The 101,167-nt window shown below is 39.9% G+C and overlaps 3 protein-coding genes across 3 annotated transcripts; 1 reads left to right on the top strand and 2 right to left on the bottom strand.

Annotated features, from left to right (window-relative positions):
* The first annotated feature begins 16,386 nt into the window (after positions 1-16,386).
* On the top strand, positions 16,387-23,337 carry LOC130429144 (uncharacterized). Its single transcript, XM_056757555.1, has 11 exons — positions 16,387-16,401; positions 20,137-20,311; positions 20,529-20,703; positions 20,798-21,065; positions 21,153-21,330; positions 21,476-21,552; positions 21,646-21,826; positions 21,962-22,210; positions 22,318-22,489; positions 22,586-22,734; positions 22,858-23,337. The coding sequence occupies exons 2-11, from the start codon at positions 20,287-20,289 to the stop codon at positions 23,064-23,066; spliced, it is 1,683 nt and encodes a 560-aa protein (XP_056613533.1). The 5' UTR covers positions 16,387-16,401; positions 20,137-20,286; the 3' UTR covers positions 23,067-23,337.
* A 3,720-nt stretch (positions 23,338-27,057) lies between these two features.
* Positions 27,058-65,175, bottom strand: actn4 (actinin, alpha 4). Its single transcript, XM_056755956.1, is given in 22 exon segments — positions 27,058-29,114; positions 31,216-31,325; positions 31,328-31,373; positions 32,241-32,321; positions 33,113-33,259; positions 33,343-33,522; positions 33,612-33,746; positions 33,844-34,026; positions 34,679-34,819; positions 34,908-35,016; positions 35,170-35,320; positions 35,499-35,646; positions 35,746-35,976; positions 36,063-36,155; positions 38,185-38,270; positions 39,767-39,848; positions 40,106-40,184; positions 40,538-40,625; positions 40,751-40,837; positions 41,732-41,851; positions 42,311-42,425; positions 64,849-65,175. Coding segments are annotated over 22 exon segments (2,706 nt in total). The 5' UTR covers positions 64,984-65,175; the 3' UTR covers positions 27,058-28,955.
* Positions 65,176-66,311: 1,136 nt separating this feature from the next.
* LOC130428688 (calpain-3-like) lies at positions 66,312-75,060 on the bottom strand. The gene is given in 21 exon segments (XM_056756878.1): positions 66,312-67,280; positions 67,452-67,510; positions 67,794-67,910; positions 68,147-68,225; positions 68,527-68,595; positions 69,158-69,222; positions 69,451-69,511; positions 69,596-69,670; positions 69,764-69,806; positions 70,005-70,177; positions 70,276-70,421; positions 70,501-70,640; positions 70,712-70,786; positions 70,895-70,986; positions 71,317-71,388; positions 72,073-72,244; positions 72,348-72,443; positions 72,445-72,473; positions 72,553-72,671; positions 72,976-73,045; positions 74,857-75,060. Coding segments are annotated over 21 exon segments (1,983 nt in total). The 3' UTR covers positions 66,312-67,253.
* Between the last annotated feature and the right edge of the window lie 26,107 nt (positions 75,061-101,167).

Below are 101,167 nucleotides of genomic sequence, written 5' to 3'. Positions count from 1 at the left end.
ATCACAGCACCTACCCTATCAGCTCAAGCAAGCTCTACTATAAATAGACAAGCAGTCTTACCTGATGCTTCTTGCCAGATAAACATCCCTCCTCCACCCCGGCTCCTCTTATTTCCTCAGTCCAGCTGGACCCTCGGGGGGGGTGTTTCTGGGCTCGAGCCGGTTACGAGCCCGGCGCACTTGCCCTAACCAGGGTAGAGTGCTCGGGTTCGGATAGATCCGGTGAGCTCGGAGCCCACTCCCAGCACAACACGCCAATACGCATAACATGCATACCCATGCTTTACCAATCTATCCCTATAACGGAGCTGTTTATCTGTCAGGGCGAACTCGTGAATATCCCCGAGATATTATGCTCATAACCCAATCCGATACCCCGGGGATGGCCTGCCAGGCCTCGACCCGTAGGGCGTGGGGTTGAATGCATTGTGGAGGTATGCCGCCTATTGGGGGCTTGACTCCCGTGGACAGTGGAAGAGGAAGATTGCTCTTTTTCTGACAATGTTTGTGTTTTATTAAAGTATCCGCTAGAACAGCGGTGGGTTGTGCGGGCATGAGAACAGACCCAGCATTTGCAACAACAACGGTAAACACGTTTTTGCCGGCACCCGGGACAGAACGGGGTGCTTGGGCACATACCAGAGCTTTCTTTAGAGGAGGTCCAGCAACAGCGAGACACGGTGACATCCTCTTCCTCACATAGGTCTCAGGATGGTGCCTGAGGCGCAGGGTCCAGCGTGATCTTTGGCCGGGGTCCCTGGCGCTGAGGGTGGGGGAAGCGTCTCCCCGAGCGAGAGCGTTGATGAGTCTCGCTTCCGGTAGCCTCCTGAGCAGCGGTGGCGCAGCCTTGACAGGCTGCTGAGCCGGCGCTGGTTTGGGGCGAGCCGGAGCAGGTCTGGATCCAGGTCTCTTTGGCAGGAAATGTTTCATGGCCTGCGAAGACTTCTGCGCTGCCGTGAAACGATCCGCGAAACCCTCATCTGCTGGTCCGAAGAGGCCGGTGGCGGAAATTGGAGCATCGAGGAAGGGGACCTTGTCAGCCTCCTTGATCTTCGTGAGTGTCAGCCATTGATGACGCTCGAGTACCATGAGGCTGGCCATGGATCTGCCTATCGCCTGGGCCGTGACCTTGGTCGCGCGTAGAGCAAGATCCGTTGCGCTCCGCAGCTCTTTGAAGGGCGTGATGTCAGTGCCAGACTCGTCCATCCCCTGGAGAAGTTTGGCCTGGTATACCTGGAGCACTGCCATGGAATGCAGTGCTGAAGCCGCTTGGCCGGAAGACGAAAAAGCGCATCCAGCAAGGGCCGATGTGTTTCTGCACGGCTTGGAGGGATGAGCTGCTTTCGCCTTCCAACCGATGGCCGAAGGCGGACACAGATGTGCAGCCACTGACTCATCCAGGGGAGGCAGATTCTCATAGCCTTTTTCCTCTGCGCCGTCAACCGAGGTGAGAGCGGAGGAGGATGAGGGTCATAGGCGGGCCGAGTAGGGAGCAAGCCATGACCTGGTGATCGGATGCCGATGGACGCTGGTCAGGCTGGAAGAAGCAAACCGGCGAAATATCTCTCCGCGGAGAGAGCGAGGCACGTCGAACGGACGTGAGCTAGCTCTTCCCCGAGCGCTTAGTTCCTCTACCCCGCTGCTTCGTATCCGCTGGGGATTGAAGCGGGAGGGATCGAGGAGCAGAATCGCTCTCTGAAAAGAAAGCTATCCGCGAGCGCAGAGAGGAGAGACTCATGCTCTCACAGTGAGGGCATTCCGTCTCTCTGAGTGCGTCTTGAGCGTGGGAAACTCCCAAGCATGAGACGCATTCGCCATGACCGTCAGCGGTGTGGAGGTGGACCCCACACGAGTGACAGGTACGGCGCGGCATTTGCAACAACGCCGCAGGAAATTTGCTCGGAAAATTTGTCTTTTAGAGCTCTTTGCCAGATAGCGGCAGGGAAAAGGATACAGCGCTGCTGAAACAAGCGGAATCGCTGAGCAGAGAGGTCCAATCCGCTGTAAGGCTCTTTCGACGGCGAAGCTATCAGTCCGGGTATCGAGGTAGAAGTCGTCGCTGAAGGAGAAGAGATCTGAAGACACTACGGTGATGTGTCTGCTTATATAGCCATAAGCCCCGCCCCTTCTGGCGGGCTTCATCGCCATAGGTCCGTGCAGCTTCGCTTCCATTGGCGCAAAGTTTTACTTTGCACGCACCAATGGGCGTGCAGTATTCACTGCGTTATTGAAAAGCTTCAGTCATCGGAGAAAAAGGAGTTTTCCCCATAGCGTCCTGCTACGCAGTACGAGTGAAGTATCGAAGGGGAACTGTGTAACTTCCCTCCAGCAACACCCATCACCTGAGGGAAGGTTCCCACCTATATGGTGCTTTCAGTTAGGCATTAATGACCCCTACTGGACACACCATAAACAAACAAAATAGCTACATTGCTCTTACAAATATGAACAAAAGAAACACGGTACATTCTTCACTGTATAAAATAAATATGCAATGACTTAAATGATGCTACAAAAGTTTCATTTTCTCTTTAATATGTGACAAAGATGTATTAAGCAACTGTCATTTTAAGGCTAATTCTTTTTTTGATGCGGATACACATTTAGACACATCGCAGCATGTAGAATATAAATAACACTGTAAACAATCTAAAAAACTCTCCGCTAAAGTAGAAGAGCCGAATTTGCAGAGATGAGGGTCTGGAAGTTTGGATAATTTGAAGGAATCATCTGGTCTTGATGAGATACATAGCTAAGTATCATCTGCATAACAGTGGAAGCTAATTCCATGTTTTCTTATAATGTTGCCAAGGGGCAGCATGTATATGGAGAAAAGCAAGGGTCCTAAAACCGATCCCTGAGGTAATCCATAATTTACTTGCATGAGATTTGACGATTTCCCATTTAGATGGACATATTTATATCTTCCTGTTAAGTAAGATCTGAACCATTGTAGTGCCTGTCCCTGAATCCTGGTATAATTGTGTAAACGATCTAATAGTATTTTATGGTCTAAATTATCGAAAGCAGCACTAAGGTCAAGCAGGACTAAGAGTGAGATGTTACCTTTATATGATGCAATAAGAAGGTCATTTGTAATTCTAACGAGCGCAGTTTCAGTGCTATGATGCAGTCTTAAGCCAGACTGAAACTTTTCGTGGATGTCATTATTTTGTAGGAAAGTACACAACTGAATGGACACTACTTTTTCTAGTATTTTAGACAAGTAGGGGAGATTTGAAATCGTTTTTTAGCTTTCAAGTTCGTTGGGGTCTAAGTTTTTTTTTGATAAGAGGCTTAATTACAGCCAGCTTAACGTAAGTAATGTTTTAATCGCTAACATAGCAGATTCATGGAAAAATATAATGGTAATCAGCATTTTTGCCACAACTAATTTACTAATGAATCAGCATCAACTACATTAAAGAGCCTTTCTTACTGAAGTTCAACAACCACTGATGAACTGAGTCGTATACCTGACTTGACTAATGTGTGCAGTGCAGGTGAGATGAACGGGGAGAGCAGGCAGGGGGGCAAACCACTGTGAGGCAGTGGAGGGGGAATTCAACTATTTCTTAACTTAAAACGCATTTTTGTGTTTGCATTTTTCTAATTGCGCAATTAGTTTAGGTAAACATAAATATATTTATCACAATAGACAGTGCGAGTTTTATTGATTGGGGACAACCCTCGGATGGAGGGGGATGTGTCCCCTCCGCCCCCCTGCCCTGGGATTTACGCCCATGACACAGGGGTATAAATACACAAACTAATGAGGGCTAGCAAGACACACCTGGGAGAGAATCAACTGGGAGCCAATGAACAAAAAGAACTACACTGAACATAACACAGGAAACAGGAACTAAGGAGCACAGACTAAATGTCCACTACAACCAGTGGAAACAAGAGACAGATACAAGACAGTGGGATGTTATTTGGCAAATGGCAACAATTAAATCCTATTTGAATAATGTCCAATACATTACAAAAAGGAATTGTTGTAGTGGTTTTAATAGAAAAAACTTTATTTAACGGAACCCCTAAGAATTTCTGTGATGGTTTCGAGTAAGTGCGTTTTTTCAGTAGGGGAGAAAAAGGCGATACTTCAATACTGTTTTCAATATATTTAGTTTCAGTTTCGTATTTGAGATTTTCTGCATACTGTTCTCACAAATAAGTTTTGTATAAATCTGCTGTTCAACAATTCACTCTTTCAAACATGCATAGAAATTAAACTGAATTTAACAAAGTGAAAATCTCTCTAAACGCAGTCTGGATGTATGTAAATGTTCATTAAACACATCATGTTGTTTGTATAGTATTTTCCTAATATTGTATTCTGTATTTATTCACACTGTATATCCTGCACTTCCTAATTGCACTTCTGGTTAGACCTAAACTACATTTCGTTACACTGTACTTGTATATGTGTAATGACAATAAAGTTGAATCTAATCTAATGTTAATACAATGAATTTCGTTACAACAATTATTCACTAAGTGACACAGCCATTATTAAATAACAAACTTATAGGATGTACCTTCTAAATACCTTAAAAAATTAACTTAGGCCTAAATGATACAGTATCTAATAGATCTCTCCGTTGCTTTCATGGCTTTTTCATTTTCACTTATGAAGACACATAAGGTTGTGTTTCTATATTTGATTGAAGTGGATTTATTGAGCTGGATCTTTCTCATAGTGCTTTAGCTATGTTGTGTATCTCAACAATTGAGACAAAACTTCATTAATGAATGACTTGTGATAACGATTGAATGATACGAAAATCCTATTTACAGCCCTCACAGACAGCGCGTGAGACATCTTACAGAAAGAATTCATTGAGTATGATCACATTCATAACTGAGCTTTGACTCTTTTCTCATCCCCCACAAGCCTTGTTTTGGGGTTTGAGCAGCAAAAACGGTGTTCAAAAATAAATCACTTTTCAGAACAGCCTCCCTTAGTGACTGTGACAAAGAATAACAAAAATCAAATAACACCATTTCTCAAAAGCAGCTGAAAGTTTAGGGCAAGTGTATATTTACAACAGACAATGAATGGATGCCTATCGATAGAAGTTGAGTTCCTGAAGAGCATAACCATGGCGACAGACATCACATCGACATCGAAATGTCATTAACATCTGACATCTTTCACGTGGCCAGACATTTGATCATCTGCATGTCTGATCCAGTTAGCCAGGGCTTCAGTCGTGTTCCTGGGGGGCTACTGTTCTGCTGAGGTTACCTCCAACACTAATAAAACACAGATGCCTCTGTTTTCTCAACATCTTTATGAGCTTTTTATTGTGTGGTTAGGGTTGGCGCTGTAGTCTACAGGCCAGTGGCCCGGCAGAAGGGAGATTGGACACCCCTGAACTATCAATTTTACTCTGAACTGCCCCCCATAGACGGGTAGAGAGGCCATCTGACAGACAAGAGAACCAACCAGCCAAAGTCTTTTTACTGGTGTTTGCTTTCCTCCACATCTTTGTGGTATTTTATAGTATTACTATAGTGAATCGTAGGGGAATTCCATTACAATAATATTTAGTATGGTCCAAAAAGACTAAAGTATTCTACAGTACATCACTTTACTATACGTAAAAATAAAGTCTAAAACATTACACTATGGTTATATATATATATATATATATATTATATATTATAATTTACTAGTTTACTCTAGCAAATACTGTGATATAACAGCATTCACTTCAGTTTATCAATTTAATTAATTTAATACTAATGGAACTACTATACTGACATACTAGAGTATAGTGTAATAGTTAGTTTACAATGGTAAATAAAGCATATAGTACTATACTGTAATTATTATGCATTAAAGTTATGCACTGTTATGTACTGCAATTGACTGCAATATAGCAATTTACTAAATGACTATTACTTCATAATTTTATACTATTAATACCATAATGCCACATACGGCTAGAGTTTCCTACAGTATTTACCAAAGTTTATGAAAGGTAAACCACAATATTATACTTAAGTGTAATTATTATAATATACCACAGTATCCTGCAATTAACTACAGTTTACTATAGTAAATGCTTAAGTATAGTACCGTATTAACCAGCTGTTTCAAAAACTATTCACCTTCATCAGGGATTTAACAAAAACTCCCTGTGTAAGTCACAAAACCTTTCAATATAAAGGTGAAAGAACTGAGGTGCAGTTAATTTCATCCTTTAGCACTCTCTTTCATCAGGAAATTGAATAGACGACTGATTCAGTCTTTAAACATGAGGTAGATTTAGGATTTATTCATGTCTAATTTCTCGCTGCTGCATACCTGCATGATGCATCTGATAATGGAGATGAGGTTTAAGGAACAATGATATATTACAATGTAGTTATAGAATAGCTTTGATGGTTCTCTGTAGATGATTTTGAGGACTCTCTGTGTGACCAGCCATACAGCATGTATCCGTTAAACATAAACACTTTAACTGTTAGATTCATTGAGACAATCGGTGTTACTGTAGGTTTGCATCATGTACATACAGTAAATTAACCGTCTACAGTGTTTAGACACATGAACTGAGTAACACTGTCATCTAGAGATGACTTCTGCTCTTACTGGATCATTCTCTCACACATCAATCTACACACATTCTAAATATGTGATTAAGCTAATGTGATTCTTGTCTAAATTTGAACTAAACGATGCAAGACAATTGATGAGATATGGTAAATGATGTCTTAATTTACTATTTTGGTATGATTTGATAGCAGCACTTAAACAAAACCCGATGGTCATGTTCTTCTAAAGACCAAATTTTTTTCTGAACTTTTAAACAAAAGTCAATCATTTCAGGGAAAGTTCACCCAAAAATTTTAATTCTCTCATCCTTTACTCATTTCAAACCTTTATGGATTTTATTGTACCACTAAACACAAACGAAGAAATTTGGAAGAATGTTTGTAACCTAATAGTTCTGGAGTACCATTGACTTTCATAGTAGATAACGGAACTAAAATATCTAAATAAATAAATATCTTCTTTTGTGTTGAACAGAGCAAAACATTGTATCTAAACGATATAAGGGTGAGTAGATGATGAGAGAACTTACAATTTGGGTGAACTATCCCTTTAACCTAGCAAGTCTTTATTTAACCATTTAATTTTCTTCAAGCATTGAAGCATTGAAGCATTTTCAAAAGCATTGTTTACACATCTAAGGATTTCGCAATACACCGGTAGGGACAATAAATGATTATCATGATTTTATCATGTTAATGCTACAGTAGTAGTACTATACACTCACCTAAAGGATTATTAGGAACACCTGTTCAATTTCTCATTAATGCAATTATGGTGGTGGTGTAATGGTGTGGGGGATGTTTTCTTGGCAGACTTAGGCTCCTTAGTGCCAATTGGGCATCGTTTAAATGCCACGGCCTACCTGAGCATTGTTTCTGACCTTGTCCATCCCTTTATGACCACCATGTACCCATCCTCTGATGGCTACTTCCAGCAGGATAATGCACCATGTCACAAAGCTCGAATCATTTCAAATTGGTTTCTTGAACATGACAATGAGTTCACTGTACTAAAATGGCCCCCACAGTCACCAGATCTCAACCCAATACAGCATCTTTGGGATAGGTGGAAGGGGAGCTTCGTGCATCCCACAAATCCATCAACTGCAAGATGCTATCCTATCAATATGGGCCAACTTTCTAAAAGCTCCTTGTTGAATCAGTGCCATGTAGAATTAAGGCAGTTCTGAAGTCGAAAGGGGGTCAAACACAGTATTAGTATTAGTATTAAGTATGGTGTTCCTAGTATTCCTTTAGGTGAGTGTATGTAGTACAGTACAGTAGGGTTGCACGGCGTTCCGATGCTACAGTAAGCATCGCGATGCTAAAGCTTCAATATACCCACAATGCCTCTCTATTTTTGAAACGGTAGCATGGTAGTACCGTAGTTAATGTTGCATATGTGCATTAATATTCATTTGAACAATTACATCTGCCTTTTTGTGGTGTTAACTCTTAAATGAATGTGTGTTTTGATGATAATGATTCAAATTAGCTTTTTGAAGAGTTGGTTAAATGATTCACTAACTCAGTGGAAAATTGACGTCACCTACTGGCCGTCTTAGTTCTGCATTTAAAGTAACCCTAATATTTCCTAATATTTCCAATATACAATTTATCTACAGTTAATACAACAACTTATTCTAGTGCAAAGTATAATACAGTTTACTCTAGTAAATACTAATGTTTAATCTAAATCTGTGTTTTTTGTATAGATTTGAATTATGAACATGGCACGGCACCGTGATACTACTTGGTATGAAGATACTTCAGCTGGTATAGTATCGTAAGAAATGTTTATGGTACCGTGACAACCCTATAGTACAGTAGTATCCGGATGACCCTCGAGTATAATAGTTGCCAGTTTTACATCAGTTTAACATTTTGCAAATTAAAAGTTCAAGTAAAAAGAATATCACATTGATATTTTCATGTGCTTTTATCAGAAGCAATACCAGTCTATTATTTGAATGGTAGAGTTTGCACTATAAAGGTCATGAGAGCTTAAAAAGATAAAAAAAAACAGAGCAAAGCGATCGAATGCCACTCTTAGGCCACAAGCTCGGGAGAGATGAAGGTCACACTGAAGTCTGCGACCATACACAAAAGATAATTTATCATGCATGAGATTTATGGACAGGAGACAGGAGCTGAATTCTAAAGCGCTGAAACAGCATCTGCATTGTGGTCGCAGAACTGCAGAAACTTCTAGGCACAGCGACGAGGACGTAACATGCGAGATGCACCGAGATGCATGTTACTGAGAACTGCGTAGCATCGGCATTCAGTCGCTTAAAATATACTGTGAGGAAAGTGCAAGAGGGATGGAGGAGGAGGAGATACATGGTGGTTGACAGAATGAGACACGGTGGGGGGAGACATTAGGCGGCTCTGTCATGACCAAACAAGGATGAAACCCAAATGCGGGGTAGAATCTTTTATTAAAGTTGTAAAGTCAATAGTGTAAACAAAATCCTGCAACTGAGTGCCTTTGTCCACGGCGGCAGCAATGCTGAATACCAGACGTCTGTAGATCCGGAAACAAGGAATCACCCTCGCCAGGAGAGACGGGCAGCTGAGACTGAAGAGGTAGGCGTCCACAACAGCTGGAGAGTTTCACCCGAGGACAACAGACGCTGAAGAAGAACCACAGGTAATCCTCAAAGAGCAAGGCGTGACGATTCGTGAGAATCCTGAGAAACTGGTGAAATACTTTCGTGACTAGACAGGGTAATAATATAACTTCATTAGGTGAGCCGCAGCTACACCTAGGGCAGTCCGAGCAGACAAAAAGTACGGTCAGACAAAGAACGAGAAACACTGAGGAGATTAAATAGGAAGAATGTAACAAGGGGAGATGGCTAGCAGGTGCGTGATAATAACGGGACGAGCTTGATGAGATGATTGTCTGCAGGGGTGTGAGTATGGAGTGGAAAACAACCCGTGTAGGGAAAACCTAGGGAAACACTGGGCAAGGAAAATGACGCAGACACTGAGCACGTGGTCAGCGGAATACTAACCAGTGCTCAACAATAACATAGACACCCATGTGCAATAACTGATAACTAAAATAATAAATATCTGACAACTAATTACTATCAATCTTTGTCTCTGACCTGTAAGACAGATACACGAAAGCATGCAGTACACAGTAAATAACAAAAATATATATATATCTTAAAACGTAAATATTTTGTTTTTAAGGTTCTATGTTTGGTATATGTCTAACAACAAGTTTATGAACATACAGGGTGTAAAAACAGTATTATTTTGTTATATTAGGCAGTTATTATTACCTTACTTCTTGACTGACTCTCAAATGATTAGTTCGATGAATAATCCATCTAATCCCCTCCTTTCCGCCAGTCTACACTGATCTGATTGGTCAGATGGTCATCATACAGTGTTTGGAGTTACGTTTTTGCGGGCAGTACTAACAAAACATAGACAGGGAATATGTAATGACCCAAATCCGCAGCAGTTCACGAATCGGACAAGTGCACGACTCTTTTACATGATTTCAGAGTCGACTCCCTTTGTCTAGGCCAATAACTTTGTAATTCATTCACCTTCGGTCACCTACTGGTTTCTATACACACAAATACTAATCTACGTGTCCTACTTCAGTCAATACTAATCTACACAAAAATACACACAAACATTGGGTTTCTGTGTTTTATGGGATCTTTTCATATACATATTGACTTTTATACCATACTAATTTTAGGTGCTATCCCATAAACCAAACATCTTATTTTTTTACGTGAAAAACATCAGTTATTACGAAAAAAGTAACCAAAACAAAAAAAAACAAAGTCCAGTCTCACAGAACAGGTTTGTACAGTCCATCTGCCACTCTACTCTTGGAGAAATCGTTTCTCTGACCTCTAGTGGGACACATCAGCCAACAGAGACGCCAGCTCATGTTCACATTCTGCAAACACAAGGTGCATGATGTGATCAAATATTGCAAGTATTGCGTAGAAGAAAGGACTAGAGCAGCCCTGGAAGAATATTCTATGTAGAAATGAAATTAAAGGGATACTTCACCAAAACTAAAAAGTTCTGCTTAATTTATTCTCCCTCATGTGGATGTAAACATGTGTGTGACTCTTTCCACCATTCAGTGGAACACAAAAGAAGATGTTTTGAGAAATGTCTCCAGTGAAAATCTTGATATAAAGTCATAAACTGCAACTAAAACATTTATACATGTATAAAACATTAAACACATTTAATCTATTTTACATTAACTTTTAAATATCTAGTGAATCAGCATCTCTATTGACTTCCTTTCTAACATTTAAGTAGTTCTACTGCATAGTTTTATTGTGAATTAAATGGAATTCACATTATTCTGATTGTATGTGTTATCTGTGTGGCAGCACAGTTCACTTATGTGATTATCGACAGTTAATTTAACAACCAATGTTGATCTTGTAAATAATGAGGCGCCGGATAGTGTTTAAATCAAACTGCCCTTATGAATACATATATAAAAACGTGCATACACATACACTCACCTTATGGATTATTAGGAACACCATACTAATACTGTGTATGACCCCCCATTCGCCATCAGAACTGCCTTAATTCTACGTGGCATTGATTCAACAAGGAGCTGAAAGCATTCTTTAGAAATGTTGGCCCATATTGATAGGATAGCATCTTGCAGTTGATGGATTTGTGGGATGCACGAAGCTCCCGTTCCACCACATCCCAAAGATGCTCTATTGGGTGAGATCTGGTGACTGTGGGGGCCATTTTAGTACAGTGAACTCATTGTCATGTTCAAGAAACCAATTTGAAATGATTCAAAGCTTTGTGACATGGTGCATTATCCTGCTGGAAGTAGCCATCAGAGGATGGGTACATGGTGGTCATAAAGGGATGACAAGGTCAGAAACAATGCTCAGGTAGGCCGTGGCATTTAAACGATGCCCAATTGGCACTAAGGGGCCTAAAGTCTGCCAAAGAAAACATCCCCCACACCATTACACCACCACCATAATTACCTTAATGAGAAATTGAACAGGTGTTCCTAATAATCCTTTAGGTGAGTGTATATACATTGCTCACATATACATGTATACTTTTGGATATTCAAGCAAACACATATGAAAAATTTGTGCGCACAATATTTGCACAAACATATATACTCTGCGTACAAACACATCTATAAAAACACTCGAACAAGCATACAATCTCTGCGTACATACACATCTATAAAACACTCGCACATACATAAAACTCTGCGTACATACACATCTATAAAACACTCGCACATACATACAAACTCTGCGTACATACACATTTATTAAATACTCGCACATAAATACAAAATATGACACGCTTTAGTTTGCATATGTGGATGTTTGTGAACTTTTCAGTGTAAACAGAAGACATTTCAGTGTAAATGGAAGTATTCTTCATTTAGATCAGCATGAATCTGAGAGAGATAATAGCCTTAACATTTATTAGTACTTTGCTTGTGCAACCCAGCTAACAAACGTTCGCCTAACGTTAGTTTTTGGTTCCCAGAACGTTATTTTCTACGTTCGTTTTTGGTTCTCCAGGAAAGTTTTCTTTATGTTAGAACGTTAGTTTCTGGTTCCCATAACATTCTGGGACGTTACTCTAACGTTATAGAAACCATGAACCTAACGTTTTATTTCCGTAAACATAACCAAAAGCAAAAAAAAAAAAACTTTCTGAGAACGTTAGCCTAAAATATTTTTCTCGCGTCCGTTTGGCCTTACTAAACGTCAGTAATGAATACATCAATGCTGTGTTTTTATCCATCGCTTGTCTAATCTAATTAAAGTAAGTAAAATAAATCATCACACACAATATGGAGGATGAAATCAATGCATTATATTATTCTTTTCGCCTATTAATTCCGGTTTCATTTCTGAAGTAGCCGATTTAAACAGCGCAGTATATAATTTATAATTAAACTACACTGTGTGCAGGCCAACCTCAACATTAGACATTTTAGATATTTAAATAAAATAACCAATGACTTAACATAAGATGTATTGGTATGGATTTCAAATTAGTGCGCACATGTTTTTCATATGTGTTTGCTTGAACATCCAAAAGTATACATGTATATGTGAGCCATGTATATATGTGTATGCACGCTCGTTTAGGGTCGTTTGAATTAAACCCTATAGGGCTCCTCATAGTAAATAGATTGTACTCTCATAGTAAATAGATGGTACGGACGTGGTCACTTTACTAACCTTTCTGTTTTAGTTGAACTGCTGACAATTTGAGGTCAATAAATAAATTCAAATCACTAATTATGTATTGCGGTTATTTAATTGCTTCTTTTGTGCCATACATATATTTATATTCTATCCTGTGTTGTTTGGTGTATAACTTACATATATTTACGTTTTTATATACAACTTAAATGTCACTGCACACACATATAACAGCCTATAACATCACTTATGTCTTAAATACGTTTTAATACAGAATTTTAAAGAAGATATTTATCAAATAAAATGTATTAATTAAAAAGGGTTTAAACTATGTTTTTCATGCTTCAATGTAACCATTATATTTCCAAAATGCACATATGTGGATAAGGGAGCAATTAAAGGCATGGTTAGAATACCAAAGGACATTAAAGAGACCTTTGTACTGACTCAAGCAGAGATGAACAGCCCTAAAAGGACAACCTTTCCGGGCATTAAATTAAAAACTTCCAGCTTCTTGCGTCATGAACAGCCCTGTGGCAGCAGTGGAGTCATTCAGGTTCCTGGGCACCACCATTTCTAAGGACCTGAAGTGGGACAATCACATTGGCTTCATTGCTAAAAAAGCCCAGCAGGGTATGTACTTCTTACATGAGCTGAAGAAGTTCAACCTACCACAAACTCTACCACAAACAGTTTTACTCAGCAGTCATATAGTCTGTCTTCTGCACATCCATCACTGTCTGATTTGGCTCAGCCACAAAGTCAGACATCAGAGGACTACAGAGGATGGTTCTTCTGACTGCTGAGAAGATCACTGGACCTCCCCTGCCCACCCTCCAAGAACTCTATACATCCAGAGTGAGGAAAATGGCTCAGAAAATCCTCCTGGACCTCTCACATCCAAGTCATCATCTCATCACAATGCTGCCGTCTGGTCGGCGCTACAGAGCACTGAGCACCAAAACAACCAGACAAAAAATAGCTTCTTCCCTCAGGCCATCTACCTCTTGAACAGTTCAATGTTTTATACCCAGCGTGAAATTATGTTTATTATATTGTATTTCTTATTTTTATACCCTTAGGCCCTTAAATAAATCATCTGTGTACTGTATTCTATTGTGTTATGGTCTGTGTGTACTGTTGTATGTGTTTCTGTGTACTGGATGCTCCTGTCACCAAAACAAATTCCTTATATGTGCAAACATACATACTCGGCAATAAAGCTCTTTCTGATTCTGATATTAAAAAATAGGAATAAATAAAAGAGTGTGTGGTTTTCAGTCATCATTTCTTTTATGATATCATATGGAATATACAGTGGTCGAAAGTTAACATACCTTGCAAAATCCTAAAAAAATTAAAATGTATTCAAATAAGTGTCATTTTAAAGATTTGTTTTTATTTTAGTAATGCCCTGAACAAATTATTTCACATATATTCCACAAAACAGAATAATAACCGAATATATAAAAAATCACCCCGTTCAAAAGTTTACATATTTCTTATTCTTATAATACTGTACGATGTACCTGGACAATCAATTATAGTTTTTGTGTTGTCTGGTTGTTGTCTAAGAGTTTTTTGTTTATGAGCCATTTAACTTGTACACTGATCTTCAGAAAAATCCTCCAGGTCCTGCACATGTTCTTTGATGTTCAGTATATTCTGCCTTTCCGACCTCTGTCCAGCAGTAACTCTGATGTTGATCTTTACACACTGACATATAATAGTTGTGTATGAGTCCTTGTTGTCAGTCTGTAAAGATGAATCTATCATTGTATAGTCACAGCTGGCATTGGTCAAACCTGCAAGAAAGTGCTGAAAAATCAAAGACCGGGGAACAGTTTAATGGAACAGGACAACTTTAAACTCTTAAGCCTGGCTCAGACTACAGGAGTTTTAAAATCCTAACAGATTTTAAATCTGGTTGCAGCTCACTCATAAGGAGAATCTTATCAGATTCTCTTATGTAAAATCCTAAACCTGGCTCAGACTACAGGAGTTTTAAAATCCTGACAGATTTGAAATTCACGTTGCAGCTCACACATAAGGAGAATCTTATCAGATTCTCTTATGTAAAATCTTAAACCTGGCATTACATCTACATTTGAATCTCTTTTTCAAGCACTACAAAAATAGGTTTGCCCTTTGTAAACTCGCATTTATGAATGTGAAATGTCAAGAGAAGAAACCTTGGGGGTAAAGTTGTGTTTATGAATAAGACTAAATGTAGCAAGTTCAAAAATTAAAATTAATTGATTGGATTTTTTTATTTCATAATTGCACATCATAAGACATTTTAAGACACCCAAATACAGGATAATATTAAGATTATCATACCAACGGACGCCTCTTACGTCATCTCACCGGGAAACAGAAGTAAACAAAGCGACATCGCAGTTAATTTCACGTGATCTATTTGTCCTATTATGAAAAAAGTGTATTTCTACGATAGATGAAGGAAATGCAGCGGCTATGCAACAGGTCTTGAGTGTGTAACTGTACCCGTTTAACTGTACTACGGCTTATCCGCGGTGAAAAGCAGATGTTTCGGTAGCAATTCAAAAGTAAGGGATTTATACGTTACTGTAGCAAAACTGTAGCAAGGTGTGTAACATTCAATCCTGGAATTCTGTGTCTTTGTCGCGCTCTGAATGATTCTCTGTCTGTCAGTCCAAAGCCGCTGAGACGTATTTTAAGCAGGTGATGCTATAATGCTTTTTTGCTAGGGCTGAAGTTATGACTGTGCTTTAGGCGAGCTGGTTAAGTTTAATGTTAATAAATAACGGAAGAAAACAATTGTCGCTGCCGAACTAAGATGAATGCCAATGAATTCCGTTGTTGTTGTCATGTCATTGTTTTTCCAGGTCACATACTGTATTAAGAATCAGGTGTATGACTTTTGACCACCATACTGTATATCTCTTCGTAGGCCTGTCTATATGTAATGTGCAGGGCAAATTTCAAAGTAAACGAAAGGCAATATGGTGCTGTATAATCCTTGGTAATATTAAAATCCTCCTATGTGATAAGAGGAAGCCAATCCAATCCAGTCCGTAAAGGTTCTTTGACAGTTTACAAGTTAAAACGTGGATTCTGTGACGAAAGATGAGATGACAACCTATGACATGGGACTGACATCACAACCAACGTATCACTAAGAGCTTCTACGTTTGCCTACGTACATGCCAACGTACAATTACGATCTCATTCACGAACAAATGTTATGTGTGACGTTTGCATAGGTATTTGATTACCTAACAGCGCATCATCCCTCACGCAAAAAATGGACGTCTGATGTTCATATACGTATATAGCAACGTGCCATCGCATCACAAATGCAAATATAATCTTAAACAGAGCAACGCTATTGGCTGGTATACGGTCTGAAGCGAACACCCGAACTCAACATTCGTATTTACGCGTCCAAATTTCACGCGTTTCGTGTTAAACGTATTGTCCCCCGTTCGCGTTCCATACTATACAACGTGAACAACGCGTGAGCACGCCCCCGTGGGTGGCAAAACACTCTCAGTTCCGCACCACATTTTAGTGTCCACGTACACCCGAAATCCTTTGTAAGTCGTAGTGAAATCTTAAGGATCACCGTCGAGTCCAGCTGCTTGTAAGTTCTGCAAATAATTGGACGTTTTAGTCCCGGTTTCTTTGTTTCTCCTATTCTTCTAAGCCGTTTTGCTTGGTGTTTCCCCCCCAGGGGAGCATGTCCCGACGTGTTCACTTGGCAAAGTGACGTCAATGCACAACCTCTATATAACAACACTTCACAATGTAGACAGAAGGTCTTTAATTCTCATTGTTGTAGTGTTGACGCCGCCGCCATGTCGTGGAGACGCTGTGTGTTTCGTTGTGAAAGCAAATCTACATTGTTTGCCCTTCCAAAGGATGACACAACTAGAAATAAGTGGTTGAAGTTTATTTACAACACTATTCCATTACAGTACAATCCAAATATTCTAGTGTGTGCAGCACATTTTACAGACGATTGCTTCCTGAACCTGGGAGAGTACAAGGCCGGCTGTGCACAAAGGCTATTTTTAAAAAGTAAGCCAGTTCTAACCATTCCAACTTTGCAAGGACAGTCCGGGACTTCAGACCCAAAGTCTGTAAGTAATTTTTTTGTTAAAATGGTTTGCTACGGACTAACAAGAATGTTTGTGATTGTATCGCGTGTTGTTTGTAGCGCATGTTTGTCATTTCTACGATCACAAATGCAGAAATGTGCGCAACGCGGGGGAAAAGGAAGTCTTTTATGTTGCTAGGCAGCAACCGAAACAGTTGTACTGTCAGTCAAGGAATATAGCGCGAGCTCTCTAGTTGCTATTAACTGTCATATTAGCAGAGACTTTAAAACCGGTACAAGCAGAGGGTGATAGCTCCGACCCAGCCATCACAAGTTTCTCCTCCTTTCAGTCTGTCATGAAAAATTCGGCCACCGTGTGATCTGTGTACGTTTAGGACCCAATCTAGTAGGTAGTGGTTATGCCTTATCACAAAGTTATCTCGATATGGTGTTGTTGCATCCCTTCTTACAGAACTTTGGGGGTAAATTATATAAAAGTGACTTCAACGTTACTTACCCTGTTAGTAATGATTTAAATTGTATGTGTTGTAAGAAATTGTCATTGGAGGAAGTTAAGTTGGCCATTAATAACTTAAAAAATGAAGCACCAGGTAGTGACGGGCTGAATTCAGAACAATATTATACTTTTTGTGACCCTTTGTCTGAATTTTTGTTGGCGGTTTACTACGAAGAATTTCGGTAATGGATGCCTTCCGTCATCAATGAGTATACTCTAATAGCTTACAAAAATCTCAAAAATATCCTCTTTTGGTTGACAATTGGGGCCCAATTACATTATTAAATAATGAATGACTACAAAATATTGACATGTATTCTGGCATTAAATATGGTCTGGATGACTTGATTGATGTCATATCTAATAATATTAGGTTAGTTCTTGATTTGATTATCGTGATTTAGCGTTAGACCTTGCTTTAATTATGTTTTTCAGACTTCCAAAAAACTTTGGATACAACTAGCCATGCTTTCATCTTTAGTGTATTAAGTTTTTTGATGCAGTTAAAACATATGTAAGTAGACATAGTTGTGTTAAACTTGTATATGAAGAGTTTGGTTCCAAATTGAGAACTCCATTTAAAAAATATATATAAATCTATAAACAAAATTTCTCACCTCACCGTTGTGTAATTTTAAATAATCCGTACTGTTTACAAAAAATAAATCACTATTTTTTGAGAGGTTGTATTTTAATGAATTTTTTTGTTAATCAATTGACTGATGATAATTGGCGATTTTATTACTTTTTGGAATTTTCTAAGAAGTTGGATTTTGGATTTTCATTATAAGAATATAACAATATATTTAATCATGCCATTCCTAGTGGTATAACAATCCTTTCCGAAATGTCTGATCTCTTCCACACAAATATATATTATTAACAAACAAGATAAAGGAAATCACATTTAAAATATTACATAGTTGTAATCCCTGTAATTGCGTACTAATAAATATATGGAAAGTAGGGAAAACAAATGTACATTCTGTAATATGGACGAAACAATTATTCATCTTTTTGTGAATGTTTTTTTACAGCTTTTTGGAATGAGTTGTGTACCTGTCTTTCAGAAAATACAAATGTCAGAATATATTTACCTTTACTTTCTTACTACCTTACTATCTTTTTTTCTTTATCATAATTGTATCAATATATTGTTGGTAAAATATATATTATTATTTGGTAAAAGTTGTTAATGCTATTGTCATTTTTTGGGTTGATTTAATTCCAATATGTTGTCCTTGGTGGGCATAAAAAACAATAAAAAAATTCAAGTCAAAAATTACTCTCAATTTTTAATCTTAAATAATTCCCCACTCTGGCTAAAGTTATTTATTTTATTTATTTATTTTTTCTTCCTTGTATTATTTAGATTTTTGTGAAGTCTAACTATCAATATTGTTCTCAATAGTGTCAATTCAATTCAAGTTTATTTATATAGCGCTTTTCACAATGTGCATTTTTCCAAAGCAGCTTTACAGGGGCAAACAGGAAAAACCGAAAAGTTAAAACACAGCACAGTGCATGGTGTTTATACAACGAGTAAGATCATTCTAATCAATAATATCTAATTTCTAATTAAATAAATAAATGAATGAATGCAGTCTCCCGGTGAGCAGGCCAACACTGCCCTGCTGTGGCGAGGAACCCAAACTCCAATGATTGATTAATGGAGAAAAAAACCTCGGGAGAAACCAGGCTCTGTATGTTATGGTTTATTGGCATTAATGATAAACCTTTTTTTTTGGCTAACCGAAGCTTCGTCAGCTTCTGGCGAGCTAAATACACTGGGTAAAATAAAAGCATTAAAACGACATGCTAAAATTTAAGTAAACAAAAACATGAGCATATAAGCTTGATGTTACATACACGCCAGAATTAATGGGTCAACATCAAAGTTCTAGTTTGGTGAACTCTCCGACCTGTGAAATCAATAGAAGATCAAGACATAACAACATTGACCTCTCGCTACAGAAATGTAAAAGAAGAAGGAATCACTCCCGCAGAACCATCCAAACAAATTTCGCATGGTCATCTCTAATCGTTTAATTAATCTGAATGTTTTCTGTAAGAATTGCAATCTTGCACTGAAAAGAGTACCCATTAGAAGTTATTTAGGTAATAGGATCATGCGGGGTCCTAAGACTCCAACCGTTACTCAAAATGTGTTCCTCAGCGGGCTTGAGTCCTTGTGTCCTCGCTCTACGTCATCAATAACCGTCAAATACCAGTTCCAATCCTCAAGAACCGAGAAAGTATCCGGATGTGCTCTCGATATCAAGGATGCATCGTATGCAGCCTTGCGTGCCCACGTAATCGGCTTGAAGTCAGAGAAGTCTCTGCGGCGCCTCAATCCAAGTTTTGTTTTTATGAAGCTGCCTTGCAAGACCGGTCTCCACAAGAACACAAGTCCGTTCTTTGCTTTTGTGGAATTGAGAAACGTCCATGATTTCTCAAGACACCAGACGTTCCAAGCAACTGTGAAGTTCCGTCACTACAACGGAAGCCCCGCCTCTCCATTAATTAGATAGGACCGAGTGCTCAAGAAAGGCCGAAGTGTGCGTTCACAGTCCTCCCTGTTTACCATTTTCAGAGTTCTCACCTCCTATGATTTATTGTGGTAGCATCACTACTGTGACGCCAGCTTGTTTCTCTCCCACACATGCTCTGCATGATGTAGCCTATATGTTTGTTTATGTGTCAGAAGTAATCGTAATGTCACCATTATTTGTTTTTCTACTTGTTTTTCGTGTTTGTTTTAGAGTACATCTCAGCAGGGTTACCGTTTAGAACAATTATTCACTTCATCTCGAAGTCATGATGTTGGTTCTCAGACGGACAGTATTGAAACATTGGCTGCAGCGTCTCCAAAGACACGTTCAATTGGCACACAGCTGTCTTGGGGTACATTGATGGAAAGGCACGTTCGGAGCAAAGGTATTTCACACGTAGTAATGTTCATGTTCATGTATTCAACAATAAATGCATTACTTAGTTGTTTATTATTGTAAAACTGAATGTAACCTTCTAGAAAATCCAGTACAATTAAGTGTTGCATGCGTAGCACGGTAGATGTTATTTCTTATGTTTAAATTATCTAAATACTTTGATTAAAATACACACTTTTTCCTTGCGGCTACGGTTTCTTCTTTAGATGTAGGTACTGAAGCTGCTCCCAGTTTCATTTCTTCATCTCCCATCAAAGCCGCTTCTTTCACACCACGCAAAAGGGCTTGTCTTGAGTTGGATGAAGAAGAGGAAGAAACAGTTTACGACAATTCCATGAATAACCCAGATGAATCAGTTGTTACAGAGGAGTCAGACTTATGGTAGTTTTTTAACCTTTTCATTTTTATGTTCATTTATTTTGGCAATTTGTAAATTTGACTTAATATAATAAATGTTTTTTTTGTCTTACTTTAGGCAGCAGACCGCAAGCAATGTCTCAAAATACATTGTTTTTGAAAGCTGCCTCCGAGAGTTATTTGACACATGCCCAATTTGCAAAACAAAGTGCCATGTGCACTTTCGACGAATGGGCACCTATGTGTCATACACCCAGCTTTGCCCAAAGTGCAGTTATTACAGAAAGTGGGAGAGTCAGCCTGTCATTGGAAGTACCCCTGTTGGAAACCTACTGGTGTCCGCAGCTATTTGCTTTAATGGTGCATCCTACTTTAAATTCAAAAAGGTGCTTTTATTACCCTTCTGATCATATTTCCGTTTCAGTCAAGCTTCTATTAATATATAGTTTATAATGCTTTTTATCATTTTTTAGATTTGCAACTCCATGCAGCTTCGGATCATACACTATGATTCATTTAGGAGACATACTAGGAACTACCTAGAGCCTGCTATTGTGCACAAGTGGAATGTGGATCAGAACAAACTTTTCAGGAAGTTGCAAGAAGGGAGAAAAGTTGCAGTTGCTGGAGAAATGAGGGCTGTTTCAACAGGTAAGTTTATATTTAGATCTAATGATATGTTTATTTGGAGTCTTCTGATTATTATTTGGATCACCAAAAACAGCACAACATAACATGGGATAGTACTGGTGTGGGCATGATGTGGGAGAGAAAATTCAGTCTTACTTTTTTTCAGGGGACACCGCAAAGTTCGGCAGCTACACCTTGATGCACCTGGACAGCAATACTATTCTTGACATGCAGCTTGTTCATGTACACTTAATTTATATCTTAAACTCCACAATGTTAACATATAAGAAGTATAACTTTGTAGGTTTAGGCCTTTAAAATTTTGTTTACACCCAGTGCAACAAGGTAGGTGGTAGCTACCACATGGAGAAGGAGGGCTTGAAGCGTTGTCTAGACCATCTGGACTCTAATGGTTTAGCTGTGGAATACATCATAACGGGTCGTCATCCAAAGATCCAGAAGTTTCTTAGAGAGTGCAACATCGTACAGTTCTACGATGTGTGGCACTTCGAAAAAGGTGACTACTAAGCTTTGTCATTACAGACCACTGTTGGTCACATAATACACAAACACTTTTTTTTCCTGTTGTTATGATTATTTTATGATGTTAATCTTTGTACCACTCATACACAATATTAATACTTTGTAACAGGTTTGTCTAAAAAGTTGGACAAACTTTCGCAAAAAAAGGGGTGTGAGATATTGAAGAAGTGGGTGCCCAGCATCAAGAATCACGTATATTGGAGTGCTATGTCGTCTACATCTGGTCCAGAGAAGGTGGCAAAATATACTTCGATCCTCAACCACATCCAAAATATACACATTCATGAGAACCCTGTATTCCCAAAATGTGTACACGCAGACAAACAGACTATAGATCCCAGAAAATGGTTCCAATCAGGTATGTATCACAATTTTTTTTTATTTTATAATGTGAACAAGTTTAAAAAAGCTTTCTACTATTAATATTAATTAAATGATTAATACTGTCTCTCTTTCTCATTCAAGGGTCAATGCCTCTCTACAAAGTAGAAAAGATCATGAACAATAAGCGAGTCCTGAAGGATGTGGAAAACCTCAGTCACCATTACCAGACTTCTTCACTAGAAGCCTTTCACAGTGTGCTCCTGCGTTTTGCCCCTAAGAATGTTGTTTTTCCTTTCATTGGAATGTTGTGCAGGTATAATATATCATAAAGATGATATCGAAATAATGAATATGCTTGATTATCTTTGTTTATGCATTCTTTTACGTATATTTAATCATTGTACTGCAGGTTGTACCTTGCAGCAATGCACTACAATGAAAATGGAGACCGTGAACAGGCAGTAACAACGCCAGGACAAGCAATGTACAAAATTGTTTTCCCCAAGTCAAAGAAGGGTGAAGCCACTGCAAAGCCACAAAAAACAGCCCCTTCATATGGTATGTTATATAATGCGTTTCATTATCATACACTTACAAATACAATCTACACTTAGTAATGCATTTGATTGTAACAACAGTAATATATACAATAAATTTTCCTTCTGTATCGTATATTTACAGACTATGAAACTGAGTTGATGAAGCTCGTCTTTGAGGAGGTGTTTGCAGACCCTGCACCATTTGTGGAGAAGGTGAAACAAATCCCCTTTCCTGCACCCCTGTCCTCTCCGTTTGAAAGACCTTTGAAGGAGGAAGTTGTTCACCCGCAAATGTCACGCTTCAGTCGAGGGGCGGTCAGAAGCCAACAAACTGTCCATCCGAATGCGTAGTACAACGCAGGACGAGAGAACAACTCTGAGGTTCTGTCCTAAATGGCACCAGCTTACAAAGCTTCAATAGACGAGATATCTGTACTGCCTTTAAAGACGGATGTTACCGTTATAACATTTTACAATTTCCTCCAAAATGTGTACATATTTACATCTGTATGACTTATTTTTATAAACAAATATTTTGATGAAAAATCTTCGGTTAATTTTATTTAAAAGAAATACTGGTGTGTAAAAAGCAAATGCAAGAAAATGACTTTTCCCTTTTGTATTTCCAAGCGTACTTTTTTTTTACAGTTTTCACATTTGCACCTACACATAAACAGTAAGAGAACATCAGTATGTTCTAAAACTTAACTTTTGCATCCTGCTCAAGTCGTGCTGGCAAAGTTGATGTATCAGCTTGCTCATCTGTATTTTCCATATCAGATTCGGGCTCAAATTGATACTACGATGAGATTTTATCAACTGTTAGCGTCCGTACAATCGCTCTCGAAGCTGATGTTCCAAATATGGGAAGGGCTGTTACATTTCCATCACATGCTTGAGGCATTCGGCCAATAACAATGCACTGACTTAGCTAGCTAACCGTTTTTAGGGCCCACCATGCAATTCTGAGCGATAAGCTTTGTAACGAACCATTTCAGAGAGGTGGGGCAAAGCGGAGCAACATTCCATTGCATTACACCAAATATCCTAAGGAATTAGCAGAGAAGGAGCTAGGTCATTTGACACCTTTAGTAACGCCTTTGTCTATTCCAATGTTTTACTTGAAAGAAAGAACACATTTGCCTATAAACCTGTTTCTGCCAGGTTTGCAATAACAGCAGCAGGAGACTGTAAAACCTCAACAACACCAGCTCTGTCAGAGAACAAGGCAGTTCTGCAGACCAGAGAACTATCTGACAATGTTATAACTAAATGAAAATAAAAACACACTGAGTGGACTCAGGTGGTTGGTTTAATACCAGATGAGATACATGCCACTAACTTGTAGAAAGGTGTGCATATTTGAATCAAGCATTTTTTTCTTTAGCCGCCTAATACATGCCTTGAAAAATGTGGGATTTAAGACAAAAAAACTTAAATCACATTTGGGCTTGTGTTTTTGAAGTTTCTCTTTCCATTTTTTTAACAAGATAATTCTGAATAATAATTGATTAATATTTGCCAAAACCACATAAAAGTATTTATATTTGAAGTAAGGTGAAGCCACGGCATAAGTCCCTTCAAAATCCACTTTGCAAAATAGCAATGCAGTATGTAAAATGACAATGCATTTATGTCTTTAAATATACATTTATAATAACATAGCCTGTGCAATGTTGCATGTGCAACATTAGGTGCAAAATAAAAATTAAATAATATAATTTACATTTGTCATTTCCTACACTACTTTTAATATGTAATTTAAATGGATATTGTATCGCTCTTTAAGTTGAAAATGAAAATGCACTCCCCAAAATGATCATATAGCCAAGATAGCATCATTGCCAAAAGGCAGAGCCTTAATGTGCAACAGTCTCAAACTCAACTCAACTTTATTTATATAGCACTTTTTACAATTTTCATTGTTGAAAAGCAGCTGTACATGAGACACATTGACTACAAGTAAAACAACTGAAGTCATACACCTGTTAAAACAAGAAAAAGGTGAAAACACAAAAGACAAACATACAAATACTCCACACACACAATGAAAGCACACATTTGAGATAAAGCAGAGAGACCCACAGGTCAAATATTACACAGACTATAAATTCCTATATGCAATATTAATTATGTAAAACTTCTGAATTCTAAAGCAGCCCCCCCAGCCAGGCAAATAGTGCAAAACAGTATGCAAACGGTGGCGAGGAACCCAAAACTCCAATCGAGAAAAAAAACCTCAGGAGAACCCAGGCCCAACCAGGGGATTCCAGTTCCCATCTGCAAAAGCTGCTGCCTCTGCACAAGCTCAACAGTGCTTGCACAACAAGGCTAAATAAAAAATAAATAAACTTACTAATAAGGTAAATTATAGATTTAAGATTATCATTAACAATCTAATAGCTTTTGAAATTTTGTTGTGAAATCGTGTTAAGTCGCCACGTCCTTTATCCAGCTCTATCATCTCAGCTCTTGTCAGGTCACCGCTTCCCATTCTCAGCTCTGCCATCAGGTCTGGGCATGAACTGCATCCTGCGGTAACCTTGGAACAAAGAGACAAGACTGGCTGAGAGTAGAGTACATTCGGCACTCTTTGATGCAACAAGTACATCATTTGTTGTTGGAAGTGTTCCTGGTTCCGGTTGATCTAAATAATGTAGCCTAAAACCTCTGAGGATTAATATTATGGAAGTGTAGTGTATGCAAGATTAAAAAGATGCAGTCAGACATAGCTGATAAAAGCATTAAATACCTTGCACACTACACAAAACAGCATAAAAGTGCTTCTTAAGATTATTAGGTGTCTGTAGATGATAAAACTAGTAGCTACATTGTTAGAACATCTTGCAGAAAATGATCTGCCATATTATGCGGTGAGCTCGCTATGCTGAAAATCTCATGTTGTCTTTGTCATATGCGTGCAGACGAGTTTTCATCATAAACACATTCAGTATTTTGACTTTTGTCTTTTTAGTCATAATATCTTCGACACTTATTCAGAAATTTCCGTTTTTTGGGACTGTCCAGCCCAATCAAGACCCATCCATGTGGAAAAACCCAAGTACACCTGTCTGTACTGTGGAACTTTCATGCTGGAGGCAATGTAAGAGAGATTTTACACAAAAATACGTAAACATTGCCAGGGTGAAGATTTTGGTTTCTTATTCATCCAGGTGCCGCCGATTGGGCTGTTGGGATGTATGTCCAATCGCTTGGATCGAACCCATGACATTGCTAGCGCCATGCTCTAACCACTGAGCCACAGGAAAGCTTTAATCTTCAACTTAAAGAGCGTTAAAATATGCATTTTAATAGCATATTAAAATTAAGTGTATGAACTGAAAAATTTAAATTATTTGATTGAATTTTCATTTTGCGCCTAGTGTTGCACATATGTTGTTTTAAATGTATATTTAAGGACATAAATGCGTTGCGATTTGAAAATTGCTACCAATATGCTTCCTAGGTCTACTATTACTGTAGGTTTAGTTAGCAAAAATAACAGTAGCTATATTAATGCTGAAATTTCTGCACAATAATGTAATTAAGGAATAGGCCTATTGCTTTAAATTTTTAAGTGAAAATATTTAATTATAAATTAAATGTCAAACCCAGCATGATACCCCAGATACTGCAACTGTCTGGATCTGAGCTTGTGCTCACTTCACCGTACTAGTGTACGCTGTCGAGTGTCGCTACAATGGCCTTTTCTGAAAGGCAATAACCTTTAAAACATTAAGAAACTCCCAGTCACGTTTCATTCGTATTAAACAAGACAGCCGAAGGATTACACTGCCAAAATCACCCTCAGAAAACCCCACTCCCTGCCTCAGGAAGGCTAATGGCAAGTTAACACCTACTATTGGAGGTTTTCTATTCTAAATACCGGCCATTCAAAACAAATTTTTATACATCTAATATAATATAATTACTTAAACTGTTAAGTAGACATTGAGCTTTATATAAACAGCATTTACCTCACTAGATTATACAGATTCCCTTGAAATTGCGCATCAAATTTTATGACTGAAATTAAAAATGGCCTAAAAGAGAAAGTCAGTAAATTTTGTCAGATTTGGCTCATGTCAACCAATTTGACGTTTGGGCTTCACTTTCAAAACAATCAATCTTTTAAAAACCTATTGCCTTGACTATACATTATAAATTAACATTTCAAAACGTAATAAAAAAAAAAGAGGACTTGTAGTAATTTTCTGTGACAACTACACTTTGCCATCAATGCTATTGATAGACATCATTCTTAAACCCAATAATTTGACAGTTTTGTTCTAAATGTTAAGCTTTTGCTTAATTCCTAGCAAGCAGGGACACAGACAAATCATTCCAAGTGGTAATATTTTATAAGGAAACTTTATGTGTGCATGTGAAATTCACTTTTCATTTCAAGACAGAAAGCCGTTTTTGCAAATTTCCAGTACAGCAGATAAGGTTTGATATTAAAGAGTATAAAAAGAAAGAACAAAATCTGACTCCAAATGCTTTTATTCAGCTTTGCAGACGTTAAGAGCAGGCTTTTGGTCCAAGAATTGGGAAACCATCTGTCCAACCTCTCCTTTACCCTTACTTTGTTCTCACTTGCAGAAATCGAACACTTTTGATTGCAAATCACCCCTGCCATTCATTATTGAGCATGGTTGCTATCAGACATATGATTGCATAGATTTATTCAACAGTAATTTAATTTTAATTAAGACATAATGGAATGTTCATTAAGACTTCAGCTCCCCCACTCCTTCTCAACCTCCAGAGCTGTACATTGGGTCCCTGCCCTTTTCCTGTAGAAAGAGGAAAAATGAGCGTACAACGAAAGGAAAAAGAAAGAAAACGTGTGGGAGAAAGCTTATCCTGCACCTGCCAGGCACATTGCTTATTTCTAACTATTTTTTTTTTTAATTCAATAGCCGTGTCGTCATTGACACTACTAGAGGGGTCAGTACAAGGCTATGTTGCTCACATCATCAACAAAGCTCTTACATTGACATTCAGTAATATTTTAGAAACAATTAGAGATGGGTGTCATTATAAGTTACAGGTAGATAAATCCATAAGGAACACGACTGGGTCTAGAATCAATGAGGATGCTGTATTTATCGATTGTGTGGGGAAAAAAATAACAGCAGGTACTTTTGTAACTTCATTGTTCAACCCCAAAATAAAATCAAACCAGTTCTTCGCAGGGGTGAAACTGCACATTTTACAAAACCTCCATCATATGAAGCCCTATGTAACCACATGACCGTTTCGTGTACTGGAAAACAAGTATATACAGCGTCGAATCCCGCTAACTCAAAATTGCTGGAGAGGAGAGATATAAAAAGAGGAAAAAGCTGAGGTTAGATTTTCGAAGAGTTCCACTTATCCAGCAAAATGGGTTAAGAGGGCATGTCGCAAAAATCTATATCAAATCACTTTGACTCATTCTCTTCACTTTCCTACGATATACAGCTTTGCTATCTGTCAAACAACATATCCCAAACCAAACCTCCCTCCCCACCAACCCCAGCAAGAAAACAACAAAATTAAAAAGAAAATGGCATGTTAAGTGGAAAAGCTCATGCCCTCCCGGACAGGCAAAGGGTGCAGGTTAAGAGTGCAGGCATAGACTGCAACCAAGGCCAACTCTTTAAACTCACTTTAAGTAGATTCAAATTCAAAAATATCTTTTTATATTCAAGTGGCCTAAAGAGAAAACGTTATGTGTCTTTACATTACTGCTGGTATAAGAAAAAAAATTCCTTGTGCACCTTCAATTGTATTATATACATCAAGATAATGTGGTTAAATGAAATGAGTTTAAAGAGCCTGAGCGCCAGCAGCAATCCAGTCCCTCACACCCTCAACCTTGACACTCTGAACCTGTAATAATCATCTCCTATATCTTTAATCTCCATTCCTTAAGCTCTCTAAGACTGATATGAGTTACACTGAATCAAAAGTTGTTGCAAGCTTCATCAACAGATATTAGCTCCTCCCACAATGCCATGCTAAGCCCTTCCCCTACATCTATCCCCCCGCCCCTCAGATGTGCTATTAAGTCCCATTTCCAACACTCTTAAATATCTTCCTCTTCCTCAGGAGCGCTGATCTCTTTAAGGACTAGATGGGTGAGAAAAAGGCAGCATCATCCAGTGTTCTCATCTATTTAGTCTGAGAAGATCAGCACAGGAGAAAGAGAGAGAGAGAAGGAGAGAGCGCTGCTCCAGAGTTCTGGAGTTGCCCTTAGAGGTCGCTCTCTCCGTACAGGGCGGTGGAGAAGGACATGTAGTCAAGTGCACCCGGGATGCCGTCTGGGCCTGTATATGGTGCCATTCGGGCAATGCAGTATTCCGCCTGGTCGGGAGGAAGCTCGCGCCTCAACTCTTCTGCTGTGATGTAGTTCTGAAAGAGAAGAACGGATGAATAATAGTTTTAAACTAGGGATAGACGGATATGTACATTTTGGGGCGATAACCAATAATTATTTGATATTGGAAGCTGATAACCGATATATTGGCCGATATACAGTATCCTAATATTCATATAAAATTCCCTAAGACTTAAACAAAAGGCAAAAAGTGAAGAACTGATTTATATGAAAAAATTCACTGCAGAAAACAAGGAAACCGTTAGTTCTCTTTTTTCCCCGGAAAATCATGTACAAAGTAATGCTGTAGTACTCAAGACGTTTTTTATGGTCTCGGATTTGCACCTCGGATTTGTTGGTATTTGAACTCCGACTTGTCTCGGACGTGGTCATTGGTCTCGACAAATGTTCTAGTCGGTCTCGTCCGAGTCCAGCAATATACGTTTTATTTTCTCCTTCAAAACAAAACATTGATAGAACAATATTCTTGTGAACCGAAAACGAATGATTTGAAAACTGTTGCGGACTCTCGACTCAAGAACGAGTGCTGGGCCTGCTCATAAGTTCTCTCTTCACACAGCAGTTCAGCTCAGTGTGTGCTGTTGATGAACAAATATACCGGCGTTATTTAGTTACAAGTCCGCGGGACCGTCATGCACGCCAGAAAGTGGTAATTTAATTAATTTGTGGATAATATAAAGTGTTTGCGGGAGACGCTTAAACGCAAAGGATTGAGCGGAACTGGTTTGACCGGTTCACTAAAAAGAAAGAATGAACGATTCGTCTGCGGCGCGAACCAGAGAACATCAATCATTCATCTGGCATGATGTCAGCAAGCAGCAGCATACTACAATTTAGTTTTACAAACCATAAAGAATTTATCGAAAGTGCGCATAAAAAGAAAACTTTCCCCGAAACCTGTGGTACAACATCCAATTTCGTAAGACACCTGCAAAAGCATCACAAAGAGAGGTAAGTTAATGCCATGTTTCAGAGTTAGCATTTCAGGTTGAGTATTTTTATAAGCTTAGAAAGGTGGGCTTCAAGATAAGATTGATCGTATTTTTATTGTCATTGCGATATGAACTTGTTATATAAGGATGGGCACAGAAACGTGCTTTTAAACAAGCCGTGAGGCCTCTGCTCTTTCTGGCAGCTCCTCTATCGAAGATCGACGACGCACAGACGAACACACGCAATGAGGCCGGGCAGTCACACGCACGCACGCACGCACGCACGCACACACACACACAAAGGTGTTTATTGCTGCACATCCTTGCTGTTAGGAGGGCTGTTAAAAAAGTGGTTTATTTTTTGGTTACTTTTGGGGACACCAAGTAAACAGTTCTAGAATGGGAACATTTTCAAGTGTTTGCTGGTTATTTGTTACATTTTCTATTGGTAGAATAAAATTGTTATACTTCAGTAAAAAAAGATGAAGTTACACTTCGGCTTTGTGACTTTAGTGCTATACCAAAATAAAATAAAATTAACTTATTTTATCTGCTTTATGATCATAGCAAACAAAATGAAAATGATTATCTTAGAATGGAAGATATGCTTTCTCTTGCATCACATAAATTATCAATAGTTATGTATGTGGTCTTGTAGTCATGATTGTCTCAATCGGACTCGGTCTTGACTTGGACTCAAACCTCTCTGGAGTTGGACTCGGTCTTGCCTCGGTCTCGACTAGTCCTGGTCTTGGACTTGACAACAGTGGACTTGACTACAGTCCTAGTACAAAGCCTACTTTAAACTACTTAACCTTTAAAAATTATAGATTTCTTCCAGAGCAACTCAGGAAAATGTTCTTAATAGCCACGAGTCTAACAGGTCTTCAGACATAAAGCATTCAGACAGCAGTCTTCATACTATACCTACGTCAACAATGTTTTGCTCATAGCAATAAGTGAATAATCATAATATAAAGACAGTACTGTAATGTAGTTGAACTGTGAGCATTGTGCAGCTGAAGTAGTTTAACCAGAGGAAATGATCAATGATTTATCGGCTATAATATATCGTCCTGAATTTTATTTTACTGGCCGATGCTGATATGGCCAATAATTTATCGTGCATCCCTATTTTAAAAGTTTTACATACATACTTGTATACTGACATAAACATTCTTACCTTGTCTCCAGCTAGGATCTTAAATGAGGCGATGACCTGGTCTGCGGTGTCTGTATCAGTCGTTTCCCTCGACATGAAGTCTATAAACGCTTGGAAGGTCACTGCGCCGCTGTTGTTGGGTCAACGATGCCCATAATACGAGCAAATTCAGCATCAGCCTGAACACCAAAGGTAAGAGGTTAACCAAGAAAAATCCCATGGACCGCAGGTACACTCCTTTTGAAATTTTATTTATGGGCTTTGGTCACAGTAGACATTGTATTTTATGTAAATGAAAACAGGGTTGTTTGATAACGTTGATAAACTACTTACAATGATTAAAAAAACAATAGGACTAAACATTATGTTAAACAATTGCTATAGCTCTAGGATACATATCCTAATTTCTTGAATCGCGATATGTCATGCCACAATATTTTTCATTACACTCCTACAATGACACAGCAATAAAAGCTAATGAACAGACACATATCTATTCGATTTACTCGTATAAAGATCATTAAACATTGTCAAAACAAACTAAGAGAAAAAAAGCCAGGGCAACAAAAATTTTGAGAAAACATAATAAACAAAAGCAGAAGTGGGGATTTAGGGTAAATTGCATAGCAATATATAAAAGAGGTAGCAGTACCAGGCTGTTCCCAGTGGAAATAAGCAGAGCACGGAAATCGTCGCAGTCCATTACCCCTGTGCGCTTCTATGGAACGCAAGGTGTAGGATAAGGAGATAGGAAAAGAACAGGTGGACAGCAGAGAAATTGAGGATAAAGAATCAGAGGAAGTTTGAAAAGTCAGAATTGTGGAAAGTTATGTCAGGGAAAAGAAAAGTGCAAAAAGGAAAGAAAAGGGAAGCATTAAAAATAGTTAAAATCAAGAAATAACCTCAGCCGACCTGCAGAGGGCACCCTTTCTCCAGCAATAGCACAGGCGAGTGATTGAGCAAGCGAGTTAGTTATGATGGAACTAATGAGTGACACAAACAGACACCATGCACCCTAAAGCTTCCCCTTTTTGTGTGTTTTTTACCTGCTTGTTGTTTTCTACGTCGTAACCAAGACTGATCAAACAAGCCTTGAACTCCTCAGCTGCTAAGACGCCACTGTGGTCCTGTAGCACGCAATGAATGGCAGTGGACGGAAGAATCACAGCATGCAGATAAAGATCGGTGGTAGCGATACAGATTGACATGATGGCATGTTTGGGTTTGAAGTGGATGCATGACATAAAGAGATGGAGACAAAACATAGAAGACGTCAGACAATGACATGGACTGATGGCAAACAAAGATCTTACACAAACTACCTGAATTCTTATGAATGTCAAGCAGAAATGTATACTTAAATATTCTGAGAGCACTACATTTGCTTTTCCTTCTCTTAACTAAACCTATGTCTAACGTAAAACGCCTGGCATTAACTTTCCACCATCCACCAGGCAATACAGGTGATACAAATTTCAGGTCAGAGGTGTTTGACGCTGTGTATATTTTAAGAGATTTTTTCCTTCCCATTAGTGCCACAATAGATGGAGAAAATGAAACGAGGGAGAAGGTATTAAAACAAGTCCAACCAAAACTTTAAACTGAGATAAACTTCTATCATGCATCAATCACGCTGAAATTAAACACAGCCTTGACATGAGCAGCATGCGCTACATCTACCGCATTCACCTTTATATGAACATCTTTTTGTCTGTCTTGACAGTCTAAAATGACTCCTTTCTAATGGTATTACATTGTGTATTAAAGGAACTTTTAGAATAACTAAACAATTTTTTTGTTTGAAATGACATCAAGGTGAAACTCCGGAAATTCTTTTTTTACTAAAATATTCAATTAATACACTGATGGTAAAATAACTTCAAATGTCTTAAAAAATATATGCTTTTGAGTCCCTGACCTTGTCGAAGTGATTGAAGGATGTGCGGTACTCGTGAAGCTGCTCCTGACTGATGCCTTTAGCGTCACGAGTGAGAATCTGGTTCTCGATCTCGTTGATAGTGCGAGCGATCGTAGTGAGGAGTTGCTCCCAACCAACACGCAGATGCTAGAGAAACAAAGTAAAGTAGATGAAGTTGGTATTACAACAGTAATTTTCTGAAAATGTTGCAGTTTCTTGAAGATACATACCTCCATTGTATATGTGGTGTATTTGTTGTCAAATATAAGTGCTTCCTGAATGAGCTGATGGTCTCCCTCCAGTTGATCAATGTTGGGTTTGTATTCAATGATACTTTGCTCATACTGACGCAGATGGGTTAGTTGATCCTCCAACGTTCCATTCATCTCGATTGATATTCGGCCGATCTCCTACACAAACATCAAGACACAATACAAATTATCTAGCATATATTCTTTCCAAAAAGAAAAATAGTCAGAGTCTTGAAGAGTAACTATACCTCCATCTTGTTTTGTATCCATGGTCCGATCATATTGGCCTGGTTGGCAAACTGCCGTCTGAGATGGTCATTAGACTGCTGGCGAGAGAGTTCTTCCTGAAGAGCCTGATCACGCTGTGGTACCAGTTTTTGCACCTTTGTGAGGATAAAAGAGAGACCAGCAATACATCAATATCTGCAAACTCAACTGTGGTGGAAGGGCAGAAGTGCAGGCAGCTATTCGCTATCTTACCTTGTCCCACTTGCTGTCAATGCTCTGAGGGGTGATGGTGGTGTAGGGATTGTTTCCAGCCAGTTTGATGCCATTGTACTGAGCGATTTTCTGAACTTCAGAGTGGATGGCTTGGATAGCTTCCCGCTCTTTATTCGCCTCTGGAAGAGTGGACTTGAACTGCTCGTGAGCTGTTATCAGTCCCTAAAGAAAGAAAATAGTAAAAAAGCATTCCATTATTCCATTCTTAAAAGAGAGTGACCACAGATCCCAGCAATGATTCACAAAGGCCTTTAACGCAAAGAAAATAATATTAACAAGATGCGCCACTGCCGTTAAAATGAATGGCGAGGAATGCAACGCTCAATATGGCCGCTTCAGCAAAGGAAGTTCTGCCTTCCAGTAAAACGAACCAATAGTCAATCAATAAAGACTGATGATTCTTAGGGGTGGGGATCTCGTGAGGCGCTTGCCAGCTTGTGTACAGTAGATGAGGCGACATCAAAAAAGGTGTTTTTTTGCACAATTTAAGCTTAGCAAACTAAAGTTATGAGACGTTCATAGGACGCCATGTTAATTATTGATCGGAAAAAAGTGCATTTTAATTTTGTTTTTGCCAGTGATTTTAGAGATATCTGCCTTCCCCCATTCAAGTAGATAGGACTGTGGACTTGCTATGACATAAATAGCTGCCCAGAGGCGTTGCAAACATGGCCACCGAGTGGCATAACATCAGTAAACGGACTTTGTTTAAAGAAAACAAAAAGGAGATTCACAACCTAAATTACTTGCGTAAAAAATGATAGCTTTTCACGTTAAATGTTCCCTTACATTCCAAACATTGTAAGTGTTGTACCTGGATCTCCTCTATGTTGTGTACAATGAACATGTCTTGAAGATCCTCCATGGCCCCTTCCATCCAGTTGTTGAATGGTGCTGCTCTCTTGGCGTACTCCAGATAGAGTTCGTCAATGGACTCCAGCTGTTTCTCTGTCCTCTGCACACAACATATAAACACACAGTGTGATGAAGATCACATATAAATGTATCAAAAAAAAAAAAGCTCTTCTAAAAAGCGAACATACCTCAAGAGACTCTCTACGGCTCTGTGTAAGAGAACCCAGAGCATCCCACTGCTCACAGATGTTCTGACAGCGTGCATTAACACTTGGAGAGTCATAATAGTCCAGCTCACTAGAACATAAGCATAAGCCTGTTATTCTTTTTCAATATCGCGAAACATCATTTTTTTGATTTTCAGGCGTTTCTTAACTTTCAGCCCTTAAATTCTGTTAATTTCATTCATTAGCTCTCATTTTGATGGCTTTGTTTTTGCCATGTTCTCACTTGAGCTCCTGTGCGATGGCAGCAATCTGCTCCACTCGGTCCTGGTGAGCGGCGAGGTCGCTCTCGAACGCCTCGTGCTTCTTAAGAAGAGCTTTGATCTCAGATAGAGTCGCAGTCTCATAATCCTTCTGTGTTAGCATGGCCTCTTTACCTACAAACAATCACAGATATTCAAGTAATCATATGACTGAACGATGAACACGTCTTAATTGATAATTGTAGGGATAGGGATAAATAGAAAATGTGTATTGATGAAGGTGAATTTGAGCATGAGGCCAAACATAAGTTTGTGATCTTTGCATATGAAGGTATAGTTTCTGCAAGCATACCATCTGTCCAGCTCTCGTGGATAGCTGCTTTCTGGCGGAATTTTTCTGCGAGATGGTCAAGCCTCTCCAAACGACGGATTTCATTCAGTAGCCACTCTTCATAGCCTTTCTCTGCGCCTTCCAGTTTATGCCATGACCCGTTAATGTCCTAGAAAAAAGAAATAATCTTATCAGCCAAATGTTTTACTTTGTCAGATAAGTTGGTTAAGAGTAAACATTACAGGACGGGTTGTGAACAGTTTCTTACAGACACCATGCGTCCTTCAGATGGCATAAAGGCCGGTCGGTTGCTCAGACGAAGTTTGGTCTGCAATGTGTTGAAGTTGATCTCTAGCTGACACTTCTCCTGGACTTTGGGTGGTTTGTGAACGCGCCGATAGTCACGGAAATCTTCCAGTTTCTGCTGCATTTCTGTCATGGTCTTTTCTGGAGCACGGTTTTCCAACCATGGAATTGTCCTGCGTATCCACTCCAACAACTAAAGAAAATGAACGAGAGGTAGAATTAGAAACTAAACTGCAAACCAACTACAGGATCTTAAACAGCACAAACAAACAGACTTACATCACTAGCCAGCTTTTCGTAGTCTTCCATCAGGTGCTCGTTCTCTTGATTGACAGCCAACACCTTGCAGATACGATTGGCTGCCGTCTCAGCCTATCATGGTCAGAGTTAAAAAAGATTGAACCGACTGAAATGCTTTCCATATATCCCGGGTCTAAAGAATACATCATACAGCATACAGTGTACTACAAAAGTATATAGTGTACACTGTATGTCGTATGATACAGTATACACGGTATACTTCAATGAGTAATCCTTTTTAGCCGCCTTGAAAATAACTAAAGGATTATTATGATTTTGGTTTAGTCAATGGGTTTAGCTAAATGTGCTTTACATTTACATTCAAACGCACGAAAATGGCTTATTGATCACACAACAAAACAAAATTCCAAGTGTTGTCAGTTAATGTTGTACAACAAAACAAAATTCAAAGTGTTGTCAGTTAATGTTGTGCTACAAAACATTCGCATGCGTTAAAAATAGCCAAAAACATTGAAGAACCAGCTTAACATCAACATTACCAATGCTAACTCTTATGCTAATTGACGTTCCATGCAAACACCAAACTTGGTTAGTTTTGAAAACGTGTAATCTAACTGTAAAATACACATGCCATTTTCCAAATCAAATCTGCATTCTCAATTTTTATACCACTGCTGGAGGATCTCACCAGATTTCTTTACAGCATTAACTAACGCTGAAACAGAAAGTGTTCAAACTGCTCACAATAAATGCTAAAGCACATTAAAACCAATATTAAAAATAAAATGGCTGAAATGTCCTTTTGCCCTTTGTTTGGTTTAATGAATTTTAGCTGCAGTTGAGTCCATGTAAACAAAAGTTAAACTATGCGGTTTCTCTAGACCGGACTTTAGTATAACATAAATAACATATATTACAGTGGTTGAGTGTATTTGTGTAAAGACAGAACCAACAGCAACACCAGTGATTCTAATAGAATTCGTTTTTGTAAACTGCATTATGATTTTCCAATTTACACTCAATGTTGGTCACAGTTTGCATTTAAGTTTTGTGACCTCACAAACATATGCATCAATGAGTGCAAATACGGAACGCTAAATTTTTAATCTCAACAGCATTTAAAGAAAGTTCTGATAGACTGGTAAACCCAAATAAGCATGTTGACCAGAAAGAAAAAACGTGTATGTAAAGAAGATGGCAGTGAGTTTAGGAATAGTGAAGTCAAAAGCTGTAATGACCAGCCAGTGGCCTCTACTCTTAATGTGCTTTCACACCTGGTTTGTTTTCATTAAGTCCTGATGTCTTCACACTAGATTACAGATGTATATCATATCCTTTATTTTATGTTGCAAGTAGTAGTAATTGACCAGATGTTTAAGACTTAATCTATAACATACTGTGCCTTTGAATCAAAGTACATCATGAGAATAATGGGGACGTTGTTCATTATGATGTGGTTATATATCACAAACAACAGGTTTCGCACACGCCTCTAGACACACAGTCACATGCCACTTTAACCTAGATATGAAAAGCAATGCAGATAAGAGATTTAGCCGATTTTATCTAAAATCCCTCAAAATGGCCTTGAACAAACCAGGTCTGAAAGCGCCCTTTCAGAGTTATGGGGCAAACATCAGGGGTCAAAGGTTTCTCACCTTCTGAGCACCTGAGAAGGCGTGATAGAAACAGGAGACGTAGGTCATAATAGCCTTCTCATCCGGCCGCAGAGTGCCCACGATATCTATAGCAAAGCCAGCAGAAAGAGAGAGAGACAGCGGTGAAGCGAAGCGACCCAAAGCATGTGAGTTCCCATTGAGTGAGCAAGTGGGTGACTGGGGGTCAGTCGGTTATGCAGAGACAATTTATGGGCTCCCCCACTGAAAGGAAAACGGGGTTCGGAGTCCGGCGTTATAACCATGGCAACCCGCGTAGTGAGAGAGAGAGCAAATCCGCTGTTGTAGACCAGAGGAGGGCGAGTCGAGACACATACGCATTGTGGCTAAAAGCCGCATGCGAGGAAGTGTATCTTCAACCAGCACCCCTTGGGTTATTCCAGTAATGGTGGAAAAAGCCATGCTGAAGAGGAGCTGGGGTCACAGAGGTCAAGGGTTAGGGGTCACGGGAGGGGGCAGGGTACCTTCTGGGCTCCAGAAAATGCATGGTAGAAACTGGACACATAGGTCATTATGGCTTTCTCATCTGGACGTGCAGTGTTCACTATGTCTGCAGGGAAACAAGAGTTATACACACCCGCACATACTGTTGGACATAACTAACCGTACACAACACACACGCGCAGTCAACAGCTGTTACACACTCAAATAACATACATGACATGAAAAGGACGACAGTGGGTTCATATCAAATTCACAAACTTTTTTCAGGTTAAACAAAAAACTGCATATAGAAAACTACGTTTCACTTTAATATAATTTAGATCCAAGATGTACACTGACAAGATGTAAGGGTGATCGGTCTTTTGTAGTAGCAGCATCAAAGAGATGGAATAAGTCTTCCTACCCATATTAGACTTGCCCCAACACTAAACTGTTTTAAAAAGTGGCTGAGGGCTTATTTTCTCTGTGTAGTCTACGAGACTGAAGGGTGTTGAGTTGTGTCATTGTATTGATTATTGTTTTATTGTCTTGATATCTGAATAAGTTATTGTCTTGTACAGGACTTAAGTGCAACGTCCTGTTATTTTAATAGTGCTTTATAAATCAAACAAAAAAAATGTATTGTTTTTGCATTTATGCTTTAAATTACCTTAAAATTAACAAATTATTATTATTATATATTACTTTTGTTCAGTGCCACTAATGGTCCAGAAATTACACGTGTCATCTCTAAATTCGACACTCATGAATAACATTTATGCCACAAATTTATAGTCGTGAACTGAATTAAAATGTAGTTCAATTTCTTCACTTAGTTGAACACAGTATCTTTAAAGTACTGGTGTTAACACTTTACCCAAAAAGGAAAATTCTGTCATCATTTACTCATATTAGAGTTCTTCCAAATCTGAATGATGAACAAAGAGAAAGATATTTGGAAGAATGCTTATAACCAGACAGAATTCGCCCCCCATTGACTCCCATAGTAGGAAAAAATTGTTTTGCTCTGTTGAACACAAACTAAGACATTTTGAAGAATGTAGGGCAACAAACACTTGTGGGGCAGTTTTGACTATCATTGTATTTTTCCTATTATGGAAGTAAATGGGGGGTGAATTTTTGGGTGAAGTATCCCTTTAAATACTACAGCATTCTCTTATTTTGAATTCTCTTTAGGATTGATTGATTGTATGTGAATTGGAATGCAGACATATGCGCGGGATTACCATTAAACACACATTCACGTATATACTGTATAAAGCACCAAAACAAAATTGGTGCAACAGCGTGAATCCTGGAGACATCATGCTCAAGGGAGAAACAACATAATGCTCAGGGGGGTTACCATGGTGACACACTGTTTGTGGAAGATATTAGGTGTGGGTGTTTGCAATGTCTGTGTGTCTGAGACCAGGAACAACTCCTGGAAATACAGGGCATGTACTGACAAGCCAAACACACTATTACACATAGACTCATTCACTTTCACACACTCACACAAACACACCTGAGCACGCAACACTCCAGTGCAGAAACACATAACATATAATATAAAAACATACGTGCAGACACACGCACACTAAAGAACAGAACAGGTTTTACCCTCTGCATCCAACATTTTTGGGATATCAAGGTATCGCTCTGCCACTTCAAAAGCATTGTTCAGATTGGTCACTGGGTCATCCTGTTAACACAAATGGAAATCAATTATATATATCTGTATTAAAAGACATAAAGTCTGTCTCAAATCGTTGTCTGCATCTTAAAAGAAACATCAGGAGATTTCCATTGAAGACTTCTGGAAGTATTTTTCTATATAACTACTTTAAGCTTAAAGTAAATTATTTAGATTCAATTTCGCTATGCAAATCCGTGTCCATTGCATTTTTGATTTTGTAAACATCTCAGCTTTAGTCTTTGTTTTTTTCATGATATACACACCTTTCTCAGTTTGTCATAATCAATGAGCTCTGGTCTGTGTCTATGGATCAGAGCATTGAAGGCAAGACCATCCTTCCAGCTGTACGGAGCGAAAATAACAGTCAAATAAACAGATGATACATATTTTTCACATTGTCCAGCAGAGGGCAACAGTAATGTGTTTCTGAACTGATGGGATTGTTGGACTATAAAATAAACAAAGTTTTGCAAAATATGGTAAAGGAACGGTTTTATACAGTTTAGTTAACAGTAAATGTAGTTTGAAGTTTATTTCAAATCGCTCTGTATCTCGTTAATTTGCTTATTCAAATAAAGCAATGTCCATAACAATAATGTATGCAAAACTCGCTTTAACACTCCCTGGATGTGAGAATCTATGAATAAGCATCAATCAAAAAAAGAGTCAGAAGTTAACATGAGTCTGATGCAGACCTGATATGGAAGTTTTGAACGTTGACATTCTTGTAAGGAGCAGTCTTTCTCTGACACCAGAGCAACAACCCTTCTTTAGCCGAGGTTTCTGTGGAGTGAAGAAAATGTATAAACAGACCATTACTGGGCATTTGTCTTCTGTCCCCCAAAGCACAACATTTAATTAAGCCGTTCAAAATTCTTCAGAAAATTTCTAGAGTCCAAAAACTATACCCTCCACTGAGATGTCCTGGATGGCAAAGCGGAGGATGATGGTCCAAATCATTCCCAGAGTCATCTTGGCGTTTCCATCCACAATTTCTACAAATGCGCACATACACAAAACCATCAATGAAAAGGAACAGCCTCTATTTATAAGATAGCTGCCGAAAAGGACAATTTGTTTGCCATTTTGATGCTGTCATGACTAGTTCTGGCGGTTTATGAGAACCGACACATACCATGACACTGTCTTTACCGCATAAAGCTGACTATAGATGCTGATTCAGATAAAAGACAGATTAAACCAATTCACCATGCTGATAGATGTTATAAAGACAAATCGGTAAACTTTACTTAAAGCATACATGTATAATGCATTATAAAACTGGTTTTAATGTGTTAATTATGCCATGTAGTTCACCTTATAATGCATTGTAATGTCTCATGAATAATTGTAATTACAGTAAACACATTATAACACTTTTTAATATTGATTACAATTCTTCACAACAACATTTACTTTTTGACAACACACATTATGAACAATTATAATCCATCTTACCCTTTATGATGCATTGTACATAAGGGCTTTAAGTAAAGTGTTATCAGCAAATCTATAAACAGCCTTCAAGCATTACTAACTTTGAGATTTTCAATTTTTCAGTACAAAATGATCTCAAATTATCTACATCCATATAAAGTGGTTCCGGCTTAATTAATGGCAGAAGTTAAGAGATTTGTGCCTTGTAATTACACAAGAAAAACAGCCTCTGTTTCTCAACCACTGCATAAATATGGAGGAGGATCAGAAAGGTCACAATTTCCCGAACGCACACGCACACAAACATGCATGTGTCTTTATACCGCCGTGGGATTTCACTTGGCAGGAAAGGCAGTGAAACGTCTGTCAATAAATGGGCTTTGGATTTCTGGTCACCATTGTATACACACAAAACACGTTGAAAGGATTTCAGTGCAGGAATGCATTTGTACCTTCGGCACCAATCGACACCAGTTTGACTCCTTTGCTGGCGATGAAGTCCAGCGCTTTGTTGACATTGTTGATCTTGTGCACTCTCATCTTGCCTCTTTCAGGTTTTGGTAATCTCTCCCCTACACACACACACACACACACACACACAAGCAATTAGTTGTCAAACTCCCCGATAACACATTTTCCAACAGCATTCTAAAGAGTCTGGTCACATTCTTCTCTGATAAACATCATAGACTATATTTTCTCTAGACAACTAAAGAAGATATTCTGAGAAAAGTCAATGGGGCCATGTTTTTTGGTTATCAACCTTCCTCAAAATATCCCTAGTTGTGTTCTGCAAAAGGAAGAGAGTCATGACATGTGGGTGAAGGTGAATAATGAAAAAAGTTTCTTATCATAGAAAAAAAATATATATTTTTAAGAACAGAGGTGCATATAACCGTAGCATGAACAACAGTCTGTCACACTATGGTATGAAGGTGTGGTGCATGAATGAAGAACGACCCACACAGATGAGTCTGATTACAATCTATTCCATTACACGGTGTCAGGTGATACGACTGAAGCTCACAGACCTGCGATGACCTCTAGGAGCAGCATTAGTTTGAGTCCATCTCTGAAATCCTCCTCGATGTTGTCGATTTGCGTTCCCGACTTCCGCAGGTGAGAGTTGCACCAAGCCGTGAAAGTCTAGAACAAACAGGAAGTTACGTCAGAGGAAGCGGGGCCATACAGTCAGGGGAACAGGAAATGGGTTTGCGTTCTGCTGCACCCTGGAATGTCCAAGATGTTTTGGAGGAAAATCGATGTGGGCATTTCCATTTCAGCATCTAATTCAAAGCAAAAAATTCCCTTCTTCTGAAAGTTTGACATGAGAAATCTGCGTATCTCTGTGCTTTAATATAATCTAGAGGAGAGAGCTGTTAAACTCAAAATACCTCAACATGAACAAGCATTTATAAACACAGAGACCAGCATCACATCACACTAGGAAAAGGGTCTCTGGGCCCGCAGCCTCTCCCGCTCGCTCTAATACAATGATTCCATTGAGTTTAGTGGATAATGAGCCCCTTCACCCACCCCCCTCGTACGACATCCACCTACCAGGGACAGGACTGCCAGAAAAACAATTCAGCATTCATTCACACACACACACACACACACACACACACACACACACAGAGAGAGAGAGAGAGACACAGACACACATACCAGTCAGGAACGTGAACAGGTATATCCACACTGTAAACAAATGCCATTTGACAGGGTCTGCAAATACCTCTGCTTAAACAGGGGACTCTATATGTGTGGGTAGGGAAAGCCAAGCGGGATGTCTTTGATTAGTTGGGTGTGGGTGACATCATTCCATCACGCCACGTTGCAAGAATTTCAGAGAAAGAACCACTTACCCAAACATACGCTCTTTAGGCCAGATTCAAATTATATACAACTACAGGGTTGCCCCACACACTAAACGCACATACACCCCTCACAGACTGAGAAATGTGGGTGATAACTGCTGTTGTCATGCTCTACCTGTGTGCGCTTAAATGCAGTCTAGGCAACCCTTGAAAATAAATGAAAGATTGATGTACCATACAGTCTTATTAATCGTATTATTTATAGGGCTGCTCGATGATGACGAGACCACAATTATATAACATCATTACTCTTTGGTTTTGGAAACAAAGTTAATAAATTGATCAATTATAAATAATAACAATAATAAATAGCCAATTTAACACTGAATTCAACTTTATCAATGTTTTACTTTTATTTGTATTTATTAAGTATAAATGCATAAATAAAAAAAGAACAAAAAAATGATCAGATCCTTTCAAAACGAAATGCAGCACAAATTTTTTTATACCACAATTATTTTGTTTTTATAATTGTTTGAGGACAAGATTTAAATTGAAAACAGATTACGATTAATTGCACACTCTTTACTTCATTTACAGTTAATACGTTTTTTATTAATGAGATTATCAACATTGGTCAATGGGCATGACAATAATCATTTGGTGCCTTGTGTCAGTACCAAAGAGTACCATCAATGGATAATAGCCAAATAATCACTCTAAACAGTCCGTAAGCATTGACCAATAAAACTGTTTGTTCGCCAGCAAATTCCAACAGCAGTATAATGTTTGGAAGACTTTGATAGGTGGGTGTGTGATCAGATGACATCAAAGAGTTTTGGAAATGAAATAAAACTCTCGGTTAAAGTGAACTGCCAGTGCCACTCCCTTCACAAGAATACATACGCAAGATAGAACTATAACCTTCCACAAACACATCCCTGAAGCACCAGTGTGAATGGCGCACGCGCGACTGACAGGTTTAGGTGTCAATGCACATAATGCAATTCCACAACTGCCTCCCCAGCTCAGCATGCATGATAGTTCAATTCACTTGTATATCAATTCATATTTATTTAGGCTTAACGACATTTTTTCCTACGTTATTTTACCACAAGTTATTCAGCAACATTGAACACAAATACGAAAATTTACTCAAATAATATATAAATTGATTATCAAAATACAAAAACATATAGCTGCAGAGCTTGGCAAACAAACCGGCATAGAGGTTCTCCTTTTATCTAACGTTAATCCTGGACACATAGTCTCCGTCGAAGAACACAAAAATAAATTTTACAGGACTATGAGAATTGTGATGGACACTTGCACCTTTTATTTTAAATCCTGATTTGACTTTGTGTAAAGTGTAAATAATGTAACCAATCAATATTTTATAAAAAAAAAAAAAGGAGACATCCAAATAAAATATCTTCGACTGCAGCTCCTCAATTAAATCGTCAACACACAGCAGTGTTTGAGTATACATGATGCTAATGCAAACTTTTAAATGAATGTTCAATAATAACTAGTTTCTAAAATGCATTGTCATCTGCAAGACAATCATTAGCATTCATCTCTAAAGAGGGTTGGGTGCAGCATGTGGGCTGGGACAGGACGATGGAAAAATGTGAGTGTCCTTTACACATTCTAAACAAAATACAACATTAGCACAAGCTCAGTTTAAACGAAAGTAATGCAAGGTGTGAAGCTATGACATTTTTAACATAATTTGGAAACATTTCTTTAAGAACGGCATTGTTTTTAATACAAGCCGAACATCATAGGGGGAGCTAACAAGAGATCAAATTGAGGCAGATGCTTTATTCACATATCAGAAAACAATGTTAAATGTTTCTCAATGAAAAGTTTCAGTAATCCACAAGAAAACTAAACTCAACAATTGCCAAAATATTTACATTTAGCCTCACAATGCTTAAATAATGAAATACCCCAATCACCCAAAACCTTACAAAGGGTCTGAAGTATGTCTGGGTAAGTGCTTATGTAAAATCATCCTTTAGTAAAATATTTTACAAATCACTTACACAGATCATGTTCAAAGTTTATTAATCGACCAATATTTCAAATCTGAGCAGTCAACCCTGACATAGAAGCAATATTATATCAACAGAACACTAAGATGAAGAGAACAGAGGACAGGAAAAAAGAGAGGGAAGGCAACGGGGGGGGGTGTTGTCTCTGACTTCCATGCTCTACAGGAGTTGCTCTGGTGAATGCCATGTTTATTTTTTGATTTATTTATAGTATTTCCTCCCTTTGTGAGACTCCCAGCAGTGTTCGATGGGGTCGGGTTTCTTTCCAGACTGCATGAACTTTAACCCTTAAAGGATAAAATGGATTCTTTTCAAACCCCACAGGCAACACAAAGCGAGTGAACAGAAGCTAATAAAGATACAGATAAACACATGAAGTCATGAACAGTTGAAAGAATGCTAGACAGGAGTGCCTGACCTAGCATTTAGGAATGTGCAGGAATGAAAGACATCCCAATAACGCACAAGAGTGATTTTAAGAATGGTAGACATGCGTATCATATTCAGAGAAAGGTTACAAGAACAGGCGTGTTGGTTTAGAGACAGAGTGAAAACACTATGTCATGACAACAATGTAAAGTGTCTGGTACATTTGCATTTCATTCTCAATACCAAAAGCATTCGCCCAACAAACACATGCGATGATAATCTTAGTTTTGTGCTTTAGATTTGACAAAATGCGTCTAGAGTCTAAAGTCGACCTCACTAACAAACTAGTCGGCCATCTAGATCCCTCCCAAGTGGTAAACATGTTTTTACACATGTAGATCCATGGTTGATATAGGAAGTTCTTAACTATCCCATAATCAGACCATCAAGAGTAAGATCAGCTACTCACCCTCTTAACATTTCAAACCTTTATGGATTTCTTTCTTCGACAAAAAGATATTTTGAAGACTGGTCCCCATTCACTTCTATTGTATAGACTAGACCAATGCAAGTCAGTGGGGGCTGTTAAAAACATTTTTCAAAATATAATCTTTTGTGTTCTGCGGAAGAAAGACATACAGGATTGAAATGACAGGAGGGTAAGTATTGATGACAGATTTTTTTTGTGGGTGAACTTTAAATGTAACGTGTATGGTTTTATTACGGGATGTTACACAGGAAACGTTTCTTTAGCCGAATAAACATAAATGAAAATCTGTCTAGTATCAGCTGACCTTTGAGCCACAAAAAAGAAACCAAACAAGACAAACAATTTCACAATAGTTCATTCTGAAATCATTCTGGTGATTCATGTCTCCGTCAAGGAAAGGGCAGGGCTCCAGGTGTAATGATAACTATTCCTTTCACACGGGGAAGGAAGGAGGGTCCTCTCTCTCTCTCACACACCTAAAAGGAAATGCCTTGTCAGCCACAGAATGATCTGAATATATAGAATGGTTCATCTACACCGTCACGACCAGGAACAATCTCCTCACCCCTTAACCTGACTTGATGACCCAAAGTAGATATCCTCACTGAGATGTGTGTGACAACACAAATAAAAATGCACTACAAAACAATGCAATTGTACTAAGAATTTGTACGGGCAGCAAGGTGGCTTGAGTTTTCCTGTAAACTGGTGAAGGTCTTTCCCGTTTCACAGGCCCAACGGTTAATCTGGCAGCCGATATGCTCATTTCCCTAAGTGATTCCCTCAGCGAAGGCTTTTTTTAGCAGAGTACTTGTTTTGCACATTACAGTTTTGCCTGCAGAGTGGCACTTCACCAGCGCTGACTCACGGTTGGAGCGGGACTTTCTCAGGCCTGCTTTCACTAAGAAAAGAGAGTCGGATTAAACAGAGGCCTCATGGGGACACTGGAAATCCAGTCTGCCAATACGGTCATCCGACACACCGCAAAAGTCACTGCTCTGATCACCAACCCACCTGAAATTAAAGACTGAATATCAGACCCATTAAAAAAGTATCCTGCTGGAAAAAACTCTCAGAGTGCTCAGAACTAAATTAACAAAGTGGTTTACCTTATTAGGTTCAACAAGAACGTAAGGGAAGTAAAAAGGCCATCAAGCCATGGCTAAGAATAAAACTGCAGAACTGATGAAACCACAAAGGCAGTTTCTATATGTCAAGAAACTTGCAATCAAGAAATCAGAAACTAAACAAACTTCAGTTCAAGAACTGAAAGATATTTTGACCTGGCCCACATTCTCTGACACTGGCTCAAAGGGCAAGCACAACCAACAGCGCATGGCAGCAGACCACAGATCAGATCTTCTCTCTCTGGATGGATTTGATGACTTGTTTGGTGACAGGAAAAGCCATTGTGTCTCTATTTCAGGGATTCACCGTCCTCAAATGTGGTTCAGTCATAATAAAGGGATGTTATTTTTCCGTGAAAGCAACTTACTCAACTATAAACCAATTTAAAACTTTAGGGGTAAAAATAAGGAACCTTGGATAATCTGTAACTTATACACTAAGGTAGCAAAAAAAGGGCAGTTTCATTTCAAGATCGTATTATGTTGTAGTTGTAGTGTTTATTATTTTAAAAGCAAAAGCCGGACTGTTGTGCTGACTAAATAGAACTAAACTGAAAAAAAATCCATAGTTGGACCTAAATGCTATATGGTAAAAATAAAGCAATAAATACTATCAAATATGGCTGGGTGAAAATCTTTTTTTTTTAATGTGGTCGACTCAACTTCGATTCTCAAAAGATGTGAATAGATTTTTATTCTTTTCCATTTCCGCAAGGACTGACGTTCATTAACGTGAATGGTTTTGCTACTACTATCCACTAGATGACTTTCTTTTTTACAACGGGTGGATGTTACAAAAGTGAGCATATCATTCATTGCTTAATTAAAGTGGCAGATGCGGGCTTGTCATCAAATTTAACATCACCTTTCACATGAAAGGCAGCGTTCATATGATTGCAGCCTATCTTTACAGCTAATTTTGGGAAAGTTATACTGCATCTTTAATTTAAAATAACCTGATCCTGTTTGATCCATTTCCGTTTCAATATACCCAAGTGTGTTAAAAGTTGAATATACAGGTTTGTGGCTCTTCATTTAATATTTTTATTCACCATTATAAAGTGAAATTTACTGATCTCTTTAAGAAATATCTATAGTATTTGTATTAATTCTATAATCAGTGACTTAAATCGAGAATTGAATCAAGAGCTTGTGAATCGGACTCGAAACAGCATAATCGATACAGAGGCTGTTCAGCTCTTCACAGCCCACTTGAGGATGGAATGTGCCTTTTCAGCATTTAAACAAACACTCATTCTCTGTCCTTCTCTGGGCTAATATTTACTGTGAAGAGCTCTAACAGTGTCCTCCTAGGAACAGGAAGGTTCTGGGGTCCCTTCATATTCCACATCACACCGGTCAATGAAGTTACACTTGATTTTTACTTTTAAACCAAACAAACAAATCATTTATGCTTCACCAGACGACAAAACACAATGTCCAAGCTATATGAAGTAACGGCACAGCCACATGAATATAAATGTCAGTCACAGGAAACACAAACAATCTGGCGTCCAGTTATGCCTCAATATTTAAAACCCCAGTATGAGCAACAGCATCAACACTTGTCAATGCAAAAACCACTAGTGAAGGTGCTTGTAAGTTCTGCATGACCGATAATGTGGTATGGAGAGAGAGCGAGAGAGTGAAGCCTAACAGGTCAGTCCAGTCAGCCCTGTCTCGTGGTATTGTCATTATAACCGCCTCTTCCTGCATCGCTTGTAATGCTCACTTTCCCTTATAAGGCAACACACACTCAGTATTGCGTGACGCAATGGTCCGCACTTGGCCCCACCCCCTTTATCCCACAATGCATACAAAAGAAAACACACAGTTGCACCTGATCAAAAAGACCACACCCTTTCCTGCTTTGCAGTCCCGACTGACATCCAAAAAACACATCTCTAAAAGGAATTTGTCTAATATTGAAAAGTATGCATGCTCATTTATGTTTGTTTATCCTTCGGTTGCAGGAATGTGAAATATGAGGATGTCTGGCCCCCACAGCAGGGACGCTTTCAATGAGGCAGCAAAAAAACTGAAAGAACACAGGCGCCGGGTGGTGGTGGGGGTCAAAACTGCTGCGTCTGTGCTGTTCACAAACTTCAACCCCACTTCCTGTTCCTGTGAGAGCACATCAGCAGCAGCCTGTTGAGGACAACACAAGAGGTGTGTGTGTGTTTGCACTGTGTGTTGTGGTTAAGTGTTCACACTGTTCACAGTCACTTTAGTAAAACGGTTTGCGCTTCTCTACACAGACACACACACAAACTCCATGCCCCGCATCCTTTCAAACATTCCAGAGCTAATGAAGTCACACTATGCCACTGCTTAATCTGTCAGACATACACGCACACATATCTACATTAATCTGTTTCCTTAAAAAGATAAAAGTCTGAAGTACACAAACACAGTCTTTTACAATAGGTGTGGCAAGGCTTAAAATGAACCAACAGTGCATAGTGATACACTCATACACACACACTTGTGGTGGAAGTAAATCGGAGTGAGTTCATCTTTCTCGTCAGTGAAATGGCTTTTGTCGACATCTGTTTCTACACAGTGTGTAAGTATGTGTGATGTGGTAACCAGTATCGAAAAAAACTGGGGATTGCAAGGCAGTTGGTGATACCAAACCAACATAGCTTCATAACCCTCAATGGCAATTTCAACTGCAAAAACTGTGTAAAGTAAATTAACAATTATTGTATTGGTAAAGTACAAAAACATTCAATGCGGAGCCCAGTAGTCAAATTGTTTGTATTCTTATTTTATTTATATTAGGGATGCACCGAATATTCGGCCACCGAAAGACTTTTATCACCGAAACAACACGGCCGAAATGTTGTGATGACACAAACAGATACCGCTCCTTTGATGCATTTGTAGCGGACGTTATTCCTTTAATCGCAGCACTAAAGCGTCTCCTAAATTGCATGCACCCTCAGGGCTCTAGAGTGCGACCAATATTCCTTTACGTGTGTGAACCAGAGGTCGCGTAATCCCCAAAATTATTTGTCATTGACAGATTTTTTTTTACCAGTGACGGAAAAATCTGATGGCCGCCCGTCATTCTGGCAGATTACAATGAGGGCAATTTGTAAACACCCGTTTCCCTTCAGCGGGATATGCTCGTGAAGCTACCTACGTGTCGTTGTCATTTGACTGACTAGACATGTGATGCGATTTGGGAAAACCCGGATGTCGCGCTGGGACGCGGGAAGACAGTTCACCTATCAAAGTAAACCACATAATATGAAGAATGAAGAAGTATTAATGCACAGTTCCCGCCAGTCCTGTGTAAACTATGGCATGCAAAGGTTTTTATACATTGTTTTCGCGAGATGACAGAGCTCTTAGTCTACGGCACCAGAGTTATGCCCGCTCCACTGCTCACGCGAGCCGGACCGCGATCGCAAAACATACGAGAGATGATCAAAAGTCCAGACACTATGCACACGATAAACAACTTAAAACTTGCTTCACTGCTTATTAGTTGATGTCCGTAATGTTTGTCACTTTCCTTGTGTAGTGATTATGGCAGAGCTCTCGTTCTTTAAACGAGCGCTGCACCATTTTCCTTACTTTCGTTTTATTCCAACGGTTTTGTACAGTATTTTTATAGACTTCAACACTAGGACATGTTTTTTTTACTAAATTGTTATAAGAGTAAGTCTCTTACCACTGTAAAGTGTTTTTTACTTGTGTTATTGGACTGTTGGGCTTTTATTTTCATAACTTAACTTTAAACACGTTTTTCTCAAAATTCCGTTCATGAACATCACAGCGCTTCAGACGACAGAATAAGTTGGTTATTCTATTCTTACGCTACTTATTATCAACTTTGCACATCTGCAATTCTTGGTGCATTTGTTGTTGTTAAAGTTCTACAGTTAACATATGGGCTGTGGGAGTCTTTGTTTGGATACACTATTATGTTGAAGGCCTACAGAGAAAATATTGTTGTATCTTTAAGCAGTTGGACTTGTTCTGAATGCACTTTCTTGTAGTAGTCCTACAGAGAAAAATGTAAAATGCACTTGATCTAAATGCACTTTGTTTTCACGAGAGAACATTTAATTGTTCAACTTTTCAGCAGGCCAGTAGACCTGTACATTATTATTTAATATACACATGAGTGGGGTCAAGTTAAACATCTTAGTTTAATTTTATTTTATACTGTACATTGTTGCAATTTGCTAAATAAATATTTGCATAATTTGTCATTTATTTATTCTTTGAAACTTTAATATTTATGCAATTGCAATGCCTTGATTTTAGTAAAGTTAGTAGTCATAGCCATAAATGCAAGGGTACTAATAATTGGCCTAATTTCTTTCGGTGTTTCGGTTTTGGCCACAGATTTTCCTTTCGGTGCATCCCTAATTTATATTGTTTTCTGTTTGTTTGTGACTTGGTTAAGATCTCTAGAAAATCTGGAAAAATCACATCCTGAAACGATCTGCACACTCACTCATCAGACATCAATGACCTTAGATTGAGGTGTTATATGTGTAACCCACCCGAGAAGCACACATCCCTCTTCGCAGAACCCCCCCCCCCAGGACAACCAGGAACCAGAACCACACACTTAAATGCCCAAGAACATACTGACCACTAGCACTCCAGCATGAAACCAAACGCCCGAGCGGAGATGTTTCGTAGCATGCGCAGTCAACAATCAAGATATGAAACCATCTTTTCAACCGCTGGAAAATTACAGACGTTCATTTAAAAGATGCAAAACAAGCAGGCTGCGGTGACATCACTACCGCCCCGTGTAGTGTACCTGGAGCCAACACACACATCTAGACAGGCTCAAGTGAACGATTGCACAATCTGATGCTTTTCACACATTGAGATCTCACACATCGACTCTCAAAAAGTGTCTAGGAAATATTTTAGCAGCAAGGCGGAAAATCAGTCAAATAAGCACACACTCTCCCCCACGAAGCAGACAGTGCTGTCTACAGGCAGGAAAACTGTTCAAATTGAGATTATTTGACTAATTTAAATCACCAGTTTATACTGAAAGCTAACAGAAAAAAACTTATCAATGAAATTATAGATGAACTCAACTGGATTTTGTGAATTTAATGCCTTATGCTTCTCATTCATAATAAACAACTGCCAAAAAGTAGACATAAAATAAGTTAACAACTAACATGAACTGAATATTGAATGAAATATGAAGAATGTTCACGTATAAATTAAAATCAGTTCAAATTTCATACTAAAACATGTGCTACCAATGTAAAACCGTATATTGAGATTAACGCAGAATAAGGAATGCTGCTAAAAAGTTAATTGATAGACAGTTTATGATACCTGCATAAATCTGCATAATTTAATCCTATTAAATTGAAATATTATGAAGCGTTACAGCCAGAAACAGGATGGTCATGAGCATATGAGCATTGCTGACTAAAAATATTCAAATTCATAATTTATTCTGTGCTTGATCATATTTTAGCGTCTATCATAAAAACACGAAAACTGACAGTACTACAGCTGACCGGATATCTATAACAAAAATGCATTCAAAATTACTGAGAGCACACGCACACACAAAAAAAACCCACAAGCCTGGCGACAAAAAGTCATTGATTTAATTTGAACACTAGTTTCCCATGAGGCAGCTGGTGCTCAGGGTCACATGTTTCCTTACAAATGAATGCTCAGAGTTCTCACCATAAGAGGTAACAAAACAGAAACCACAGGAACCACAACTTCCTCCTGTTAACAAGAGTATGACAAAGACATGAGCAGAAGACCTGAACATCTCTGCTGGGACTATTCACTTCAACGCATGTCAATATAGGTCAACACTTATGTAAAAATGCTCTTTCCTCAAATGCAATTTCATTTCATTACGACTCCAAAAACAAAAGTGCTGATCTACCGTAAAGGCAGCACGCATCTGCAGCCAAACCAAGGTTTGGAGGGAGCACAATGACATGCAGCCGCAAACCAAACCATATGCCACGTTGGAGGGGTCAAAGGTGATGGTTTTATAGCCTCGAGCAAAACAGCATTATTTGATTAAAAGAGGTGACAAACTGCTTTCTGCCTCTATGTACAGAAAACATCTACTTAAATGATTGTGGCTAAAAAAACTAAATCAATTATCAGAACATCTGAAAGAAGAAATTTAAAACCTGATCAGATCAAATACTCAACAAGTCAAAGTCAATGAAATTTTTTAATCACCCATAGAAAAAATTGCATGACTTACAGAACTTTAAAATTCTCCAATAATTAGGTTTTTCATGCCCGAGGGAACCCATTTGCTAATTTATTTGATGTTGCCAGTACAATTCTTTTCGGAATTACTTTATTGCTTGCGGGTCTACTACAGTATTAGTGACTTCGGTTTTAGCCAGCCGTAAATGTCACGTCAGATGTCAAACAAAACAAATTCGATTTAACATATCAGTCAGGCGGTCTCTTCCTGTCGTAAGCGGGTGGTCTCTGACTGACAAGATTAAACTGAAGACAGGGTCGCGCCAATTCTGATGTCCGTCTTTACAATACAACAAAGACAAACTCACAATAGATAATGATGCCCTCGGGGGAACAGCTTACCCAATAAACATCAGCTGAGTGTGTCTTTGTGAATTTTATGGCGGGTAACGTCACTGGACGTGTACCTCGCGAGCAAAAAAGAACAAGGAGATTTAAGAATTTCCATTTAAGCTCAGAAAGACTGAAAGAGTCGTGATAATGTACGAGGGCTGCAGTTATCAAATAATTTTGTAATCGAGTAATCTACAGAAAATTCCATCGATTTATCGAGTAATCAGATAAAACTTGTTTTTGGTAAAGTAAATAGCAATATTAAATATAGAAGAGAAAATAAGACATGTTTCTTAAAATGAACAACTAATTTGTTTCCTTTTTAAATTGGATAGGATTCATGCAACAATTACCTGATGGATTGATATTTTTCACAAAAGCAAAATATCATTGTCATACTGTGATATGTTCATGTCTGTGCATTTATAAACCCTATTCATTGCACTCAAACTAAAATTAAACAAAAAAAAAATCCACACCTGCTGTTTTGGAGCATATCATTGTTATTCAATGTTCAGCTCTAGCATTCAAACAAAAGTAAGCTATCAACTGAGTATTTATCCAGGCAATGGTAAAAAGAAAGTAAATACGTTTCATTTTTAAAAATAAATTAAATTCCTTTGGTAAATAGCCGTGGAATAAACTTTAAAAAAATCTTGTGTTGTTTATGCCCCTCCGCATCCAAAGTCCGGTAAGTTTCTCACAGACTTGAACTGGCCATCGTGCTTTATCCCTTATATAAATAACGTATATTATTTAAAAGCCTTTACCTCGACGAGAGTTCACATTGATTTAACGCTACATTTACATTGTCTCGGGTGACGGTCCTCCGGCCTCTGAGTAGTGTGGAATGATATGTTTTCTTTTGAGATGCTGCAGCATGGACGACGTGCTGTTGTGGAAAGCTAGCTCGATCCTGCAATGGACACACACCACTGTGTTCTCTTAAGTTTTCAACTTGAAATGATCCCAAACCTGGGACAGTTTCCGTCGTATTTCCTGGTTGATTCTTCGCAACCGTTACCGCTCGCATCCATTTGCATCCTGTGCCTGTGACTTCAAATGAAAACACCGCCTATCCTTGCGTCTCCTTCCGCTTTGTGCGTAACGTTAGCGCAATCGTCAAACATTAATAAAAAAAATGAGAAAAACGTTACGTGGGCTTTGAAATTTTAAAGACGCACTCGATTACACAAAAATACTCGATTAACATTGCTCTGCCTCGAAGCGTTGCAGCCCTTTAATGTACAGTGCTCTCTTTTGTCCGAGATGTTAAACTTATGAGAGATCCGATAAAGGGAAATCCTGGACTCACCCCCCCCCAATATTGCGTACTACAAAAATATTAAGACTTACTTCTAGAAACTTCTAATCTCATTTGTAACATGCTTTGGATAAACGCATCCGCTAAATTAATAAATGTAGGTGAAACATAAATGGCACTAAATTTGTTGAGCAAAATTTTCTCATTCTTTCTCATTGTTTTGTGGTGAAAAGTAAGGCGGTGTTATACGCGGTGCGAGCATGTTTTTGACATTGTTCTCATCATGTGAATTTGGACCAAAGACTGTTCAGACAGACATAAAGAGTTACATTAAGATCACACAGTTACACAAAACACTTTATGACAGACTACACAGCTCCGTGACCAAACAACGGCAACTTCAGGCGAGACCTCAGCGCCAGGTCGGTTACGAGTGCTGACGTGATCACTTGGTGTGGGCAGATGAGATCCGTATAACTGATGACGTATAGATGCCTTTGATTTCTGGTTGGGTGACTCAGATGAGAAAAATGGGCATTATAATGACTCTGTGCAATTCAATTTGATATATGGATGATTGATAAAAATATATATAAAACAGATTTATTTTCATGCTGCTTGAAAATTAGTGAAAAACATGCTTACAAAAAAATATTTCTAAAGAACTATTGGAAGAAAGAATATAATGAAATCATTCCTTGTATTAAGTGTACTGAGAAATCATAGGTCATTATTAATGATTAGAAAAATTAGTCATTTCAAAATCCTTGCGGTTGACACAACTTTACCTCTCTCAGATAAAACATAGAGCTGACAGACCCAGAGAGTAAATAGAGAGAACAGATTTAAAACAAGAAAGATTTTTTTTCTGATAGTATTTATAGAAGTGTTTCTTTGGCTGGGTGTGACTGAAGCAGGTCAGTTGACGTAATGAGACCCCAAAACGCCTCGTAGCATGACTGTCGGTATCAGTCACTCCCACTCGCTGTTTTCAATTGGACACACCTGAACTCTCTCCAAACATCTACTAGAACAAACCAGAATTGGACTTGCTGAGCAATTCAATTCATGTTGATGTGTGAACAATGATTTGGTGACCAAATCATCCACATTTTCTTCTAGTGAGCCAAGTTAGCCAACGTTATCATATAACACAATCTTGTGGTTTAAACAAGCAAGAAATATACATTTTAATACCTGCTGAAAGTCTTGTCAAAAAACTATTTAAATATGATTTTGTGACTCTGTAATTTATCATGAAATAAATATGCACAGTACAAGTGTGTCATCAGTAATAATGGCAACACAGGAAGAACACAACCAGATGACCTTTCAGAAAAAAGTCAACACAGATTAAACCGATGTTATAATTCTTTGACTGGAGGCTGGCACACAGCGGAAGTGTCAAGTGATTATGCAGATTGTCAAATCCAACAAACTAAAAAAATAAACTAATATCTACAACAATTACTACATTTACATGCACCCTAATAATGTGATTATAATAGGATTTTGGCAATACACTGTGCTGTATATTATATATCCTGTAGGTGCTGTATCCTGTAAAATTGTAAAAAGCGCTATGTAAATAAAGTTGAGTTGAGGTCAGTGGTTAGAGCATGGCACTAACAACGGCAATGTCATGGGTTTGATCGGTTAAAAACAAATGATTAGGATAGGATAATGCATTGCAAGTCGCTTTGGATAAAAGCATCTGCAAAAATGTAAATACTCAGAATAATAAAACTTCCATGTAAACGGGAACAAAGAGAAGTTCTCATGTCATGGAATCATGTTACTGCGATTAAGACCTTATTATTATTATTATTGGAAATAATCGCATTATTGATGCGCATGTTAACGTAGTCAATAACTCCCGAACACTTTCATCTAAGCAGAAGCTCACACATACAGAGGTGCAACTGACACGCATGTCCTCACACCAACTTTACAGCTAAAAGACAACATGGTGTGAAATAAACATGTTAACGTCTGAGACTAAACCACAGTAAAACTGACACACAGTACAAGTACAAAATATCACTAAACCAAGTGTTACGCTCTACAGGAATAAACTTAGTTACTAAAAGCAGCATTATTTTAAGAAAATGATGTATGGTTCTGGTAATTTAACCTGGCAGTGTCAAGTACGATCAGAGGCACGGAATACAGAAATTTTCTGTGCAGTTACACTCTTTACACTCTAAACTAAAACAGTGTGTCCATTCAGTTCCAGCTCCTCACATGAATAACTGAATCCTCATTTGCATAACTGAGTCCTAATTGCTCTGTCAGTTTCACTTATGTTGTGTTTGCATGTGTAGCTACAACACTAAACTCCAGGAACTCATAGCATGATTATAAAGAAAAACTCAGTGACCACAAACACATAAGGATTACTTTATTCGGTTTATTTAACTACAAAGTTAACATTAACCGTATCGACCTGTTAATGCAAATTTTAATAGATGGCGATAAAGAGACAAGTTATAGAATGCAATTTATGTTTGAAACATAAAACTGAAGGTAACTTTACATTCATATCTTAACGCGTGCGTTTTTAAGTAAAAGAAAACTGACATTTTCCTCAAAATTGTACCTGAAAGTGTAACTTAAAGCGGCGGTGACATGCTATTTCACGCATTCTTTACCCTGTAAGATGTCCTGGCTTCTCTAGCTTAAGATGGTCAACTTGTCAAAAAACAAGTTGAACGTATGACTTATTTCTGTGCTCGATTCACTCCGCCAGGGTTCGTTCAGGTTTCGCAATTTTTTTTTCAAACAGAGATTCCCGTTTTTTAACAAGGAGTCTTAGTCCTTTTTTGGACAATTCTCCCAGAAAAGCACTAACTATCGCACCAACCAGTTTGTTTGCTCGCTGCATTTCGGTGATGAATGTTATATAAACGGTGGATATAAAACTGGATTTGGAGACAGATGGAGCAGTCCCAGTGCTAAAAGATGCCAGACATGAACCGCACGCGGCAAGTCAAACTAAATCATATGTCTGTGTTTTGTTGGCAATAGGCATGTTCGTGCACAATGTGAACAACACAAACTTATAGTGAATCAATTCAATGATATATTGTGTGCTCGTGCTGTAGTTATTGCTGTAGTAAATTATTATCATAAGCTTAACGTTATGAATCAGGGTAAGGTAAGGAGACAGCTTTAAACATTGATATTTGGTCTTGCTCAGTAACTGATTTTGGATTATTTTTACCCAAACAAAGTGATGCATATAGCACATATGCATTTGGAAGATGCTTTTATCAAAGCGACTTACATTGCATTATCCTATACATTTATACTTAGGTATGTAAAATCCCCTGTGATCGAACCCTCAACCTTGTGTCGTTATCGCAATGCTCTTACCACTGAGCTACAGGAAAGCTCTTCCATGCTGATGGGTTGGAGACTTGTGTTGAACTAGACCGGTTAGTCTTATTGTTTGCTGTTGGCTAACTTCACCCAGGCTACGAGGAAAATGTGACATATGCAGTAAAGCAGGTGATGGGCGGGGTTTGTGAAACTACCTGCACAACAAAGTTACAAGTGTGATTTCAGCCGATAGAGGGCCGCTTGGGTAGCAGCAGCAGTATAATTCATCCAGCTAAGGGTTGTCCAACCACTAAAATTATTTCAGAGATATTATTATTTTAAGGTCGAAAAACTCTCTAGGGTTGCTTTAATACGTAATTTTGGCATTTCGTTAAATGACTGTAATATAGAGATTGAGACCCTAAACGCAATGCAGAATGCTACATTAGCTTACCCTTGTGGATCGTTGAGCAAATCATGACCGTTGTCTGCTCTTTTCTGTAAGATTTCCCAAACTCTCTGGTATTTTTAGTAGTTTTTTGTTTTGCTGCCGCTCATGTGTTGCGATGACAATGATGCTACAGCAGCTAACCCAACTATGACGATGAGCACTTAACTGCTGTGGAAAAGCAAACGTAGCCGGAGTGAAGTGAGCTGTACCGAGCAGATTCTTACTAACCCAGAAGGTACAATGCAATGAAAAAGAACCAATAGATAAACTAAAAATGTTAAGAACACAAAACACATTTTACATTCTCATATTAAATAGTAATTTCATTATGGCAGTGAAATTATGCAGTTTATACATTTCAGAAAAGCTAGTCGGCACCAAAGGACGACTGCCCATTAAAGGAGTGATGAATTAAAAAAAAAAAATATATAGGAGGTAATCGTATTCACGCGAACATCATGTAAGTGTTAGAATTGAAAACGCCCTTGTTAATAAGATTACACATGTTATTGACACCAGGCTCAGCGAACGGCAGGTTCTGGAATGCACATACCAATGACGACGTTGATAGGTTGAACACCGCCTCTAAAGAAAAATATCAATGTCTACTTCTCTAGCCACGCCCACTGGTTCACGAATGTCAATTTTGAAGTGGCGTGTAACTAGATAGAGCGAGCAAGCAAAAACAAACATACCGTTAAAAATAGCTTAATATTGTGCCACCCCTGGTTGTGGAAAAAATAGAGTCGCTGCATAACCTTCCTTCGGATTCCGATATTACTAATGCGGGGTTAAAGTTTATTTTTAAAGACGTTCAAGCTCATGTGAGAAAAACTTGCAGTGTTTGTTCGTTTCATTTCTCAGAGGATTCCTTCGGGAACAAGGCAGAGATCGACACTGGATTTGTGAAAGACTAAAATTTAAAAGCAGTGCCGTGTCGTGAATATTGGATCCGATAGGAATGGTTAAGCAATCTTATGGCAGCAAAACATTTTGTACTATGCGTCCCTATGCTTTGTTAGAGATCGCGTGATGAGCCCTGAGCACTATTCACATGAGATTAGTATTACCTGTATTATAATTTGTAATACTTGCAGAGGTTGTCTGTGATCTTAAGCCTGTGTGAACCACCATCTCTGTGATTTGGTGGACTCATAGATAATTTTTCAAGGTTTTATACACCGTTTGCGAATAATGGAGGCTGTTTTGAAGTGTTTTGGTATTATTTCGGATGCTGGGTGATATCCATTAGTTACCTGGAATCTCCCGTTTGTTTATTTGTCTCGTAACATTTGAGACCTGCGACCGCGGTGATCTTTCTTCCAGTTTGCGATCACCGGTCTCACATGCAGACAGGTACGGTCATATATCATTAAACGCAAAACAACTTTAGCCTTTACAAACTATACTAGGGATGCACCGATGTGAATATTGTTGGCTGATAACGACAACAGACAATTCTTTAACGTTGGAAGTCGATAACCGATATATAGCCGAAAAAACAGTATCTCAATATTAATATAAGATTCCCTAAGACTGAGCCAAAAGGCCAAAAGTGATCAACTGCTTTTATTTGAAAACATTGACTACTGAAAACAAGCTAACCATTAGTTCTCTTTTTTCTCCCTCAAAATCATGTACCAAGCCTACTTTTCACTAGTTAACGGTTCTTTAACCTTCAAACTTTTCTGGTACATTTTTATTTAATAAACAAATTGTAGATGTTCGTCCAGAGCAGCCCAGAAAATGTTTCTTTATTATTTACATGTCTAACAGGTCTTAAAACAGAAAGCATTCAGACAACTGTTTGATTCAAACAACATACTTTAGTTCCTATAATTTACACATTTGTAAATACTTTATCTACATACTGGGCCTACATCAACAAGCAACAATGTTTTGCTAATAGCAATAAATGAATGATCACAACAGAAAGACACTACTGTACAGTATATTAACTGTGAGCAGCATGCAGCAGAAGTTTAACCAGAGGAAATTATTTATCTGCTATAATATATCGGCCTTAATTTAAACGTGTCACATGAAATACTGATGTGGGAAGGTCATTTATAAATAACAGGAGGTCTCCAGATAATACTGATGTAGTGTGAAAACTGTGAATGGTGCTGATGTGTAACCTAACGTTATGTCTCTAACCATATTCACAGAAGGCTCCAACTACTCAAACTGTTATCCAATCAAAGCAGTGAACGTTTACTTAAAAATTCTTAAATGCGGCACGCCCATTAAAACTGAGAATTTGCAGAGCTAGCCTCAAAACCGGTGTAGAAAATAGCCTACTTCTTATTGATTTTGATGTTTTCAAATGGAAAAACCATGCGAATGTCATGAGTTGACCTCATATTAGAGGTGGCCGATATATATCGTCTGCGATAATATCGAGTTTGTTGTGTAAACGATGTGCAAATTCTCATTATAGAGTATTTAAATTACTCCGAAAAAACACGCATTAAAATGCCACACATTCAGAGGCTGCAGCAGGGCGTCACATGATTGCTGTTCTGCGCATACACGTCGTCATCTCTCTCACAGGCATGGTAAGCGAATGGCCGCCCGCAAGTTGAACACCGGCGCTGTGCCGAAATCTGTGACCCATCGAAATCTGTGACTAGAGAGCTGTATCGTAATTATTCACGCGAGAACGTGCCTGGCGCACGTGAACGCGAGCGCGGAAGGGGAGTTTCTTAACTGTTTACCTGACCGCCCACTCCACGATGACGTCATGTTGCCTCGCGCTCTTGTGTTTGTGTAGCTTATGCGCGAAGCCGACTTCTGGAGGAACAGAAGCGGCGACTGAATACTGCACAACAAGCTCTTTCATTTAAAAGACAAACCCGAATACATCCTGTATTATCATGACGGATTTGTCTTGGCTCATAATTTGAACTAAATCTACATGTGAACAGTGAGCAGTTTGCCTATAATGTTCTATAAAGTTTCAGAATCTGTCCATGCCAGTGTGTGCTTTAATAATAGTGACTATATTTTATTTGTCTGTAAATTGTGGACCTTGTTTACTTTGATGTCATTTGTTAACAAATGTATATTATATTATTTAAGATAATCTGATTTGGAAGTGCACCTTTTGGGCAGATTTTCCTTTTTATTTTTGTGCAATCTTTGTACCGGGCAGTACTTGAAGTTAGGTATTTGTTCAATAAGGCCATAGGTGGTAAGGCAATAAGGCCCTAAGGACACATGGTTGTGTGCAATATGTTACAGATCAGAGTACTTTATTTACAGATGCTATTTGTTCATTATTATTATTATTATTTCATCTTGCTTGTATGCTGCACAATTTACATTACAGCAGAGGTGTACAACTGAATGTTTACTCAGAGTTTGATGTTCTTACACTAGTTCAATTAGTATTTTGTATGTCTTTGAATTGTTTTTACTTCAATACTTACATGTTAAAGAAAATAAATAAGCAATGTTTTCATTTTACATTGTGCCCATTATTATCATCAGTGATGAATTAACTCTTTTTTTTAAATCTATTTAAATTGCCTTTTTAAATCACATTTTTAATGGATATCGTGTAATTATCGTTATCGTTAAAATCACCAAAAATATCTAGATATAATTTTTTGTCCATATCGCCCACCCCTACCTCATATAACAGTATAAAACAATAAACAAGCACAGTTCATAAAACTTTTAAAAAACACATGCTCTAATCATATAGAGCCAAGTTAAAAACCTTGCCTTTGTTAACACAATACACATTATGACTCAAATACTTAATTGACCGGACGCGACAGCGACCGTCAAGCAAGGCTACCGTAATACCGCAAGACGCTAAACCTCAACAAATACAGCGCTGTGAAGAGGTGAAACAGACCCTAAATAAAGCACGTGCATCATTGTAGAACTAAAAAAGAAAGACTGTCTTTGTAGATTCAAGAAGCCTTTAGCTGCGGTGATCATTTCACTCCTACAACACCTTAAAGAGGCCAGCATAAAGAAAGAGCGAGAGAGACCTTTAAACACAGCTACTAAATCAACTGTACTCTACAAACACCAACCTTCCGTGTAAGCCCTGATGTCTGAAGAATTTTTATGATGGTCTATATTAGTTACTGACTGGAATACTTAACAGATCCAAACACAAAACAAAACAATAAAGCAATAAGGCACCCGAGGCCATGCGTTACAGTGATTTTACCAAGGATGCCATAAACCACCTTGTATGTGATAAAATCTCTGTATCGCACACAGGTTCTTTTAAAAAAGCCTACAACAGTTTATAACACTATTACAGTAAGATATAGAAAATATGACTTGTGCACATCCCCAATAGAACACGCTGAAAACATCAAGTGTGATACAATGATAGAACACATAAAACAACTTTCTTAGAGTCATTAATAAACTGCAGATATTGAAATTATAAAGGGCAGATTAAACCCTCAAAGCACAAAACACAACGACTGCCTTAGACATCTCTTATCAAACACAACACCCAGCCACATAGATACAGCCAGCGAAACCACTGTCTTTTATTTCAATGCGCATATGCTCAGTTTTTCAATCCAAACAGGTTGTTTAATGGAGACAGAGACATTTGAAAGACCTTTTAGGCATTTTGGGTGGAGCAGAGAGGCAAGTCTTTGCCGGTCACAGGGCGTTTTGCATTTGTTAGAGTAATTTCAGTCTGTCACTGTTAAGGGGTATGACAGAGGAATAATCACACACACCTTGTTTCAGTAACATGAAATTGGGTAACGTTATCATGAAACTACGGGATTTGAATAGGAGATAAAGAAGACACATCGGTTTAGTAATCATGAGTGAACTTCAGCCTGTCTGTGAATATCCACCCACATGCAATAGAAATTCTGCAGTTAAAATGTCAATTTATGATCAAAGCGTGACAGACCATTTGCTACACACATACATTTTATACATGGACATATTGTATAGATTCAAATGTATTTATTCTACTTGCACCATCATACAGATGCCATCTAAGACATACATAGTCTAAAAACACTATTTTAATTTCATATAGAGTTTAACTGTGTTTAAGAAATTGCTTAACTCAAGCACACGCCCATTCTACGAAACCCCGCCCTCCAAAGCCATGTCAGCAAATCGGACGTTAGCAATCCCTAAAACAAAATGACTGACAGGTAGAAAACTACTTGTTGGCTTTTCAGTTAACTTTCATTGCCGTTTACAAAGCCTAATGCTGTCACAGACACGAATGTGGTGTAAGGTAATAGGGACGATACACGTTTAAATATATTGCTTTAGAAATGTACAGTGTCCCTGCACTCGTGTCAAATAAATGTCTCGTTTATGGTCTCTCTCACAGACTGTGTAAAAGGTGGAGTTCGGGGCTCGGGTGAGTTAATCATTGGCTCTCGGTTTTTCTCCTGGCCAAACTTTGACCTCCAAACTCTGTTAAACCGACCGTGTCCCGCTGAGAAACGCTGTCATTCGCATTTCAAAAAACCTCAAATGTGCCCCAAAAGGACACACACCCAAAAAACGTCATTCAACCCTGAAGCATTCCTCAATGTTCCTCAATCACAATCATTGGTTTATTAAGTACCAGGGCACATTCAAAAATCTTGCTGCTGAAACACAGCAGACTCAAATGAAAGGATGTTTTTCCTATATTATCTTACACCCACAGCACTGCAGATAAACACCAGAAACATTATTTCTGAGGCAATTTAGGCTCTAAAATCTACAGCCATTTTAAATCCGGATGTCTGTTGACTAATGAAACCGAGACGAAGAAAATATCCAGTAGCGAATGAAACTGGCGCTAGTAAAACAGGTTCAGCCGTTACAGTGTATCTCTCTGACGCACGCACGCAAGATTCTGATACATTGTTACACTCGAAACGCGCGCTTTTGTTTAAAAACACACTCAATCACTCACTCGCTCACACACACACACACAAATAAAATGCCCAACTAGTAATAAATCATGCAATGCATACTGCAAAATACAATTAAGACAAATCTCTAATCCATTCCACACGGGCTCCTCTAACCCCTCACAGGCCCCTGCGGCGATCCTCGATCTTTCCCGATCCCCCAAACCCGTCCAAACACTTACCTTCCTTTGCTGTCTCTCCCAGGCCGGGTCGAGCAGCATGTCTCGGTCCCAGTCGTTTTCTTGCTCCATGTAGGTCTGTTGCGCGCCCGACGAATATTGGACTGGATTATTAGTAGCGGCGTGATAATCTACCATGTCAGAAACCTGAGTGCACCTCAAGGACTCTACCTGAAAGGTAAACGAACAAAAAAACTTGTCGTGTTCGTCGCCCTCAAAGCCTTTTGTCGCTGGGTGTTAAGTATGCTATCCGCTGCGTGGACTGACAGTATCCCCGCCGAGAGTGCGTTTCACCACCACCCGTCAGACAAAAATGGAGTAGGAGAGGGACGCGCCGCTCCCACTGAGGAGGAGGTAGGCCTAGAGACTCATGAATATTTAATTTACGTCGTCTTTTATTCACGAGATATCCGATCGTAGCTACGCCCACCAAACGGCCGGTATGGTGTCATTATAATATTTGGAGAATATCAAATGTAACTTTTGTTTATTATATGAGAATGTTAACGGTGAGGTCTGAAAGAACACATCGGAAATCTGAGATTTAAAACAATGATCAAATAATCAACATTTTAATATAAAACAAATTATACCCTGAAACTCAGAAAATATTTTTGCCTATATATTAACTGACAATAAATTATATTATTTTGTGTACATTTGAAAATCTGTAAAATAATAATTGTTAATATTTACAATATAAATTTAAAAAATAAAATTATTATGTATGAATATCTGTTCATCACTGTTGTTCATTGTTATTTAGTTATAGTTAGTTAGTAATTAAAACAAGACATTTGTTTGTTTTTGTCTGTCTTCTGTTCTTACACAGGCACACACATACACGCTCCCTGACAAACAGGAAGAGTTAATCAATTATTTATGCACTTTCCACCAAACACTCACCAGCCCCTTTGTTGTTTCTTTAACTTTGATCGAAATGTCACACTTTTAGGTTTAATAACACGCATAGGTTTTTGACAATGCATAAACACGTATGCCTTGATTTTATTGTGGTTAGAAAGGGACGGACTCTCAGCCAGATATAAACTGCTTAATCCCAAAATTTCATGGTCTGTCAGACAAGACGTGAAGTGGGTCAGCATCAGTTGTATAGGCCCAGTGAGCATATGCTGTTTACATTGCTTTTATTTAACAACAAACCAAAGAATAGAACCTCTGGTTCATTTTCTCATAATAAACACAATCTGAATTATTTATTAGAAGGTGATTTATAGAGAACCTATTCTAGTATCTGTTGATCTAAATGCAAATGTTTTAGTGATTTATTGATTTGCAATTCAAACTAGCAGCGATGGTTATTAACACAACATGGATATTTTACAGATCCAATGCTTACAGACAATTCACGAACTGCACAATTTGAATGTGTTTATTGTTTGTTATCATTTTCACTCATATATGCTGTGAAAATGTATTCATATGAACAGAACAGGCCACCGGTACAGACAAGGAGGGAAATGTAAGAAAATCACAATTGTGTAAATGGCATGAATTAGAAACATTTGGTTAAATCTGAAGAAAAACTGATGTCAACATGCAGAAATCAAAGATATAAAATAAAGAAAAACTAGAGACGCACCGATATAACGGCCAATAATCGGTCGATAACGTCAAATTTTCACGCTATCAGCTATTGAAAGATACAGCGATGATCCGGGTCAATATATCCTGACAATCAAGGACCAGAAATGCTATGAATTTGTGCTATGTGTAAAGAAAATGTAAAGAAACATCACCAGTTTGATGTTCATTATATGAATTAATAACATTCAAAGAGTTAAGAATAATCTTTAGAATTCAGAATTTCAAACATCGTCAACTACGGACACAGAGTTATTGCCTATCGATGGAGAAATTTGTATCGGTGTATCTCTAAACAAAACCGATGTCAACCTGCAAAAATGAAAAATGTAAAAAACCTGACACCATCATGCAAAAATTTTAATGTAAAGAAAAAAAAACTAGAGATGCATCAATATAACGGCCAATAATCGGTATCGGTCGATAAAGTAATTTTTGTTACACTATCGGCTATCATACGATAGTTCAAAAACTGCCAACGGTCAATGAGAAAAGTATATAAAAACTGATGTCATCATGCAAAAATAAAAAATCTAAAAGAAAATGTAACTAATATGAACATGCATAAATAAAAAATGTAAAATAATAAAAAATCTGATGTCAACATGCAGAAACGAGAAATATTAAGGATGCCAATTTTCATAGTAAAATGATTCAGTGAAGCACATTCATGATGTGTCTTTCATCTGCTGTGTGGTATACATCAAACTGTAGACCCTGACGTGTAAACTTGGCTGGAACATGCCCAGATGAAGATGTTGTGTACAGTAGCTCCACGCGAGAGTCCCACAGCTGGTATGAGTTCAGTTGTACATGGTCATAGTCAAGAACTACAAATAAAAAGGAAGGATTTCATGAATATTTTAAAGATTTTACTCAATGTTGTCATGTCACAAAATCACTAATGAAGAATTATAAGGGCTGGATTACATACATCAAAGAGTTTTAAAGTTAGGAATACACAATGTGTTTGTATTGAGGGTTCTCATGGAGTTTTTTACCTGACGGCATTTAATTGTAATACTTCCCATCTCCATGATATCAAAGGACCGAAACTTACCTGCAAAAGACAAAAAAAAAAAACAGTATATACAGCGGCCATATAAATTGAATCCTAATTTTAAACAGATTATCATTTGTTTGTATTATTTGTATTGTATCATTTTAAATTTGTGTTGAAATATTTGACAATTTGTATAACATATGACAGAAGGTGGATGTATGCTTTGAACAGTATGTCCTGTAGCTATGTATTTGTGTGAAATTTGGTACATTTCGTCTTTCAAAAACATCTTTACAGTTGTGCAGTTAGAGTTTACTGTGATGTGTGCTTGTTCTCTTACTGATCATGCAGGCCAGTTTGAGGAGCAGGAAGAGGAATCCTGGGAAACTGACGGTCATATCTGGCTCTGTGTAACGCAGGCTGATCAGCTGCAGAATGAAATCATCCACCTTTATGCCTAGACCAGAGCAGACGATCACAGAGAAACACAACACATGAACGAACCGACATCTGACAGCTAGGTGTGTTAACACAAAAAAGAACAGATTCACTAGCCTGATATCATTGTAATATGATACCCATCACTTCATCAGTATTCTGAAGAAATTAACTTTTATGTCATTGTGTGTGTGTGTGTGCGTGTGTGTATAAAGGGTGTGTGTGTGTACATTTATATGAATGTGTCAGTTTCACCTGCTGCTGTTAGAGCGTCTGGGACTTCTTTGTGCTCCAGCGTGTGATTCTTGTTTTTGTCGAATTTCATGAAGATACACTAGAAAACAAAAAGATGGTGGCACAATCTTTTGCTCTAAAACTCTCTAAAGCCCTCTCAATGTATATGCTTCTTTATGACTATTGAAAGATGATTCAAATGATTTTTTTTTAAATATTTACAATATTAAGTAATATGTAGTTAATTTCTCTCTCCATCAGGTCACAGCAGAGCAGTGAACAGGTCAGGGGTAAAAGGTTAACCGATGATTTTGGGTTTACTCAACACACAACAACACAGCGTTAACAATCCTGAACAAAACCCAAATACTTTATTTCATCAAACAGAGAAACATCCTCACCGTCCACTGTCTGAGTTTTTCCCACAATGCCTGGAATTCCATCCAGTCGAGATGACCCGTTCCTTTGCTCTGATTGGTGGAGTTAAGGTAACATACCGATCTCCACCCAATCTGTTCAAACGCACCTTAAACCAGCACACCCACACTCACACACCTCACGCAACCGAGATAAGACACTGGCTATATTCCAAATCTATTAACACACAGTATAAAATACTGCTTACTACCCTTTATCATAATAATGTGAATGTGTTGAGGAACAATAATAACCACATTATTAAGATATGTTGGTTGACCTAAAAATAAAACTAACTACCCTGAAGCAATTTCAAACCTGTCTGACTTTCTGTCAAAAATATTTTTAAGAATGTTGATCACCAAATAACATTGACTTCTTACATATGGGCACAAAACTATTTCTCATAATCTCTTCTTTTGTGTTTCACAGTAGAAAGAGTCATATACAATTTTGAACAACATTAGGGTGAATGAACGATAACAGATTTTTTAAGGTACACTGTCCCTTTAAATCTATAACAAGTTTAAATTGAGGAAGCAAAGCTAATTATTAACTGTGAAAATCAACACTACGCTGTCAAGCATACTTGTTAGGACATAGCGTGGAGGATACGTCCATGAGCACCACAAAGCTCTTGCACATCTCCAAACTCAATTTCTTCTCACTGCCTCCAAAGACTGAACCAAAAGAAAAAGAGAAACTGTCACGAAACTTCCTCACTGGTTACCGGTTCACGTCCTGCGAAGTTTTCATCACTTCTCGCTGTACTAATACAAATACTGTAAGCGGAACTGTAAACCTTACCTCTCTTGCCAACAGCTTTATGCGTTAACATGCAAATCTATATGAAAAGCATTACAGAGATGAAAAACACAAAAAAGAGTTAAATGAAAACATGTTCTCACCTCCATTTGCGATTGCTTCCGTCAGCAGATTATACAGATCCAGTGGCCTACAGAAAGATCCCTACAGACACACATGTACAAACCATAAACACACGTATACTGTAATTATACGCATGCAATATGCAGAGGGGTAACATGTTTTCACCTTGGTACAGTGTTTCATGAAGAGATCTTTAGCTTCAGTAATAGACGGCAGTCCTGACAGACATGGAGACAATGGCTACAAAAAAGAAAAATGAAACAAGTGTATGATAAAAAGAAATCATCACAACAGTAATGCCATATTTATGCCAAATCATTTTGTAATTTTTACCCCAGAGAATGACGTTATATCCGTTACAGGCTTCTCAACAGGCCTGGAAGCACAGACATTCATCAACATACAGGTATCAGTTGCGTTTCATTTAGCTCTCAACTTAGATGTTCATTTAAAATGATTGAGAAGAAACAACATCAAGTGAGAGAAAAATAACTTAGTTAATAAATGCATCTCTTTTCAAATTTTCATTTTTCATTCAATCTTCGACAGAGATGTGAGCGTGCGAGTCTCCTACACGGTGGGGTTTCCTTTTTCCGTCAGAACTCTCAGGAGATATTCTCCCGTCCTATTGGTCTCTGAGGTGGCAGGAATGATGATGTAATGACCAGGTGCCAAGCGTTCGCGCAACACAACCTCCCGGAAATGTTTGTTAGTGAACTGGATCACAGGTTCACCCTCAGATCCCACCTCATCACAAACACACGTTTGAGAAAGTGCAGTTCATTTTTGAAAGCATCATCTGAGATCATAATAATGATATATATAAAACAGAAACAAACAAACACTTGTACCTTGTATACCCGCAAATCTACACACATCAGAAGGTTACGATGTTGTTTTTGCATGAGCGCCAACAGGAAAGAGCATGTTAGCTCTGGGTCACTGGGGTCATCGTCCTCCTCCAGCAGCGTGAGCTTGTACTGCTGTGGATCTGCACACACATACACACACTCAAAAATTATATGTGTATATGTTAGTTTGTGTATGTGTATATATGCACGGTTTTGTACCTTGAAAAGGGATCCATTTTCCGTGATACGATGTGCAGTGCCAAGGGCGCTTGATGGCGCCGCATGCACTCAACGTGTCATCGCTCAGGTGACACACCTCCATTTCCTGAAAGTTGTGCTGGAAGTCAGACAGAGCCATCCTGATGAAGAGAGAGAGAGATAACCATATGTAAACCAATCATAAAATGGCCTGAGTTAGGGTTAGGCTCACCAAAATTCCCCATCCTCCAGATTTTTTCTCTGCACTCGGTTCTGCTCTTCCTTGCTCACCCTAACCCACTCGATCCTACATACAAATTCACAACCTCAATACAAACACATACAAAAGTTACAACTAAAGCAGAGCAAACTTACGATTGAATACACACAATTAAACAAAAAAATAAACTAATACCCATATTTGTCACTCCAGGGTCCCTCCCACTCAGTTTTACCCCACGGGTTGTAAATCCGCACCAGCTCAACAGGACCAGTTTCAGTTTGTATCTAAAACGCATAAATCAAAGGTTGACTGAGACACTGCAGTGTGATATTGTCCAGTAGAGGGCGGGTTGTTCCATCGAAAATGTACCATCCTTTAAAATGATTTAAAATCAATACTGGAAATGGAAGTCCCTGAATCAAGTACAATTCGTGGTGGTATAAAGTTACACCAGTTTCGCTGTGAAGTACAGCACATTTTAGCAAATGTAAAACATCATCTAGCAATTCTATGCATGTGATATCGCACCCTCTATTTCTTTATTTCATGGCGCCCTCTGCTGGAGTTATGGGTGTAAAAGGAGGTAGCGTGGAACGACAGGTAATTTGTCTTACCATCTCCAGACCCGTGACAGAATAAGCATGACCGTTTATAATCCCAAATCCATTATTTTCCCCAAAAGATCCCTACACAATCGAAACAGAGCAGAGATAACAGATCAAAATATCTGGATTTCCTGGAACACAGTTTAAATCCTTTAACAAGTAAAACACGAAGACATGCACAATATGTGTATTCTTACAAAAAGAGCTTCATGTTTTAAACCTAGCACATGTTATCCTTGAAGTGTGCATATGCAGTTCGGTGCCTCTATTGTGCATATGCAATGTTTATAGCCCACATCCGAATCTTCAAACAGATGGGCTAGAAAATTAAAAGTTTGACTACATACTATCACATGAAAATTACCATTAACATGGTCGTGAAAACACATTTGACTGCGTATTCATGAACTGAAATAAAAATCGTTCAACATACTGTATATAGCTACATTGAAACCATTAACAAGTCTTGATGTTCACAGAAAATCTAGAAAATAACTGTCTCATGCGAAGCATTCTGCGAACCAAAATTAGAAATAGTATGATGAGGACTTCTGGTTCCCAGAATGCTTTGCATGAGGCTGTTATTTTGTTATAGTTTTTTCTATAGACTTGCTAGCGATTAATGTTCTTTTATCTTTCAAAATTTTGCCAATAAATTAGATAAATCTTCCATAAATTACTGGCAACTGGCTGCATAACTACAACAAACATTTTTACTGTGTGGTGACTGTCCCTTTAAATAAGTGCCTTAAAGAGACAGTACACCTTGGATGTGGAGCAGTTGATGAGAGCTCCTTTCTGCAACAGGCGGCGTATGAAAAGGCCCAGATTGCAGGACGAAGGCGCCAAACGGATGAACTCTGTAATCCCACCAGTCATGTCCGCCATCGCCTCGTGAGAAAAACCCATGTTCAGAGCGGTATATCCACCCTTCAGCCTGAGACAGACAGACAGAGAGAGATGAAGTCAAGATGATGCAGTCAACACACAAAAAATAAAGGCTGTTGATGTGCATTCATTTCTCTCATATTATCACTAACTTGGCATAAGCTTTTTCCAGCAATGAGGTCCAGAACTCGTTTTTGTTTGAAGACTTCAGAAACATCAGCTGGCCATCACGCATGGGCAAACGGTCGAACCTTACACCACTCGCCATACTGCCAAAACTACAGACACAACCGCACCCATTACCCCATGTGAACTTCAAGAACATCTTCACATCGTTTGCTATCATGTGACACAAACCTGAAAGAAGAAGCAGCCGTTGTATCCCTGCTGAAAGCTTTGACCCGGTGGGACAACACGTTCCATTAGAGACGGATATAGTGAGAGGGACGCCACCGCCGACAAGAACCAGCAGTCATCTGTGACACAGCAATACAACACAATAACATTCTCTGCTTAATGAATTTCCATCTGCTCCAAAAAATTGTTTGCTTCAAGGAGCCAAGAGACACAATACCAAACTGTGCTCTGTACAAGAATAAATTAAACGTTTGTTATTTTATTTTTTCAGGACACGCACACCACTGAGAAGCACTACTGTACTAAATATCTCATCTATCTGATACCTCAGCAGCTTTTATGAACCACTTGAACCTGAAGCACCTTTACATTGTCAATCTGGACTCTTATTGGTTAAATGATTCATGATTTAGCAAATCTCACTCAGATCTCCTTGGCAGATGTCCAAATGTGTGGCTCCATCCACGATGAACTGAGGAGACTCGCAGATCTCCTGCAGGTGAGACAGAAGTGAAAAAAAACAATGGATCTTTATAAAGAACAATTCAATTCAATTCAAGTTTATTTATATAGCACTTTTCACAATGTGTATTGTTTCAAAGCAGCTTTACAGGGGCAAACAGGAAAAACAGAAAAGTTAAAACACAGCACAGTGCATGGTATTTATACAACGAGTAAGATCATTCTAATAAATAATATCTAATTTCTAATTAAATAAATAAATGAATGAATGCAGTCTCCCGGTGAACAGGCCAACACTGCCCTGCTGTGGCAAAGGCACCCAAACTCCAATGATTGATTAATGGAGAAAAAAACCTCGGGAGAAACCAGGCTCAACCGGGAGGGCCAGATCCCCTCTGAAGTGTCATAGCTGCACTCAAACTGGTTACATGTGATTTTAGTTTAGCATTTAATACCAAATATTGTAACTTCAGCATTAATAAGACAAATAGTCCGTCTTTGTTCTTGGTTGGGGATGTAGTGGTCTGAGCTTGGATGGTCCGATGCTCATATTTCTCTTGGAACACAAGGAACACAAGAACACAAAGAACACCTTCTTTGAAACACAAATGTTGAGAAAACAAAAAGACTGGAAATGTGGAACAGAAAAACATATGTATAACTACATGAATCCTGTGTTTTTTACATAGCAAAAAGTTAGAAAACAAACTTTTAATAATGTATTATTTTATATTGTTAATATTCATAGATACAAATATCTGGATTTCTTGGAACACAATTTAACAAGGAAAACATGAAGACATGCGCATACAAGAAAATTTGCACTGTTACAAGAGGAGCCTCATGTTTAAAACTTGATATTAATATTTATACTTATGATATAAAATAGCCAAAAATTGAAATAGTTGCTGTCCATGGCACAGGACACATTGACAAATACTTGTAAATTTCCCATAAATAAATGTTTGATATCACAGATGTAAACCTGGAGCAATGGACACCCAAAAAAAAAAGATGCTTAAAAGGTTCCAAAAAGAACCAAGAACTTTGTTCTTACTTTTTATTAATCTGAAGAAGCTTTTTTCAGCACAAAGAACTTTTTTGAAACAGAATGGTTCTTCAGACATTGAAGGTTCTTTTGGAACCAAAATGTTCTTCTATGGCATCAAAAGAACCTTTTGAATCACCATGTGAATCACCATTTGTATCTCCTGGCATTATTTAAAATACCAAGATCTGTAGAAAACCATCTATGTCCAATGATTCAAGGAACCTAGAAATGAGCACAAGAACTTAAAATGTAGCATCAAGAACTCCATGACTCTCTAAACGTAAGCAGTGAAGATGACAAGCTTCATTAAATCATGTCATGAAATCAAACCATCATTACAAGATTTAAAATAATGTCCTCTGGGTGGTTTGTGCAGATGCGTGCCCGGACATCACCTGTGGTATTTGCCGTCACACATTGCATTACATTTGCGCATTTGGCAGATACATCCAGCACTCAAAGTTAAACCATTTTGCATGATTGTGCAGTATTATTGTGTTTTGTTCCTATTTCATTATATTATCTTTGAAAAACTATTTTTTTTCTAAATATCTTCATATTAACTATGGACGTGTTTCAATGTTTTGACCATAAAAATTAAAACAGAAACTAAAGAGACTGGAACTGTCAAAATAATCTGGGTTAACCTAATGATGACGCTACAGCATCTTCATTAAAACAGACTGAACTCTGAACTCAGTTTTTTACATTCTTAACATCTCATCAGCCATGAGATCTTTTCTGAATCTTTTTCAGGACATGAAGATTAGATTTTTGGGATGTCAACTCACCTTGGGTCGTTTTAAAATCACGTCGGAGTGAAAATTAAAAGTGGAATCCACGTAGGGTCCATCCTCTAGTTGGGTTTCAGAGGGAAACTCAAAGGTTGGGCTCTTCACTCGCTCAAAGACCTTCGAATAAGATTCAGACAAGCTTGATTTTCTTGATTCAGTTTCGTATTTAAACTCAATCTCCTGCTTCTCAAACAGGTTCATTGTTCTCAAATGTATGGATGGATAGACTGTATGTCAACACTCAACTGCGCGATTCTAGTGTGAGTGATCATCCTCGTCTCCAGTCTCTTATCTGCTCAGTCAGCTCCGCCCCCTGCTCTTACCTGTACACACCTGTACAAACTCTTACATACATGCAAATGTTTCTTTTGGCATCTTCGTTTTAATTTTATCATGGACTTCTGCTATTTTTTACTTGCCTAATAATATTTTCTATCCCCTGCCAATAACCACAGCCCCCAACTCCACCTAAAAATAAATCTTTCTACATCAGTACATCTACAACTAAGCATCATTTAGTTTTTACAGTGTTTACTAGTTTAACTCATTTATTTTTCTATTATAATCAAAGAACAAAAATAAAGTACAAAAATAAAGGTAAATACGATCTGAGAACCCTGGTGAAAAAAACAGCATGTCCTGGGTTAGGTATGTTTTGATGCTGGTCTGCTGGTTTGTGTTGGTTTGCTGTTCCTTAGCTGGTTTAAGCCGGTGAGTTAACAGCACATGACCAGCTTAAACCAGCTAAGGACTAGCACATGACCAATTTACACCAGCACAAGCCAGCATTCAAATTTACCTAACCCAGCATATGCCGGGTTTTGCAATTCAATTAGCATTGCTACTCCCTTAAAACAATCTAGAAAATTCCCAAAAAGTTTTTCTCCAAAACATGTTGGCCACAATTATTTGCACACTTGTTTTCGAAACGTTCAAAGAACAGCTCTGAGTCTTTTGACGTAAATGTCTTCTTTTGTGTTCAACAGAACAACAAAATTTATAAAGTAACTTTTCCTACAATGGGGGTTAATGGGGGCAAGATCTGTTTGGTTATTAGCATTCTTCCTAATAAATGTCTCTGTTTTCATCAGAACAAAGACATTTAGTAATACATTATTTATCGGTGCACTTGTTACACATGTTTCATGTATTTACTATAGTATCAATATCAATGTTTGTTGATTTCAGGAACCTAGAAATAAGCAAAAGAACTTAAACTGTTTTATCAAGAACTCGTTGAATCTCTAAACTTAAGCATCAGAGAGACTGCATTTGCATATAAGTGAAGATGACAGGCTTCGTCAAATCATGTCAAGAAGCTTTACCATCATAACAAGATTACATTTTTATTTCCTCAGGCTGGTTTGTGCAGACACATGCTCTGGAATCTTCTGTGATATTTGCATATTATATGCTCAATAACTAAGCCTACAGCATCTTATACATTCCAGCACTTTAAGTTGATGTTATAAAGTTACAACATTATATTGTTTGATGCCAAAGACATTATTGTGTATTATTGTGAGTAGTGTTATCATATAGGCTACTGTGTGTAAAAAGGTTGATTGGTTTATGACCCCCTGTCAAAGTTCTGTCAACCAATCACTCAAACGGAGACTTTTATGGCCTGTCAATCTTGATGACAGTTATGATTTATGGCTGTTGGTGGGGACTCCTCTGTCCCCAACCCTTCCTTCAGTGGGTCTAACTACCTACACCCCCCTCATCTCTCCCTAATCAAAAAATGTGTGTTCATCCTGTTTGATTTTACTATAGGCTATTTGTGAAATACTTTAAATTAGAGAGATAAAATAAATGATTTATGGGGAATTTTCTTCTAAGAGTGTTGTTTCCTTGATTTATGGCTTTTAACGTGCTATGAGTAAATTGAGACTTGAGGTTTGCAATCTTCTCAAAGTGTGACTGTCCCCCTACTATCTCAGGCAAGTCATATGACCAGTGAATCAAAGTAAGGTGGGTTTTTATAATCTGTCAATCTTGTTTGACCGTTTATATTTTACGACTCTTGTTGTTGTAGGCCTATCCGTAGTTTTCAATCTTCTGGCATGTCAACCTGATAATGGTTATGTGTTGTTTCATCTAAGAGTAAGTTGGTTCCAAGTTTACGATTTTTATCTGATAAATGATTAAAGTTTTTGGGTCACCATTTTATCATTGTGTCACATATAAGGGGTGCGTTTCTAACAAATGGTATAGTCTTAAGACAATGACCCCCAAAAAAGGGTTGGGATTTTCATCCTGACTGATTTTCTGGATATGTCTGTGTGTCTACGATCTGGTGTGACAGAAAATCTTTCATGTTTGTATTAGTAACTCCTTTTGATATTTTTGGCATAAAAAATATCAAACATGTACTAAATCTGGTTTAGGGTTAAACTTTTAAAACCAGGAATAAGAAAAAAAAACAATCAATATCTTCATCTTCAATTGTCATAGTTCTACACTGTTTTATTTTATAAATTTTAAGTTTCAGATGAAATCTTAAGATCTTCAAGAAGGATGGTGCTACTGTTTTGCCAGAAGGACGAGAGTCAATCGCAGTGTCACAAAAATATGGTTTTATTCACAACGGCAGAATATCACAATAAGTACTCAACAGTTCAGAATCAAATAGGGAACGGGGCTCGAGCATTCGGCCGGGAAAATAACAGGGGAGTTTTCAAGAGTCTGGATATGAGGCGCGGAAGTTGACAAAAGTAAAGCGAATGCAGAGAGAGGGGTTGAGTGTGCGCGAGAGGGGTTGATGTCACGGAACTCTCAAGGACGAACCCAATTGCAGGCAGGAGATGGCAGACACAGATGGTTGAGGGGTTAACAAGACTTTAATGATAACATAAAACAGGAACAAAGCAAAAACCCTCGATGGGGAAAACAAGACAAAGGCAAAACAAAGACCCACGAGGGGGTAAAACAGGAACAGACAACAATAACAAGATACAGCACAAGGACTCACTAAACACTAGACTAACAAACACTTGACAAAGACAAAGGGCAAGGGCAAGGGCATAAATACACATGGGGTATCATATACAATGAACGAGCACAGGACAATGAAACATGAGGACTCTTATAGGGAGAGAAACCAAGAGGGAACAGGTACAAGGGATAAACAATCAAGGTAAGCTAATTAACACAAACTAGGAAACAGGAGGGTAGGAACGATGACGCAGACCAGAGAGAGAAGAAATCGTCTCTCTCCCACATGAAACATAGGATCCTGTATGATTCCACCTCTAGACCAAGAAATACCTGACAAGGTGAGGTGGAATCATGACAGTTGAGTGTGCGCGAGAGGGATTGACTGTGCGCGAGAGGGGTTGAGTGTGCGCGAGAGAGTGCAAATGCACCGAGAAAAATTTAGTTTTATTATTGAGCTTGCACACATTGAACCATTCTAACTCATAGATTCTAAATATGTTTATGTGAGAATCTGGATTTCGTCCTGTCCTCTACAAATATTGCATCTGTGTTTAATACAAAGTTCATGTATCATATGTATTCATTCCTATTAATATTAGCTTCTATTCATATAAGATGTGCCTTTCATTCTTGTTGTTTAACCTCGTTGAAAGTTCTATCATGTCATGCTGTCTTATGTTGATATAAGTATCTGTTGTTCTCCATATCAAGGTTCCTAATGATGCCTATGGACGATTGTTCTGTTATTGTAATAATGAATTTGTAATCATATCTGATTGTTCAGGAGGAAAGACTAAACAGAAAGTCTGGTGATTTTCCACTGTTTTGGTGGTTTTATATGACACCTCCTTTTTCAAACATATAAATATTAGTCTGAAAACAATAAACATTGGACTCTGATTGAACAAGCACTTGTGTCTGTGTCAAACTTTGTCTCCAGGCCTGAAACTCTAGACTCACAGAGAGATGTCGGTTCTAATTTATGTGAGATAACCCTAACATTTTCGAGTAAGGTTCGATCTGTTGGAATCGCCCCTAGAGGGGGGAGAACACATTTATGTTGATGGTTCTTGTTCAAAGCCATCTGACGGGGTCTACCTCTGTGGCTATTCTGTGGTTTCCGAGTCAGGAGAGGTAAAAGAAGCTTTTGCTCTAGATTTCAATTCAGCTCAAGCTGCAGAGTTGATGGCATTAATACGGGCCTGTGAGCTGATGACAGGAAAGAGAGTAACAATTCACACCGATTCTCTGTATGCCTGGAGTGTTCTTCACCATTATGCCAGAATGTGGGAAGCGAGAAGTTTTAAAACTGCTGATGGAAAGCCAATTGCACATGCAAATCTGATAGGACAGGTAACTGAAGCAGTTCAGCTTCCGCTCGAAGTGGCCATAGTAAAGGTCAAGGGTCACGCTTCGGGGGAGGATGAACAGACTATAGGCAACAGAAGGGCTGATGAAGCCGCAAAGGTTGTTCACACCAGTTGTGCAAAAGTAGTTCAAGCAATTAATCAATTGTACTGTATAGCCGATGTTCATAGAACAGCAAAGCTTGTTTTGGATGCATGCTTAACAAGTGCTCAGGTAAATCCGCACAAATCAGCTAAGCACGATGCATTGACACATCCGGAAGCTCCTTTTCAACATTTACAAATTGATTTTACGCACATGCGCCACTAGGTTATTTAAAATATCTTTTGGTAATTGTTGATCGATTCTCAAAGTGGCCTGAAGCATTTCCATGCGCAAAGGAAGATGCTAAAACAGTGGTAAAAATCTTAACAAAGGAGATTGTGCCCAGGTGGGGCGTACCGGCCAGATTGGAATCGGATAACAGGACGAGTTTCACGTCAAAGGTAACACAGCTCTTAGCAAAAACATTGTCTATTGATTGGCATTTTAATATTCCATATCATCCGCAAAGTGCAGCAGTCGTGGAGAGAGGTAATCGAACACTGAAAACACGACTAACAAAAGCTGTACTCGATACAGGAAGAAAGTGGCTTGATTTATTGCCCGCAGTCTTGGCAGAAATAAGAATGACCCCATCTTCCACGACAAAATTGTAACCGTTCTAAATACTAATGGGTAGACCTTTCCCGACCCCGTGGGTCAAAGGCCGGTCTGGTACTTCTTCTTTAGGTGATCTGAAGGTGATCCAGGAGGACTATGTGACTTCCCTAGTCGAAAAGTTAAATTCTATATGTGCTGATGTTTCTTTTTGCCTTGCTCTTCCCTCAGAGCAGCCTACTCATAACTTTGTTCCAGGACAAAAGGTCTTTGTGAGGAATCTGAAGCCAACAAAGGTTGGAGAACCAAAGTACCACGGACCAGCAACTGTGATTGTCGTTACACGGACAGGAGTTCTGACGGACTACCAGCCACAGTGGATAAACGCTTCTAGACTGAAGTTGTGTTCTTCATGAGAGCAGGCAAGCTCCAATTTAACATAGAATCTCAACAGGGGATTCACTTACTACACCTCAGGGTGGAGAAAGCACTGACTAAGCTGAGGAAAGAACTACCTTTCGTGAGGTGGGGGCCACCCAAAGCAAGAAGATAGGAGGCCCATTGAGCCAACAGTGCTGACTCTGTAGCTTCCCCTGAGGTGCATTGAGGGCCAAATTCTATTCTTAAAAGGAAAAAGGGAAAAATTGTTATCCTAAGCAAATTTCCCATGGAATTCTTAGATATCAATTCCTATACTGCGTGCACACTTACAGAAGCCCTTATTGTGTTTGGCCCAGATATTCTTAAATTCTTAAATGATAGAACCTAACAGGCCAGGGCACCCGTTCAGGCAGCCAGGTAGACTGCGTGGAACAACGATTATTCTAATCCTAATAAGTATAATAATCACTGGTATAATCCTAAATTAAGAAGTAAAATTAGAGAGAAATTAACTGCCTACAACAGACATGATTTTAAATGATGATGGTAACTACGAGATGCCAAAACAAATGTCTCTAATAGTACAAATGACTCTGAATATTCGAGAAGGAAGACCACCAACATCCGTAATGCGAGACTATAACTGTTCGTATACAGGAGAACCTTTTCAAGGTCCTGCATTTTATGTAAATGCTCGTCCCGCAGAATTATGTGTGTGTTCCAAATCAGGCAGACATATAGTAGGAATGTCCGATTGTAGAAATGAAGTTACTTTGTCTCAATCAAATAACGGACATCATAATTGCACCATACAATATCTCAATAAAACTACTGAGGGATTTGAATGTCCATTTTCACACTTAGACAGTTCACCAGGAATGGTGTGGGTTTGTGGTGAAACTGCATATTACCATTTAGATGCAGGGGAATGGAAAGGTTGTTGTTATGCTGCTATTTTGTCCACAGGAACTAGCATAATGGAAAAGACAAATCTGGCCACATCTTTGAATAGACATAAAAGGGAAGTAAAACTGCCAAATTATTATGCAGGCCATAAAATTAGTGATCCATGGACTACTCCTTGGGAAAACGTGGGATGGTCCCTAGCAGGTTTGTTTACAGGAACCGGTACTACTGTTGCTCTTAATAAAATTAATGGTCTGGCATGGCAAGTTCTTTCCTTGGAAAATGACACAGCACAAGCTTTAAACTTAATCTCTAACGAATTAAAGAAAATGAGAGTTGCCGTCGTGCAACATAGACTTGCTTTGGATATATTAACAGCAGAGAAAGGAGGAGTGTGAAAAATGCTCGGAGTATCTTGTTGTTTTTCAATTCCAGATTATGCAGACAATGTCACCGGCGTTGTGAAGCACATGAGAGAATCAGTTCGTGAACCCACACCGGTAGATGCAACATGGTTTCAATGGTTGGACAGCCTATCCGGGGGATGGGGATATTGGATAACCGGTACAGTAATTCCAGTTGTGATGACCATCTTAGCCTTGTTATTATTTTTGCCATGCATGTTGCAGTGTGGGGTGGGATGTGTTAAAAGATCTGTTACTTCCTTTACAACCAAAGGAACCGATCGAATGATGTTAGCAAAAAGAACGACTGACGTCAACCAGGCGATGCTGGTAAGACGCACATCTAAAGGTTATCGTCCGAAAGATCAGAATCAAACTTGGGGATCCATATTTGATCACAACAGCGATACGGACGAGGATGATAATGATTGTGTTCAAACACATGAGTTAGAACCAGAACCAATACCGGTGATAGAAGAACCAAGAAATGTTGATGAACGTGACAATGTAATGGAAGGAGATAATGGGCTTGACGATTCGGTAATTGAGATTGGCACGGTAGATGATGAAGAGTAGATATAATTATGTTTATGTTTTCGTTTTTATTGAGGGTGATTGGTGTTGTTATGTTTTTATTACAAATCAGTCTGATTGATCTTTTACCTCAAAGAGCAGCTTGCAAACCAGAAAACCACATAAAAATACGCAAATGCAACTATCCTTTTATTAAAGATTTTGTATTAACCTTTTGATTAACCTTTTGTACTACTCTATATATATATTTGTTCTTTAAAGGGACACAGGACTGCTTGTAAGACCGTTGGTCTGAAAGTGGCCATTGTGAGAATCTGGATTTCGTCCTGTCCTCTACAAATATTGCATCTGTGTTTAATACAAAGTTCATGTATCATATGTATTCATTCCTATTCATTCCTATTAATATTAGCTTCTATTCATATAAGATGTGCCTTTCATTCTTGTTGTTTAACCTCGTTGAAAGTTCTATCATGTCATGCTGTCTTATGTTGATATAAGTATCTGTTTTTCTCCATATCAAGGTTCCTAATGATGCCTATGGACGATTGTTCTGTTATTGTAATAATGAATATGTAATCATATCTGATTGTTCAGGAGGAAAGACTAAACAGAAAGTCTGGTGATTTTCCACTGTTTTGGTGGTTTTATATGACACCTCCTTTTTCAAACATATAAATATTAGTCCGAAAACAATAAACATTGGACTCTGATTGAACAAGCACTTGTGTCTGTGTCAAACTTTGTCTCCAGGCCTGAAACTCTGTGTGTTCCGTCGACTAGACTCTGCAACCGTAGAATATTGTTAGACAAGGGGACATAAGAAGTTTACATTCTTTCAGTTTAAGACACGTTTTATAATTCTATTTATATTCTTTAACAGTGCACTTGTTGTCAGTGCAATGATGTTCAAATATATTTTACAGAACTAAACACTTGTGTGACAATATATGATGAAAATATGCTCTCCAGAAATTTGAACAGCATGGAGCATTGTCATAGGTTAATGGAGGAACACTGTCATATACAGTGTTGGGTGTAACTAGTTACTAAGTAATTAGTTACTGTAATTTAATTACTTTCCCCTTGAAAAAGTAAAGTAAGGGATTACTCATATGTTTTCTGCAATTTAATTACAGTTACTTGATGTAATTAAACTAAATACATTGTAAAATATATGCGTGTGCAATGGTGTAATTGACATCAAAATTCAAAGTCTTACTTTAAAATCTGTGCTCACATTTGTAATACTTTGGTCAGTTAATAATATTATAATTTTGAATGAATTAAATAAGCCGTTATATGTCTATCCTTGAATCACTTAACTTATCAAGGTTGATGTAGGATATAGAAAGTAATCAGTAATGAGTAACTAAATACTTTTTGCACAGAGTAATTTGGACAGCAATCTAATTACACTATTGAATATGTAATGAATAACTAGTAATTAATTACTTTTTCAGAGTAATTTACGTTTCTATAATTTGCTAATTTGCGCGCGCGCACACTCTCACTCATTTGACTCTCCCTCTCACGCGCATTTGCTCCTCGTGCACATTCAACCCCTCTCGCGCACACTCAACCCCTCTCACGGCATTCGCTTTACTTTTGTCAACTTCCGCGCCTCATATCTAGATATGGTCCGCAGGACCGACCTCACGGTGAGAGTTATGCAAAGTTCTGTAGCACAACCCCTGCGGGAAAGTTGGTAAATCCACAGGAACAACCCCGAAAGGAGAATCTGATAAATCCGATTGAACAACCCTGTTACGCCCCCATATGTCTAGGAGATAGGGACCGTAACAGTTTGGTCAATAAAAACCCTGTCAAGTGGGTGGAATAAGGCAAGATGTTCAGTAAATACAAAATCATTTATTGACAATCATATAAATATTTAAATGGAAAGAAGGGACGTGAGCGGTGCTAAATCAAAGAAAGAAACAAAACAAAACACTTCTAATTCTTATAAAAAAATCCCTCTAAATTTATTAACCCAAACCCAAACAAAAATAGACACTAACACAAAGGAACAAATCTTCCACATCAACGATGTCTTAACTAAACTATACTCTCTAACCAAAAGTACTGAAGAAAACTTACATTGCATGGCACCCGCTACTAACCTAGTGAAATAATACAAACGTCTCGTATCCTACGTGTTTGACGGAATGTAGGTCACGTGACATTCTTCCTGTCCACTTCTCTCCCAATCAGATTTTTATCTGACAAACACACAATTTAGCTGCACAAATTACAAAGACCGCGTTTTCACGACAGCCTTCTCTCTCTCGCTTCCTTTTCCGCAAGTAGTCACGAGGGTTCCTTTTAAGTGCTATAGCGATCGCTGATTGAAGGATCAGATGGTGACATCATCCCAAAGGAAATTGGAAACAGGTGGATTCACCGCCCATATGATATCTTTATAAACAACACAGAGAGAACAACAAAAACACAACCAACACAACTCACGGACGTAACAAACCCCCTGAGGGAGAATCCGGTAAATCCGGTGGAATGACCTCAACGGAAGAAATAGAGCCGCCGGGGAGAACTCCTTTGAGCAGTAAACCAGCAAAGGTACCAGCTCTGACTACTATAGAAAAGGCCAATGAAATTTGGCGAATGAAATTTGGCGAATGAAATTTGCATTCCGGGCTCCGCGCCCGGATGTCCGGTATAAATTGAAGCCGGCATGGAGCATTCATTTTCCTCTTGTTCTGAAGAGCCTGAGATCCTCTCAGGACTGCAGTAGAATACGATACGTGTTTGTGGCATAAGGGATACGGGGTTGTGTTGAGAACGACCTTGGCATAAGGGTTGTGTCGAGAACGACAGATGGGGTTGCCTATAGAAAACGCCACAACGCTGTATCACGTCACAATCTCTAGCGAAGTGACGGTAACAGGCCTGGGCGTGTCAGCTCGATGCTTTCGCAAAACTGTAACCTTCCAGTGTGGTGTTCGGGGGGTTCCAGAGCTTTCTTGGATGCAAGTCCTACATGTCGCCACGCAGGACGTGGGCTGACACCGGGTTTACGCGAAGGTTCTTAACCCTTGCGAAGGTGTTTGGGCGTAGGCCAACCCGCAGCTCTACAGATGTCTGATAGAGAGGCGCTTCTGCCAGTGCCCAGGAGGTGGCTATACTCCGTGTGGAGTGATGGGCATGGGAGATTCTGAGATCTGAATGCCATCGTAACGGCGTCTACCACCACGTGCACCAGCCTCTGTTTGGAGACAGCCTTCCCCTTCTGCTGTCCTCCAACAGACACGGAGCTGGTCAGAGCTTCAGAGCTCTGCGTGCGGTCCAGCATGTACTGGACACAACACTAATCGGGTTGGTTCTTCCTCCCCGATGGGGAGCGCCTTAAAGTTCACCACTTGGCCACGGAGGGAGTAGTGAGAACTTTTTGGGCACGCATCCGGGCCTGGGTCTCAAGATAGTTTGCCCGTGGTGTGTGTGTGGCCCGCAGGGAACGGGTCACCTGTTGACTCCACCGGAGGAGGCGTCGAGCAATTTGTGTTAGCTGCTGTGAGCGAACGCCACCCTGACGATCTGTGTACACTACAGTTGTAGTGCTGTCCTCGGACCAGCACGTGCTTGTCTCGCACGAGAGACAAGTAGCACAGACCACAACTCTTGGCAATTGATATGCCAGCGCAGGCGGAGGTTTGTCCAAAGCCCCTCCTTCGTGCCCGTTACAAACTGCACCGCACCCCTGCAGGGAGACGTCAGTCGTCACCACGACCTGTCTCATAACCTGCTCAGAGGGACCTGAGTCCGTCAAAAAAGTTATGGAAGACTAGGGGTTATGGTGCGTCGGAAGCAGGGCGTCATCATCATGCACCTGCTTCCGGTTTGCCACGCTCTCCTCGGAACTCGACTCTGAAACCAGTGTTAGAGCAGTCTCATGTGCATCAACCCGGGGGGTATTAACCCGCAAGGAGGCCATGTCCCAGGAGCCTCTGAATTGTTTCAGGGGGACCGCTGTCTGCCTGAAATGAATTTCAGGCAGATCAACAGTGGTTGGGCGTGTACTGCGGACAGTTACGCCGACATGGTGACAGAGTTGAGTTCCATACCGAGAAAGAGGATGCTCTGCACTGGGCAGAGCCTGCCCCTCTCTCGGTTGACCTGGAGTCCCAATCGATCTAGGTGCCGGAGCACCAGGTGCCTTTGTGTACATAACAGATCTCACAAGTGTGCCAAGATAGGCCAGTTGTTGAGATAGTTTAGTACCCGCACACCTTCCTCCCCTCAGGGAGAAAGGGCGGCTTCAACGATCTTCGTGAAGACCCGTGGAGACAGGAACTCTGTACTGATATGCCCGCCCCTTGAACTCAAACCTGCGTGAGCACCCTTAACGGCAGCTTGTGAAGGTGCTCTGTTCAGGGTACGCAGACCTATGGCGCAACCCGCCGTCTTACTTGGAAACGATGAAGTGCGGGTCTTGACCGACTGAACATCTTGGTTTTGAGGGACGAACTTGATGCCCATTTTGCCAGAAGGGTGGTGATCTCTACCCGAAGTACGAAGAGATGGAGAAGAGATGATGCCCCGAAACTCTGGGAGAGTCTCTGGCGAACTGGATCGAGTAACCAAGACGGACCGCCCTCATTAGCCAGCGAGACAGTGTGGGCAGCTCTCGAGCTCCCAGGGACTGTGACAGGGTGACCAAGAGGGTGGTTTGCTTCATCATTCCACGGGGGGTGGTTCGTTGGCTGGCGGAGCTAACCGTCTGTCACGGGGGTCCCGGAGGGTAGGTTGGCTCTGCCAACTTACCTGCCTTGCGGGACAGCTGCACGCACTGTCGGTTTGAGAGTGGTAGTAGCTGTCGTGTGTGTACGACCCTATGCCTCGCCAGGGCGTGAGGTCGCGTAAGTATACCCGGGGAGAACCAAAAAACTCTGCAAGTAAGTGGGCGCCAGGCCCTGAAAAGGGTCCGGCTTTGGTGACGAGGCAGGAGCCATCCTGTATCGACCGATCAGAGCCGTAGCTGTGAAGGTTCGGGCCCGATGTTGTTCTCCCTGGGGTCTTCCCCTCAGTGTCCCTTCTCGCGAGAAGGTTACTGACGGGTGGAGGTTTCCCCCTCGACTTCCGCATTCCGGGGTGCCACACGGGAACCGGAGCCGAAGTGGTCCTGCGCTGCCGGGAAGCAGACATCAGGTGAGATCTCGGAGGCCTCTGGGGGGCCGAGTCGCAACCCGGTAAGGTGTGTCTAGTCGCCAAGCTGCTTCTTCACCATCAAAAACTGCCGAGCGCAGTCCTCAACGATGTTTCCAACAACCCACCCTGCGAGACGGATGCATCAAGAAAGGTGACTTTCTCGGTGTCATTCATCTGCGCAAGGTTCAGCCGGGGGTATCTCTCCTGGACCACTACCGTGGACATCGTTCGACCCAGGGCCCGCGCCGCCTCCTTAGTCGCCCTTAGAACGCTTTCAGTGGCGGCACGGAGATCCTGCATTATACCCGGGTCGGCCTTACCCTCGTGGAGCTCTCTCCATTTCCTGGCCTGGCGGACCTGCAGGATGGCCATGGTGTAGAGAGAGGAGGCAGCCTGGCCCGCGGCAGTGTAAGGCTCGACACCTGTGATGCCGAAGTCCTACACGCTTTGGACGGTAGGCGTGGCCGATTCCCACCAGGAGGTAGCCGCCCGCGGCACAGGTGCACCGCAGTCGCCCGTTCCACCCTTTGGCTGCCCCACCAACGAGGGAAGTAAGGGAGCCGGAGCTGGTTTCAATGGAACGGTCCGTGAGTGGAGCGGTTGGGGTACGTTCAGAAGAGCAAATCGGGGTGCGATCGCCCCTTGAGCACTTGGCTGGCGGGTTTACGTTCGCAGAGTTCCCCATATCCCTAACTCTGCTAACGTGGGTGGTCATCGGGGCCGTAGCCACAGATGTCACAGCCCAGGTAGCAGACGAAATGGGGGCTGGTTCCCGTAGGAAGACAGCCACCCATGACCGCAATTTCTGAATGACAATCTGCCCGCAGTGCGGGCAAGATGTGTCAACCAACGCCCAGACGCCTAACGCAGTGATCGTGTCCATCCCCCTCCTCGATGAGGGTGCCGCACCCAAGAGAACAGCGGGACATGCCGCACTGGAGAATGGTCAGTCAGTCCTGAAAAGGACTTTTTTGGAAAAAATCTCTAACACCTCCGGAACCGCCGAGACGCACAGGAGAAGGTCGCTGCAGGTAGGGATGATATGCTGCAACACGTCGTAGATCCGGCAATGTAGAAGAAGAAGAGAATTCATTGAATTCGTTCTGTTCGTAGTCATGAGCGAAGGCTCTGAAGAACAAAAGGTAAATGAATGCTGCATGCCGGCTTCCTTTTATACCGGCCTTCCGGGGGCGGAGCCCGGCATGCAAATATAATTCGCCAAATTTCATTGACCTTTTCTATAGTAGTCAGAGTTTATTGGTTTTCTAGGGCGAACCCTATCTGTCGTTCTCGACACAACGTCGAAAGACCGACAGAAAGGGAACTACATTTACATCACATTACATTTAGGCATTTGGCAGGCGCTTTTATCCAAAGCGACTTACACTGCTTTATCCTATACATTTTACATAGGTATTTGCAATCCCCTTGGATCGAACCCACAACCTTGCATTGTTAGCGCAATGCTCTCACCACTGAGCTACAGGAAAGCTACTAATTAGCCAAGAATTCAACCGGACAGGACAGGACTAGACTAGACTATGTTTTCAAGACAAGACAAGACTAGAATATATTTTCAAGACTGGAAGTCAAGAGGTCTAGAAATCTAACAGACTGACGCGGGACCAAACGAGTTCGGGCAGTATAAGAAGGGAGAGAGGAAATAGCGAGAGTGGAAACCGGTGTGGTGTGTATAGCGGGAGTAGAAACAGGGGTTCGGTGATGAGTGGATAACAAGGGGGGCAGAGCACCCAAAGGTAAAGGCCGAGTACATGTGGAACTGTCAAAAGGTCTCTATGTGCTCGGCGAGAAGGAACATAAGACACACACACACACACACACACAACAAGCAGGTGCTCAGACCGGGACCTGACAGCCATCCCCTATAGTTCAAACCATGGGATAAAATGCAATTGTTTAGCACTCCTTTCAAAATTCAAGATCTATTACTGTATTCTTAAAAAACTCTGGAATAGTCCAATAACTTCTTGGATTCCTGTAGAGTAAAGACCGAGACGCCACAGTGGGGTTTTAAATGTAGCTTCTGTTAATAGAGTTGTAGGTAAGGATGTGTTTATGGTAATAGGTCAAAGATTTTTTTGGGGACTCAAACACCCCAACATCCACTTTTACAGTTTAACTAATGAGACTGCAACAGACAGATTATAGTAGTTTCTTTTTCATTTCACCCCTCTTCATCGCTATTATTTCATGTTGAACATCTGATAGCAAAGACGTCTAAACAGATAGTTTCCCCATTTCACATTGTTTTAAAGGCATATATTTGTAAATGTAAACAAATGGTTAGAAGTTTTTTAACGGTTCTCTTTAGATCTAAACTTTACACAAACAAAGTATAAGTTGTATCAACTGGGCATGTTTAATATAATTGTCATCCTTTTCTTGTGTTGCATGCTTTTCGCTGAATATAATTCCCTTTCTGACAGAAACCAATAGCAATAGTATTGAAAATAATAGCAAGTGTATGCCACTCTGCAAGTTTTTTGAGTACGACTGTATTTTCCTGTATGTGTTAAATGCTTTTCCAGAGATATCTTACAGTTTGTGTGCTGGATTGTGCATTAAACGTGATTGGTAAAATATAGTTGCATTAAAGAAAATCTTTTACGTGTAAAAAAATCTAGATTTAAAGTTAACAACAAACGTACAAATAAACTTAAAATGGCTTTTGAAGTGCAGGAAAATAGGCAACTTATGCGTCTTGTGAAACGCTGTATATGGGGAGCTACAGAGATAGATTTTCCAGGGTTTTCACTTTAAGAAAGTTCTTCATTTTAAAAGATTGGATGTTACCTCTAGGTTTTAGCCTAGTTTTATCTGATTTAGACAAATGTTTTGGTCTTCATCTTTTCTTGATTGCTCTACAAGTATTGCAAACATGCATATCATTAGCATTTTAATTTACCTTCACCTTATGTCTATATTGCAGCCATTTGCTAAAATCATTTAAGTTCATTTTTCTTCCTCATTAATGTACACACAGCACCCAATATTGACAGAAACACAGAATTGTTGACATTTTTGCAGATTTATTAAAAAAGAAAAACTGAAATATCACATCTTCCGTATTCAGACCCTTAGCTCAGTATTTAGTAGAAGCACCCTTTTGATTTAATACAGCCTTGAGTCTTTTTAGGAAAGATGCAACAAGTTTACCACACCTGGATTTGGGGATCATTCCTCCTTGCAGATTCTCTCCAGTTTTGACAGGTTGGATGGTTAACGTTGGCGGACAGCCATTTTTATGTGTCTCCAGAGATGTTGAATAGGGTTTAAGTCAGGGCTCCGGCTGGGCCATTCAAGAACAGTCACAGAGTTGTTGTGAAGCCACTACTTCATTATTTTACCTGTGTGCTTAGGGTCATTGTCTTGTTGGAAGGTAAACCTTCGGCCCAGTCTGAGGTCCTGAGCACTCTGGAGAAGGTTTTCGTCCAGAATATCCCTGTCCTTGGCCGCATTCATCTTTCCCTCGATTGCAACCAGTCGTCCTGTCCCTGCAGCTGAAAACACCCCCACAGCACGATGCTGCCATCACCATGCTTCACTGTTGGGACTGTATTGGACAGGTGATGAGCAGTGCCTGTTTTTCTCCTCACATACCGCTTAGAATTTAATCCAAAAAGTTCTATCTTCGTCTCATAAGACCAGAGAATATTATTTGTCACCATCTTGGAGTCCTTCAGGTGGGATTTCATGTGTCTTGCACGGAGGAAAGGCTTCCGTCGGGCCACTCTGCCATAAAGCCATGGTGGAGTGCTGTCGTGATGGTTGACTTTCTACAACTTTCTCCCATCTCCCGTGTGCATCTCTGGAGCTCAGCCACAGTGATCTTTGGGTTCTTCTTTACCTCTCTCACCAAGGCTCTTCTCCCCCGATAGCTCAGTTTGGCCAGACGGCCTGCTCTGGGAAAGGATCTGGTCGTCGCAAATGTCTTCCATTTAAGGATTAAAGACGTTTTGTCGAGAACGACTGATGGGGTTCGCCGTTGAGAACCAATAAACTCTGACTACTATAGAAAAGGCCAATGAAATTTGGCGAATGAAATTTGCATGCCGGGCTCCGACCCCGGATATGTGGTATAAAAGGAAGCCGGCGTGCACCATTCATTTACCTTTTGTTCTTCAGAGCCTTCGGTCATGACTACGAACAGAACGAATTCAATGAATTCTCTTCTTCTTCTACATTGCCGGATGTACGATGTGTTGCAGCAGATCGTCCCTACCTGCAGCGACATTCCCCTGGGTGTCTCGGCGGTTCCGGAGATGTTAGAGATTTTTTCTAAAATAGTCCTTTTCAGGACTGACTGAGCATTTACCAGTGCGGCATGTCCGGCTGTTCTCTTGGGTGCGGCATCCTCATCGAGGAGGGGGATGGACACAATCGCTGCGTTAGGCGTCTGGGCGTCCAGGACGCTGAAGCAGTGTTGGTTGACACATCTTGCCCGCACTGCGGGCAGATTGTCATTCAGAAGTTGCGGTGACGGGTGGCTGTCTTCCTACGGGAACCAGCCACCATTTCGTAGCTACCTGGGCTGTGACATCTGTGGCTACGGCCCCGATGACCACCCACGTTAGCAGCGTTAGTGATATGGGGAACTCAGCGAACGTAAACCCGCCAGCCAAGTGCTCACGGGCCTATCGCAACCCGATTTACTCTTCTAAACGTTCCCCAACCGGCGGTGGCATACCGTCCGGATCCTCACGCACACACTCGGAAACGATGTGTGACGTAGATGAGATGTCGCTCGCAGCATCGGAGGGAGACTGGCATCCCACTCTGACGAATCTGAGCTCCACCCCCAGCGGTCGAGTGCAGGAGGAAGCAGAAGTGATGTCATCCGTGCTATCCCGGGGATGAGTGGTTCCTGAGGTCGGTGCAAACCGCGCCCCCCCCCGGGTGCCATGTTTTTCCCACAGGTGCATGAGGAGCTGTGTAAAACTCCCTTACTTCCCTCGATGGTGGGGCAGCCAAGGACTACGTCGAGATCCCCCGGGTGGAACGTGCCGCGGACGGCTACCACCTGGGGGGGAATCGGCCACACCTACTGTCCATAGCACGTAAGACTTCTGCATCACTGGTGTCGAAAGCTTGCGATGCCGTGGGCCAGGCTGCCTCCTCTCTCTACGCCATGGCCATCCTTGCAGGTCCAAGGCCAACCCGGGTATAATGCAGGATCTCCGTGCCACCGCTGGGACCACTCTACGGGCGACCAAGGCGGTGGCACGGCCCTGGGTCGGACGATGTCCACGGAAGTTGTCCAGGAGAGACACCCCCGGTTATACCTTGTGTAGAAGGGTAGCACCAAGGAAGTCCGCTTTCTTGATGCACCCATCTCGCAGGGTGGGTTGTTGGTAACACCGTCAAGGACTGTGCTCAGCAGTTTTTGACGGTGGAGCAAACAGTGGCAATTAGCCACATTTTTTCACGCGGCGACTCGGCCGCCTAGAGGCCTCCGAGATCCCGCATGACGTCTGCTTCCCTTCAACGCAGGACCCCTTCGACATCGGCTCCGGTTCCTGTGCCCCCACAGGCAGCACCCCGGTAGCAGAGGTCGAGGGGGAAACCTCCACCCCATCAGCAACCTTCTCGCAAGAAGGGACACTGGCGGGAAGACCCCAGGGAGGACAACATCGGGCCCGAACCTTCACATACACGGCTCTGATCGGTCGGTACGGGACGACTCCTGCCTCGTCACCAAAGCTGGGCCGTTGTCAGGGCCTGGCGCTCACTTACTCGCAGAGTTTTTCCGTACTCCCCGGGTGTAAATACAACCAATCGCACACTCCACTGGACTGTGCTCGGCGAACGGACCGACAGCTGTCACCACTTTCAAACCGACAGCGCATGCCGTTGTCCCGCCAGGCAGGTAAAAAGGCGGAGCCAACCTTCCCTCCGGGGACCCCCGCGTCAGATGGCTAGCTCCGACGAATAAACTATCTCGGCGACTGGCTTATCCTGGCACACTCGTGAGATCTGTTGTCTACACAGAGGGACCTGGTGCTCCGGCATCTAGATCGATTGGGATTTCAGGTCAACCGAGAAAAGAGCAAACTCTCCCCAGTGCAGAGTATCCTCTTCCTCGGTATGGAACTAAACTATGTCCCCATGACGGTGCAGCTGTCCGCAGCACGCGCCCAGTCAGTGTTGAACTGCCTGGAACACTTCAGGCAGTCGGCGGTCCCCCTGAAACAATTTCAGAGGCTCCTGGGACACATGGCGTCCTCGGGCAGGTTACGAGGCACGTCGTGGTGACGACGGACGCCTCGCTGCAGGGGTGGCGTGCAGTGTGCAACGGGCACGCAGTAGCGGGGCGCTGGACGGGCACCCTCTCTGCGCTTGCACAAAATTGCCTAGAGTTGTGGGGTGTGCTGCTTGCGCTGAGAAGGCTCCACCCTCTAGTGCAGGGACAGCACGTGTTGGTCCTCCGGGACAGCACGACAGCCGTAGCGTACATCGCCAGGGTGGCGTACGCTCATGGCAGCTAACACAACTTGCCCGACGCCTCCTCTTGTGGAGTTAGCAGGTGATCTGCTCCCTGCGGGCCAAAAACATCCCACGCAAACTGAACCAGACAGCCGACGCGCTCTCTCGTCAGTATACGCCGTGTGGAGAGTGGCGACTCCACCCCAGGTCCAGCTCATTTGGGTGCTGTTCGGACAGGCACAGATAGACCTCTTTGCCTCCCATGACACCACCCATTGTCTGCTTTGATACTCCCTGACCGAGGCCCCCCTCCGCACGGATGCCCTGGCGCACAGCTGACCACGGGACGGGCGGAAGCACACCTTCCCCCCCCAGCAGCCTCCTTGCACAGACACTGTGCAAGGTCAGGGAAGATGAGCACCAAGTGTTATCGGTCACACCGCACTGGTTTAACCACACTTGGCTTCAGAGCTGATGCTGTGGACGGCGACTCCCCCTAAACCATTACCCTGACAGAGGACCTGCTCTCTCAGGGGAAGGACACGTTCTGGCATCCCAGATCAGACCTCCGGAACACCCATGTGTGGTCTCTAGGATGAGAAGATCCTGAGATGGCTACTCCCCCTATACGGCTGAGACCATCACACAGGCTAGGGCCCCATCTACTAGGCGGTTACACGCCTCTAGACAGTGCCTCTTCTCGTCCTGGTGTCTTTCTCAACAAGAAAGACCCACTGAGGTGCTTGATCAGGATTGTGTTCCCCTTCTCACGAGACTGGAGACTAACATCTCCCCTCCAAACTGAAAGTGAATGTAGTCGCTATTGCCACTCATCACGAATCAGTTGATGGAAAGTTTCTAGGGCAACACGACCTGGTCACCAGGTTCCTAACGGGCGCGAGAGGGCAGAATCCCCCTCACCTCCGCTCCATACCCTCTTGGGACCCTAACATGGGTCCAAGAGCCCCTCGGAGGCTCCGATCTTCCTCACCTGAGTAAGATGGCCCCCCCGTTGACGCTCGCTTCCTTCAAGAGGTTAGAGGACCTCCAAGAATTCTCTGTGTCCTCGGATTGCCTTGAATTCGGCCCCGGTAACTCTCACATTATCCTGAGACCCAGGCCCGGAGACGTGCCCAAAAGTTCCCACTACTCCCCTTCGGGAGCAAGTGGTGAACTTGCAGGCGCTCCCCATCGGGGAGCCGTCCTGGACCGCACGCAAGGCTGTCTCCAAGAAAAAGCTGGTGCACTGGGTCGTGGATGCCGTTACGACGGCATTCCGATCTCAGAATCTCCCGTGCCCACTGAGGGCTTACTCCACACGGGGTATAGCCTCCTGGGCACTGGCTAGAAGCGCGTCTCTAGCAGACATATGTAGAGCTGTGGGTTGGGCTACGCCCAAACACCTTCGCAAGGGTTATAACCTTGACGTAAACCCAATGTCAGCCCACGTCCTGCGTGGCAACATGTAGGACTGGCATCCGGGGGGGCGTATGCCTGCGAAAGCACCTTCCCACCCTCCAAGAGGTTGGGTCAGTGTGCTATCTACCTTTTCTTCTTACTCAGATACTGGTTAAGAACAGGCATTCCATCCATCACTAAGCAAGCACCCCCTGGGGGTTGGCTGGGCAGAGCAGCCTTCTCCCTTAGGCCGGGATACCATATGACCTATCACAGATAGTTCCGTCTGCTATACCCTCATGACAGTGGTTCCCACACATGGTAACCCATGAGCTTCCCCAGGTGGACCTCCACCTCGCGGTTAACTACCCAGTCCGCACGTTCCATGCGTTCTCCAAGGACGAGACCATTTATATATCCACCATATTCCTCCTACCGGTAGGAGGTGGCCTCTGCAGCGCTTCTCTGATTAAGAGTTGCGCTCACCCGGTGTAAACCCGAGCCGGACGGCCTCTCGCCAGTAGAGAGCTAAGGCCCCCTCCGTGAAAGGTTACCGGTCAGGGCTGTACCCATCTTTCTCCAAGAAAGCTCTGGAACCCCCCGACCACCACACTGGAAGGTTACAGTCTCACGAAAGCTTCGAGATGACACGCCCAGGCTTGTTACCGTCGCTTCGCTAGAGATTGTGACACTACAGCGTTGTGGCGTTTTCCATAGGCAACCCCATCTGTCGTTCTCGACACAACGTCGAGAGACCGACAGAAAGGGAACGTCTTGGTTACGTATGTAACCCCAGTTCCCTGATGGAGGGAACGAGACGTTGTGTCCCTTATGCCACAAACACGTATCGTATTCTGCTGCAGTCGTGGGAGGCTCTCAGGCTGTTCAGAACAAGAGGTAAATGAATGCTGCACGTCGGCTTCCTTTTAGACCAGATATCCGGGGGCGGAGCCCAGAATGCAAATTTCATTCGCCAAATTTCATTGGCCTTTTCTATAGTAGTCAGAATTGATTGGTTCTCAAGGGCGAACCCCATCTGTCGTTCTCGACACAACGTCTCGTTCCCTCCATCAGGGAACTGAGGTTATACGTAACCAAGACGTTTTTCTTTTTTAATATGTCTGCAAAAATGTCAACAATTCTGTGTTTTTCTGTCAATATGGGGTGCTGTTGTGTACATTAATGAGCAAATGGCTGCAATATAACAAAGAGTGAGAAATTTAAAGGGGGTCTGAATACCTTCCGTACCCACTGTATCTACAGTGTTGATCAAAACTTTTGACTTTGTATCCTCACCAGGTGAAAAGTCAAAAACATTTTTACAAATGTTCTTCTTTTGCAAACCTTTTGTATGGTTTCAACATTTGCATTTAGTCAGTACAAAGTTGTCAGGCATTTACACTTTTACACTTGTTTGTCACTGTTTTGTGAATATTTACAAATGACAAATTTGATGTGATGTGTCAGTGACGTTTGTTAGCTTCATTACATGTTTTACCAAATCTAACAAATTTATCCGATGGTCTGAATTTCAACTGCTAGCCAGTAAATGTAGTACAGCTTTTTCATATTCTGAAATAATCTACAGAAAGTGATAAAACAGACATGGTAAGGCTACTGATTTGTATACATTTTATTATGTAAAGTTTCTCATTTTAACTTTTTCATAATGTTTTCATTAGTTTTTCAGCGTTGTTTTCTTGCTTTACCACTTCTTAGTTATAATTAGTTGCATGTATACATTTTGGGATTTTTACTTTGGGTCAAAGGGTCAAGCAAAGCCACTTGCTGTTGCAAAACATTAAAAAGTTTATTCCAACAACTAATAATTACTTGTAAAGTTCACACATTTATTGTGCTTGGACACTGGATGCTTGAGCGGCACATTTATACGCAATTTATTCAAATCTTTAATGACAACCTTACTCAGCAATTCGGCAGGAGAGTCAATGATAGAGTCTGGGAATGCAATGGGCAAAATAGGGCTTGAGCAATCGGCCACAAAAATAAAGGGACAGCAAAGAGGCTCGTGTCCAGTGGGGAATCTGCAACAGTGGGCGTGGTTCAGAGTGCCGCCCACTCGCAGTGGGAAACAGAAGGTAGGGCCAGATGATTCTCTGCGGAAAATATCCGGTGAAAGAAACAGAAGATCAAACCTTACAGGTCAGTTAAATAAACCAGTTTGAGAAAGGGTTACCGTAGAATCCACAAAACCCAAAGGAGAATCATATTTCAAGGAGAATCCTCTACCAACAGGGCAGAGGTACTTGGATGAAATCTATTTTGACCAACAGGAGAATTGTTTTCTAATGATAATCCACTAGACAAACAGGGTTAGGGTACTTGGACGAAATCCACTTTGACTGACAGGAGAAGCACACAGGGACCAGTCTCCAAGACTAGGAAGCAGTTCCTTTTGAGTCTGGGAACGTACGAAAAAAAAATGATTAGAACGATACCCAAGACTAGACTAAGCGACCGGTAAATCGGCATAAATAACACTGAAAATTTGACATGGGATGGAGTCACAAGTAGATTTAAAAAGGAGAAGAATCACAGGAGAGAAACCAGGAGGGGAGAGAGAAAACCCGAGTCAGCTCAGCTGAAAAGAGTGAAACAATAATGAGGTAATTAATGCAGACACGCGAGGGCGGGGCTGTCACAAAGACACGTTCAAGCTGAACTATCTGTTCGACATGAAAAAAACAACAACAAGTGCTCAGACCCGAGACCCCACAAAATTGTAGCCAGGTTTTCACAAATTAAATGCACTAAAATTCTCCATGGATGGCGCCGTCTTCGATTTAGCAAAGACATTTGCTGTATCGCAGTTTGACTAAACTCTATAACACAATCTTACTCTTTAAAAATACTCCAAATTCTTTGGGTAGCGGTGATAATTTAGATGAATGTACAATAATTGTTTTATACAATTCCTAAAATTTGTTCTTTGCCATGTACGCCACCATTTTGTGAGCATGTTGGAATCATGTTGGAGCCGAGACAAAGAGAAAAGAGTGTGCTCACTGAAGTTTCTGTGATCTTCGGGAAGTTCATACCGCTGAAATATTTTATTTTTGTTTTTCATTGTTTTGTTTACGTTGCATATCTTTATTGTTCATGCTCCTCTCATCTAAAATCTTAGCTAACAGAGCTAAATTGTTGATGTTGATTTGAGGTCACTTATGCTGAGGTGTGGGGCCGTCTTAGCTGTCTTGTTTGATTTGGGAGATGGGTGGGTTGCACACTCACTTACACTAGTTCCCTGCACACAAAAAAACATTGGGTGGGAGCACCAAGCTCCTGTTGCTCACTCAGTATTCCTTAGATAAGCTTCTGATATAACCCCTAGAAGGCAGTAGCACGGCTGCCACATATTGGCGTCAAGAACAGGATACACCAGTAAGTAAATCAAATCAGTCAAGGTTCCAGGCGTTTCAGTCAAAAATTATGGCCAATCTGGAGGAATTGAAGAAACAGTTTGAAGACATGCAAAGACGGTTTGGTGAGCAGGCTGAAATGTTGGAACTGGCCAAAGCAGATCAAAAGGAAGCGTTGTCTCTTGATAGAACTGTTATTGAGAACAGGATTGAATTTGTGAAGCAGCATTTGAAAGAAGGAGCAAAGATGACAGTTAAGTTTATGCTCAACGGCAAAGAGAAATCCATGGATGAGATCTTTGAGGCTTAAGACAAGACTTATGGTGACAAACTTCCCATTGGAAGCAGACTGAAAGAGTTTTACGACTGTAAATAGATGCAAGATGAGACCATTCACTCCTACGCTTATGATCTGCTCGAAAACTTAAACACTGTCTGCCAGGAAATATGTTTGAATTTGTCTTTAATTACAAATAAACCGCTGCTTCATAAATGTTTGGGCACACCTAATTGATATGTGTCATGATTTTTTTTTACACACTTTGGAAGTGACTGTCCAACTTTACAATTTTAATGTAAGTAGTTGCAAACGTTCAGTCAACTGTGTCTGAACATTTGAATGTTAGTGAAAATTAAAGACTTAATTTACCTAAAAACGGAAGTATTCTACTAAAGCCTCTGTAAATCCAGTCAAATAGAAATGACATTGCAAATGTGTCACCTGATAAAACAAAAATCAGATATCAATGTACCAAAAAGTTACCACGTGATCATCACACAACAAATCAAAAAGTAAAAAAATAATTCAGTTTTCATGCTTAAAATGTTATGAATAGTTTAATGTCATTGGTGTTATTGTCACTGGTAATACACTAACAGTGACAAATTCCCATGAAAGTCACCTCAAAACTGGCATGGTGATGCACACTTAAATCTCTACATATACCGATTAACATGTTTTATCCTAGCCTTTCCAATATATTCCTCCATACTGACACAAACTAAAGCAACACAAATGACGCTTTTACAGAACCCCAGCAAAAATCGACATTTTTAATAAAAGTTCTAACTTATTTTAAGGAAAGCGACACTCACAGTGTGTTTGTCTGAACAGATCGTTGACCTTTGACCTTGTAAGTACTTTTTTACTATTAATGCCAATAAACCAATATAACACACAGAAACTATTGAAAAAAATATTGATAGTTAGACTTCAAAAAAATCATAATCATACAATGAGGAAGAGAAACAAATATTGATAGTTATACTTCACAAAAAGCATAATCATACAATGAGGAAGAGAAAAAAATAACATAAACCAGAGGGAGGAATTATATGAGATTAAACCTTGAGAGCAATTTTTGAATTTTTAATTATTTTTTTGTTTTTTATGCCCACACTAGACTACATTTAGGCATAAAAAACAACCCAAAAAATTGACAATAGTTGCATACTATTGTATACCGAAATATGCATATGTGAATACAACATTTAAGTAAGTATAGTAAAAAGATAAAAAATATATTGAATACTATAGAAAAGTATTAAATAATATGAAAAGTATTAAAATATATTCTGATATTGTTTTTTTGTGAAAGATACTGTGCAAAACTCATTACAAAAAGGCTTGTAATGAGGAATATCTATACCCAAATCTTTCTCTCAGGACTTCTTTAAGTGTTCTGTTGGAGGGTCTCTGGAAGATTCAAACATTCAACACATCTAGAAACAATACCTTTTGTTTCGAGTTCGAGAGTCATGATGTTATATAGATGCTCATGGGGTTTGTAAGTTTCAAAACTAGAAATATTTACTTTTACATAATTCCTTATTTGTAGATCTCTGAAATGTGATTTTTGTCTAAGCTGATTAAAAGTGACAAAGATGTTGTCAATGTATAAATCTCCTATGGTTATAATCCCTTTGTCCTTCCAGGATGGAAAAGTCTTATCTGTATGCGAGGGAGGGAATGCGTGGTTACAAGCTGTAGGGGTAAGAAAGCATATTTGAGGTAGTTTAAAGATCCTTCTTATCTGGTACCAAATCTTTAGAGAGTTTACAATAAGGGGATTGTATTTCTTAAAATTTCGAATAGGTTTGCTTTCAACAAAGAGTAGAGCTGGTAGTGAAAAACCCTGAATATCTCTTTCAATAGCGAGCCACGCACGAATATTAGTGGTCGACTCCCCAGGCCCTGCATTGCGCCATTACATTAAGGCCCGTACGTTGGCTGCCCAATAATAATGCTGAAAGTAAAGGAGGCCTAGGCCTCCTATCACTTTTGCCTACCAAAAATGAGCTTTAGATATGCGATGGACTTTATATCCCCAAATAAGTGGCATAATCACAGAATAAAGTCTCTTAAAGATATATAGATATATATATATTATATTTTGAACCAAATAAAGAGATCTTGGTAGGGTGACCATTTTAATTGCATTTACACAGCCAATCATTGTTAACGGGAGTACCCGCCAGGCCTCCACATCATGCCTCAGTCTGTCTACCATAACTTTGTAATTTGTTTCATGTAATTTCTTGTATTTTCTGGGCACAGTGACACCAAGATATTTTAATTCACTCAAAGTTTTAAAAGGAAGATTATCGATACAACCTCTGCCCAAAGTATCATATAATGGCATAAATTCACTTTTCTTCCAGTTAACACTGTATCCCGAAAGGGTACCAAACTCCTTGATAAGATCAAATAAAAAAGACAGAGATCTCTCCGGTTCCGATAGGAAGAGAAGG

The sequence above is a fragment of the Triplophysa dalaica genome, chromosome 9 (genome assembly GCF_015846415.1).
Source record: "Triplophysa dalaica isolate WHDGS20190420 chromosome 9, ASM1584641v1, whole genome shotgun sequence".
NCBI classification, from domain to species: Eukaryota; Metazoa; Chordata; class Actinopteri; order Cypriniformes; family Nemacheilidae; genus Triplophysa; species Triplophysa dalaica.
Note: the sequence above shows the minus strand (reverse complement) of the source record. Positions and strands in the feature narration are given on the sequence as shown.

What these genes read in the sequence shown, in the direction of transcription:
- LOC130429144 (XM_056757555.1), top strand. Translation starts at nt 20,287, where the DNA reads ATGGAAAGGCACGTTCGGAGCAAAG. An exon ending in AAGGCACGTTCGGAGCAAAG is followed by an intron (nt 20,312 to 20,528) that starts GTATTTCACACG and finishes TTTCTTCTTTAG; the next exon opens with ATGTAGGTACTGAAGCTGCT. An exon ending in AATGAGGGCTGTTTCAACAG is followed by an intron (nt 21,331 to 21,475) that starts GTAAGTTTATAT and finishes ACTTTTTTTCAG; the next exon opens with GGGACACCGCAAAGTTCGGC.